The sequence below is a fragment of the Seriola dumerili genome, unplaced genomic scaffold (genome assembly GCF_002260705.1).
Source record: "Seriola dumerili isolate Sdu_G_001 unplaced genomic scaffold, Sdu_1.0 BDQW01000110.1, whole genome shotgun sequence".
NCBI classification, from domain to species: domain Eukaryota; kingdom Metazoa; phylum Chordata; class Actinopteri; order Carangiformes; family Carangidae; genus Seriola; species Seriola dumerili.
The window spans coordinates 5,036,195-5,178,268 of record NW_019174365.1 but is presented as its reverse complement, the minus strand read 5'-3'; the positions used below and the strand labels follow the sequence as shown (position 1 = coordinate 5,178,268).

The window sequence follows — 142,074 nt, the reverse complement described above, 5'->3', positions numbered from 1 at the left end:
AGTCAGGTGGATTCTTCATACTGATGCTTCCTTCACCCCCCTCCCGAGCTACTAACTGTTTTAGCTCTGCGCTGGAACAATCTGAGTGCGCACTCTCAGCCCAACCCACGTTTGAACCCATATTATTCCTCACTGTGCTCATAGTTTTGTAATTCTGACTGCTGACGCACTGCATCTAAATTCATCATCCACTTTCCCTGGGGAGTTACATCAGGGCTTCGTACACTTTTTGTTTTGTTTTTTTGTTGTGTGTTTTTACCTCAGGTACCCCCACATATAGGTACAGTTTAGACTGCAGGACATTGCATAAAGGTGTGACCACAGGAGCACCATCAACTCAGGTTAATGGTTTTTGTTTATATTCTAGGTGAGAAATAAAGCGGTGAGTGATGCCGCTAATCAAAATAGTCAGTCCTTGCAAAATCAGTAAATTGTACCTCTGAAACCTACTCAAAGGGCCCATCCTAATCTCTAGACTCTACATTTAGGATCTGTACTCCTTGACTTTACACAATCCCTCTCGACTCTCTGCAGTAGCTTTATTAACAATTTCACACAACATCCTCAAATACATTTGCAAGCAAATTCTTCATTTGTGATGCAAAACAGCAGTGACATCTGCCTGCATCCTACCAATCAGAATAGTGATATCCGTGTTACTAATGTAAACCCTGTTGTGATGCAGAACTGTGACTCTGGGTAGATCATACACTATTTTGAGATGTAACCTGTTCAGGGGATCTTTTACTACCTTTTCACCATATGAAATGGGTTCCCATAGGAACATTAAGACAGAAAAATATATAAATACAAAGTGTTAGCTAGTTACAACCAAGTTAAGACTTTATTTTGTTGTGATATTTTAAAATTAACATTCTAAAATTCAAGTTACGTAATGTAACCATGACATGAGTATTAATGATGCTTTATCATACTGAATGGATACAACTGTGTTTTCTTTGATGAAAGATATTTAACAGCACAAAGATTAGACTGATTTAGATACAGCGTCATAGTAGTTGCACGCTACAAAATTCAGTTTAACATCCAACATCTAGGTAGTCCAAACAGTAGCAAAAGTGCAGATATGTATGTAGAGATAATCAAATGAACAGACAAAACAAATGCAGCAGTGGTAGCTGAAAGGAATGGGACTGTGATATATTCAAAATGAAATACCACAATATACAAAGTGTACAATAAATGTGGTTATGAGATGCCAGTGGATCTATAATATGTACAGAAACTAGTAAATAGTAAATACAGTAGAAATGATCCTAGCTATGTTCTATATGTGGACAGTTTGCAGGGTTTGAATCAGGAAGCCTCCACTCATCGGGTTTAGCCTACCTCATTTGAACAGAGAAGCTGGTATGTTGGTCTGTTGCAAAACATCATGAAAACCATTATTCTTATCCTGAGCCATAGTTCACATGAAAACAAAATGATAAAAATTATGTATTCCTAATTAGAATTAATGTAGCCTAAAAGAAAGGCTGCGCTGCTGCATCTCACTGAGGTTAGGAAGCAAAGGAGGAGGTCTATTTGTCTGTTTCTTGTCTGTGGCTGTCTAGTCACCCGGCCACATGCTCCATCATAGTTTAAATATTCATAGCCCGCCCTCTGAATATTTATGAGGTCCTTATTAATATTTATGAGCTTCACTTGTTGAGGTGTCACTCGATCTCTTGTACACACATACACACATAGACATTTACGCACACTGATGATCAAAGGAGATAGCTATGTCTGCATGGGCAGATTTATAAGTGATGGTGTAAGTTACTCTGGAGCTGTGATGTAAGGGTAAATAAAAACCATGGCCTCCTGTTAGTAACCAAACAACATCCATAAAACTCAAATATAAATATCAACTAGGTAGCAAAGAAATTATTTGACATTTTGAGAAATATCTGGCTTATTTTACCAAGAGTTAGATGAGAAGATTGATGCCACTCTCGTGTTTGTACAGTACCTATGTAGCTATCAGCTAGTTAGCTTAGCATTCATCAGCTTTAGATGTTTTGGACTTTGTTGCCTTAGGGCAAAGTCTGTTCGAAGCTAAGCTAACTGGCTGCTAGCTGTAACTTCATATTTACCATACAGACATGAATATTATTATTATGTTATATTGTTATTATGTATTCTTCTTATTATAACTTTCAAAGGAAAGGTGTAAAAGAATAAGTGTACATCCCAAAATGCCCAAAGATATTTCTTTAGATAGTAAATCATGGGTAATACAAAAGTGCTTAAGTTAATTATGAACTTACTATTGAGTAACACCAACATGATTAAAGTTTGCACATCAATGTGAAACTGTAGTTTTCAAGGGTAATGTTGTAGATAAATATTTGATAATATAAGGACTTACTTTATGTGTCTACCAGAGTAGATAGTGAGTTCACCCTCCAATGCCTCCCTGAGACAAGGACCACTCTAATCTCACTTCTAGTAAGGTCTTTAAACAGACATCCCTGGACCTCAGCGAGGCTCTGGAACTGATGTAACAGTATGACACACACACACACATACAAACACACAGTCAGCTGTGCACTTTCTAATGAGGTGTGTTTATATAACAAGCCACAACAGTGGCGGTATTTCTGTGCACGCGTAACGGGAAACGAGCGCCACTGAGTCTGTCCTGTGTGCACACATGCCAACCATACTGCCGGAACCAGCAGAGAGCAGGTGTGTGAGTGTGTTCGTGTGTGTGTGCGCGTGTGTGTATTTCTGTCATTGGCCACTTTTCAGGACAAACTGTAGTTTATATCCACACCAGTTGTCTGTGGATGACTTGTATATGTGGGAAAAAAATGCCCTGAATTTGATTTTTATTGCATTTGTGTTGTTGAGGTTTATATTGATTTGTTCCTTATAAGTAAGTGTCATTACAACGTGACAAACTTGGGTGAAAGTGTACGTGTGTGATGGTGGAGGAGGGGGAGCAGTGATGCACACACATAGCAATGTCGGCTAGCTTTTCGATGACGCATGTCCTGAGGCCTGTGCTCAGTCATCTCTGTAGTTTGTGGTTATAACACTGAGTCTGCTTGATGTTTTTGTCCCCATAGGTCGTATATATACAGCATGCTTAAGCTGTTGTACATACTGTACAGGCTATGAAACATCATCAAAAAAGCTAAAAAGATATTATTCAAACTAATATTAACTAACAATAATTAATAATCACAATATTTTTGACTGTGTTTTAACATCAATAAAATGTTTGTGACCTTACAGTATTTATTTTCACTTAGGGGTAGTTGCTAGTATTAGTACCTGAAATGAAAGTTTTACATTTACATTTACTGTTTCATTATAAAGAATAACAACATAAAATTCAAATCTAAATAGAGTTCTCAATCCCCAGGATTAATGTTTAATGTCTCTAGGTAACAGATGAGAGGCTGCCACATCATACTCTAGAAGTCAGTGTCACTGTCATTTAACAAGAACTTCCTGAATCCCAGGTGCACTGTGTTGGTTAATTCACTGAGACAGAATTTGACCTTTTTCATGCAGTGCATAAGAAGGATATTTTTAGTAACAATTAAGCAATAAAAGAGAATATGTTGTTTTGTCATTTACAGTGTTGAATCTCAGCTCTGAGATTTCCAAAACTACTAAAACAGGGTCTAGTTCGTTAGAGATATCAACGACTTCAGAGAGTGTTTTAAAAAAGTTCAGACCAATCATTTTCTATCTTGAGACAAAGGGTGAAGCTGTTAAGTAGGTTTGCCTCCTCCAGGCTACATTTATCACATATCAGAGAGATCTCGGGTTATATCTTGAGTAATTTTGTCTTTGAATAATGGAGTCTATGAATGACTTTGAACTGAATGAGATGAGAATTAATGGAACAAGAATGAATCTCCTCCAAGATATCTCCTCACAGATCTGTGTTTCCTGTTCATTCTCCCATTTGGTCTTGATTGCTTTCATAAGAAGGATTGTTAAACCTAGACATACGGCAGTGTCTCAGCAGGACTTGTTTATAAGCTATTACATGTTAAAAACAGAAGGTGAAGCCCTTTTAAAGTGAACTGTGTGGGCATGCACGTAGTTTCTGATGTGCAGTAACTTGAGGATGTTATTCATAGAAAGTCCACATTTCTCCTCCAGCTAAACAAGAAGCGGAAAGCAGAACATGCAGATGAATGTTACTAATAATACATATTCCAATATATCCTTCAAATGTGGGAGACCATTAACAAGTCGAGTTGATGCAAATGCTGGATTTCCATTTATTGGTAATAGATTGGTAACAATTACAATGCCCTTCACTCAGACCAAACCTTAATTTGCTGTCAGATTCTTATCAAGCTCTGTATGGTAACACTAATACGAAAAATTAGTTTTTATAATGATGTAGAATATAAGACTTCATCACCAAGAAAGTAAGGGACAAAACTGAGGCACACTCCCAGAACCAAACTACTAATCCTTTAACCTGACAAAAACCCAATTTAAGACTGGACTATCAACTGGGCAAAGTAAGCAACTTCCCCTGGGATCCCTGTGTCAAAATCAAATTTTAGCAACTTCTTTTTTCATATCTTTTTCAATTTACATGTTCCATATTTTCAAATTGATGTGTTGAATCAAATTACCACAGAGTAAATCTGCGACCAGGTGGTATTACACCATAAGAAAAAACTTTATATGCATTGCATGGGAAGGAATGGGAGGTTAATAGGGGCCCAATAGCTCATTCCTGCCCCAGGACCCCAGCTGGTTAATCCAGCAATGTCCCAATTGATTATATTTGTAAAGGATGGCTGCAATCAGTTCTGTAGACATCGCCAAACTTGGACATATGACCTCAGTAATTCTAAAACGGACCTGGCTGCGATACTGATATAAAGCTTGGTAACATTCAGCAAGATGTCATCCTTGTAACAAGATACCTTATTACTTGGGTTTGTTGTGTTGTAACCATAGAAAGACAAGAGTGTATGATTCAGAGTCAGAGTCTATGGTAGGTGCAAACAGACATGGTGATACAGGATACCCCTCTCTAATGCCCAGGGAGTAGCCAACACCACTTGTCTTACAAATACAGACATATTACACATTTTGTTTTTTTTTTTAAGGCTAATATTGATATTTTTAGCCAAACAGCTTAAAATTTGACTGTTTTTCATCAACTCACCACCACCAACCCCATCCATTAGAAAACAAACAAAAACACTCAAATCCAAGTGAAATAAATACCTGGCACTGTAGATAATATCAGGAGAAATTTTTTGGAAAATATGACTGAACAGTTCAATTAATAAATACTGTTACATTTTCCATTCTTGCATTACATTTTATAAGGAAATACTGTACTTTCTACCCCACTACAGTCCTATCATTAGTCAATAAACAGTGTAAAGCAGTTCAAATTAGCTCCACCTTCCTCCACTTCTGATGGCCAGTGTAAACAGACATGGGAGTAAAGGTCTCTCCTGAATTTTCAGTGAGACACTTTTTATTTATATTTATCATGCAAATAACCCAACTGTGATGCAGCCTTTCCTCATCATATAATAAGCTACACACACAATATCTTTCCCACCTCTTGTCTGAACATAGTGTTATCCAACTTTGAATGATATAATGTTCTGTGGCAATCCAGTTAATTAACTGCATAATCCATGTACTGTATGTACAAAATGTGTAACTGTTGCCTGTTGTACATATAGTATTCAGGCTTCTGTATCATTACAAGAACCAAGAGCTATTTCCTGCATTATATGACATTCACAGTTTTTTAAACAGTTCTCCCTCTGCAGGATTAATATTAGGTCTCTTGTTAACAGATGAGAGGGTGGCAGTTCTCACCAAACTCTGAAAACCTGTCCTTTTAATAGAACTATATGCTTTCCAGATGTAGGGTGTTTGTTCACTGTGACTCAATTTGACCAGAACTTCGTTTTTATTCCAGTGTATGAGCAGTGGTGGATGAAGTATTCCTTCAAAGTAAAATTAGCAACACTGCAATATAGGTCTAGGCCTAGGCAAAACTATTTTTTAACAAAATACTCTTATCAAGGAAAGTATCAAGCAAACCTTTAAGTACTCACAATGCATAAAATGGCCCCTCTGAGTGTTACTACGATTGTATTATCGGGACTTTAAAGGCAGCATTTTACAGTTGTAGCTAACTACTTCATACACTGATGGGTGGTTCAATAGCATCATGAACTCCGTGCGTCATAGGTTGTGTGTATACAATCCTAATGTGTAAAGTAACTGTAAATCTGTCAATCAAATATAGTGGAGTAAAAAGAACAATTGAGTACAAATGGATGGATTAGGCTACTGAATGGTCCTTCCATGCACTGGCCCAGGGGACCAAGACAAGAGGCAAGAGGTCAACAACCTCAAATGGGCATAAAATGACCACAAAGACCTAAGGGGATGCAAACTGAGCTTAAAGGCGACCACGAACGACGTCTCTTTCAATCTATATGGGACTGTTGTCCGTGCTCCTGTTGCCTCATAATCCATCCACGAGTATAATTTAGCAGTACACTCTAGTTTCTGCTTAATTTAAGTACAGTGTTTGAGTAGAATGTAGGCTACATCCCACCACTGCATAAAAGGAGTATTTTAGATTTGATAAAGGCGTAAGAAGAGATCATTTTTGTTGTGTCCCCTTGCGTGTTGAACTCAGCGATTGCAGTAGTAAAAGAACCTGAGCTGAGAGGAGATGGAAGACAGAGAGAGACAGTTCAGAAGCGAGAGACGGGGACAGAGATAGAGATGAGTGGGCTGGTGGAGCGGTGGCTCTCGTGCATTCCTCGCGTGTGTGTGGGCGCGTGGCTCTGGGTTCAGAGCTGTCGGCCCTCCTCTCCTCCCTCCTCCTCCCTCCCCCATCTACCCCTCCCATGCTCCTCCTGCTCCGACACAGACAGGCAAAAGGCGGAGGAGGAGCAACGGACCTCACAGTCAACAGACGCTGGGTGTACGGCAGTCCGCCGATCGGGAGGCTACACCGGCAGAAGCCCACGGAGGGAGGGAGACATCAGCTCACGGTAAGATAACGGACGCTCGCACCGCGGTGACGGTTGTACATCTCCTCGATTAGCTTGATTAACGGTTACTCAGATGGCTGACATCGACGCTTCTTGCTGTCTTTTGATTGTGTTTTGTCAATGCCGTTCCCCGTTGCCACTATATTTGCTATATTAAACACACGGGATCATGAAGTAGGATGTTAAAACAACACCATAGCTTATGAAATGTGTTTAATTTAGCCGAAACTCCACTGTGAAAACGGCTAAATGAGATCTAACTAGCTAACTGCGCCCCGGAGCGCAGCCATCAGTCGCAATTTCCCCCGAGTCTGTAACGTCAGCGACACCGCTGAATGAATGATAACTGTCATTTACTAGCCGGTAAATGTCTTGTATCAACAAATACTTTTTAGCCTAACATATTTATTGTCACTTGGATGAAAAAGGACAGCCATGGTTTTAACCAGGGGTTTTAGAACAGCTGCTTCTCTCTTAATATTACTGGTTGGTTGTGTGTGTTCGAGAGTAGAAATTTGAGTTTAAAGGCGATTTAAGTTGCCAGTTCCCACGTGTTTTTTTCCAGATATAGGTCCCTTTTCTGTGAGTATCTATAACACTGAATGCATATTAGTCCTCTTGCTGTGTATCCTTCGTCCGCTGCCGTCTCTCCACATGCAGCTGACAGCACGGTGAAGTCCCGGAGCAGGAGGTCCACTCCCTGCCCGGGTGTAAAAATAGCCCGGTGTTTCAGCTTAGCCCGGGTCACAGTAATGCGACACAAACACACACATACAGATACTCAGGCACGGCTCCCACTGACTTTCTGCATTCACCCATCCAAGTCCTTTTCCCAAAGTAGATGGCACTTGCCCGATCGAGCACTGTTATTGTTCGGTCCCGTTATGTGGGTTAACAGGATGCCACAAAGTTGTGCATGAACATGACACCTGTTTGTTTTAGCCTACTTACCACATCCTCCGTCTCATCGTGTGAGCGCTGCCGCTCAGTCCAGATGTCATCAGTTTTAGCGTGATATAAAGCGTTACGAAGCGTAATTTTGTGTGAAGGAGCCCTTTAAGACCATCACTTTGTGTATATGCAGGTATTCCCCCCATCTCAGGTTTGAGTTCAGCTGCAGAGTAGCACAGCTGTCGCACCCACAAGTCACTTTGGCAGTAAGACTGCTGTGGCTGCCCAGGTGCTGATGACTCAAAGGACGACATAACCTAAATTTCTCCAGTAGCCTACTTTCTGTTCTTTGCTTGTCTTAAAGTGGAGGGTGAAATAATTCATGGCCTGTTTTATTTGACTTAAACATGCTGCAGCAAGGAGATAAAATAAAACCTGCCCAGAGAGGAAATAATTCAGCTGTAAATGTAAAAGGTGCAAGCACAGAAGAAGCAGCAATATATAAAGAAAAAATGGTCAGAAAAAAACGCTTTATGATGTAAGAGGGAAACAAAAGCAGCCCAATTAGAGGCTTGGGGGCAAAGCCTGTGCACATTATGGATAAACAAAGCGCTCAGGGCTCCGAGTTTGCCTCAAAATTCTCAATTATTATTTTAAACCAGCGAGACCTGCTCTCTTGGTTTTTAGTCTCTCGCTGAATCATTTCCTAATGAGCTCCGAGCTGAGGGAGAAGAAACAAAATCACATTTTAAATTCAGCTGCAACCTTAGAGACAAAACACAAACAGCAGCTTCCAGGCAATGAAGTTCCCTAGTTTTTATGGGGTTTCTTGAGATGGAAGGATGCAAATTAAAAAAAACAACAGCAGGTCAAAACGTCCAAAGAAATGGCTAAATGTGCAGATAAATGCCTCAGAGGGAGAGGGCACGAAAATAAGCACAAGCATAGGCTACAGTGTAAGATGGTAGACCCCAGTGTTAAACGATGCAACTACCACTGATAATTATAGTCCTGCTATTCAAAGATAGACTTTTCTGTGGTCTTAATTACAAGCTGGATTGTACTGGACTGAAGGACTTAATATAACTTGCTTCAGCCGACAATGGCCATCTAAAGTAGCTTTTGGATGTTTTCCCACTGGCCTGCCTGTGTGTCAGTGTAGATGAGCCAGGCAGCTTTTGGCTGGAGAAGAAAGGTGTCCTGGTGAGTAAGTGGCTCCGAGGCTGGAGGCTTCGAGGAGAGCAGCAGATGGATGATGATGTAGCGGGTACTGGCGCTCCCTGCCTCCCGCCGCCATCCGTCACGCGCTAATGATCGTGTCACACCTTCTCCCCGGGCGGCCGGCCGCTTCTGCAGCGCTCAGCTCAAAAACTGGTAGCTCCACTCAAATCCCCTCTTCACGGCCGTCGGCTGAAAAGCCTGGAGACAGACTGTGCTGCAAGCCTCTCTATCACTAATTCCTCACTTTTTTCTTTCTCCAGCGCCTTCCTTCACCCCTCTTCACCTTTAAAGTCCCTGCAGACTGTTTCCTCATCTCTCTTCATCCCCTGCTTCCTTCTCCTCCCATACATCTTGTTTTCTCTGTAGTGTATCTGCCCCATGTCATTCTCTTTCCTCTCTGTCTTCTTGTGCCGTGTTCCCATTCTTCTCTGATTGCTGTAGAGTCACAGATCTAACACAGTTCAATACCAGCAGTCTCTCTCTTATTTTAAACACATTTTTCTTTGATTGTAATGATTAAAGGACATGTATCATTTTCCCCCTGCCCCTCCCCTCTGTCTGAGGTCTGAGGTCAGATATAGTGCAGCACAGGTGGAGCTGGTGTCTTTGCTTAAAGGACATCTCAGCAAAAACCTGTCAACAGCACAATAGGGAGCCTCACAAGTTATTATGTCCTTTAGAGTGTTTTTATGTCTCCGGACCATTTCCTCTTCCCTATAGACTGCAGTGGACCACGGCACTAAGACAGAGATACAGATCATTTGCAGCATCCTGCTCTAATAAACAGCAGAGCCACAACTAATGAGTAGTTTCATTATCTGTTAATCTGCTGATTATTTTCTCCATTCATTGTCTTGTCTATAAAATGCCAGAGATGAGGGAAAAAATGCATCACAATTTACCAGAACCCTAGGTTAATTTTTTTTTTTTTTTTTTTTTTTACAAGCAACACTTCAAAATACAAAGATGTTATGTTCACTATCTTATACAACAAAGAAAAGCAGCACATTTTCAAATTTGAGAAACTGGAACCAGGAAATGTGTAATTTTTGCCTGAAAAAAAAATCGACGATCAAAATCATTTCAGATGAATTTTATGTCCATCGCATCTTTTCAATACACAGTGAGCAATGTCCCTCACTATAGTCCCTCAACCAAGAGTTGTCAAACCACAAGACTAATTTCTTTGGAAAACCTTCACGTGAAATGGTCTTTTCAGTATGAGTGGAAGAATAATCAATATGTCTAATGTTTGTCGTTATCACTTCACTACGGAATTTCATTAGTGGTTAACCAACTAAACCACTAACGCTAACCAACCAAATTACAGTATGATTTAATTCCTTTATGACTATAATAATTAAAAAGTACCACATATCATGTTAATTTAGCAACACATGCCAAGATTTGAGACGCCTCTCTTCCATACTGAGAATATTTTTTCTGGGTGGACTCGCTGCTGTCATGTATTGTGTTTCATTGAGGCGGTATAGGAAGTAAACACCACTTTTGTTGCACATGGACTGACAGGGACCTTTTTTTAAAAAACAGCTATTATCTCCAGTCAGGTGTTAAATAACCATGTTATGGGATTCAGCATCCTCTGAGCTCGTTATTCTGTCCCATGTGTTACAGGAATAAGTGTCCCCTAGAGCTATGTGTTACAGCGGAATGTGTCCCCACTGAATGTGGTTGGCCCTTTGGAATAGATGGTGGAATGTCACTTCCTCTTGTGTGTGTGTCTATCTCTTTGGTCTCGGCAATATTCTCACCACTGGGATCACAGACTCAGCTTGGCATTCTGGGAATATCAGTGCCGGTGGATCGGATGATACTCTCCACAGCTGCTGTTTCTAAGAAAAGCTTGAGGACACACTCAAACTGACACACCCACACACACACACACACACACACACCAGACATACGTTTACATGAGCTACAAACATGTAAATACACAAGCAAATACCACATCCAAGCACAGGCCTATAGGTTACCGTCACAGATGCACAGGCACACTTACTGTAATACACTTAAAGCAGCAATTAACTGTCAAGCCTGGAGAGCATTTGGGAAGCATAGACAGACATTAACACACACGTATGCAGACACACACATAAGCGTAGCTACTTGATGTCATTTCCAGCAGCTATGCTTTTATGCTCTGGCAACTGTTTGATATGAGTGTGGAATAGTGTAGTGGTGTTTCTGCTCTACAATGACCACTAACACCGTTTTCTCTTCTGTGTTTTTCAATCTCTTCAGGCTATTTTCCGTTGACCAGTTAAGAGCCGGCAGAGAAAGAAACAGTGGAGAAGGCGAGCACAGGCGGAGAGAGGATAATTGTGTTTCTGGCTGCCCTGTGGGAACATGGGATATATGACCTCATCATTCACCTGTGAGGCTCTCCAGTAAACAACTCCAGATAGGTAGGAACAGCATACACACATACGCAGACTCATGCAAATGCTGGTGAAGATGTTCGTAAATAGCAGTAAAATATACGAATGCAGACATTATTTAGGTAAACACACAGTCTGACAATCCATGTTTTGTGTTGTTTAGCAGGATGACTGAAGCTGCTACAGAAAGTGCAGATGTCCTCCTAAAGCCCTGCGATGTGACGTCATGTGACGTCATCAGCTGCCCCTCCCCTCCGCCATATCTGCCCCTCTGCAATCAGAGGGAGGACGAGGAGTGTCACCATGACAGTAAGAAGCTGGAGCAGCAGGTAACTGACACTATCATAGCTTCTGCCGAATCCCACATTAGTAGTATACCACTTGAAAGTTATGCACCCTCCACCTACCACCACCACTCACGTGCTCACTCGATGACAAATTGTGTCCTCACTCGCAGAAACACTGTAACCAGGTGCAACCAAAGAAAAAAGTTAAGGTAAGCTAAAATAAATCTGCCTCTCATTATTCATCCTTACTGAAATATCGATTGCATTACATTCTGTGAATTTGTAATGTTGCCTGCTTCTGTGTGTGTGTTTCAGGCGAAAGGAAAGTTAGTGCGCAGTATGGCTGTCTGCGAGGAGTCCTCTCCATTTGAAGAAATCCAGGTAACACACACACACACACACACACACACACACACACACACACACTTACACACACATTATCATCGACCTCCTCTCCCTCATCATCATCACACTCAGATTACTCTTTATTTTCCTCTCTCTCTCTCTCTTTCTCTCTCTCTCTCTCTCAGGAATCTCCAGACACAAACATCTCATCAAGCTGCAATGATAATGAGAGAACTTCCTGTAAGGAGGAAGAGCAGGAGAGAAGCGCAGATCCAAAGAAACATTCACTTTCCAAAGGTGTGTGTGTTTGTGTGCGTCCGTGTGATTGATGTCTCATAAAAAGAGAGACAAGAGAAAACAAATAAAATGCAATAAAATGTAATTCTGTGCCACTATTTAGATGTAGTTCTCTTGGGGTGTTTAATATTGCAGTGTGTTTTTTGTATTTTTATATTTATTGACTTGTAATACATCCTTCCTACCTTTCTCGCTCTCAGAGTCCAGCGTTGAGTACACCGACTCCACCGGCATAGACCTGCACCAGTTTATCGTCGACACTCTCAACAGCAACCCCAGAGACCGCATGATGCTGCTCAAACTGGAGCAGGACATGATCGACTTCATCACCAGCAATAGGTGTGCATGTGTGTGTGTGTGAAGGAGTGTGTGAAGGAGAGGACATAACCTTGGGTCCTCATTGTGCTTTCTACCTATTTAAATCTGCTGGAATAAATTGCGTATGCAGGCTAAAACCTAAAAAAGGCAACAAAAAAAAAAAAAAAGATTGAACACAGTTTTATGCTAATTTGAAGTATGTTTTCGGCTCATATATTAAAGTTCTGTCCATCCAGCTCATTTGGTGTACTGATCAATATATTGAGCCAGTTATGTTAGTGTGGGTGTGTTTGGACCACAGGGGATGAAACGGGACTGAAGCCAAAAAATACACCCAGTCTTAGTCTACCTCCTTCTCTCTCTCTCCCTCTCTGTCTCTTTTCTCACTTTCACCTTCCTCCCTCCCACTTTCGTCACTCCCTCGTTCTATCTTTGTCTTCCTCTCTGCCTCCTTCCCTCTCTCCCCCATTTCACTCACATCTCCTTTTTCATCCCACCCTTCTCTTCGCACATCTTTCCCCCGTTTCTATCTCTCTCAGCCCCTTTAAGAAGTTTCCTCACATGTCGTCCTACCACCGTATGCTGGTCCATCGGGTGGCGGCCTACTTTGGCATGGAGCACAATGTAGACCAGACAGGCAAGTCTGTCATCATCAACAGGACCAAGAGCACGCGCATGTAAGCATGCATAATGTGTCTGTTAGTATATGTATGTAAATCCTCGCCTTTAACTGTGAATTTACAACGTTTTTTACCTGTTTGTCTACGAAGACCGGAGCAGCGCTTTTTGGATGAGGTGCACAAGGACAAGGCAGAAGAAATCCACTGTTGGAAAATTATTTTGAAGAGAGACAGCAGCTCAGATGACCAGGTTTGTCTATCCTCCTATATCTATAGCTGCCTGTCTCTCTGGAATTTCCTCTATAATTGACATTGATCGTATCATATCAGCGATTTGACCTGTTCTTGTTTCTCTCCTTACAGACCCGACTCCACCCCTTACGGGAGAAGCAAAGCAAGTCAATGGAGGAGCGAGAGGAGGAGTACCAAAGAGCACGAGAACGAATCTTTAACCAAGAGGTGAGACGGGGAGACAGAGGAAGACAGACAGGCAGACATGACATAGACACAGAGAGGAGACTCACTAATTTCTCTGCCGTTCTTTTACAGCCTCTCTGCACCCAGGAGAGCACCCATGCAGAAACCAGGTAACCTTGCCTGCAGTGTATTTTTTCCATGTGCCTTTTCAGCTTATTATATTTAGATGAGAACATTAATATATGTCTGTGTGTGTGTGTGTGTATGTGCTGTGTGCAGGGCTGTGGAGGAGTACAATCCATATGCTGAGACCCAGAGGAAAAGGCAGCTCTTCAGGTAGACCTCTGCGCAGATGTGCAGTCATTTATCATCTTAATCTGGTCAGCCTGCCTGGCACAGAGCTTTTCAGAATCTGCAGCAGAAACAGAAAGAGACCTAGATTTTTGTGTGTGTGTCAGGGTTTAAGATTTTCTGCAATTCTGAATGAAAATAACTGACGGACATTTTTATAGATGATTTACATGAATGTATGTTGTATATAAAACCTTCAGCGCTTCATGATGTGTGGCACATTAGCAGGTGTGGAAGTCTTTTTTGCTGCCCATTCACATAAATGGCACGGCTCTCGTGCAGTCATAAGGCTGTAGGATAATTCTGGATGTGTCTCACAGGGGGAGCCGTGACAGCTCAGGCTCCAGTTGGACAGGCAGCAGCAGGCAGAGTAGCACTGAGACTGACTGTCGCTATAGCAACGACCCCCGACCTTGGAGCAGCACTGATTCCGATTCCTCCTACCAGTGGACAGGTCCCGCCCCGAAACCCCGTCAGCCTCCCAACCACAGCTGGGAAGCACGAGGTGCAGGTGCGTCTTTTTAAACCTTGCGTCAGAATAACATTTTGTGACTTTTTCGCACTTCTTATGTCACACTTTCAATGTGTAAATTCAGTCAACGAGGGTGAGACACTTCACTCCTCAACACCTGTATGCCAGCAAACTTATCCCCAGACTTCATCACCACACCACACTTGGGAAAATCGCTGTTTATAAATTATCTGTTTTTATTCAGTAGCGTTAATTAACAAAAAGCAGTGGAAGTTGTTCTGGTGTGAAAATTTAACCCAATCCATGAATCTTCGCACCATAGCTGTAAATTTTCACACAACACCTCCAGACTTCTTCGCATATTCGGGAAGAAAAATACATCATTGCCCTCAGACTGCACTGAGGGGTTACACAGTATTTTTTTTTAGCACAGACAGGGGTGGAGTGTGTAATCTTTTTTTTTATCAGATTGAGATGTTGAAATGTGAATTTGTTATGTGCCATGGTAATGAAGCTCCCTTCTCTCATCTCTACCTCCCCTACTCTTACTCTTTATTGTTTCATCTCTACTCCTTATTTCACATTTCACTCTCTATCTCTTTCTCAGGCTCCATCTCTCTGTTCAGACTGCCATCCACTTGTCCACACTCCTCCTCTCCTCCCATCATAGAGGAGCCGGCTCACAACTCTACCTTCATCGTGGAGAACGGGATCCCACCAGGAAGCATATTAGTGAACCCACATACTGGTACATAACACACACACACACACACACACACACACACACACACACACACACACACACACACACACGCATATACCAGTGAGATTTTGGTACACAACACGTAAACATTTATCATACTCAACCATTCGACCTCTCAGGGCAGCCTTTCCTGAACCCTGATGGAAGCCCTGCGGTGTACAACCCTCCAGACAGTCAGCAGCCAATCAGGAGCCAGACTCAGCTGCAAGGCTCTCCCTCTCAGCAGCAACAGCAGCAGGTAGCACAAACACACACAGCAGGAAGTGTCTGACATGCGATATTTGGTCACAGTGCCATACATACATGTCGCTGTTTGTGTCTTTATCTTTGTCTCCATATGTGTGTCTCTTGCAGGTGGTTCAGTATTCGTCTGTCTCTTACACAGCTCCACAAATGTTGCCTGTCACTCCCTCACAGCCATACTCGACAGTATGTATCTCTGCAGTGTCCCAAAACTGTGTTTACAGTATGTGTGTGTGTGTTGATTGTCATCTGTGTTTTGACCTCCTTTCCCTCGACCCACAGATTGAAGACCTCTCCGCGCAGTTTGCTCATGTGACAGTGAACTGTCAGTCAGCGGGTGAAGCCCCACCTCTCGGCCCTCCCAGTCAGGGTTACATCTATGCAGCTCCTCCCCCCCCTCCTCCCCCTCCCAACCCCACAAGCTACTGCCAGCCCTCACCTCAGGTAGGGAAACACACACGCAATTAGGATTTTTCACTTCTTTTCTGACTCTTAACATAAAATGATTAGCTTGCGACTGATGTGATACATTAACTATTGATGTTTTAAAAGTGGTGCATGGATTTTGACACCGAAATCCTGCAATTTAAAGACAGAATGCTAGTAGGAGTAAAAGTAATATTTTGAACATTATTTTCCTTTAGATGCCTATGTATTACTACGGCCAGTACCCTACCTCAGCCCAGCATGGATGCAGGCCTGTCTCACCCAGCCAGCACATCCACAGCCAAGTAGCACAACCAACAGGTACTTCCCATCTGTGTGTGTGTGTGCATGTGCATGTGCATGTGCATGTGCGTGTGTGCGTGTGTGTGTGTGTGTGCGTGTGTGTGTGTGCGCGCGTGTGTGTGCGTGTGTGTGTGTGGTTGAAAGGCGCAGACTGTGGCAGTAGAGAAGGGGGCCGTTACACTGTCAGAGATGTAGTCTGAGGGTCTCACAGTGAACCGGTCTCTTTTCCTGCTGCTTCTGTTCAACACAGGGATAAAGACCAAGAAGAAATACACACTCCAATCTCAACACTGTCATGTGTTACAATTTACAGTACATCACAGACTGCTCAGTTCTTAATGAGCGAATTGCAGTTTAGACAGGTGCAAACAACCAGTCAACACCTTCTAGGCATCAGTGTCTGTTAACAAAATAAAATAAAATGAATGTCTAAAATTACACAATTACTCAAAACAGACACTGGATACAAATGATAGAAACAGCACTGCATGAATGCTTTAAAAAAGGTGAGGTGTTTTTTGTTGCTGTTATGATTTAATGTTGCCAATAAAGATATGTATGCAACCAAATCCACTGCTAACATCTGACATTAAATGTTGTCTACTGGATGAATTTTAATATTAATGTATTAACAAATAAACAATTTCTGGAACATTTGCCCTCTCTTATTTCAGAATGGTTTGTTAAGGCTGTATGTAAGCTTCACATTGTTCTTAACAACTCCTAATATATTCTAAAAAAAGGTGAAGCTGTCTTGTGGCTTTTTTCTTACACTTTGTCAAACAAATTGCAGTGATAATAATTGTTAATAATCTTTTATATACACGTGTGTTTGCAGCAGGTTACGCTCCTACCGTGGGGGTGCAGCAGCCTTCCCTCAACCAGGCGCAGGCTGTGTTGGGGACCTACTCACCAATGGCCTCTCATCAGTGTAGCATGGTTCAGGTAAGCAGAGAAGGCCCAAAGATCCCGTTCTGCGTTGAACATCTCAGCCTCCAAAAGAAGCGTTTAGCGGTTCGCAAAGTGCTTCAGGTAGCAAATTGTTGCTGAAATGTGTCGGTCTAACAATAAAGTTGTTCTTTATACTGCAAGTGTTGCAGGAGCTTTGACCTCTTTAGATTTTTTCCTTTCTCCATGAGCCTTAGAAGTAGGTGAAGTTGTGCCAGAAACTTCTACTTTGCTTCTTGCAAATTCTTCGCTCCAACTTTCTCTCTTTTCTCTCTCCTCTGCAGGGAGGTGTTTCAATGTCCTATCCCCAAAGTAAAGTTGTGACTGGGGTAGGTGGGGAGGCAGGTTACTGCTGCGTGGTACCCTCACCCTCCCACCACAGCAGCTGCCACCCTCCCAGCTGCACCAACCTCAGCGCTCCAGCCTGGAGCGCACAGTACTGATGATGCCTCGACGGATGGAGTGATGATACTTTGGTTCCTGCGTGAACCCATCACACATACTTAACACAAACACCTTCTTTTTCACTCCCCTCCTCTCCATACTCGCCTACACCCGCCTTCTTCCAGATGATGCCCACAGGGCACATCGTTCACACACACACAAGCATGTACACACACATACACCCACTCACATATATAAATGTACCACTGTACCAAAGCTTAATAGTATATATCAGAGCTGCTGTATTGAATGCATAATTTATATACACAAATGGAGTTTTATATTGATATTAAATTATATATTGTGTTTTAAGGAAATGCACTGTGTGAAGAGAATAAAGTCCTATGGCTGATTTATTTCATCCTGGCTCTTTATGCGTCTTATGTTGATGATGATGCTAATGGGAGGGGATGCAGCCGTGATGAGATGCATACAGGAAATAAAGTGCATTATATGAGGATATAGTATTCATAACATGAAATAGAAGGAGTCATGGTTTGTACCACTGAATTCATAAATGGGAGATGAATGTCATGTCTGAATAACTAACATGCAAGTGTAAGATTTTTGTCTTGATATGGTGGATCATTATGGGGATTTAGTTTTAGGGTACCTTGGTTTTATTGCGAGATTACGACGCTCACACAAAGAGTTTTTAACAAGAAAGCGACGATTCAGGTTTTTACATTTCAAGTCAACATGACATCTGTTATAAATTACGAAAATAGAAAAGATCATTTCCAGTTACCGTACCCAATTAAGCCACTGGAGGATTTCCACCTTAAGACTTTAGTGCCCCCTCCTGCTCAAAGACCCTCAGTACATTGTCCTCGCATGTAAAGCAATACAGGTAATTTCACCACTAGTTACTTTACCCTTAATGAAGAACTACACGAACTCTCAAGGTTATTTTTTTCTATCTTAGAATGCAGCAACAACTCTTCTCATTATTGCTCAATCTGCTGATTATCTTCACAATCAATTAATTAATTAATTGTTTGTTCCAGAAAATACTGCACAATTGACCCAATTGTTTGCTTTGTCCAAAAAAACTGCCAGGACTTCAACATTTTAAATTTACTATCACAGAAGGCAAAAAAGTAGCAGATGTATTTCACAAATTTAGAAACAATTTTTTTTCATTAAATTGTGAGTAAACAATTAATCATAAATATTTTTTGCAGATACACTTTGAGTGGAATGACTGATAATCATTTTAGCTCTATTAATGTGAAAACAATTTCTGTTCAGCAGATCTTTTTTTTTTTTTTTTTACAGCAGACGTTTTGACTTGTCATAGTAGAAGTACAACTGTTAACAATAACATTAAAGTGTCCCAGTAAGACATGACAGTGTGACGGTGAGGGGGCATGAACAACACCAGGACCTTTAACCTGAAGCAGCTAGTAGAATTCAATCATAATTCACTTGTATTATTTACACCTGAGCTTTTTCTAGTGTCACAAATATAAAGGTTTAGTCAAATATACAGATCAACATCTAGCTAAAAACAGCTCAAATCTAAATTAGTCTTTACAAACACACAGGAACACTATCATATAAAATGCGTCCCCTTTTCAGTCTTGTGGCAGCCAACATTTTACACCAGTGATGAAACTACTTTCACTTTCAAGCAAGCATTAACTGATAAGCCAATGTGTTATTGTTCTGATGGTGGGTAATTCATTTTGTACTGAAACTGATTCATATTCTCCCCATCAAATTCAATGAAACATATCCATCATCCACACAAGGCTTTAAAATTAAATTTAGATTTCATAACTGCAGTACTGAATGCATAATTTATACCGACCAACGGTTTCGCGAAGCCAGCTCTATTTTTGTCCTTTCTACATTCAGACACACACACAGACACACACACGTGAGCAGCAGTGCAGGTTCCATGATCTTTAATAAAAGGCACATGTACAGCCATAGTGAGATGAGTGAGTCCACTGGCATAGAGACGAAGCATTAAAACACAGAAATACAGGAAGTAGAGGTCAGGAGGAGAGAGATCTATCTGCTTTACAGTAGAATCTACTTAAGTAACATCTTCTTGTTCTCGTTCAAGAAAGTCTAACACTAATATGTCACTGTGGTAAGGTAAAACCCCCCATCCCAACCCCTGCCACACACACACACACACGCACACGCAAACACGCATGCACGCACGCGCGCGCGCACACACACACACACACACACACACACACACAAACCATCACCATCCAAAGTCTGATCTTCCAGAAAAAAGTCCTCTCCAGAGAGCTGTTGAGCTCCGAGCGCACAAGGAAATCCAGAGCGCCCTGAGACTCAGCACTCACCATTTGTGTTTCGTTCCGTTGCTGTTGTTGACTAGTCCCCATGGCCGGATTAGCCTGGTTGGGAGTAAAATTCGCAGTTGGGCTCCTGTTGTGCTCAGGTTCCCATCAGCTTCATTATATGTTGCACAAAGACCCAGAATCTAACCAGTACTCTTATACTGGGATACTACCTGGCCCCAGGTTTTCTCTGTGTCGCTTATGTGATCATTTTAGTCAAACACAATTTCATTTAGGAAAAATGCACCAAAACAGCAGGTTTCACCTGATTTATAACACTTCTAGTTTTGGATGAAAGCTGCCGACTCTTCAAACTGATGGCAAAAAAGTATTGAGTCATTGTTTTCAGGGCTCAAGATGCATCACTGACCATCTGTCATGATGGCAGGAAATGATATTTCCAGTGATGACTACCTTGAGATTTGGAACATCTTTGAACAAAATTTGTAAATAGACACTTTCTAAAAAATAGATAGAAAAATGCACCATGAGAGAACAATATAAAAAACAATAAAGGTGGTGAACCTAGATTTTGACACACGGCCATAAGATTACATAATAATGTTGATAGGGTACTGTAGCGGCGCAAATTCCCAATCAAATTTACAAGAAATCAAATTACAATTAAGCAACTGACTACAGCTGCATGATTAGTTGCTGGAAAGGAAATCAAGCAGCAACTATTCTGATAATAGATTCATTATTTCAGTCACTTTTGAGGCAAAAATGCCAAACATCTGCTGGTTCCAACTTTTCAAATATGAGGATGAATCCTTAATTAGAGATCAAGGATGTCAGTTTGGGATCTGGTTTTTTACTACTTTTGACATTTCATACACTAAATTAATATTTGAGAGAATAATATGCAGGTAATAACTAAAATAGTTGCAGTCCTACAACTGATACGCAGTGAACGTGGGGCCCCCTGAAGGTCTGTTGGTAATCCAGTCTTGCTGGTTCTGTACTCTAACGATCGTACTCTGGTTCACATTAGGACATGTTTACAGGAATCTCACAGTTGTGATTTGCTCACACACACTCACACAGGCAGCTGTTCACACACTAAAACCCAACTAAAGAGAAAAGAGTTCACAGGTACTTAGATATTTAGGGTTAAGAGAAATAAAAATTATAGTAGTGTTGAAGGTTAAATATAACCACAGCTGGAGGAATAAGTCTAAGAAACTAAAATATGCATGCAGCCAGGCCATCTCTCCTCTTGTTGAAAGGTAAAAGAGGGTTAAAGTGGGGATGCCGTCTTTCCTCTGTTCTGGCAAAGTCTGGGACACAAAAGGGGAAAGTTTGCCAAAACGGAAGGAAATTGTTGACGAAACTGTGGAGGGACGGGAAAAAGACAAACACACACACACACACACACACACGCACGCACGCACACACACACACACGCTGGCTGGGACGCACGCACACACACACATACGCATACACACACACATACACACTCAACATCCCTTCACATGTCCAAAGAACAGCTCAGTAGAGTCAGACGCTCTAGTTTCACATTATCACGTGTGTTTGGGACATTTGAACATGTAAGCAGAGTGTGGGCCGCACTCCAGGGTCCGTCACTTAACTCTCTTTCTCTGTCGGTCTCTCTCACACACAAACACACAAACAGGCACGCAACAAACGCACCCAGCAAATCCTGCTTTGGTTGGTGTGTGTGCTACCTTTGGCTGTGGGTGTCAGGGGTCAAAGGTCAGACACAGCCTGACCTCAGAGTGCCACCTCAGGTACACACCAACCATGTCACAACCCCCTCCCCCACTCGCTGCCCCCGACACCCCCCACCTGTGCCATCGCAGGTTTCACTCCACCCCTCCATCCCATATCAATGCCCACCCCTCTCCAAAGCAACTCACAGCTCCCCCAAGCAAGGGGTCTCACTATCTTGTAAAAGGAGGTAAGTGTAATTAGTGGTGTGTGTGTGTTTGCGTGCGTGTGTATGTATGTATGTATGTATGTATGTATGTATGTATGTATGTATGTGTGTATATATGTGTGTGGTGGCGTGTGTACCCTGCGTGATTGTGTGTGTCTGTGTGAGTGAGTATATACATGTATTTGCGTGTGTGTGTGTGTGTAGGTGTTAAGAGGTATCAGTGGTTCAGTGGTGTCTCTCTTTAATCTTCATCAGATCCTCTCTCTCTTAGCCCCTCGTCCTCCATCACCCTTCTTCTTGTTCCTTGTCCTTTCCATCTTCTTCCCCCTCCTCCTCTTCTTCCTCCTCCTCCTCCTCCTCTTCTTCCCTCACTCTTTATTTTTGGACTTGGAAGATGAATAGGCGCAGGTTGATGTTTTTGGCGGCCAGCAGTTTGTTGCACTCCACCGAATCAGAGATGGGCAGAGGGACGTAGTCGGTCTCGTTGGCATCGTTGCTGAAGGAGTGGTGGTGGATGACAGGCTTGATCCGCACGTCGTCATACGGCCCCTTCAACAGCAGGAAGGAGCACTCCAGGGCAGAGTTCACCTACACATACAGAAACACAATGTATTAGCCAGAACATCTGCTGAGTATAGAGCCTGACCTGTACTGCATTTTTGACTCTGGTGTCTGACATATTGGCAATACTTCCTGTATATCTGTGTTTTAATGCTTTGTCTCTATGCCAGTGGACAGACTCACTCACTCACTCACTCACTCACTCACTCACTCACTCACTCACTCACTCACTCACTCACTCATTTCACTATGGCTGTACATGTGCCTTTTACTAAAGATCATGGAACTTGCACTGCTGCTTACATGTGTGTGTGTCTGTGTGTCTGAATGTAATAAGGACAAAAATAGAGCTGGCTTTGTCATTTTTATGTATTACTGTACTGTGATGTTTTTTGACATTTGTAGGCCTTACTATACTATGACATTTTATGATATTTTTATGCCATACTATACTATAACATTTAATGCCTTACTAAACTATGACGTTTTATGACATTTTATGACATTTTATACTTATACTTCTTATATATTTATATATATATTGATGATTTTTGTATGCCTTAGTTTATACAGCTAACCTCATGTGCATGTCTTTGGACTGTGGGAAGAAGCCGGAGTACCCGGAGAGAACCCACACGTGCACAAGAAAAACATGCAAACTCCACAGAGAAAGGCCCCAGGCCCAGGAAGTCATAGTATAGTAAGGAAAAAAAGTTATAGTATAGTCAGGCATAAATCAATTGACATTTTTCAGGTGACGTTAGGTGCCACTGATATTCTCACATGACGTGGGCCTTCAGATAGCCCCCGCCCTTTCAGTCAATCACATGCCAGCATGCCTAAATTGGTTGTCTTGGAGACGTAGCCTCTTGTTGTGCACAATGGAATGATCTAATATGACTTCACCCAAACATAGTGCGAACAAGTTCACTCAAATATTTGTAGGGACAACTCTGTCCTCTCAAAATATTGGTAGGGACATGTCGCTACTGTCCATATGCAAACCTACACCCTTGCGTCCCAGTATAAAAGGATTACAGGGCAGCAGTGTCTTATTGTTAAAGTCAGGGGCTTAAGCCCAGGAACCCCTGTTCATATCTTTCACTGACATAATTCATCGATAGCCTGATGAGAATAAAGCAACTTGCATGGCAGCAAAACTGGCCCCTCAACTCTGATCACTAAACAGATGATGATCACTCTGTAAGCCGTCAGATCAGATCCAAACTTTTAGAGACTGGTGGTCAGTGATGCATCTTGAGCCCTGAAAACTTTAGCAATGAAAATTTAAAAATAAACACAGGGTGATACATGTACCTTGCTCTTGAGGATGAGCTGGAAGGAGAGTGTGCGCTTGCAGGAGAGGTTGGGGTTGCGCTCGGAGTCATTAACGCGGGCCTTCAGCACCCACGTCTGGTTGAGGACAGTGAAGCGCGGTGTTTCATAGTACAGACGAGTGATGAAGTCATCAGTGCGGTACGGCCTGAACTGCACCTCTGGATGGACACATAAGTAGAAGACAAGTTTTTAAAACAGGGAGACAGGTCATATGTGGGAGGCAAAGAGTGGTAAAGAGTAGGAAAGCAAAGGGAATTATATAGTTACCAACTTTTCTAGTAATCTCTCTAAAAGTTCTGTCATATTTCTGCACTCTATTCATCTCTCTGTTGTGTTTATGTATATACCTGTAAACCCAATCTTTTCGTAGCAGAGCAGGCTAAAGATGCTGTTGTAGAGCTGCATGTCTCTGCGGTGGTTCTGGTCCATCTCTCCCAGGATTCCCATCAGCTCTGTACCAGTCTTAGTGGGATGGGAGCACTCACTCTCATGTGCTGGCAGCTCGTGGAAGGGACCTTGCCAAGGGCAGCCGATCCTCTTGTACTTACACTGCGTCACCCTGGCAACATAATGGAAAATGTAAGTTAAGAGAAAAGCTTGAGGAAGGAAAGATGTGGCTTTATATAAATTTGTTCCTTCACAGAGGTGCTTTGTGATGAATACATGCTACTTTCTTGCAGTGAGTGGAAGGTACTAATAATATCAAAGGTGCTAATTAAACTAGGTTGTGAACCGAGGCTAATTAACAGTCTACTAATGATAAGTGTTCGCTCAGAGCCCACCTCATAGATCCATATCGATTACATCCTAGATATAGGTGCTTTTCAGTGAATACCTGTTACTTTACTACAGTAAAAGCAAGGTTTTAATGATGTGAAAGGTACTAGTTTAGCTTCAGTAGTGAACCAAGGATAATTAAAACGACACTGATGTTTTTCACCTATACATATTACTAAGAAGCTGCTAGAGATTCAGCATTTTGCTTAAAGGCATTGAAAGGCAACAGGATTTACTACTCTTACAGAGTAGTGTAAAATACCTGTAATCACAGATTGTAATTTCTGCATATTAAATACTAAATTTCATATTAAGATTCATTCCAGCCTCAAAGAAATGATGGTGGGATTCCTGAAGATAACAACATGATATTTATGTCAAACCCAGCCAGAGCCTCACGGGAGACCGGCACATTTTTCTGTCTGACCTGACCAAAAACACCTGGTGACTGCCATGGCTGTTGTCATGGCAACACTAGCACAGACACAGCTGTCCTAAGCAGGGTCACCCGTTGCTATAGCAACAACCCCATAGGATTTTGTGCATTCAAATTCAAACGGCCTGAACGTCACATACAACAAACACACAGTCTGTAATCACATCAGCCGTTTCTCTCCTCATAAGTCGCATATCACACACTCTTCCATCTTCCCCAAATTAACCCCATGTGACAGGCTAATACACACACGCACGCACGCACGCACGCACGCACGCACGCACGCACGCACGCACGCACGCACGCACGCACGCGCACGCACACACACACACACACACACACACACACACACACACATATATAAATCATACTGGTGATTTTGTCAATTATGTTATGTATGTGCACAGCTTCCATTTTCAAGTTTCTGTTTCATTTCTTTCAGTTGATGTCAGTATTTGTAGCAGTTTCATTTGATGGTTTTGGTACATTTATGGGAAAACAGATCTGAACTAATTTTGAGACATTTTACAATCTTTTTAGAAGTGAATCTGTATAGTATGGAATATTTCTTCTTGCTTTTCAATGAATTTGTGAGTGTGTCTGTTTGTCTGCATGTGTCTGTGTGTGTTGTATGTGAGTGTGTGTGTGTGTCATGTATACCTGTCTTGACACTCCTCTTTCTGGTGTCTCTCTAAGCTGGAGCGGGGGAACTGTTTTAGGCAGAAGGTACATTCTGTCGGCAGCTCACTGACAGCCTTCTCCACTGCAAGGTTCCTGCAGCACAGGTTCTTGCTGATCTCACACCTACACAAACACAGAAAACCACGAATCATACCTCAGTGCAGTGGCATGCATATAATATTTGTGGTATGCACAGTATGTTCACGCAAGTTTGTGAACAATGCACAACCACGAGCAGCTGTCTGGGCAGTAGAAAAGTTACATTATGTTTTTGTCATTTGTTTCTGGTAAGTTCAACATATACTGTAGGATAATTATTATTATTTTTTCCTGTGCCCACACATTAATGATGATTGCAAATGTGATTTTCGAAAATCATGTTGAACCATAATTTGTCACATCAGGTAAAACTACTCAATAATGTGCATTCCTGTCACACTAAAATAAAAAAACATGCATGAGTGTGTAAATGACAATACGTTTTGGAGTGTGTGTGGAGTGGAGAGAGTGGCTTTACATGCCATCTTAACAAGACAGTCATCACTGCATTTTTGTTTTTCCTGCTGAAGATCACAATATTAACATTACATAGTTCCTAACACAGCACGTGAAAAATAATATCAGTACTTAAATCAAACATTTTGGATCAATGTAATTTTATTGGTCCAACGGTAAATAACATCTAAATTATTTAGCCACAAAAGTAATTGTCTGGCACCAAGTGTCTGTGGACAGTACTACTGTCTTAATACTCAAAAACGCATATATAACTTAAATATTAACAATATTCAAATTAAGTAATATTTAATGATACACAGTGATGTTCACATCCAACCCTGTAAGTACAATTATTAACTTAAGTACCCAGCTGCTTCTGATTTAGACTGAGTAGCTACTATGTGCCCTGCTCAGGAAGTGCTCTTCAATGTCTACAGTGACCTTCTTTTACCTGCAGTTGGGACATGTGGCCTGTTCTTCTTTGAGACGAGAATCAGCCAGGAGGTGGATGAAACAGCCTGCACACATCAGATGTCCATTGGTACACTGTGGTGGAAAAAGGTCAGTGGGTCAATAAAACAAAATATGTGAGTTAAGTGAAAAACATAATTACTGAGATTTTTAAATGAGTTGTGCAAGCTGTAAAAGATGAAGTTTGAAAATTGGAATAAGATATTTAAACTTTCTCTTGTCAAATCTTATGACAAAAAGGCCTGCATAATGTGTTACATGGGTGGTGATATATTTGAAAACTATTATTTAGGACTGCGTAAGAAATAGGTATTTTGGGAAAATGTTTATGAAGAAGTTGGGATTATTTTAGGACTGTAGCTGAAACTCCACTCAAAACACAATTTGGGGAAAAAAGCCATTAGACATGTTTGGCTAAAGCTAGGCATCATTCCTTAGAGTCTATTCTAATTTCAGCATAAGTTATAACAATGGATTGGCTTAAGTCGCCAAACAACAGTAGAGCAATGACAATAAAGATTGTCTGAACCACTGAAAATATTACAACAAGATTACAGCTTATTAAATACTTTATAAAGGAGAGGAAACTGGAAGTGTCTCGTCTTCTCTGTCAATAATGACCAAATTCTGTGGGATGTACAAACTAACAGGACTAATGTTATTTATTGATTACACTTTTCTTAATCAATACATTTTTATATGTGTCTATGTTAAAATAATTGTGTATGAAAGTATGAAAGGAATGTCAACTTGTGTTTACACTGTATTGTTAATAAATGTTAAATAACTGTGTTCTGCATGACACAGCAGGGTATGTAAATGTTTAGACTAACTGAACAGTCCGTAATTACAAATGTGTTCACTTGACATTGAAGAGAACAGTTTGAGGCCATTAAAGAGAATATTGGGGAGGACTGAAGGGGAGGGAAATATATAATTAAAATTTAGATATTTGTTGAATTCTGGATGTTTGAATTCTGGGAGTGGGGGCTGGGATGTGGCTTTTGCTGAGGGTTATTTGAGGATAATTCACAGTATAATGTTATGAACTTGAGCCTGCACAGCTGACCGCCAGGCCTGGGTGTGTCTGGACTCAGCCTCATGGCTCAATTTGCAGTATAGACACTTGGGCCTGTGTTGGATCTAGTATCACTAAAAATAAATGGAGCTGGCCAATACATTCAACAGGTTGACACAGGGGATTGGGGGTTGGGACACATGGGGGTCTTCTAGTATGAGCTCCAGCTGTTTTGCTGTTGTTTGACGGTGGATTTAGGGGTTATGAGGAGGGAGTTTTATGATTGACACCACGTTTACCTGGTATACAGACGCCTTGGGCAAGTCTAGGCACACGGTGCAGCACAGCACTGAGTACAGTCTCTCCTCCAGCTTTCCTGACTCTCCCTCGGGCATTTTCACCCTCTTCTTGGGTGGCTCGTCTGCGTCAGGCTCGGGCCCTTCTCGTCGTATCCCGACCTCCTCCTGCATGGCAGCGACCCCGGCGACAGCCTCCACTGCCGCCCCCACGGCCCCGACCCCCAGGCCGGCCGAGGAGGAGCCAGGGGCGGCCGCAACGCCCACGTCTCTCTCTTCCAGTGAAGACATGGCGATGACTGTCTAGAAATGTCTGAGATGTACCTGCCGCGACCACGCTGAACCCGAAATATTAGCAGGTTAGCTAGGGACTAGCTCACAACCTGTCAAGCTAACGGTCAGCTGACAGCTAGCTAACGTTAGCCAGGCTAACGCTACGGCAGCAGGCTGTCAGAAAGGAATGCGGACTAACTTATTATTAATGCTACCCTACACTTAGGAACTTGAAAATTTAACAAACCAATGATTGTGTAATAACGAGATCATGTGCAAAATGTAATAACGACTAAATTAAATGTTGACTAGTTTTGGTGACTTACAGTGAAGCTAGCAGACTATGTGCTAGCTACGTTGACAAAAACACAGCAGTCCTCTCCCTTTGCCCAGGCAGAACAAAAACAACTCAGGCGTCCCTCAGCTGTTGTTGTGCTCTCGACGCCGTTATTCGCAATGACAGCAGAATACAAAGATGTGCACCGCGGCCCAGCTCGGCTGCTCGTCTAATGTCCCCGCTCCGGTACCGACTGACTGTCCACGGGACTCACGGGACCTGTCGGTGATCAAAGCCGCGGCTAGAGACACTTCTGTTGGGACTCGTCTCTCTGGCTACACAGCCATCTTTGTTTTTTTCCTGTCCGTCTCCCCCGACTTCACCCTGCACAGCCTTAACGACTCCGGGTCAAATTCGTTATTACTCGGGCAGGTTCTCGATCGTGCCTAATAATATAAGTTTCGTATTTAAAAGTAAATATTTTGCGTGTATCTGTAACGGCCTCTGTGTGCCAGTAACTACTTGTGTACAGCCGTGAATTGGCTGACAGCAGAATGTTTTGTTGTGGCAGATGACTTGGGGTATTTAAAGAGTTTTTAAAGGCGCATGCGTAGTGAGCACCTGCGGGTCAGTGTATGGCAGGACTTGAAAGGTGACCAAAACCTGATATGCGACAAATTTAGGCCAGTCCACCATAGGACGCATCCTTCATACCTTTGCAATACTTATGAGCCAAATGCCCGTATTATAACACCTTAATAATGCTGTCTCTACTCTGACAACTTTAATAACAAAACTTTATGACAAAATACACCGTTTCTGTATCAAAGTGATTCAACTGGTTGTAAAGGACTCCGTGTTTGTATATGTTAAGGATGCATAAATAATTTCACCAGAAAACGATGGTGATCAAAGAAAGCCTTAGTTGCCCTTGGCCACTGGTACTAGGTCAGAAGCATTTATAAGCTTTTTCATCCCCTCAGTGCCCCAGATTTGTGGCTTAGCAGCCTCAAGGGCTGGGAGGGGTGCCTCTGTGTACGGGATTGGGGGGTTGTGTGAGTGTACTTGGGGGTAGGTGGGGCAGGATGTCAGAGTTTCAGCTGTCCGCAATCGGGTGGGACAGGACTAACCACTCCCATTGGACAGACAGATATGCCTTATTTGGTCCGTGTGGAATGGCAAGGGAGCCATACCACCCTCAGCTATGCACACACAGTTTACCCAGAATCTCTATGTGGTCACACACTGTGTCCTGAATGCTGGGCAGTTCCCATTATTAGCCACTGGATTTCACCACATGTTAATTTCTCCAAATATTTCCACAGATTGCTAATTTCCTGGTTGTTTGGTATCACACAGTTAAAGTTTTACAATTACATCAAGAACCATAAACACACTATCACAAAGATGGCATGCAATAACAAATGACAAAAAGAAAAACCTCTTGGTACAGATATTTTTAGTTTATGAATGTATAGTAAACAAATGTCAGAAAAAGGATCTTAAGACAGATTTCTAGGAATGGGCTTCTAGGAATATAAAAGGAGGGTGGGTCAGTCAGTGTCACAATACAAGCAATCAAAAATAGCAACGAATAGGAGTGGTAGACATGGTAACATATCATATCCTCAAACTAAAACATGTTTGGCCACAAGAAAAAAAAAAAAAAACGACGGTCAACTGAAACAAAAACACAAATGTCCTGAAAAGTTTTTTCATGAATACACCAAAACTTAAAGAACAATGACAAACGGAAAATATGTATATGTATTGAGTCCTACTTGAACTCTGTTCCATTAATTTCAACATATGTTTCTAGTGCTTCTCTACTTCCATCCCCCTCTTGCAGTCCTAGAAGGACACATTACACAACATCTCATGATCAATTAATGACTGTATGATAAATCAATAATACACATTTATGAGATTTATCTCGCCCCATCAATCAGATGCTGTTCAATCCCAAGAGAGTGCATCACATCGTCGGTGGGTCATTTGAGAATTCAGCTGCTAAGAAGTCAGTATTGTCCAGAACAATGAAAGTGAAGACTGTGATCTAATCAGAGTTAAACAGAAGATTAATAGTGAGGTCAGGATTGTTTGGGTGGATGTATGATGGTGGTGTGAAGATTCGGCTCATCATGGTTCTGCTGATGGAGAGTGAGATGAAGAAGCTGCTGACTTAGAGGACGGGTGGTGTTGTGTTGAATGACCTGCTGTGTTTTATTCAGCTGTATTGGTTGAAGGTGGTGAATCTGATGGTGACTGCTGTCAGCTGTTCTGTTTTGGCTATGTCTTAATCTGGGATGGAAGTTCAGTTTGGTGTTCAGTGGCATCACGTTGATTGAGTTCCCTGTCTGTGTTTGACAACTTGAGACCTGGATCCTGTATTTCTCGCCTGCTGGGCTCCCTGTTGGGTGAGCCAGAGTCTGGAGAGGTGCACTCTGGTTTCTGTTGACCAGGTGAGTCCTCTGACATTGTTAGCACTTTGATCTGTGTAGATATGGTGTGAACTGTTCTTGTCTCTTTTGATTGTTGCTGTGGTGCTTTGTCCTCATCTTGCCCTCCACTTATGTTCATCTCAGTTTGTCTCTCATCAATTCTGCTGAGCTCTTTTTGTGTGATTTCTCCCTCGCTGCTGGTGTGTCCTGGTGTTTTGTCTGCCATTGTTTCTGCTGCATTGGTCTGAGCTGGACTCTGAACTCGCTCTGCTTCTGCTCCAGTGTCTGCTGTGTTTCTCCGTGTTTTGTCTGTGAGCGTCCTCTGCCTGCACTTTGAAGCCATAGCCTTCACCCAGGGGTGCAGTAGGGTCTGCTGTGCTGTCAACCTCACTGTTGGATCTGGCTGAAGCAGAGCTCTGACAAGGCCTCTGGCTTCTGCACACAATCACGCGCACACACACACACACACACACACACACACACACACACACACACACACACAGAAACACACATACACATGGAATAGCATATAAAATGGATTGTGTATTTATGTGTGAATGTTTTTATGTATAGGCCTTTGTGCCAGCATATATTATAGTTCTGTGCTTCTCACCCTCTGCGATGGTGTCCCAGTAGGGGGACAGGAAGTGGAGATGTCCCTGTTTTATTAGCTGGAACAACTCTTCCTGGTCCCGATCCCGACTGCGAAATGGGGGGAAGCCACACAGCAGGATGTAGAGAATAACACCCAGAGCCCATATGTCCACTGCTACACCATAACCTGTTGGGTAGATCAGAAACAATTGTTTTCAGAATAAAAAAATAATCTGCAAATTCAGATACAAAAGAGACAAAAGAATCATAGGAGTGTTTGAATAAGAAAAACACCCATATTTTGTGACAAGAAGACATATAAAAGTAAAAGGGAAAGTAAAGTGGTGTTTGATACTGCAGCAAACACCACTGACCTGTCTCACAGAGAATCTCTGGGGCTACATATGTGGGTGTCCCACATATGGTGAAGACTGGTTCAGTCACAACCATGGCAAGACCAAAGTCTCCCAGCTTCAGCCTACAGATGTCAGCTGCCACGCGCTCTATCTGAGAGAGGACACACAAAACAAGGTACAGACAGAAACAGAGTCAGGCATGGAGGAAAATTGAAACAACTCCAACTGAACCCACATAGTTTTGAAACAGAAAGAAAAACTTATGTTACTGCTATTTTCATTTGGATATTGCAAAATACTGAGTTTACTTTATATCAACAACTAATAATTGTAGGCATTTTGTTAAAGTAAGAGAGTGTGGGAAACTTGGCAGAAGATGAATAAAAGTTGAGGCTGAATACACAGACTGCTGTCACTTGGTTAGTATGTTAGTTAATTAGTTTATTCCATATATAGCATGATTCTGTCAAAATCAATAACACTACTAAACATCATAGTCATGTTCCAACATTTTCATGGAAATATACCACATAACTAAGACTTTCTTGTCTGTACTCTATAATTAGTGATTGAGACAATGTGAGTTATGATCAAATTTTATTCACATCTTGTGAGTGTGAAGACACAATACCAGTGTTGAAGAGTAGTGAATTACATGTAATTAAACTAGTAGTTTAACTACAATTTGCAGTAACTTGGTGGTACTTCAACTCCATACATATGTGCATAGTGATTCAAGTAGTAGTAGTAAAAAAAATAATTTTTTGTGTAGTTAACAACTGAAACTATGACCCCTTTAACCAGTCCTGCCCCCTTTTCTTTCATCCGGATCACTGTGAAGGCATACCTGGGCAATGCATGTGTAACTGTAACCAATCATCTTGCTTCAAAAATATTAAAGCTACAATGTTAAGAATTGTTAAATTGTTAATGTTAAGAATTCTAGATATTGCTCTTTGGCTCCCCCTAGTGATAATATAAAAAAGAGACACCATGGCAGACAGCAAAGCATGCCAGTACCATTGATCCAACCAGGAGACACTAGGATACATTTTTGAAAGCAACATATTTTTACTGGAATTATCACATTTTTTATTCACTACTCCACTCTCACTAACCCTGATACCTACCAGTAGGTTTTCTGGTTTGAGGTCTCGGTGGACGATGCTCTTGCAGTGGATGTAATTTAGTGCTTCACTCATGTCTGACACCATCAGTCCTGCCTCTGCCTCTGAAAACTTCCCTCTCTCACTGATGGCCTCAAACAGATCCCCCCCGGTCACCAGCTCCATCACCAGGTAGGAGTGAAGGTGTGTGTGGTGGTACGCAACCAGCCGCACTATGCGAGGGTGACACAGGCTACCCAGAAGGCTCAGCTCATTCTGCATCATGTGCTCTCGACCAATCAGTTTAGAGCGTTCGACTATCTTTATGGCAAGGGTTTGCCCATTGTCACGACGACGGCACTCTCGCACCACCGCAAAGTTCCCATCTCCAACCACACGGCCTATTTCATAGCAACGCTCAATATCTGACAGGGTGACATCACTGCCGTCTGAAGGAAGGTCAAAGGTTGTCCTCTGCAGTACCTCTTTTTGTGCTGGACCCACGTCTGGAAGTGGCTTTAAAAGTTGTAACTGTGCAAGACTCTTCTCTTCATTCCTGCTGACTGGTTGAGGAGGTAGAGGGCTGACAGGAACATCTAGCTTTCTCATCTCTTGTTCTGTATGAGGACTACCTTTTTGTTTTCTTGACACAGGAGGAAGTGGGACCCTCCCTGATAGGGGATTGATCCGTTCTGGACCCTGATGTTTAGCTCTTATTGCTAAGCAGTTTTCACACAGTGTAGGGGAGGGTATTTCTACTTCCGTAAGACCCTCCTCATGTTTAAATGGGCCAATGATAGAAGGCTGTCTCTCTCTGACCCCACCCTTCACATATAATCTCTGCAGGTGGTTAGGAAGGTGAGCTGGTTTTCTGCAGCTCTTTTTATGAGACTTCTGAACACCTGAGTTATAAGTTTCATGCTGCTGTGTGTCTACATGGTGAGGTGTCTGTGTATTCGTATGATTTTGTGTGTCTAGGTGCGTCTCTTGGTTAGTCTCACTGCTATCTGCTCCCTCACTGTATCCACTGTCGGCCTTAGCAGCTTTATCTGGTGCTGGACTAAGTCTTTTCTCCCAGACTCGCAGTGCGTCAGTGCGGTAATGGGAATGGTCTGGAAACAGCTCCTCCAGAGCCTCCTGCACGCTGCTCAGATCTGGACGAGCCTTACCCAGCGCCAGGAAGGCTACCTCGCCTCGGAAGAAGTCACATACATTTTTCACCTATGGAAATAAAATGAGAAAAAAATGACATTTAAGACATTCAGATCCGGACAAGACAATGTCATAAGGCCCCTGACATGTTAAGAATCAACTACTCCATCCAGCTCACAAATAAATATTTTGATTATTACCCTTTTGATTTTTCCTCATACTTTTATTTTATTATAATTTAATTTTTTAGTAAGAAAGCATAGAAACAGCAAAAAATCTCTTTTTATGTATTCTAAAAGAAAAGTTGACCTGGAGCACACAAAAGAAGAAAGATTGACAAAAATGTTAAGAACAGATTTTAGAAAGCTGTTGTTCCAGGAATGCAATCTGAAACAGCATTATACTTCTGACCATGCAGGGCAGTATGAAAGCAGAAACAGGAAATGAAGGGATGAGTTGCGCGGCCTCAGAGTGTACATAGTTGACATTTATTGTAACTGTAGTAAAGATTCCTATTTTCTTTTATTTTGACACTACTTTTCTCTTTCCTTTACCTAACTTCCTTTTTTCTCCTTTCCTCAGCACTGATTGGCTCTTTTCACCCTTTGTTCACTCCTCATTTACTTGATTGAGTTCACCTGTTCACTCCGTATTTAAACCCTGCACACCCTTTCACTCACTCTTTTTCCTGATCATCACGTGGGGTGGCAGTGCTGGTAAGCACATTTCTTTCTCTTTAGTTTTATCCTATGTACACAAATAGTTGAACTGAGTGTTATTTATCCTTATTCCCTCAAGATGGACATTTGATTAGTTTTGACTTGACCTATAAATTTTGTATTTGTTTCTTTCAGATGAAAACCCATGTGTGTTTGCCCCCCCCCCCCCCCCCCTTTAATGTTTAAGTGCAACTTCTTTGTTCAGAAAAATAAACCTTGTGTTGGAAAAGTAAAGTTTAAGGCTGATGCATTCTGACTGATGCCCATGACTGTACACCTCTCAATCTGAACCTCCTCCTTAACGGTAACACTGGAGTTTTTTCTCCCTGCTGAGTGTCCAAATGGCCCCCCTAGGAGTGAACAATCTGACCAGTGGCCCTGAAATAATTTGATTTTGAGAAGCATTGTAGCATTGTTTGGCATGACACTTCTTCACAAATCCTCATTAGTATCTGCATATCCCTTTATTTCAGCTTCCTGTGTTGTATGTTTAATTTATCTGCCCCAGTCAATAGATGGGTATCAAGTGGAGATCAGTGCATTAGCTGCATTGAGCCCAAGACTGGTTTTGAGGCCCTGTCATGAAGAGGGTCTGTGTCCAGCATGGAAAGAACTGCATACATTGCAGAGGGTGGTTAAGAGACCCATCAGAACATTTTTGCCCCGGGGCTCCGTTGCAGGTTAATGTGTCTGTGGCTGAGCCTCACCTCTCGTGCGTGGGTCGTGTACAGGCGTGTGATTTTGGCTTTGTGCCAGCGAGGAAACCCCAACGCCTCAGAGATATCCAATAACAGTTGCTCGAAGGACACCACACCCCTGCGGTTCAACAGCACTGTTACCTAGAGACACAAAAATTAGTTATGGAATTCTTTCCCATTTTAAATTGTCATATCAGCTGTTGGTAATTTGGTACCATTTTAATTAGGGAACCCATCAGATGGGGTTTATACATTATAATTAAAGGCTTTATCAAAAAATGAATAAGTTACACATGCTTTAAAAATTGGTCAGAATCTATTATTAGAAATACTGTTGGTTCTTTGGTTTGTGTTTATCCTTCTCCAGCATGACACTTGATTTGTCTTTTTAGCCCTTTGGTTTATCAGGAAACCCCCTCCTATAGACTGTTACATCACTTCTAGAAAAGAGCTGCCAAGCATTGAGACCAAAATCCATTTAGTGGGGGCCAAGCAGCAAAGCTGCATAGAAACCCACTGTGTACCTTTTCTTCTTCAAACTTCTTCTGCCATGGGAGTTTTGAAAAAATTGGCACACTGATTGGGGACATTCCTTTGATTTGCATTTTCCCTTAAAATCAAAATTCCTGTCTGGTTTTTACCAAAATGGACACAGATGTTCTTCAAACCAAACCTGACAAAATGTATGTTACCTTTTTGATTTGCAAAAGTGTTCTTCAGTCAGAACCAATCAAAATTGGCGACAAAGGTGCCAATCAAAAAATCATAACACATCTCAGGCTAATCTTTAATCAACACCTGAGTTCCTCAACATAAAACTTGCACTGAGTGCTTACAACCATGCCTTAGACATAACAGCATGACGTTCTCATGGGAACTCTGGGCTGCCTGGCCCCCACATTGCTGCTTGCAGCTGTATTTAACAACTATACATTTATACCTGAAAGTTTTATTATTAATGTGAAAAATCAATGGGGGCTTGTGTTACGAACATTTATAAATGCATTATTACTGAATAGAAATTATTTTTCACAACCTCTCAATCCAAACATTGTTCTTATTATGAACTTATTACTTAAAGTTAAATGAATTATTAACCATTTAGTTAAAATTGTAAATACTGAATTCACCTTCCGCAGTGTACTCTGACCACAGGGGCGGACGATGGTGACCAGGTGGGGCCGCTCTGCACTCTCCTCTGCATGACGGGTGTGGAAAAGAGGCAGGTGAGGAGCAGGAGAGGGTAGGAAGTGAGACTTGTGGGTCTGTACCGTAGGGTGGGGGTGAATGGGCCATGGCTGGGGTATCCCACCAGGACGCTTCAAAAAGGGGTTATTAGGAGGAACTGAAGCGGGGAGAGAGGACAGGGGTGGAAGAACAAAAACAGAAAGCAAGAACTGGATTATTGAAAGTGTACTTAACACTGACGTCATCACCCCATTGGTGGGTTTGTTGTAGACTTGTACACAAAGCAAAACTCATAAGTAACACAACACCAGTTCCTCATCCTGTGTCAGTGTGTGCGCGCATCTGTGTGAAAACAAATCCGGCTGATCAGATTTGAGTGTTTTCCATCACATGGAGTGCAAGAGCCATTTGAGATTCCTCAAGCACTTTGCCCCATCGGCTGAATTATTTAGGCTTCCTTAAGTCATGAAAACCCACACACACATACACACACACCTAAACAAAAGCTTGCTTGACCTGGTTAGGGCTCAGTTGAATCTGCATGATTAATGAAGCATTAGAGACACACAGCATCTTTGACGTTTTACTTTCTGGCATTGAGGGAGATGGAGAGATGTTATCTGTCCAGTCAATGGGGGGTTTGTGTTGTGTTTTCTTTCCAGATGCAGAACAACGGACAGAAACACAAGACCCTATACCTCTAACCTCTGAGCAAGGGCCCCCTTTTTAACAAGACACCACTGGCCCCCTGAGAGTGAGCAAAAGCACACACATAATCAAACACACAGTCCCACACACAGGTAACAATGAGAGCTCTGCACAGTGGACATAGAAAACCTCCGTGTCCTTCAACAGCTAAAGCAGCTCATAAAGAGCCAGTGGCCAGTCAAGGAAGACTGAATCAGCCTTTTCTTGGGGGTCCTGTGACCTTTAGGTGTGTGCGCGTGCGTGGTAATAATGTCTTGTCGTAATAACGTGTCAAGTAAATCATATTTATAATTTTCACTGCTCAGATGGGGTCACAATCCTTTAGAAATATTAATGTTAGCGTGTATCTGGTCTAGTTAATGCATAACCCTACTATTCACAGAAAAGTTAGTGATTCCAGTTTAAATCCGGATTATTATATGTAACAGTCTTGACTATAATACTCAGAAGTTATAAATTATTTTAACTAAGTAAAATAAGTTCAATCAGGCCATCACTCACCTGCCATTCTCCATTTAGCATTACGCGCTGCTTCGCATCCATATCGGGCTCTCTGTGAGGGTGTCATATCTTTCCAAAACAAAACACAACTAGCTGCAAAAACTCAGTGACCCTTATTTTTTTGTTGACTTTTATTTCTCTATGAGTTGCAGCGGTCATATCCTCGGCTGTTAGCTTCCAGGAGAGGTAACGGGATGCGCTACAAGCTGACCGGACCTGGTGTAGCTACAGTGGTTGCCATGGACACACGTCAAGTTGAAAAGCTGGTGAAAGAGAAATACCGGAAGCTAAGTGATTTCACCATCAAAATAAAATAATTTTGACTAACTTCACATTGGGGTATGGGTGTCATATCTATTGACCAACACACTTTCTGAATACACACGTGGTTGACATTTACTCCAAATTTTTATGAACACACCTATATTCATTTACTGACGTACTTTAAGCTAGTAGATAGCGAGCTATGCTCAGCAATGAGGTTTTATTTTGAACGAGCTGCCCGGAAGAGTTACATTTTATTTTGTGAGTAATTGACACGTTCTGTGTGTGTGAGAGTTTCTGGTGAAAGTTTCCACAGAAGTGAAACGAGGTAAACGACACCTCTGCATTAAGGTTGCTGCTCTTACATAATAAACACCTGTTATAGGTAGGCCTGCCACCAGATACTGTTTGAGTATCTTGAATTTTAAGCATTAAACTTATCTTAAGATTATCTGAAGGCAGAGGCCAAGGTCCAATTAGTAAGAGAGCACTGACAACTTATGTCCACAGTCGTTTAGCAAAAACTGACATGCAAATACATGTTACCTGTTGCACTATGAGACTACACATAAATACACCATGAACAACAGTGGCCTGCTTCAGTTATGGTTGAATGAAAGTTCTGGTGTTGGTTTTTTTTTTTTTTTTCAACAGCAAGCTTCTGTTAGCTACTTGTGTTACTGTTGATGTTGTTGATGCATATCATTTATTCTTATAAGCTGGTTGGTCATATTTGCTTTGATTTACATGAGTTTTGTACATTGCCTACAGTAGATTTATGAAATATTGTGCAAAGGTTTTGATGCTATAAAAGCTATAAAAGAGAACTTTCATTAGCCAAATATTTTTGTTGCAGGGCTGGATTTGGCCTACAGGCCACTATTTGCCAACCAGTGGTCTACAGGCTGTTTTAAAGCCCTCTGAGTAGTACCAGGTATGTATAAATGCTCAATCAATTTGACCTAATTATATTCAATTATTTCATCATTCATTCATTCACCTTATTTATGAAGTCTAACAAATATAACACTAAGCCTGAAGGAGCAAGGATAATAAAGATGAAATTAGAGGGGCCTTGGGATGATAAATGGAAGAGGAAATGAGATATTTTTAAGGTAAACACAAGAAACTTGTGCTACCTTTGAGACAAATTTGTTATTTGTGATATTGGGCTTGACTGACCTGACTTGGAAATTTTCTTTTCTACAACATGACTTTAAGCCAATCTTTGCTTTATTCTTGTAAATTACAATATATTTTCCCTTCCTCATGACTCTGGAGAAATGTTTCAAACAAATGCAGGACAAAATTCAGTCTTTAGTTCATTTGGATATAACTGGTAGACATATGCAACCAGTGATGAGGAACTGCAATCATTGCCTCATTTTAAGTGGTCACAAGCCAAAAAGGTTTGAAAACATTGTTGTTGAAATAATGAAAATACAATCACATACCATTGCCCATCTCTCACCTCTTTCATTTTCCCTCAGCTTTCTACTTTGATTATCTAATAATAAAAAATAAAAAAAGTACCTAACATTATTTAAAAATTATTACAAATTCACAACACAGCATATTAATTTTGTATTTCTAGAGAGTAAACTCCTCAATTGTTAAAAACAACAAATTCCCAGAAGCAGTACAGATGGCATGACTCCAGTTATGTGTCCAAATGGCAATGACAATGGCAGCAACTGCCCTTGTGAGAAACCTTTTCTGGTTAGACTCATGATATAAAAAAGAGACAAAAAAAACCCTTTATTACACATTAACTGGGGGAAAGTTATGGTGAAAAATTACGCTGACAAGGATGGGTGGGGGATAGGGGGGCAGACTGCCAGTCTCAGGGGATGTTACCATAGTCTCACTGATGGAATCCAATACTTTGCTACACACAGAAAAACACCCACATACACACACTGAAACACACAAGCACACACACACACACACACACACACACAGTGTTGATCCCCGATTACACGGCCCCCCCTGGCTCTGTCTCCAAGGATACTGTTAATATTGGATCAGGAAGCAACAACTCCTACTGCGGCTCCATATCCTGGACTCACCACTGCGACTTAACAATGTGTGTTTACTCCAGTGAAAAACATGACAGTTGTTAATCCATAATCATTTCTTTTTTTTTTCTTTATATTTCCCTTATTTAAAGTGTCTTATGTTATTTTTAAGCATTTTATAAATTAATTTTATGCACCTCAGTTACAGAGCAATAGTGGGGAACTGAGAGTAAACCAGAAGAGAAAGAGATGGGAGTGATATAAAAGAAGGGTGACAATTATGTTACCTTCCAGCATTGCCTATACCAGAAACTTCAGCAGCTTAATGTACATTTAATCATTGCTATTAGCACTGCATGATATAAAAATAAATCATGTTGCAATTATTTTGGCAAATATAGCGATTGCTATATGAGATTTCGGAATGGTTGTTTTTGCATTTCATTTTCACTGAAAAAAATATAAAAATGATGATGTGACATTTTTTTTGTCTCATACCAAACAAAGATATTCTTTTACGTCTGGAGAATATGATTTGTCGTCTCTGTAGCACTACAACGTGACACAATATTATTATGAGTTATGTCAAACTGTGTGTGTGTGTGGGGGTTAATAGTTGTTGACAAATCCATAAACACATCTGCTTAACATTATACTGTACTATAAACCATTAAGAGTTTACACACTGCTCATGAGTGCTAAATAGAGGGACTTAAAGTAAAGTGTTACCATTGAGTATTGTTTTATGTATTTTGTGTTTGGTGGTCATTTTGTAATTTGCAGTATTTAATTTTCTCAGACATGCATTGCCGGTGGTGGGGATTTTATGGCTGTAATATCTTTCCCACAACTGCTAAATCAATACGGAGCCAGTACCACCCGCAGGCTGATAGTATACTTACAGTGCACTACCAGTGTCTGGCCAGCAGAGGAGGCAAGTGCACCTACATTATGTCACTGCAGCCATAAGGCCAAGCGGTTCCCTGGAAGGGCTGTCCAGCTAGATAAACAGAAATCACATTAATTTCTCATTACATCATAGTTAGTCTGTATTATTTGAAATCCCTCAGCAGCATGCAGCAGTGCGATATCCATTTGATTCTGACAACTTTCTGTGTACCTCATGAATTCCAAAGAGGGTGGGAAGTCTGTCAGACTGACTCAGTGCGGTGTCCTTGAATAACTCTATCCCTCTGGGTTTTTTTTTCTTCCTCCTTTTCAGCTTGTTGCTAGCTCACCAGAGGATTCATCAAACAAATCAAGGAATGCAATGTAAGGCCCATCTGCAGAGGTAATACACACGCGCGCGCACGCACACACTATGCTGCATTTGTTCAGTGCATGCCAACAACTGCTACTACAAACATATGGTACCACTATCTAATAAGGCACTCTTTATCCAAGGGTTAATACGTCGTAATGACTTTATTTATGATTATAAAAAAAACTATACACCGCCGCTTTATGAATTAGTTATGAGCTAGCAACTTCAACAACTTTCTGATTGCCAGGTTGTAAAAAAAAAAAAAAATCCCCGATTGGTGTTTCTCCTGCTCAAGCATTATGCTTCATCTGTCTTTATAACGAGCTCTTCAGTTCCTCAGGGAGCCTCCCTGCAAAGGACTGTTTGAGCACTCGCCTTGTAGAAAAACACAATTGCATAATTAGCGAGTTACAGCTAACATGCTCTTTATACAAGCTACCTTATTAAAAGGTATATAAATAAAGGTATGAAGGTTTATTATATAAATAAAATGTTTAAAAGCTACCATTCATACTGTAATCTGAATCGCGCACAGTCATGATGCCCTTCAAGCCTCCACCCCTCCATTCAAGTAATTAACTTAAGTGCAAATGAGTGCAGATAAGTGCAAAGAGCCTGCAAAGAGCCTGCAGAATGAGTGAATGAACAAACCAACGGGTGTGTGTTAGAGAAGGGTGTGGCACTGTCCAGATGTTTATTTAGCTGCGTTATTCACCCAGTCACACACAGATGCACAGGAAAGGCTGGAAGAAGTATCAGCATTCCTTGCTTTATGGCTTTCTCACACTCCTTTAGCTGTTCGGGGATTCAACCTTGTTCAGCAGTCAGGCCCATCAGCTTTCTGCTTATGTCAGCTCAGTGTATATTTACACACACGCACGCACACACACACACACACACACACTTACAGATGCCTGCTTGGCTGAAGTTCTCTGTGTTAATGCCAAACAGGCTGCGCTGGGTTTACCTGGACAGTGTGGGGGCTATAATCAGGTCTTCGCTCAACAGCAGTCTAGCCTGAATAATTTGATCTTTTGATTTACACACAGTTCAAAGTTCGAAGCTCAATAGAAAGTAAACTGAGATAATTCAATTCTTCACTAACAGGATGAAGATAGTGCTCATGTACTCAATCATACAAGTGTTACTCATTCATGTGATAAATAGTACTTATTTAGCATTAGAATGTATGGCTTTATCAAGCCTAGCTAAAGCTTTTACCATACATGTGTTAGAAGTGTTTTTGCCTGAAGCTACTCAGTTTAATGTGAGTTATGACCACAGTGGCATCCTAGAGCACTATATCATAGTATTGCGTAAGATCAAACACAAACCCACACACACATTGAAAGATACTTACACAGCAACAGACAGCCTGTTAACATATTGCAGGCCAGGGATAAATGATTCTCACCTTTCACCTCCTCTCTCTCCCCTTCTCTCTTTTTCCATGTGTCTCCCTCACACCTGTTTATGTCAAATGTCGGACCAACACACATCCATGGATTCGTTCCACCACACAAACATGTGCCACTTTAGACACAGTAACAGACAAGCGAGAAGGGGAGGCCAATGGAGGACAAGGGCAGTGGGACAGGGTGTGTAACATGGTGTGATGTGATGTAACAGTATTCACTATTGACTTCTTTCTCCCAAGCTCTCCTCCTGCTGTTTCAGTGGTGTGTGTGTGTGGAAACAGGGAACCCACTATACTTGTGGGGTCCGACTATCTAAACCTGTGGGGACCAGCATTTGTGTGTGTGTGTATGTGATTTGATGTCTGTTTGTTATTACACAACTTTCAGTGACCATCTGACCATCTGCAGATAGGGGAATTTCATCAGACAGTGAGACAGACAGATGATAAGTGGACTTTTGTGTCTGTGAATGAATGCTGCTGTTTTTGTGTGTGTGTGTGTGTGCATGCGTGCTCGCTCTTGTATCTATCTTGGGGGCTACTGATTTGAATATAGCCCTGCAGTGTGAGGACATTTATGGCCGGTGAGGACACGTTGGCCTGTCCTCATATCTTCAATAGGCATTTTTAGGGATTATGCCCTGAACTCCCTTTAAAATTAGAATTAGTTTAATTGTTTGACATTTTGGGAAATACATTTATTTTTCTAGATGAGGAGATCATTACCACTAAATATGAAGCTACAGCCACCAGCCTGTTAGCTTACCTTAACACAAGGACTGGAAAATCACTGCACCAGGCCTAGAAGTAGTCCAGCACACAAACCACTGTAAAACCACAACTTATAATTTTTACACTTTGATTTTTGAGAAATTAAACAAACATGATACAAACTTTAATTCATGAGCTGTAGAAGTGCTGGTAGGTGGGTTTTGTTACCTTTGCTCTAGACAGATCCAGGTTTGCTATTTCCCCCTGTGTCCAGCTCATTTGTTACATATGGGCACCAACTCTTGAGTTTTCATTTCCAGCAAGAAACCTGTAAAAACAGTTTAGTTCAGGACTTTGTTACTGTAAAAGAAGTAATGCCTTTATGGGTCATATTTCACTCTCCTGGCAACATGTTGGCCCTTGTTTTGACAGTATTCTGAAGTCCATGGTTCTCAAGAAAACAAATAAATAGAAATTGTGATCTCTCTCTACATGTTGTTCTGGCAGGTATTCCACGTGTAAATGTGTCAAAAGAAAGATGTAAACTTGTGTGTGGCCTGAAAATGTTTAGAACAACATATTTTTGGTTGAACAGTAGCCTATGTATAGGCTTTGCAAAGCAGTCTGACATGAGGGTAACATTCATATTTTTTAAGTTAAAAAAAAAACAAAACACAAAACAGCTCTGCAGAATTTCCGCAATGAGTAGTGTGAACAACCTGTTGCTGTGACACAGGTGTACTGAGCTCGCATGCTCCGCGGGAGGTAGATTGTGTCCGACTGCGCTGCAGTCTTTTTATACGTCACCCCTGCAGTCACCTGCAGTTCATGCTGTCCATCGAGGCAGCTGGCGGAGTCAGCCAAAATAGATGTCGAACGCACCTCACGGAGGGAAAGTCCAAATACATCTGGTGGACAACTAGGGGAAGACACGTCAGGGGAGATAAACTGTGAAATATTTTTCATAAATTTGTCCCTCATTACTTTCTCACTTTCCTAACGTGTCATGTTTTTTCCCTATGAAGATGCAAATCTTTAAAAGGGGCTCACAAATATATATAGTTTCATTTTTAAAAAAATGAACAGGAGTAAATGGCACATTTATTGGGGACTATTAGCAGCTGTGGGTGAATGCACATTCGCACAACAATCTAGGTGTGTGGCACAGAGGAAAATACTATACCAGGCCACACAAGCAACACGTGAGCAGGATTGATTCATTGTTGCTTTTAGTATTTTCATGGGATTTGTTGACAACAAGCCTCATTGTGAGTCACCATGGAATGAATTGAAGCTGATGCATTGTCCTCCTGAATATCAAAAACAACTTTCTGTGTGTCTGTGCCAAATAAGCACTGTAGTAACACACCAACCTTCCAATGCCCTTATCTTCACACGCATGACCACAGCTTACCCTGCCATCACGTGCGAGTGTGCACAACACACACACACGCACACACACACACACGCACACACACACATGTTTGGTTACCCTCTGTGCTCTGGCAGACTAGGTTGAGGTCAGTCAAAGTCAAACCAGCAGAAAACCAGGTGGAAAACCAGCGAAAGAGGGATCACAGAGGAGAAACATAGTGAGGCAGGAAGAGGGGCTGTGAGGACTATCATGACATTCTTTTCAACCCCCACCCCCCTGCAAAACAATCAATCAACCCCCCCCCCTCCCCCCTGAGGCTCAATCTGTTTTTCTTCTCTTTCTCTATCTGTGACAGTGGGGGCTTGTTCATCAGCCCCTCCTCCTCTCCTTTCTTTACTCTGCCTTTTATTCTCTTAAGCTTGGGGGGGGGGGCCTGTTGCTCTCTCTGATCTTTCCTCTCTTACTCTTTCTCAAATGCTCAAATTCAAATTTGCGATATTACCCTGAACAGAGATTTGTACATTTTTACCAAAGCATGTTGTGCAAGCTTTGTAATTGTCTGTGTAATCATTCAGAATGTAAGAAAATACAACATACCTGTACACTACACTATGCAATACAACTTCATTACTATACTGCCTAGAATACTACAGACAAATTGATGCAAACAAATCATAAGAAAAATTCATATTCAAATATACTTTATTTGCATGGTAGCCATATGTGGAGAAACAAGTATATCACACTTGTCTCTCTCTGTCTTTGTCTCCAACCCCCCTCGCTCCTCACCGCTCCCTCCCCCCTGCACTTTCCGCACAGTCTGATGACATCATGAACAGCCGGTATAAATCCACCAGTAGGATCGCAGCGCAGTGTGAGGTGCTGACTACATTCTCTGTCTCTCTCCCTCTTCTCTCATTCTGTCGCTCCCCCACTTTGGCGCCTCATACATTCTCTCCCTCTCTTTCTCTCTCACACCCTGATTCCTCCACACTGCTGCAGACATGGCCGAGGCTTTCGTTGGCACATGGAACCTCAAGGAAAGCGAGAAATTTGACGAATATATGAAGGAGCTGGGTAAGTGTGTGTTTTCTGTGTGCACTGTGTATGCATGTGAGTGTGTGCGCATGCGTGTGTAACAAGAGAGGATGCAATGGTGCCAGTGCTGCATGTGAGCACATGTGAAAAGCGGGCTGCAGAATGATAAATGCTTTGAGGTGCGTGTTTGTGTTTAACCTGTCTAAGCAGCTGTTAATGCAGGGTGTGGGAAACAAAGGAAGAGGTAGACGATGAAGGGGGGGGGGGATCAAGATGGAGAATGAAAAACTGAGGTAGAAGAAGAATAAGGGTGGAAAGAGGAAGAGGGACAGAGAAAGAGTAGAGAGAGAGAAAGAAAGAAAGAGAGAGAAGATGGGAACCAGAGGGGGAGGAAAAAGTGGAAGAGTGGTTGACCGCATGGCCTAAGTGCTGGAGAGGAGGGAGGGGCTCTTTGAGCGGAGCAAAGAAAATCCACCCGACTGTGAGAAACTCTGAATGGCAAGTAGCTGGCATTCTCTCACACACAGACACACAGTAGCCCATGAACACACCCACACTTGAGCATAATGTGGGTGACCTTCGCTGAAAGCTGTTCATTGTTTGAGGCCATGGGAGAGATTGAATATTGAGATGGCCCCAATGCCATTGGGGCTAATGGGACGGGAAGGTACAGATAAAGTGTGTGTGTGTGTGTGTGTGTGTGTGTGTGTGTGTGTGTGTGTGTGTGTGTGTGTGTGTGTGTGTGTGATGGGGGCAGATGGTCTGACTTTTACAGTCATGAAGAATGACACCAAACTATTAGACCGTGTGTGTGAGAGAGAGAGAGAATGTGTGTGAGAGTTTCATGCCCTCTGAACTCAAGAGCCATATTACCATCGACCGGTCCGCTCTGGTCACCATAGAAACCAGAGACCCTTCAACCTCTAACCCCGATTCTCTTGATCAATGAGGCATCTACACACAGACACACACCCTAAAAGGAAAGCAAGTAATCATTTGCACACAAACATGCCCAGACAGGCAGTCAGGTCAATGGGACCCTGCAGTGTTTGAAGAACATGCTACAGGTTTGGACAGTAGACAAATAGAGATTAGAGCGTATGTCAGAGGCCCAGAGGGCAAATCCACAGCTACTGCTTTCAACTTTTATCAACACCTACTTAATATCCTCACCCTGCTATTATTAATCATGGAAATATTTTTCTGTATAAATGTATTAAAATATTCAACAATGTTTTAGCACATATAAATGAAAGATGGTAATATCTGTCTGATGGTAGATTTCTATTAAGTTTCCCATTTCTGTTCATGTTCCCCAGAGGATGAATCACAATGAATTAAGTGATCCCTTGACCTAATCGAGCACCCTCAAAGTTTTCTCTGATCCTGCTAGATTAGCTCAAAATTTGTAACAGTCATATATCCTCGTCACAGGATGAACCCGATAGACTTTTGTGATCCCCTGATTTTTCCTTTAGCGCCACCAGCAAGTTCCCATTTCGTTTTGATTGAAATATCTCAACATATATTTGATGGCTTTACATGAACTTTGAAAAATTTTGTGTCGCCATCAGTTCAAACATTTTTCTCTGTCCTGTACTTTGGTGAAAATAATAACATTCCCACAAGCCTCAACCGGTTGTTTACAGGTTATTTTCATGTGGCTTCCTATTGTTAGCATTTAATCTAAAGCACATTTGTGCCTACACCCTTCCCTAAGGGCGGGTGTTTGATCCATTTATTTGTTGACTGTTAGAGCTTGATGGCACGCCTCAAGTCTTCACCCCCACCCCCCACGACAATTTGCATAACCAACATGTTTTTGTTTTCCCCAGGTGTTGGCTTTGCTACACGTAAGGTGGGCAACCTGACAAAGCCCACCACTATTATCTCAGTGGATGGCGACAAGGTGACAGTGAAGACCCAGAGCACCATTAAGAACACAGAGCTCAGCTTCAAGCTGGGCGAGGAGTTTGACGAGACCACCGCCGATGACAGGAAGGTTAAGGTGAGAGCTCAAAGGTCAGGTTGCTGTTGTTGTGACAGGAGACTGTTGTAGAATAACGTGTAGTCAATTACTTTGATAAAGAGGGTTTAAATGGCTCTAAGAGGTGAACACTTTTTTATAACCACAATCTCTGTGAAACTCACTGCACACTTAAAAATGCTGAAGCATCTATAAATAATTTATCAAGCAATGAGTGACAATTACAGTCACAAGGATGATGGACACAAACATGTGACTAGTCATAGTTGGAGGCGGCCATTCTTGTTTTAAATGTGAACATGAGGAGGTGAGTCAGAGAGGTCGGGCGAGAGGTGATGGGTCAGAGAAGGTGACTTGATCCTAATTTCTGACCATAAAATGAGCAATGGCATCCGCATGTCATTTTAATATTTGAGGTTGAGGGGGATGAACTTAAGGGAAACAGAAAATGATTAGCTCTTATAGGCAAAGTGTCAGAGGGATGGGAGAGGAGGGGAAAAAAATTAAAACAGATTAAGTTTCACTTTTAATAAGCCACAGAATGGAAACAACGTTGTTTCTTAATCACTGTGCGTTAGATCATTTTTCAGTCTGATTCAAAACTATAAGAGGACATTTTGGTTGTATAAAAAGCTGAAATTACAAGCAACAAAATGTGCCCTGAAACAACAGAGGTTTTTCTGCTGTAGCCTCACCTGGTCTGGTATGACCGGGAGCTTATGATTGCTAACAGACGCAAATGTTACTTAAGATGTACTGTATGTTGCTGAAGGCTATAAGTGACACAACTGAGTCAGTTTATTGGCTTTGTGACTCATCTCTGCTCGTGCTACTGTTACACAACACGTTAGCCTTAGCCTTCATCTTGTGATTGTTACTTGTGGCAACTGACTGTTAAACTAAAGTTAACATACGTTAAATAAATAAGTAGCATTTTTCTGCTGTAGCTGGTCGAGGTGGAGATAATTTGAACTACATTATATAGTTTAACGTATAGCAGTGCATCGCATTTTACAAGCTCAAATCTGAAAGGTAAGATAACTATAAGTGTCAAATTAATGTAGTGCGGTAAAAATTAGAGCAGTAGAAATATGAAGTAGTTAAAAAAACAGAAACGTTCAAGTAAAATACAAGTACCTCAAAACTGTTGTTTAGTAATAATCCAAACACTTTATTACCTGTTGTCTGCAGTCCATTGTAACAGTAGAGGATGGCAAGATGGTGCACATACAGAAGTGGGATAACAAAGAGACCAGCCTGGTCAGGGAAGTCAGCGGAAATGCCCTCACACTAGTAAGTACTTACATAATATGCATACATTAAACATCTGTATGTGTGTGTGTTTGTTGTCTTATTTTATCTTTCCTTTTCTGTCCATCACAGACACTTACACTCGGACAAGTTGTTTGCACACGTCGCTACGAGAAGGCAGAGTAAAACCCAACACACATCGTCTAACTGCATCATCTAACAGCCTGAACCACAACTCCCTAACACCACCTCAACCCAGGTCAAGCAGGCCGCCTGTATGGCTTCTGCAGATTCCCCACATTGTCCCTTCATACTGTATGCTCAGTATTAACATTGCTGCTGTCTGTGATCTCCATTTTCTCCCTGTCCTTCACTTTATACTGTTGTTCCTTCTACTGTAAGAAACACTGAATAAATTCCAATGATTTGTTGTTGTTTTTTCTCTCTAAAGTTCCAGGTCTGCAATTTTTTTTTTTTTTTTTTAAAGAAAAATGTTTTATGCATTGTGCCTGTGATAAACCTGGAAAAGTGTTTTTGAAATTTTAAGACCTGAAAAATAAAAATAAATATCTCCACACTGTTGGATGGACTGATAAAACAATGGAGTTCTTCCAATATGTTTGTTTTTCCCAGTTGGTGGGTAAATTATTAAATATAAAGTTTACCTAACTGGACCTATGAAGTCTACAAACTCTGAAACGATCAGATGTCCTTGAGGAAAATTCCACTATTTTCACTTGTATAATCAAGTGTCATTTAAATAAATTTGCTGACAGCTGCGATCAATAGATAACTCAGGGAGCTTCAGTTCAAGGCCGCAGTAAATATTGGAGCTGCTGTCATGAGTTCAGCTGAACTCTGTGCAAAAACAGTCCAGTCTGACCTGTTTTTAGAAAACAGCGGGGTGTAAGCGTTCAGTAGTGCAACATAATAGTACACATCTACGTAGATCCATAGAGTGTGACCAACAGTTTCCATCACAGCTGGTTTTATAGAGGCTCACGGAGAGGTTAATTATAGCCCCTGCTCCTGGATATACTAGTGTGTCTTACCTTTGCCCTGGCTAGGTGAGGGGAAAGTTTTGTTAAAGCTAGCACTAGGTGTGCGAGTGCTGTCATATCCTGCACTTGTACATTAGATGTGTGTGCTTGTGTGTGCGCTTTCTAAATTTGGATCATTCCCTCCCACAGTAGATTGGTGTCATGTGTTTGTGACAGACTGCCAACTAGGAGCAAGGTGAAGGGGTGAAAGGGCTCGGGACGAATCAGGCGACCTTCTGCCACTTTGTCCTATAGTTACCCTGACATGAAAGGGTCACAAGAAAAGATGAGCTGTACACAATGCAATAGCCTTCTTGCATCTATGGATATCTATAGCTACATATTTGTGTTTGAGAAAAGTAAATGCACAAAAAGCAACCGAATAGAAAAGTCAAACTACACATACAGTAAGTAACTAAACGGTAAAAATGTCCATGTGGTAGAAGTATGAAAGTATGAAAAATAGACCACACACTGATGAACACTGCCACCCCACAACCACCTGAACACAGATAATGCCAGGATTACAGCTCCTACACAGGCACTGTGTTTTCTCAGCAGTGAAACACTATGGCACATTTGCATGAAAGCCATCCTATCTATATGAATTAATGATGAATTACACAAACATGTGAATGGTATATGTGACAACAAAAGGTTGGGAACAACCAATTTAAAAGATGAAAACTGAAAAAGAAATATTCATACTGATCATGACAATTCATTAGTAATTACACGCAGAAAGGTGCAAAAAAAACATCCAATTCGTACTGACAAGTGTTTACACAAATAAAAAGTAATAATGTGCAAATATACTGCATGTACAGTATGAGCGGACTGTTACTGCATGAAGATATCCATATAAATACTACTACTACATCCATATACATACAGCAAAGTTGTTAAATAATTGAGATTGAAACTTCATACTTGACTTTGTAAAATAGTTTGATTAAAAAAAAAAGTAAAAATAATTATTAAGAAACCTTATCTTGGGTGGCACGGTGGTCCAGTGAGGTTAGCCTCACAGGGAGAGGGGCCTGGGGCCTTTCTCTGTCTTCTCCCTGCGTGGGCTTTCTCCGGGGACTCTGGCTTCCTCCCACTGTCCAAAAACAGTCGAACAGCACAATAGGTTAATTGGCGACTCTTAAGTGCCCATAGGTGTGAATGTGTGCGTGACCGGTTGTTTGTCTCTGTATGTCAGCCCTGTGAGGAGGAACTGGCAGCCTGTCCAGGGTGTACCCCACCCTCGCCCAGTGTCAGCTCATTTGACTCCAAATGACAATTCATTGTCCTGTAATTGTGTTTTTTTTTTTTTTTCAAAATCCTTCCAACACAATGTACAAAGATAAACGGGTTATTCCCTTATGGAAGCAGAAATGTTACACATTTCAAGGATATTTCCTGTATGAGGGGAAAATACCCAACAGATCCCTAAAGGTCAACTCAAACATGGTAGTACAAGTTGAACAACAGGATTCCACAGGATTTTTCTGACTGATTGATGCCATTGTTTTCAAATTATGTGCATTAATGAACACAAGCTCACAATTCTGGTTGTGCAAGCTCTGAGTCACACTAAATATTAAACTGACCGTATTAACTTCATCTTGTATATCTGTCTGTTGCAAACGAGGAATCGAGTGTAAGAAAATGAGGAGGACTGACACTGACCAATAAACTCAAGTGATTAACAGGGGAGTGTGTTCACTGGAGCCGTGTCAAACCACTGCAGCTGGAAACAATCTATCACTCCAAAAACCTACATGTAGAAGCATGGAAACTAGGTCAAAACAGCATAAAAGAAACAAGATATTGAGTCCCTGACGTTGCCTTATTTTGTTGACAAGGGTTCATCTTATAGAAAAAGACAGAGTTACTGATTTTATGGAACTTTTTACCTCGTGGGACACGACCCAACCCAATCCCTCAATCCAGTCCTAGGATGCCTTACTTCACTTCAAAACATTAACTTCATATGACCCCAGGGTGTGTGTGTGTGTGTGTGTGTGTGTGTGTGTGTGTTTTGGTTCCCCACGGACTGACTTTGATAGCAACATTATGATTTCAAGGTCCAAGAACAAAGACATCAAGAGGCATTTTTGTTTTACCTTTACAAATAAAAACACCTTTAATGGAGTTAACAGTTGACATGCAGGAAGAGGGGTGTGTGTACTGTGAGCAGTCCCCTGGAGACAAGATACACAAACACACATGGATGTACACACAGATGCACAATAAGCGGCGGACAACCTAAGGATATCACCATAGCATGGGGTTCCTGTCATGCTCACTTGTACTACATTACATTTCCTGTTTGTGGCTTTACCTCTTCCTCTCTGTGTGTGTCTGAGTGTGTGTCTGAGTGTGTGTGTGTGTGTGTGTATGTGTGTGTGTGTGTGTGTGTGTGTGTGTGTGTGTGTGTGTGTGTGTGTGTGTGTGTGTGTGTGTGTGTGTGTGTGTGTGTGTGTGTAAATACAGCTTTCTCTGTGTGGATTATTTTAAGGTTTTTCATGTCAGACCCTCCCTAAGAGTCGGCTTTACCGCCTCATGTCTGCTTAACGGATTTCCCAGAGCATTAGAAACCGGATAGCTGTGAACAATATCTGGAGTTCAAGATGGCTAGTCACATGCTGCCATATTGCTTACCCCTATCTGGTTTCGTGTGATGTATGAACTCCTCCCTCTGGGGAGCCAGAGGTTACATTAGGACAAGTGGTCATCTGATTTTTAAACTTGATGGGAGGTTTAATTGTACTTTCAATTACTTGGAAAGACAGTTAGCAAACATTTCCTTAACTTGGATGAAAGTTTCTATAATAAGCTGTTGGTGGAGAGATTATGTAAAGATATACGGCCTGGAAGTCTGCCCATCCGTCTGTTGCTACCCACTTCCCCTTTTGCATCTGTGTGATAGCTGCAGTGTGTGAATGTAGTGTACATGTGTGTCAGCTCTCAGCTGTGTTTATGAGATTTGTGTTTCTTGTGTTTCTTCTTCTTTTTGTCCTCTCTGTCGCGAGTGTGATCGTGGCGCCTCCTCTTGGATTTACATTCACTACTGCTGCTGCTGCTGCTGTCGCTCTCTGACTCCTTCCTCTCCCTCTTCCTCTTCTTCTTCATTTTCTTCTCCTGGCAGATAAACAAAAAAGAAGAAATTCCATTAAGCAATTATGGGAGCTTGCAAGAAAGCAAGAAAGTCGCAGTTTCAATACCTCAAAAATAGTGTATTCTTCCAAACAACACTTCTGAAAATTCTCATGAAATTGCCTTGTATCTTGTAAACGTAAGCAACCACGGAAATGCATTGTCATACCGAGACATGTGGGTTGTTGCATCAGGTGGGGGAGCTGGAATAAAAAAGGTAGTGACAGCCACATTGGGCATCAACTGTCACATACTGACCTTCTTTTTCTTCTTCTTTTTGTCTGAGTCTTGCTGTGATGCAACTGTGGAGGTCTGCTGCTGTTGCTGCCGTGGCTCTTCATCGTCCTCTTCAGGCAAAAGGGCGTACTGCAGGCCCGGAGCAGAGAAACAGTCCTTTGTAAAGTGACCTGAAAAAAGTAATAATTTATTGAAGTGGCTACATATATACATATATTTCTAAGTGATTTCATAGTCTCTGTATTTTGTTCTTTTAAGATATGACAAGTTGTATTGTTCACGTTGTTGTTGTACCCTTGCAGCCGCACTTTGAACACGTCGTGTTGAGCACAGCCTCCAGTGTGATCCTGTTGCCAGTTTGGTCTCTAAACTGCTTACGTCGCCTCGCATCCTGCCTACAATCACACACACAGGTGATAATAACACACATGCACAGACACACAGACACACACGCATAATAAAACTATAAAGACTTACTCTGCCATGACATTGTTGGGGTCCAAGTCCCGCCCTGTTCCCTGATTGACAGCTTTCATTGAGAAGGACAATTTCACCTTGTCACCCCGAATCTGACAAATGGAGGACAGAGCTGCAGTCATCCTGCTCTGGGTTTTACATACAGTACTCTGTGTGTATGTGTATATGTGTTTATGTGTGTGTGTGTGTGTGTGTATATGTGTTTGTGTGTTTGTTGTTGTTACCTCTTTTCCAATGACTTTTATCCACACCTGTTCGCCCACATCGACGATCTCTGAGGCGTTCTCAACCCGTGTAGCTGACATCTCACTCACATGTACCAGGCCTGTGTGTGCAAGGGGAAGGAGTTTAGATGTTAAATACAAACATTTATTTCACAGGATTTAGATGCAGTAAAACTCTCTCTATTGCTGATGATGAATTTAGAGCAAGAAATTGAAGTACAGAAAAGCCAAAGATGAGATTTTGAAACAGTGTCACCATGCAATTGTTGTCCACCAAAAAGTAGTGACAAGTTTTCAAATGTGAAATGTCCTGAACCCAGTTGTCTTCACAGACTTCAAATTCAAGCCAGGTGTAAGTTAATAGTTTCACACATTCCAAACATTTTTGTTGCATTTTTTGTGTTATGATGAAGTTAAAAACTAAATCCCAACATTTGAGGTCCAAGGGGCAGGTGCTGAATTTATCCCAGTAAACTTTGCATAGTTCGCCCTCCAGTGGCGAAAATGAGGAGCTGGTGTTCAGTTTTTGATCATTTGGTGAAAAAATAGTGTAAATATCGATTTGAGACATTCCACTTCATCAATCTGTTGCTCTTCTCAGCAACCCTGTCCAACCCCAAACCCTTCCTACTCTTTCCCTCTCCACACGCAGATTATCTTGGATCCTTTTTAATGGGAAGTCATAGTGACTGGTAAAAGTAAAATGGGTTCAAAATGATTTGTAACAGTGGTTGTGCTAACATTTAAAAAGTATGTCAATATATTAAAAACACAGGCTTGCACTGTAACATTTCCTCTTTGTCAAATTGCAGGATGCTGGCACTGCCACTCAAAAAAAAAAGCTGATAATCATCCAACACCTTCTTCTTACAGTCAGAGAGAGAATAAAATCCTACTCCTGTAGAATCATGTGGCTTAGGTGCCTTGTAGTCTCGGACTGAGAGATCACTGTCACAGACTGACACTATGCACTAGAATTTGGAAACCCGGGCCCTATATCCTCTGCACTGCACTCACTCTGCATTACTTTTGGCTCTGCAGTAGTTTTCACCTGGCACTGGTTGCAGGTGCTGACCATGCATTGCTCTTTCACTGCATATTTCTCATTTCAGATGTTTTCTTATAATTTTCACTATTACAGTAGTTTTTAGTGTTTCCACCCATTGCAAGCTCTGCAATATTTTCCTAATAGGTTTTATAATTCTTATTGTGTTACCCTTGTGCTTTTGCTACTTACTCTTTTGTATCATATGGGTTTTTTGCTTTCTTTCACTGTCCTATTTCATCTTAATGTTGTGATTAATTTCACTTATTTTGCTTCTGTGGCTGTTTTCTCTCTGAATAATTAATGAATAATAACATTTTTGTTTGTAAATGCCTGAAGTAAAGATCTATACAGATATATGACCTCCAACTCACCTTCCTTCTTGTATCCTGGCAGTCGGACAAAAGCTCCGTAGGTTTGCACAGAGACCACCTCTCCTTTGGAAATGCTGTACAGTGGCGGCAGACCATCCAGTCCGGCAGGCTCTGGAGCTGGACCATCACTGTCAGACATTGTCTCAGTGGAAGCCGATCACAGGTATCAGGAAGTGGATCTATTAGGCTGATAATGAAACATATTTAATTACTTACAGTATCTTAAAGTGGAAGAGAATGTCCTTTTTGAGACCGACATTTGTGGATTCATGTTTCTTTTTGTCTACAAAAAAAAAAAAAGTCAACAAAAACATAATACTTCAAAATGAAATGACTCTGTACAATGTATGTATTAACTGGACAGATTCTATGAACATGTTTATAAGAAACCTCTTTACCCTAGTTTACATTACAATATCTATTCAAGTGGTATATTATGGCCATTGTGCTTGGTTATATAGTCATCATAAGTGCACAAGTCACCTATGATATTTACAAACCTGGGTGAAAGGGTTTGGGGACTTATATGTTCACTATTATAGTTTCAAAAATCAGTTTTATTTGTTTTATTTATCAATTTCACATACGTTTTGTGGTGTTTGTTTTTGTTGCGAATGCATGAGTGTTTAAATAGAAGATACAAAGGGGGTGGACACAGTGACATGGCGATTTTAGAGGAACTTCAACAACATGAAGAATATGTTTAGTTTAAAACATAACCAACCGTAATAAATCCCTGTGAATTACTGCATTGGAATTACTTTTAACAACAAAATTGTCTCATCACTCCAGCCCTCCTGTGTTTTCTTTGCTCAGGTGCTGCTGAGTCCTCTAACACGGGGATCAAATATAGCTGGTTGACGTGACTTGATTTATATATAAGCTTCAGAGAATAAACTATGTGCAGAAGCTCGAGGACAGTACTAACAAAAACAGTACTAACTTTACATCTGCAGTAACAAAGTGAATGAGTGAGAACGGCAGCAGTGAGATGCTAACGTTAGCTAGATATTATAATATTATCTTCTATCAACCCAACCTTGTTTAACCCCACAAGAACATGACAATAATCGGTTCGTGCATAAAATGTAAATACCAGTTTGTAAAGGAAAGGGTGTAAATGTAATTCAGCAGAAAATGTTAAAATAAAATATTGCTACCTTTCGTATTAGCAGAGCTGATTCCGTTTCACATCCGGTGCAAATCGTGTTGACAATAAGCAATGAAACCAATCATCGCAGTCGGTAAACTGAGCATCCAATCACACGCCTTATAGCCAGCGGAAGTAGTTCCTCGATGTTCTTCGTTGGTGTTACGCCGCTGGACGTCCCTCTATGAAAGACGTCCGTTCATTTTTGTAAAATTACAGCTTTGAATTTCAACGTTTTCGCTGTTTCTTATCCTCTAACCCAAGATGATTGAACCTAAGAAGAGAGTAGCGGACATGGCGGTGGTTCCCGCCGCCGTGAAGCGGCCTCGGACGGAGCTGGTGGCGGCGGCTCAGTCACAGCAACTCGTGGCGATGGTACGGAAAGAATAACCCGGTGTGAGCAGAGATGTACTGGAAGAAACCTGTTAGGGGCGACCAAAACAAATCTGTTTTGGTCGCTCTGTTATTATTTATTGCACAACTTCTTCTGAAGTGCACTAACTGGGTTAGAAAAGTGTTTTTATGTGTATAAATGGGACGGTTTCCGGCTATACAGTTAACAAGGAAAAGATAGTAACATAAACTCAAAAGCAGCAAATACTGTGGTGCGTTTAATTCACTTTCAGCCGCTCTCAGCTGGGACTGGCAAATGCACAGGCAATTGTACACTTTTTTCAGATTTCTCCTACAATTACTTTTGCAGAGCTTGAAAATTTATTTTGCAGCCGACTATGATGAATATCAACTGGATCTTACACTGAAACAGTAATGATGCTATATCATTGCCTGTTTATTAGGGAAATCTAGCGAAAGCGAATGAAGTCTAATACAACTCTTGAAATAAATCCTACCCTCATGAAGGCTATAATATTCTGTTTTATTAAAACTTTTAGAGGGTCTTTGATTCAGCTTTATGCACATTTTGATGCTGTGGCTTGTACATGACACTTCACATTTGGCCTGCAAAAAGTTTTTGTTATTATATTTTAAACTGTTGATTATTTTCTTGATTTATCAATTAATCATTTTCTCTTTAACATGCCACTGAACTGTATTTTGAATGTCAAAATAGCAGCAGGGATTGAAAAATACACATAAGAATTTCCTTTTTCATTGTTCAACAGCATATATCTATTTTACAATTCACCCAGCACTAACCTCAGTCTCATAACCACTATATTTGACCACTGGTGTATGTCCTGCAGGGCCCCCCGCGAAGCTCCAGCATGCAGGCTCCCATCATGCTGATGTCTGGCCACGAGGGCGAGGTCTACTGCTGCAAGTTTCATCCTAACGGAGCCACGCTGGCCTCCTCGGGATTTGACAGACTCATATGTAAGTTATTAACAACTAAATTACACCAAACAGCCAACAAACCCTGCAGTTCACACATCATTGTTAAAATGTTTTCATGCCCAGTTACTGTTACGAAACTGTTGCACCCTGTGTTTCTTTGCTGTAGTGCTGTGGAATGTGTATGGAGATTGTGAAAATTATGCCACGCTGAAGGGCCACAGTGGAGCAGTGATGGAGCTGCACTACAACACAGATGGCAGGTATGAACGATCACCTAGGAAGTAAAATGGTATAGGTATACTCTGGATGAAACTCCAGTCAAAATAATTAGGTGTCTAAATGAACAGCACTAACTTAAAGTGAATTGTTTTATAGACATGCAGCAATAAAAAATTAGTCATCTATAATCCTTGGAACTGTTTGGATGACAGATATCAGAAAGAAATATAGTTACAGCAGCTGCAAATATTTAGTTTGATAAAAGTCTGTAACATTATCAGCTATCCATCAGTAATATTGGTCTAAACCAAACTACCAAGCAAACATGACATGAATTCTAATGTCTGTAATCAGAGAAGAACAACACACATTTCCCATTTGTTAAATTTTACTACCTGGCTGAGATATTTGTCAAGAGACATGTCGAACTCATGCTTCTTAATTCATGGCTTTGTCCATTGGACTGATAAATGTATCTAGAAAGGATTGAGCTACTTTGGACTCTATTTTCACAGTCCAAAGCACATGGTCTAAAGCCAAGGCGCAAGTGCATTTAAGGCATCTTTAAATCCATTTTTGCTACTGTAACTGCGGAAAAAACGGTCGCTCTTACAGGCACATGATACAAAAGGGTTGTACTTAGTCTCTTATTTAATCATGGGAGTGTAACATGCAATAAACCATCCAGAGTGCCATCTCCCATTCCCTTTAAAAGCCAGATGTGCTTACAACTTGTGACTGACCAGTTAGCCCAGTCCCTGCACACGCACGGAGCAGCTCTGTGTGCCCAGAGGGGCAATGAAGAGCTGAGCGAATCAATGTGCTGCGCAATGCTCCTCAATGAAACAACAGCACAAATCACAATGTTAGACATCTTTTATGTTATGTTATGAGAACTTTTTAAATTTTCAATTGACTATGAAACTGTGGTGGACAAAGTATAGAATGGGAAACGCTGTGGTGGATTTACCACGTAGTAAGAAAGATGCTTCTCTGCAGAGAGAAACTAGCGAAGAAAATTGCGTTTCGTTTTTCGCCGGGTGTAAGATGTTACCCTTTGTGTTCTTAACCAGCTGTGTTTTCATGTGGTGTATTTCAGCGTGCTGTTTTCAGCCAGCACAGACAAGACTGTCGGTGTGTGGGACAGTGAAACAGGTGAGAGGATCAAGCGTCTGAAGGGCCACACCTCCTTCGTTAACACCTGCTACCCGGCCCGCCGAGGGCCCCAGCTTGTCTGCACCGGCAGCGACGATGGGACAGTAAAGGTGAGATTTGTAGTTGCTTAATTTGAATAAATTAAGTGACCTGTTAGAGATTGAATGACATTTGATTGGAAATGTATTCTATTACTGAATTCAAGTGTTCAAGTGTGATTTTCCACTCACTGGTCAGTCTTGGGAGACAATTCGAGAGCTGATCCTAAATTTGGAGAGTTGTTATGGGGTCATGATCTGATAGTGCCTTTGTTAATGTCTTTCTCTGTATGTTTGTCTTAATGGTAGCTGTGGGACATCCGTAAGAAGGGGGCAATCCACACTTTCCAGAACACCTATCAGGTGCTGGCCGTCACCTTCAACGACACCAGTGACCAGATCCTGTCAGGAGGCATCGACAACGACATCAAGGTACTGGGTTTCAGTATGCACTATTTTCTGTGTCGTTTCCAGGTGCATTCAAAATGATCTGATGAAAATGAAAATGATGAAATGTTATGAGGGATTCAGATTAGTTTCAAATTGAAACACACACACATACATACTATGGATGATATATATATTATACTAACTTCAATCAATTACAAGTTTAACTTACCATGATAACACCTTGGTAATATTTTTTGAAAGCACCTGAGAAAAGCTTTTGCCCTACATCGTGGACATACATCAATATGAGTAAAGTGATGACAGTCATTTTTTCCTATAGTTGGTATCAGTTTTTTCTGTTTATCATCCAACTTGAATTATGAACTTGAACTATTACATGCATTATATACATAATGCAACAATTATACATACATAATAAATTTATATCATGCATGTGTACACATTTGATATATATATATATAAAATGTTTTATATAAAAATTGTAATTAAAAAGTAAATCTACAGAGATGAACCAAAAAAGGAATAATACCAGAAGAAGCTGTAGATAATTGTCCTTGGGTGCTGTGTCCTGTATGTCCTCCCTTGCTGACTGCTACTTTTTCCTTCTACCCATCCTCACTGAGCAAAAAAATACCCTTAGTCAATTCCACAAAATACCACAGTTATGACCACAAAAGTCCATTTTTAAAAAAAAAAAGTTAAATGTTACTGTCATACTTTTCAAGACCAATTAGATCATTACAAACAACATTACTGGTAGATTATGATAAAGCTTGCAAGGAAGGGATATGGATATCAAATTCCGTGATAGCAGATAACAAAAATGAAGAATCACTGAAAAAAACTATTAGTTTTTATTTTGCAGTTTTCTGCCCCTGTGGCTCAACTCAAACATCTGGTGAGGGGGATGATTTGGGTTGTTTAGTATGCTGTGTATCTTATTAAAAATAGTTAATGGAAAAAGCTGCAGACTTTAATCTGTAGTTGATTAAAAACACACTGCATTTTAAATAACGTGCTGAAATAGAAGCGTTTAGGTTATTGTCAGTGTGCTGTGAAACTGCCTCCCTCAGGTGCTGCTCAGCCCATGAAATAGTGAATTCACTGCTTCCTTTGTTTCACTCGTGCATCTTTTATAATTATGTTGAAGAATCATATCAGTGTTTTCGTGCCTCATTCTGTTACCTATTTTTGGTTACAAACCCTGCTGCAGGCTCCTTTTGTGATTTTGCAGCTGGGCGTGTTGTGTTGGAGCATGTTCATGTGTTGTGAGACCAACAGTTTGTCTATTTATTTTCCACCCTGACTCTGACCACAATTATGACAACTGGTTTTCATCCTCTGAATATGGAGCTGTTGTTTGTGTTGAGCAGGTGTGGGACCTGAGGCAGAATAAGCTGATCTACAATATGCACGGCCATGGCGACTCAGTAACTGGACTCGCACTGAGTTCTGAGGGATCATACCTTCTCTCAAACTCCATGGACAACACAGGTAGGCTGTTTGTATAAGAAATGTTGCTCACGCCATAAGATTCAATATTCTGTCACTGGATCTTTCATTCGACTTTTGTCTCACTCTCTGTGTAGTGCGCATTTGGGATGTTCGACCATTCGCGCCCAAGGAGAGATGTGTGAAGATTTTCCAGGGCAATGTCCACAACTTTGAAAAGGTAACATGGATAACTTTCCAGCCCTCTTTGTGATCCAGGGCACATGCAGTGTGCTTGCACATAAGGGACTGATACTGTACTTCTTTCTACTGTTGAACACGCCCAGCGTAACAGATTGCAAGGAGTAAATTACCATCCAGCAGAGTTTTCTTCATGAGGGAGACCAAACATTCACTTTTTCTTAAAAGGCATCAAAACATGTCCCTCTCTGATATGCAATAAACAGCACTTGGTACTTTTATCCTGTGAACTGATGCAATCTATAACTTTGTACATAAGTGACTAACAGCTGTCGTCCTGCTGGCAGAGTTTTCATGTACTGTCAACCACACTTGCATGACAAATACTTTCAACCTCTCCTGCCTCTCCCATCACTCTCTGCTGTTCTTTCTAGTATAAATCTTTCATATAATTGTGATAATAGTAGCTCACATGTAGAATGGTTGTGTTATGCAGTGTCTAACATCTGTTGCTGTCATACAGAATTTGCTGAGATGCTCCTGGTCTAACGATGGCAGTAAGATAGCTGCAGGCTCAGCTGACAGGTGAGAAGAAACCACACACACGCACACACGCACACACGCACACGCCAGGTCATGGTATACTTAATTATCAAGTCCAGGGAACTTCTTGTCATAGTGTCTCTAGAGAGCCACTGTCCTGATGTCGCCTTGGGGTTGCCCTCAGGTTCCACTAGCTCCTCTTTCATCTGTCTTTCTGAAGAAGTGAACCTTGTTCCATATTGTTAGATAAATGAGGGTCTGCTACAGGACTTTCTATATCTTAGAATAGAATAGAATAAAAATTAACTTTATTATTCACTACAGGGTAAAATTGTCTTTACCTCACTAAAACAGAAAAGCAGCTCAAGAACCTGCAAGATATAGAACAAACAACTAATAATTTGTTACCACATAAGAAACAGCTCCCATGAAAATCTGCTAGTGCAGCAATGCACTTACTAACATCATCGTCCTAACTCAGTTTTGTCATATCAGTAATATCCACTGATTCTCTCTTCTAATGTCATTTTCTGACCTTTTAGCTGTAATCTCTGCTGTCTCATATGTCTACGCTCTTTGGCCCTCTCTGTCCTGCTGTTAGTCTAGCCACATCTCAACTGTTTGTGGCCACTCTACTCACCCATGGACTTTGAACCCACAAAGGTCCAAGGCTTGTGGGAACTGGTGTTCATTTAAGACAGCTCAAAACATAAATATTAAATAAACAATGGTTATTTAAAAGATAAGTTAAAAAAACCTTCTAAACCATCTAGACAAATTTAATGAACTAATTGAACCAATGTTAAACAAACTTATGTCCCATGGTTTGATTTTTTAGTAATTTGCGTTATTGCAAATGTAAATGCCATTACGATGATTTTGACTCGGTTCTGGTTTTCTTGAACCACAAACGGCATAATAAAGACAAAATGAATACATAAACCTTTCTGTTGTGTTGACTCGCATCAGGAGTCACTCTTGTTATTGACTTTGTCTGTGTTTACAGATTTGTGTATATTTGGGACACCACATCACGTAGAATCCTGTACAAGCTGCCTGGCCATGCTGGCTCTGTCAATGAAGTGGCCTTCCACCCCGAGGAGCCCATAGGTGAGTCGAACACCTACTTTTGTCTCAGATTACATGCTGTAATACCTTAGAGCAGAGATATGTTAAGACTGGAGGAACAGGTTAGTTTTTTTTTTGTTTTAAAAGTTGAAAGACACACTGAAGGGAAGATCATTTTCACGTTCATGTAGTTTTTCCGCAACTTTCTCTCTGTGAGATTTCATTTGGTGTTTTGCTCACTTCAGGCTTAGTTGCAAAAACATGCTTAACAATAAGTATTTAATCATCTTTTTCTCTCCTCACAGTGCTGTCTGGCTCCAGTGATAAACGGCTCTACATGGGAGAAATTCAGTAGGGTGTTTATGTGTGCAAACTTGCGTGTGTGCGCGTATGTGTGTGTGTGTGCGCGTTTGTGTGCGCGTGTGTGTCCTGCAAGCAAGTCTCCTACGTTGGAAGTGGACGGTTGGTGTTTGACAGTGGAATTCGGAGTCTCTGTAATTTCATGTAGGCTGAAGCAGCTTGTCTCAGAACAACCTCAGGACATGTGTTTAAAGTTTATTATGCTCAGTCAGAACAACCTCTACAATTACATGTTTTTTTAATTCTGATTTGTTTCTTTTTAATAAACTTCAATATTCTGTAAAACGTTTTTTCTTTTTTTGTGAGTTCTTTTGTCATGATGATGCTTTCCTGGGTTCATAGTTGTTTTACATGGAACTGGCTGCTGGTTTTACCCACTAAAGCTGAGTAGACATCAGCAAACAGTTGAATGCTGTGATCTGGTTATGCAAAGATACAAGTTATTTTTTTATAATTCATCCACTACTATTTTCAAGGAAAATCATTGAAAAGCATTACATTCTCTGACAGTGGTATTAACTAGTTACTTTGAGGAACCTTGTGCATGTACATTCTTGTAGTTTAAAATAAGCAGCAGTATATGGAGTACTTCTTACTGCTTAACACATTAATACTGCCTAGAAATTGAACTTTGATATGAACACTGATGCCACATTTTATTCAGTCTGGACCATCCTTTCCCTCAGAAGCTTGACACCCTCTCTCAGGTCAGGGATATCGGCTGGAGGAAAATTAGATGAAGAAGGTGAAGAAAGTTACAATTTTAATTTATTGGTAGTGCAATAAATGCACTTATTTCACCATATTAATTATACACTATAAACTGCCTCTAGGTCCCACACAACCTAGTCATTAATGTTTTCCTACACTTCATCTTATCCTTGTTTTCATTTGGTGCAGTTTTCTAATAATCAATAGAGTACAGTTAAGATACTATTAATATCTTATTGCTGTCATATTGTTTAATTGTGTTTTGTTTTATATGTGTCTTGCTCGAAAAACAACTTCCTCTTGTTGGACAGTAAATGGATGAACTAAACTGATGATTTAACATTTAAAGGAATGGGGGCATGTTAAGAATGGCTACTATTAGTTGTTAAACTCAGTTTACTGGATTTTACTGAAAATGTCTTTAAAAAAAAGTTAAAGTTTTGTGGCCTTTTTTTCTCCATCTTGGTTTTTCCTCAAAGTGCTGGAAGTTGAATGTTTTCAACCCTCGAATTGGCCTATGTATAAATGAATGAGGGCAGTTTATTCAGCACTATATAGAGTTACTGACGTGACTATATTTTACTTAGTTCAAATTGAATAAAATTCGATAAGTAAGATAAAGTTCAAATCGGACTAGACAAGAGTTATAGTGTAGTTACAGTGCAGTCATAAGGTTATCAGTCAAAGGCAAAGGAGAAAAACAAAGTAAGATCCATAGGATTTGTTGTAGTAAACTAGTTTTATTATCCATTGACTGTCTTATGGCCTCGCGATAACCGCCTTTGTGGTCATTATCTACCCTTTCATCAGTGAAAGCTGACTTTACTTATGTGAAGCTCGCTGTCGCGCTGCTCGTGTTAAGTAGCTGAGATTAAACATGGCTGTTAATTGGGTTTTTCCGCTCTGAATAACCGCAGGCTGGGGAGACGAGCAGCCCCGCGGGCCGGTGCTCTCTCTCCTCGGTCAGTATCCACTCTCTGGTAGTAGTGGGAGGCGGTAACAGACTTTATTATTTTCGCCTGTCTGAGCCTCCTCCGCCACCACGAGAGCCCGTTTCTTTTGTGCTCCTTCATAGAGCCTCGCGGGGCTGCCGCTCGGCCGCGCGCACGCACGCGGATCTGCAGAATCCATGCAGCTCCTCCTCGAGGGGGTCGCGGTGACTGAGAGCCCCCACCCCCCTCGTCTCTCTCTCTCTCTCTCTCTCTCTCTCTCCCCCCGGCTCCTCCTGCGCCCGCCCCGGCACCGATTGTTGACAAAAGACGCTACTGGACGGAGCGAAGGAACCCAGACCCCGGTACCGGTGAGCAGATCTGCCCGTTAACTTGACTTCTTTCCCATAACAGCTCGAGGAGGAGAAGATCGGGACGAAGGGGTGAGGGGGGGACGAGGACTCTTCCGCTCCTAGAAAACCGTGAGTCACAACGGGCTGCTTTGTGTCCGTAGCAGATTGCATGTAGCCAGACGTTAGCCGTAGTAGCACTGCGGGGTCGGTCCCCTCCTCCCCTCCGCCCCCGTGTGATCCGGTATCATATGATGCTCATTTCTGTCTGTAGCCTGGGGCAGATTATGACAGCTTTCCGTCTCTCTTTGTGCCTTTGTGTGTCCCCGCTCCGAAAGGTGTGGCCGAGGTGATTCGGTTGTCGGTGGTGGTCGGACCGCAACGGGCCGGCGTGAAGTGGACGCCCCCACCTCCTCCCCTGTCCCTTCTCCTCTCTCCTTCCTGAAAACCACCAGCGACTGGTATTTACCGACAAAACCAGCGGCCAAGATGGGTCACTCACTGTGAGTGGAAGCGCCAGACCAGCGTTGCAGGAGGAGGCGGCGGCCTTGGGCAGGTCTATTCAGCCGGGAATGGTGTGAAGTGAGACGGTCAGGCAGTCTGGATCTGACCGGGGACCCGTCATTCCCCCGGAGCCTCCGCGGCTCCAAGCCGCGTCCTGAGCCCTCCAAGATGGGGAAGTGCGACGGCAGATGCACGCTGCTGGTGATATGTTCACTGCAGTTGGTAAGTGTGTATATGTGTATGTTTATGTGTGTGTGTGTGTGTGTGTGTGTGTGTGTGTGTGTGTGTGTGTGTGTGTGTGTGTATGTGCGCGTACGGCGGCCAAGACTGCCTCTCCACTCATTCACCATGAAGATATAATTAGAGCAGCGTGCTACAGACCCGCACATTGTAATCAGACATTTTTGTCCAGCCTCTCTGTACAGTCACACCAAAAAAGCTTTGAGCTGCAGCTGCTGGGGTGCCATGCCACATTACAGGCGAGGGTGTGTGTGTCTTTGAAGCAGAAGGAGCAGGGCAGGGGGGCGCTTTGGTGTCAGGGTGGTCTGTGTGTCTGTAGAGAGAGGGGTGATAGCCCCATTCTGGCAAAACCATGTGAATGTTAAGCACAAGAGGGACAAGGAGGCCCTGTTCACCATCTGGTCTCCATTCTGGAGTTAAAGTTAGCTATTCCTTGTGCCCACAAATAGCTTGAGACTATTCCTATAAAATGTAATAAGTGTGTAATATGAGACAGTAATATCTATTCCTGTAGTGAGCATGATGCAGGCATGGGCAGCAGCAGTGTGAGGGCTGGTTGTTCAGGCCATTGTTTGCCAGGCTGATGAGTTGTTGTGTAGCAGGGGGATTCGGCCCATAGATTCTCATTAGTTTGGGGGAGCTTTTAGGGGGTGCTCCTCTTTTACAGTCACTGGACTTGCTGGTGCTCCAGGCAGTTACCATGGAAACAACTGCGGCAGACCTGTGTATGTATCTGTGTCCCTGTCGCTACGCGTGTGTGTGATTTCTAATGTGTTGTGTTTTTATGTATATATTTGCATATATCTTCATTAGTGAGTGTTTGTATGTATGTGGCTTACCTCTAATGTGCGTGTGTTTATGTGACCCCCCCCCCCCCCCCCCTCGTCCCCCTAGGTGGCAGCCCTCCAGAGGCAGGTGTTTGATTTTCTGGGTTACCAGTGGGCTCCCATCCTGGCCAACTTCCTGCACATTATGGCCGTCATCCTTGGCATGTTCGGCACTGTGCAGTTTCGCTTCAGATACCTCATCTTTGTGAGTATATCCCTCACCTTCAGATGATGTCACAGCTGCTCTCTACTTTGAACTGATAAAGCATTAGCCTGTGTGTGTAGTTACTTTCATAAAGAAGATTATCTCTGTGTCTGTTTGGCAGTATGCAGTATGGCTGGTCCTTTGGGTGGGCTGGAACTCCTTCATCATCTGTTTCTACCTGGAGGTTGGGAACCTGTCTCAGGTAAGTTCTTTGTGTTTATACCTGGGGTTGTGTGTGATACCTTTCCAACTTGCATATTTGCTCTTTTCATTAGTGCTGGAATTATTAATTGCTTGGTTGACAGAAAATGAATTGACAACAATTTTGATAAGTATTCCCAAAACTTTTGGCTGGTGACATCTTATAAAAATGCTGTATATATATTTACAGAAAATTAATAAGCAACTTTTTTGATGGTCAATTTACATGTAAAAACTTTCATGTAGTATCTTTTTAAAGTCTAAAGTTTTTAAGAGAAAATGCCAAACTTATCAGGTTACATCCAAAATTTAGTTGCAGCCCTAATTTTCAGCTCACAATCACAGTCTGCACACATCTACATTAGTTACAGTTAAAGTTTAAATTAAAAAGTGATTTTTCCTCCTACAGTTATATCAGTTAAATTATTTTTTAAGGCCAAAGTAATCAAGTAATTTATTTACCTTTAAACAAAGGAAATCTGGTAAAAAGCCTAGCTAGCCCAATGCTCTTTTGAGGTATTCCTTCAGATTCATCTACTGACCCCTTGGTGATGAACATTTTTCAATATTTTCTGACATTTTGTAGACGAAACAATTAATAGATGATTTGAAAACAGAGGAAGCGGCAATGAGAATAATCGTTAGTTGTAGCCCTTCTCGTACGAACTTGTGTATGTATGTGTGTGTCACAGGACAGGGACTTTCTCATGACGTTCAACACATCCCTCCATCGTTCGTGGTGGATGGAGCATGGTCCTGGTTGCCTGGTAACGCCTGTGCCAGACTCTCATATGGCCCCTGATGACCACCATGTGATCACTGTCTCCGGGTGTCTCCTTGATTACCAGTACATCGAGGTGTTGAGTTCAGCCATTCAGATCCTGTTGGCTGTACGTTTCCTGACACACACACTTCTACAAATTATCATACAGTGTATTCCTACTACATCCATTTGGCTTTATTACAGTATCACACAGACACACAACTAACATTTTATGAACAATGTAACAAACAAAAAAATTTGCAACAACAACAATCGTCTTATTTCTGACCATCTCCTCTCTAACAGCTCTTTGGCTTCGTATACGCCTGCTACGTGAGCAAAGTCTTCCAGGATGACGAGGACAGCTGTGAGTACTTTTGCTTTTCCTAAAATCTTGTTGATTCTCTTCTAGTGCCTTGTCCAGCACATTAGGTTTACTTTTGTCGTAATCGTGGAGAGGGCTTTTGTGTTAACGATCCGTGGCTTTGGATGCAAGTGCTGTGAGCTCATTGTTTTCTCCTGCCTGAGTCATGGTGAACAATATCACCGCCGAGGATTCCCTCTGGGTGATCTTAGCACTCCATCTGTGGGGAGTTTTAGAGATGTCTGCCGGAATATTCCCACCGTCAGAGTGTTCGTCTGTCTGCTTGCTAGCGCTTGACTGTCAGCCTGGGTGTGCCATCTGTGTGTCTGAATGGCTCTTCTCCTCATGTGCCTCTCGTGAGTGTTTTACTCTCACTCAGGGGAGGAAATTAAGTCCCCATAATTACAATATGACACCATAAGTCTGATTTCCTGTGAAAACAAGGGCATGCTGTGTCAGTGATGTCTTAACAGCATGCTCAGTCAGGATTAAATGCATGTCATAACATACACTGATCAGCCACAACATTAAAACGGGTAATGATAAGGTTAAGTTGTGGCTGTGTCAATCAATTTTTTGATTTAGTCAAACCACATAGCCATGGAAAATAAATCAAAAGTTTTGAATCACATTACAGATGGTTCTGAATAAACTCTTTCAAAACAGACCACGGATATATACCAATCACACATGGTACATTAATAATACATCCTGATGGATATCAGTTATGATATATGATAATATAGGATATGATAATAATATATTGACTTGTGTTAATGTTTTCTTTATAAGAAAACATAATATAAACAAACAAGTATCCATTAGATTGGTTTTAAAAAAATTTGATCAAAATATTTATAGAAAGACACTTGGAAAATATCAGTAAAACCATCAGTGTTGCCTGATGGATAAAGTATGTAATGGCAACACATTTCTTGCTACTTATGGGTCAACATATACACCAGATACCAATATATCTGCAATTAGCCAATAATGGCCAATATTTCAGCCTGGTTGATTTACCTGTCTAACTAATTAACACTTGCACCAGTTTATTATATTACATGTGTAACATGTTCTAAATGAAAACAAATCATGAAAGAGGTAAAGGTAAAAATTTAAATGTTAGATCTTGCAACAGCTGGACAATTTTCTTTTTCACTTGGCACCGAATAAGTCTGTTGCTCCGAATTGATTGAGAAAGATTAGAACAATGTATCAATGACATAGAAGCAGCGAGAAAGATGATGCATTGGTGCATCTCTGCACATTCTGATGTAACAGGGGGTGTAAAGTGTTATAAAGGTGTATTAAAGCATTATGATACCATCTTGAAATACAACACTGTAAAAAAAAAAAGAAAAAGAAAAACGAATTTAAGTGAAAGTGGAATGATGTCATCTCTTCTCTTTCTCTCTCCTTTTGAAGTTGATTTCATTGGTGGTTTTGACTCTTACGGCTACCAGCCTCCTCAGAAGTCCTCTCATCTGCAACTGCAGCCTCTTTACACGTGAGTTACAAATATATCTTTCTTCATGTTCCTGCTCCTTCTTTTTGATCTTAATGTTGAATAGTCTTCTTACAGGGAGTACTACAGTAATTTAGTATTACATTTCCATAAATTTTCAGCACTCACAAGAGACAGAAAATAAAAAAAAATGGTCAGAATTGATGCTGAAATATTCTGGCTTTTAGCCCCTAGTTAGGGTCAAGCTTCAGAAAAACTGGTTCAAACATTTACATAAATGCTCACTTCATTAAAATCCCACACCCACACTTTTATACACAGATTTTCTGTAAAACTTGTAACAAATTATTTTCACAGTATTGCAATAACAAGTGCCCCTTTCATGCAGTTATATCAAAGTGCACTATACTGTAACATTGATGTCTGACAATATGAATTCCCCTTGATCTCTTCCCCTCTGCATCCAAGGGCTGGTTAATTGTTGGTAGCGCCCCCTTCAGGCCAAACCCTGACGGCGTCACTGTGGATGGAAATCGGCGGTCGCCCTGATTACACTCACTCTGTGTGTCACAGTTTACCCGAGGAATGGACTTAACCCCACCCAGAGGGAGAGACGTCTGTGTGTGTGTGTGTGTGTGTGTGTGTGTGTGTGTGTGTGTTTGTGCATGTGTGCTTGTGTCTGAGAACGAGAAATACAGCCCTGATTAGAATGTACAGAGCTCAGGGAAGAACCAGCATGCCAGGTGGTGTGAGAAGATGAAGGAGAAGCAGGAGGCAGGGGAGGGGAGATACAGAGAACAAGAGCTGGGGACACCTCTGTCAAATCACCGAGGACACACTTCACTAAACTGCCAGCTCTCAACACTCCCACAAGTGTGTTCGTGTGTTCGTGTGTGTGTGTGTGTGTGTGTGTGTGTGTGTGTGTGTGTGTGTGTGTGTGTGTGTGTGTGTGTGACTATGTAACTCCACAGGACTAGATGGTGCTTTGTGGTTGCACCCTGGACTCTTACCACTCAGTGCCGTCATGAGTTTTGTTTTTTGGGGTGCTAGTGTGTGTGTGTGCGCGCGACTGTGTGGGGGTGGGGGTGGGGATGTGGGTGGGGTGTCATAATAAAAAGAGGCACGGCTCGTACCTGTTGTCGTTTTAGAATGTGGTGATGTCAAACTAGAGCAGTCTTATGATTCCCGTTCCCAAAGCCATCTTTCCCTCTCCCCGTGCCGTTAAAATCACCGTTGACTTTCAAGCTTTTTATGTTACAGCCAGGGCCTGGTGAGGTAATAAAGCAGAGCTAGTGGAGTGGAAAGGGTGAACTGCTTAAAGGATCAGAATGGCAATATTTTATATATTTTATTATTGGAAAAAAAAATCCCATGAAATGACCAAAACCAACAATTGTTTGTCCGTCTCTCAATATGTTCCACCTTTCACAGATTGTTTGAGTCTCTCAGCCTCAAACCCATTTACTCCTGGAGACATAAATCTTAAAGAAAAGGAGTCACAGAAATATTCTTTCATTTAAAAAAAAAAAAAGACAAAATCATTTCTAAAACAGTTTTGAGCAATACCACTCAAACAACAGCAAATAGTGCATTTGTTGGGGACTATTTTCAGCTGTGGGTGTGTGTCTGGGATACTACAAAAATCAAGTCAGATGTCCAGTGCTAGAATATTTAGTTTTTCAGGAAAACACATTCAGCCTACTGTACATGTGATACAGTTCATTAGAGATGCAGATGGCTTTGGGATCAGGCATTAGTGTGTTATGGGGGGGGGGGGGGCAGCGGGGATACTGTGCATGTAAATAACCAGCCAATGATTGTTTTGTTGGTTACATTTAGAAAAGGGGGGTTGCATTAGGGGGTGGGTGGGACTGGGGGAGAGGGGTACACATCAAAGTTTTTCTTCATACCTCTTTCTCTTGTTCTCTCTTTTTGGATATCCTCATGCTGCCATCTTTTAACCCATCTCCAGCTAATTCTGCCCATCATCTTGCTCACTAACTACATACACCCCTGCAGCTCACTCGCTGATCTCCACTGGAGTGTGGCAATAAAGGAGAGGAAAATATGGTGACATGCTCTGAGTAGTTTTTGTAGCTCGGATGGAAGACAGGAAGAGGGAAGGAGGGGGACAGGTATGAGGTGAAGACCTTATCGAGTGTTTGAAATAATAAAAATACACTTTCTACATTAAATATGACTTCTGTTGTCATCTGTAGACACACATTTGTCCCACCGAGAGTGACTTCATCTTTAATAAATTGAGTGCTTTCATTCCTCGTTTTGATTACATTACATTAATATTGGGATTATGAGGCACAGAATTACATTTTTTTTTTGCCAGATTAGTTTAGTAGATTATACAAGTGATGCACTCTGGTGAGCTGATATTGTACAATGAAGATTTGATTTGTGAAAACAATGTGATGCACTTTTCGACACCATTACAAAAATAGCACTATGATACTCATAGAGGGACTTGCTTGTGATGCTTTATATTCAGTTCATTTTAATGGTATTAAGTTGATACTCTACAGTGAAGATTTGATTGTCAAAATAATTTCATAGATCATCCACCATGACAAAAGTATAGCACTGTGTTAATAAAATGAGTTACTGTTTTCTTCATAATTTTAGAAATTAAAAACCATGACAACCCAGAGTTGAGACCAGGAGGCAGAGTTGCAGTCTTACACGCTTCTCTGCACTGCTATTAGAGCAGTCACCTCCCATAAACCCCATAGAATCTGTGTCTGCCCCCGATCACCTGAATTTATTAAATCAAAAGTAAACAGATGAGGGGTGATACATAAAAATCTAATTAAAAATGAAAACAACTACTTTAACAAAACCAATAAAATATGAAAATTAAATGTGGACTATTAGATATTAGATCACTCTCATCTAAATCCCATAGTCAATGATCTGATAACTGATCATCACACTGATTTAATGAAATCATTTCAATTCAACATTTACGTAGATGTTGATAGTGACAGCCTAGACTCAATTGGCTTCTCTCAACATGTAAATGAACCCACTCACTGCTTTAATCACACCCTTGATCTTGGGTTGATATATGGCATAGGAATCGAACATTTAATAATATTTCCACAAAACCGTCTTTTGCCTGACTATTTTTATTAATGTTCCATTACAGTAGGTGTCTATCTGAAAATGCTGTAACCAAATTTAAAGAAAGAATCCCATTGTTTAGTCCGCTGCCATGTGTCACTACAATGGAGGACTGCTCTTCAACCTAACACCGACACAAGTTGATGATCCTGTTGATAGTGCTGCAGCCTCACTGTGTACAACACTGTTGCCGTTCTGAAAAAGAAGGTAGTGAGACAGAGGAGGTTAACTTTGTGGTACGATTCACAAACGCATGCTCTATAGCAGACTTCACAAAAACTGGAAAGGAAGTGGTTTTCTATCAATATAGAAGAATTTCACAAGGCTTGACAAGGCTTAACATACAAAATGCCCTCCATGGTGCCAGAACCTCCTATTATTCATCGCTAATGTAAGAAAACAAGAACAACCCCAGCTTTCTGTTCAGCCCTGTAGCCAGGTTATTTGCCTCAGGCTTTTAGGGTTGCAGTAATTAAACCTCTACTTAAAAATCCTCTTGATCCAGATGTTTTAGCCAATTACAGACCTATATCCAACCTCCCCTTTATTTGTAAAATCTTCAGAAAAGTTGTTGCAAACCAGTTATGTGATTATTTTCATTTAGGAATGGTTTGTTTGAAGTTTTTCAATCAGGATTTAAAGTCCATCATTGCACAGAAACAGCACTGGTGAAAATTACCAATTCTCTCATGGCCTCGGACAATGGACTCATCTCTATACTTGTCTTATTAAATCTTAGTGCTGCTTTTGACACCATCAAGATTTTATTACAGAGACTGGAACATGTCATTGGGATTAAAGGAACTGCACTGGGTTGGTATAAGCCATACTTATCAGATAGATTCCAGTTTGTTTAAGTTAACAATGACTGTTACATGTTGCACACAAAAATAAGTAATGGAGTCCCACAGGGTTCTGTGCCAGGACTAATACCTTTCACCCTATATATGCTTCCTTTAGGGAATATTATCAGAAAGTACCACATAAATGTCCATGGCTACACAGATTACACCCAGCTGTATTTATCTATGACGCCAGATGAAACTAATCAGGTTGTCAAACTACAGGCATTTTTTAAAGATATAAAGGCCAGATGACCAGCAATTATTTACTTCTAAATTCAGAAAAAAAATGAAGCTATTGTACAGAAATATGTTATATGACAATATAGTTACTTTGGGATGTCATTACCTCGGCCTCCTGTGCTACAGTGAGAAACCTTGGAGTAATTTTTGACCAGGGCATTTCATAACTCGACACATCAAACAAGTCTCTGGGGCAGCCTCCTTCCACCTGCACAATATTGCAAAAAAATTAAACATCCTAACTCAAAAGGATGCTGAAAAACTACTCCATACATTTGTTACCTCTAGATTGGACTACTATAACTCTTTATTATCAGGATGTCCCAGTAACTTGTTTAAAAAGCCTCCAGCTGATTCAAAATGCTGCAGCATTTACTACTGAGTACTGCAGGAATTAGGAAAAGAGATCATATCTTCACTGCATTGGCCCCCTCTAACATCCAGAATAAAATTTAAAATCCTCACCTGCAAAACCGTTAATTGTCAGGCACCATCAGGTGAGCCTTGAACCATCCCTTAGTTATGCTGATATAGGCCCAGACAGCTGGGGCTTTTCCCATGATGTACTGAGCACTTATTTTCTCTCTCTCTCTCTCCCTCTCTCTCCCCACATTCATTTATATCATACTACTACACGTCATTAACTTTGTATTTACTCTCTCTGTAGTTTTTGCTTCTCTTCTCTGTATCTCGCTCCCTGTTCTTATTCTGTGGTTATCTCTGACTCTGGGGCTGCAGGATCCAGATCTGCCACCATAACACTCATTATTATTATTACTATTAATAATAATTGGTCCTGCTACTATCATTGCTGCTGTTATGATTTATAACACCATTACACCTAGGGTATTACTATTGCAATTTTCACAATAACAATCAGTGGCGTGCTTAAATAAAACATGCTGTTCCTGCCTCTCCAAAACTAAAATAATTAGTCTGTAGCAAAATTTTCTGCCAGCAACAAACAAAGCATAATACAACAAATGATATTAAAATTGAACAATACATAATAATCTCGTTTCAACTTTTATGTGAGCATAAAAGTATATGAGTATGACCTCATATGCGTATTTTATAAGCTACACGCTGTTTAATACAGTATGACTGAACCATAAAGGTATGTTTAGAGGTTTATCCTATAAATTTCCATATCATTACCATATATTCTATTTAAAGGACAGCCATAATCTGCTGTATCCACATTACGTCATTCACACATCGGTTCAGGACTTCTCTCCGGTCTGCAGCCGCAGCTTGGGGTCACCACTGGCACATTTCCAAAAAGCCACCGGGGTATTTTTGTTATCTGGGCCACACGCTCCCCTTTTTCACACCGTCCACTTACATCCCGGAGGTGTAACGGAGCAACCAGCAGACACACATTCTCTGACCGTGTGGCGCAGCACGTTGCCATGGCTGCCAAGCACCCCGTTACCGTAGAGACCCTGGTACATTGTGTACAGTCCACTCCCGTCAAAATCACTTTATATCCGCATATTAACGATGATAGCGACACCATTTAAAGTTTTTATTTTACTAGAAGTGACATTGATATCATGTGCTAAAATTTAATCATATTTTGTGATATTTGTACTGCAATTTATTAATTTCTTGTAGTTGATTTTAGTGATGTCGGCCATTCCAGTCACACAAACGGCTACAACTGAAAAAAACGTTTTTTTTTCCTCCATTGACAAATATGTGAATAAGGTCAAAACAAAATCCGTTATAAATACACTCCATAATACAAATAGACTACACACACATAACAAAGGGACCGGTCCGGTATGACCCTCCCTCCCCTCCCGGTTGGCGCAATGAACCGCACGCTCTCTCTCATCCCTTCCCATCATGCAGCGCTCTTGCCTGCTCCTCCGTCTAGCCGCCATGTTGTCGGAGTGAAAGCCTGGGGTGTCACAGAGAAACTGGGGCCGAAATCCGCGACCATCCACCCTCTCCGCCGGTGAGTATTATCTATTCCGCGGTCGCGGTACCACGGGACATTGTTTATCCGCGCATCGGTGCCGGTATTGTTGCTATGGAAGCTCTGAAAGGGTTTAAACAGGAGTATTTTGTAAGGCTGAAGTGAACTGCCTCCCTTTCTGCTGCCTGCCTCCTTCCTCCCGTTGTGTCGGTCTTCCGCTCCAGACAGCTCTCGGGCCTTTGTTAGCATCCGCGTCACGGGGACCTGTGGGGCTGCAGGCTCGGCATACTGATAGAGACCCAGGTGTGTATTAAAAACAATATTGTGATATTATTGGGCCATCACCGCTGTTAAAAACATTGTGTGGAGCCCGTGGTTGGCCACCGGTTCTCCCGGGCTGAGCTTGTGTCGGGAGGCCGTGTTATTGTTGGTAGACATGGGCAGTGAACCCTCCATAACAGATCCAAGACTTGGCGTGAGTGGACGCAGATGCATGAAAATGAAACCCCCGGTAATTGTCGCGACCCCTTACACGAAGCATCAACATATTCCCTTTCATGTTGATGTCATGTCTGCTAGGGGAGAAATATTTGGTCTATGTTGAGACACCTAACGTTATCTCCGGCTAGCTGCAGGTTGCCTGCTCGTATTGTCACACCCCTGTCTGTGCCCGGTATGCGGTGGATTGATCCCCGGTATTGAATAATGATTAACCCAGTTAGATTATGGAACAGAGTGCCTGTTTCCGGGTGCTGAGTTAAACTTGTAGCATAACAAGCCGTGTGCGCTTCGCTTTAGGGAATGGCCACACGGTTGTGGATTTCCGGGTGTTTCTCTACCTGATTTCGAGCTGTAGCAATGGAATAAAGAGCTAAAAGTCCCTTGTTGCTGAATGAAGAGTGAAAGAGAAAAACAAACACAAGACCATGTATGTGAATGATCAATTGGCAAGCTGGTTTGTTTTTATCTTTTGGGACTGACCAGCTCGTGTTTTTTGTCTGCATGGAGGGGGTGTGTTGCACAGTGGTTTCAGTAGACTTGAGAGAAAGCTGCATGTGTTTGAAGATTCATAGTGTCACACAGTCTCTTGCAAAGGTAATTACTGTATATGGCTCAGTGTAAAAAGAACCTCTTGTAATTTCCTCATGGCCTGTAGGGACACTAATGTGAAACTGGTCATTTTAACACAGATTAGAGCTTGTTGGATAAGAAGAGACTGTAAAATACAAATTATATCCCCGTGACTGCTGAAAACCACAGAGGTTGTTGTGCCCACTGTTGACCACGACCACCACACAGATTGGGCCATACATATTGCATATTTCTTGGGTTTATCACTGCACAGATAATGACAGCAGCTGAATATACCCTGGTTCTATGACAGAGCCACAGTGACCTTTTCAAAGTAAGGACCACCAGCTTGTCTCCATTAGTTTGCAAATAAAGTCAGTGCCCCCCCCCGTGCAAACATAGAAGGATAATGTTACTCTTTAAATTGTTCCATTTACAATACACTTGGTTGTGAGTTTTCTAGGTACACATAACATAGTGATTCTGTCTAATACAATTAATAACAGTTAGTTATGTTTTGTAGGTGTAAATAAACTTTATGTAAACTTTAGGATGTAGTTGTGGTTGTTATGTTACGCTTAGATGTGTTTTTAATATTTGCATCTAATATTATACCTCTCAGTATAGTACAATACATCTCAACAGCACCCCAAACTACAACGACCATAAAGTCTAATTAAGGCCTCTCTTTAACAATTTACCTAAGATTTATTACAGTATCGTTGCATTATACTGCATTAGTTTTAGCATTAGAGTACATAATAAATGGCTAATGAGATGTACTGTATCAGCTGTAATGGTGTGAACTTCTGCTATGACTGGCAGCAGCAATCTGCAACCGTGTACCACCTAAAGCCATGTCTGTACAAGAGTAACTTATCAGTGGCCTACACCATATGCAGATCACTGGGATACTATTTAGAGATGTATCATATGGAGATGTTTCACAAAATTCCTGTGAAGTCAACTTTAATCTTTGTGGTCCATTTGATTGGAGTTGGAAGCAGTAAGTTTGGTTTCCCCAGGCTACCACTTTGCCCATAGAATGTTTGACCTACAGTGTGATTAATATTAGTGCTGTCCCTCATGTGGCTGCAACCTACAAACTTTATCATGTGCTTTGGGTTTTTAGAGTGATTAATCTAATTAGGTTAGTTTGATATTTGCATTAAATTCTATTGAATTAGTGCGGTGCTATGCAGATCTACAGTCAAACTAGACAGACACACACGAGTTAATGTAGCAAATTAGACCCTTTTCAACCAAATGACGGTTGTTAGTACAGAGACCCTCTGTAGGGATATGTTGGGATGAATGCATCTGCACTCTGCTGTGACAGTCTTGGATCCTGCTGGCTCAGGGTACACTGTTCACTATACTGCACTGTCCAGACTCAGTTGTATATTTGGTTCACCTATCTAAAATGAATTTATTAGCCTCATATTACTGTTAAAGTTTAGTTTTTGTTGAGGATATTTTTTGAGAGGTGTTAATTAAATTTTTATTGTTATTTTTGAGGCTGTAGTTTGTGGTGTAGTTGAAATATATTGTTTTATACTCCCACCAATTTTTAAATTGAGTGGACAAAGTTTTGGAAATAATTGAACCCATATGAAGGTAGGATTTATTTCAGTGGAGTTATATTAGAATACATTTTAACTAGGTGTACCAAATAAACTGGCAACTGAGTGTAGTTTGACATGAAAACCAAGTCGAGCAACAATCTTTGGCGAGATATTTTAGCATCTCTTGTTTGGCCTGAGGGAGTCTCGGTCCTATTCACAAGTGACTAAGATATGAGCTAAGATATGAGCTCCATTTACATGAGTTTACATGTGCTTACGTTTCTCATTCATATTGGATAGATGACTTATAGTAGAATGACACTGACTCTGAACTTTGGCAAATGATTAGATGAGCAACTTGTTTTTCTCTATATTTTGTCTGCTGTCAGTACAGTTTTTTTATGAAGTAAGGTTATAGAGCATAGATCATGTTTTTTTGTGTTGTGATTTAATTGGTTGAGACATTGGCTAGTGCAGCACACTGGTACAAAGACTCTGTGCATGTGTCATTGAGGGATATAGTTATGAAAGCTGTCTGAAACTGACTTGAAGTATTTCTCTGACTGGATTATGACTGAACTAGAGCATTAGATTTAGGTAGGTGTACCTAATAAAATTGTGACCTGAGAATAAGGTCTCCATTCAGATTAAGTAAGTTCCGGTCAGTGCTTACAAACTTATATTGATCCAGTATGCCGTTGTTTGCATGTAACAGATGTATTTCTCTCTGGACAGGCTGTGGTGGAATGAGCAGTGTGTGTGTGTTGAAGAGGAAAGCAGTGCTCTGGCAGGATTCATTCAGCCCCCACCATAGAACTACATCTCCCAGCATGCCTGTGGTGCTGAGCAGCGGAGGACATGCCCCACCAACTGGGCAGACCCCTCAGGCCACACCCCCCAGCCAGCAGGTAATACCCAGCACATTTACACCTTTACATCTTTCACTCATTCATGGACAGATGTGTATGTCTTCCAGAAACATCTCACAGTTAACTCTATGGTCCACCAGCCTGTGTTGCTGGTCTTTTATTATCATAGCTATTTTAATGCTGTTCACATCGTAACAGAAGTTGGTATTCTGTCAGAGTAGAATTGTAGATGGAAGCTGTGTTGACATTAACAAAGTTGGTTAAAATTGTGTTTTTGGAAAAATAACCAATATACTATGACATTTGCAACAGAAACAACTGAGGGTGGCTCTTAAGAATAGAGATGCAAAAACAGACCAGAAGTCCGTTTCCCCACTGTAATTGTTTGATTCAGATTGTAACAAAGCAACATTGTTGTGGATATGAGACCTTGCTTGGTCAAAGTGTGAGTCTAACTAATGACTGCTGGCTCTAATTGTCCATTTTTAAATTGATTATAAACGTGCTACGTAAGTCTGACATTTAAGAGGATCATGTTACATTTGTGATTATGATGGAGTGAAATGTCAATGCAAACACAGTGAGGTTTAGTTGAATGTGAAGTTAATTAATGGATGAACAGTTAGTTAACTGACAATAATGAATGATTACTTTTTGAATTTTGAATTCTTTGTAGTGATTTATCTATTGAAAGAAACATTTTGGGGGTTCAGCTTCACACATAAGAGGATTTGTTGCTGCTTTCATATAATTGTAAGTTGTTGTTTTTTTTCCTAAACTTAAATGAGCCGTTTGAAGTGAGGTGCTGGTGACATGGGCTGTTCAATTAATATATTGTAATAATTCTATGCATTAATAGAGTATGAATTGGTTAATTGAAAAATAACATTTGTAGGGAAATTGCTGCAACTATAGTTATAGTTACACTAGTAATAATTACCTAATAATCAGCTTCAAATCTCTGTCTTTATATCATCTTGGCGAGTAGAGCCGCTGATGTTAAGTAGAATAGCTGTTGGCCTATTAAGAGTTGCCTTGCTTGTCCAGACAAGCTAGCCACGCTGTTAAGTGTAATACATTCTATCACACTAAAATGTGTAATAAAACTAAATGTAGTTGTTTGGCAGTCTGAAATGTGATTGTAATTTAATAGGCCTGACCACTGTAATGTCTCTGCCTCAACAGCACAGTGGAAGTGTGCGCAGTAGTATGTGTAAGGTAACACAAAAGGCTCATCAGCTAAGCGTTACTACTTGATAACAAGTTTAGTATTTTTCCTGACTAATCCTGGAGTGAAAAACATTCTGTCCATCTGATAGGTAACAATTAAGGCTGATTAGATTGTCTTGGTAACTTGTTCTACTGCACACTTTGCATGTGCAGCAAATGACCAAGCCCAGTTGTTTCCAGTACATGTTGACTGGTTCTTTGATGACAGCATCTTGTGGGGAATTTTGTTTTTACCCTCAGAAAGGGTTAGAGAGGAAGTAAGCAGAAACTTTGCCAAAGCTTGCCTCCTACTTGGACGCATTTGAGAGGATGTGGGTTTAAATACCTCAGCCTACGGTGCTGTTTTGATGATGATTTAATCAATTTTGAAAATGATAAATTTGGACTTTTTTTTTTTTTTTTTAAACACGTGGTCATAAGGTTGAAAAAGGTGTTCGAATGAATTGTTTGCAGTGACCTGGCAGAAAACTTCTGATTATTTCCACCTGGGCTTTTATGTCTTTACTTTGTTGTCCAGCAGATGAATTATTCCACCGTTAATAGAGAAGTACAGGAACTCGTAGCTATCCCATTTTCTTTGCTAACAGACTAAAGAATAAAGCAGCACAGTGACTGTGGAGTCGTTGTGCTGTAAACATTAAATGATTTGATCTTATTTTGTGGTTGGTACTTGTATTTTGATTGATCTTCCTTTTTCAACTCTTAAATTTCTGCATTGTGTTCAGTTACAGTGTATTGATTTATTTGTATGTTTGACATGTATTTAACTGTAAGCATGCTCAAGTCTGTGTGTATGTGTATTCTCTTCCTGCACTTTTGTGTTGCATTTTTGCTTTTCGCTTTTTTTTCTTCTTATAAACAACTACACCTGCGTGTCTCCGGTTGTTGCTCAGTTACACTGTGCTTGTTACTGTTGCCAGTAATTTTAGGATAATGTGCATGTGTGTGTGTCTCCAAGGGTGTGGCGGGTGCTGGACGTTCCCAGGATGATGCCATGGTAGACTATTTCTTCCAGCGGCAGCATGGTGAACAGCCTGGCAAACATCGCTGGCCCACTGGAGACAACATCCATGACAGCCAGGTGTGTGTGTGTGTGTACTTACGTTAGTGTTGCAAAAGATAGATATTTTTTTACTCATATTCTTATGTAAAAATAAAATAATGCCGTAGACATTGAAATGACGACATGGGAAATGTGGGGGTTAAGGGAAACAAATAGTTTTCATAGTTTGAATTTAATGTTAAAAAATAAAGTTCAGATTTTAATTGATGCCAATTTGAACAATCTGTAGCAAGTTCATACTAATTATAGTATACTAATTAACACAAATACTAATTACTACTCGTACCGATTAACAGGTAATTAAAGGTTAGGTTAGGTTTGCACAGTGGTTGAGTATGAGACACATAGTGTCATGCTTGTCATGTCTCTCTGGGCTTTCTGTCTGCAGGTGCGATCCATGGACGAGTTGAACCACGACTTTCAGGCTTTGGCTCTGGAAGGACGCGCCATGGGAGAGGTGAGACATTAGAGCTGATGGTTGTCTAAAGGACGGTGACTGTGTAGCTTAAATACCTTTCCTGATAATGGTGCATTTAGGCTATGGCTACTCGAGACATGTCAGTACAGTTTGGATGTCTAAATTTGGTATAAAATTAAGCCGTATATCAACACCTGACATAAAAATGGCTGTCCTGTATTTTTTCACACGGGCACCTGGCTGAACTGATGCATGATGGATTACCAACAGAGTCAAACTTGAATAACAGGAAGTCTAAGGAAGAAGAAAGTTGCCTGGTGAAAAGCTATTGAGCCAAAAGTAGTGTGGACTTGTTTGCATTGTTTCTCCAGAATGAAAGCTTTGATAAATGAAAGGAAACTGAACAGAGATGTTTTTTAATTTGAGCTGGTTGGATTGGCTGTTGGCATTTATTAAATACAATCTACACTCAGTAACTCTGTTAATGTTGGACCAGTGCCTGCAATTAGTTTTGGCTTGTTGAACATAGAGATGATGTGTATCAGATTTTGTAAGACTTCTGTTTGTCTGTCTTTTGTTAGTATTTTGTGCTTGTTGAGTCGTCTAGTGTAATAGTTCTACTATTGTTTCTTATTGTACAGCTATGGACAGTATTACAAGTATTACAGTATTATTATTTTTTCATCTAGAAATATTTTTTTTTTTTTAAAGCAGCAGATCAGTTTCTATTGATTTTCAAATTTTAAGTCCCTGTGCAACCAAGAGTTGTTTCCTGTTGCCAGAAGATACTGATCACAGTGTTTTACGGAAGCAAGGTCATTTTATAGTGAGAAAGATGCTGACTCTAATAGAAAATGAAGTTTTTGAAATGTTTGCCTTTATCATGTTAGTGAGAGTGAGGGAAGAGATGGGAGGGCCATGGTGTTACACGCTCTACCAGGTGAGCTACTGGGGCCCCTGTAACCATTTTTACCATGTCCCTTTTCCACTTTGCCCTTGTGTCTCTGCAGCAGCTGCTAACTGGTAAGAAGTTCTGGGAGACGGATGACTCTGGGAAGGATGGACCAAAAGGGATCTTCCTGGACCAGTGGAGGGACAGCGCATGGGGTGCCTCAGGTATACACCAGTCTGGTCTACGTTTGTGATACAGTGGCAGATAGCAGGGTGTTATGAATGCAGGAACTTGACAGTGAAACATGACAGTTTTTATTTTTCACAAGCACATCAAGAAACCACCAGAACACTCACTCTAGTGTTCGAAAATCTATATTTAGCTTCCTGTGAGGCTCAAAAGCTGATGTCAAAGTGAAATCACCCTGATATTCTCTCAAATCATGAGGGGGATGTGATTTGAGATTTCTGCTGTATCATATCAGCACAGTGCAGTTATTTCTGTAGGCATGATGATCAGAAACTGATGGTTAAGAGTTCATTTGTAGATTAAAATGCTTCTGGTAGTTAAGTTGTGCATTAGATTATTTCTTGAACCTTGTAGCATAGTACAAGACAGCCATGTTTTTGTAAAACTGTGGGCATGTAATCTACATTGGACTGGACTACATTATATTGAGAGGTGTTTCTATTATTTGTCCTCCTCTTTTATGTACATGAGAGGGGCTGAACATTAATAAAACATCTCTCAATGTAATGCAGTCCAGTACAACTCCATCAATAACTGTGACCTCAAGCCAAAAACATATAATTGAATTAACAACTTCCTGATAGTGTCGACAAACACTGAGCATTGAAGGCCTCATAAATGTAACATTTGTCAAAACATTTGCATTAGATTGTACAGGTGTACCAAATAAAGTGACCATTGAAGACTGTGCTGAGTGTGTTTATCTTAGCTCACAATGGGAACAAAATTAAGAAATCTCCATACAGGTAATTTAAATAAACCCCCACCATGAAAGACCTATTGTTTAATGCAGCTATAAGTGGCGGAGGTGTCACCCTGTAAGTTCCTCTAGGTAAATATGTGCTGACTTTAATGGGATGCAATCTTAGTGTGGTGAAATTTATAAAAAAAAAAAAAACGTATTGTCCCGTGAATGGTGCTGATGTGTTATGGTATCACTTTCATGCTTGATGCAAATGTGGTTTTCCCCTGTGCATGAATGTTATTTAACAATCTTTGTTCCGCTTGATGCAGATCACTCAGTGTCTCAGCCAATCATGGTGTCCCGTCGGCCAGGGCAGGGTTTCCATGGCGGAGGTGAAGTTGGGGTGGGCTCGGTGATGTCACCGCGGTCTGAGAGTGGAGGGTTGGGAGTTAGCATGGTGGAGTACGTCCTCTCCTCCTCACCAGCTGACAAACTGGATTCCTGCCTCCGAAAAGGACCCTATGTAAGTCTTGTAATATGACAGTCTTCAATACTTACAATATTGCACATTTCCTGTAATCAGTTTCATTCTCCAGTTTTTCTTATCATAACGATCTTGACTTTTCATCTAACTACTTGTGGAACCATCAGAGTTTTGATAACCTTTACTTGACACATCATCTACCATTCTTCTCTCACGGTTTGTCCCTTGTCAGCCAGTGGTTGTCAAATTGGGACAAGAATTGTTTCTCACCTTGTCCATATTAATCTGTCCTCCTCACTCTGTACCTTTTGTGTTTTCACCATCTATCATTGTCATGTTGTCAGCACCTCTCTATCTGTTTTTCACTGTAGCAGTTATATTTATTGTCTCCCTCTCATCACACAGGGGCAGAGGGATGGAGAGGTTGAGGAGGAGAAGAGGGAGAAGCCAAAGGCAACGTTTGAGGGAGAGAAACTGAAAGAGTTGACAGAAGGTGAAGCTGATGTCATCAGCGACGTCATCAACCCCAATGGGCTGCCTGTGCAGAACGGCCTGGATGTGGATGTCAAAGAGTTTGGGTAGGACTTTCCTGTTTTTAGCATGCACCCAGAACCATCCCGAAATACAATCTTAAGCCGTGTCAAAATGAATGTGGACCATCCTGAATTTAAAACCTTTGTTTTTCTATTAAAATCATTCAAAGTTACCTTTTAAGAAAGATAAAACAACACACACAACATTTGTTCGGGCAGCCTGAGAGTTCACTTGTAAGCCCGTATAATGTCAACCAAAAATGCAAAATTATGTTACTAGATTTCATCATTGAGGTTCTATTAGATTCATTACTTTGCAAGGCATACTAACCTAAAAACCTCTTCCTGGGAATCATGGGAAGGTTTCAGAGTGACAGAGTTGTGAGTTGGCAACCAGTGAGAAACGTGGAGGACTGAGCGGAGGCAGGGACCAGTTTCTGTCACTGTTAAACACACACACACACACACACACACTGAGCCCCTGCTGGCTTGCTTATGTTAAGTCTAAGTTGGAGCAGCGGGTCAGCTCACTGTAAATGCAAACGTTGGCTGCTGAGCCATTAGCTAGCAAGTAAAAAAAAAAAAACAACAATATTGTTACCATTTCCCCGTTGCAGCTGCAGCTGTCGTAAGGTCACAGGCTGGCGGTACAGGGTTTTGTTCTGCTGTGCGGTTTCTTGATGTAAAAAATTGGAGTATCTCACTACCTCCGGATGTCATCAGCATTCTGACACTCGATACCGGCGGTGTAATTTGTGCGTGTGTGTGTGTATGTTGTCAATGAGGTTGAATGAGAACTGTGTGCTATAAAAAAAAAAAACAGTCAGTTTCTTTTCATCATAATGTTACCAGGGTTTTTTTTTTTTTTTCTCATCCCAAATTCGTCACAAAAATAACTGTAATCCTCCCTCCTCCCATTTTTACTGGCCCTGGGATGATTGGAGGTCCTTAAGATCAACCCCTGGACTCTTATACAGGGACACACACGCGTGGCTTGTTGGAGAAATGCTTATCTTTCCTTCAGATGTAAACTCAACCACTCTTCTTTCTCAACCTTGCAGTCGTCCCCCAGGCAACATGCCGGCCCCTGGCCCCGAGGGTGACCTGCTTGGGGGTCCCGGGGGTGTAGGGGCTGAGGGCCTGACACCCTTGGGAGGTGGTGGAGGCCCCAAGCCCCCTGAAGACTTCTCTGGTGTAGAACAGGGTGGTGTCACCATGGACCCCATGGAGTCAGTGATGGAGCCGCTTCAGTTTGACTACAACTCCCAGATGCCCATGGACTCAGCGCCCACTGTCGGTCTATTTGACTACACTAACCAGCAGCAGGTAAGACAGAGTAGTTTGAAAGCCTTTGTGGAGCTCTGAGGACCCGTTCAGACCATCTGGCTCAGGTGATCTGATCACAAGTGCACAGCTCTAAGTACAGGTGTGGACGCATGTTAATGCCACATCTGAACAGGGTCAGAGAGACTCTGCTCCAGTGACATTTAGATGTGATTTACCTTTTGTTCTATGTGCAGCTGTTTCAGAGAAACAACGCTCTAGCGGTGCAGCAGTTAACAGCAGCCCAGCAGCAGCAGTACGCCTTGGCAGCAGCACAGCAGCCTCACATTGGTAAGTGTGTGTGTGAATATACATGAACAGGCATTTGAGCAGGAGAACTCAATATAAAATGTATCTTATCATTTGTTATTTGGGATGTATGTTGTTTTGATTGGCACATTCTGTCACAGTCAGCATGCTCTGACACAAATTAAAGGATGACATTAGTTGAGTAGTGATGGGAATGTGGTGGATCATTACATACCGCTATGCACCACTATGCACATTTTACAACAGAATGAAAAGTGCAACATGATTTTACACAACACCCCATATAGTCTAAAACACTTATTTTGAATAAAAAAAAAAAACAAGTAAGTTTAGCTGAAATATCAAATGAAAGGTAAGACTTATATTTTCCCATAAGTGCCATAAACAGGTGAGATTTGCAGGATTTTTTTTTAAGTCATTGGTCAGTATCAGTGATTCAACAGCAGTAACACCGGGAGTGTTGCAGTGTTTAGTTTGTCATTTTGGAGCAAAAGAGCACAGCAGTTACAAAACACTACATGTTGTTGCAGTCTCATGGTAACTAACTAATCTGGAGTTAAAATTTCTTAGATTTACTCAAAGCAAAGTAATGTTGAACAATCCTAACGAATCTTGACTGGATATCACCCAAGCCCGAACTGAAGCTTCATTCCAGGAGTTTCTATGACTTAACTCCATGTATTATGTAAAACCTTGTGGCCGTGGTTCACCTTTTCCCTCCATGTGTTGTCAGGTTTGGCCCCAGCATTTGTGCCCAATCCTTACATCATCAGTGCTGCACCACCTGGGACAGACCCGTACGCGGCCGGCCTAGCAGCAGCAGCTACACTCGGTAATACATTCTTATTGTGAAAGAGAGAGGCACTGAGTTCTATTTAGATGCTGCTGTAACCATTTAAAAACATGCATAAACACAGGCATGGTAGTCCTATCTCACCAGTATTTTGCAAATTTCTTTGCGTCAAGGTCCGGCAGTGATGCCTCCCCAGTACTACGGTGTGACCCCCTGGGGGGTCTACCCTGCCAACCTTTTCCAGCAGCAAGCTGCTGCAGCCAACAACTCGGCCAATCAGCAGGCAGCAGGCCAGGGCCAGCAGAACCAACAGCAGGTCAGTCGAGTGCTCGCCAATAAACTGGCATGCTGATTGCCACTGGCTCAAGATGTTTCTGTCAGAGCTCTCCTTATGTGCCAATTGAAATGTGCATCCAGCCTTACCGCTGCTCTACTTGGATCTATTAACAGAAAACTCTTTGTGGACTGTAGATAATGAGCCAGTCAGCAGGAGACTGCTGTTTGTTATTTACTTATGCTAATGTTAGAAGTCTTCTCTTATCCTGACAGTTTATTACATGCCACCCTGTATCTCTGTGTGTAGGCACATTCTTGTATACATCAACTGCAAGAGCCGACATGATATCAACTTATATCTACAGCACACAAGTTCTCTGCTTTGGAACAGATTTTGGTGCATCCTTTTTGTATTAATTTACATATTGTTAATGGCAATTCAGATAAATGTCCTATTTCTGACTTTGTAAAGGTGATGCGTGCTGGGGGCAACCAGCGACCTCTGACCCCCAGCCAAGGCCAGCAGGGTCAGCAGAATGACCAGCTGGTTGCAGCAGCAGCAGTCAACTCAGCCCTCGCCTTTGGGCAGGGGTTAGCAGCAGGAGTCCCTGGTGAGTATGACACTCTGTAAACTGGTTTTTATTACATTGGCAAAACTCCCAACACACCCAATTACAGTTGCTCTTACAGCACCGTTGACTATAAAAACTGATGATGAAATTGAACTAAAATAGCTATCAACCCCCATATGTACACAATAGTCAAGAGGAAATGCTCCACGCTAAAATCGGTTTAGATACTCTCTGAATGTCCCTTTTTGTTGTTATCTCTTCCTTAGGGTACCCAGTCTTGGCCCCTGCAGCCTACTATGATCAGACAGGGGCCCTCGTGGTCAATACTGGAGCTAGGAGTGGCCCTGTCCGTCTCATGGCCCCTGCCTCTGTCATCATATCTCCTTCTGCAGCACAAGCAGGTAACACAGTAATCAGAAGAGTCTTTTGTTTTTCACTGTAGACAACAGGACACAGATTGAGTGTCAGGCACACAAAACAAGGATTAGACATTGTGGTATTTACAAACATGGTCTCAATGTTCCATATAATCAGAATGTGCAATTAAAAGATTATGAGACTATACCTTCCAGTCTAGCCTTTATTGTTTACAGGGAGTTCCCATGAGTCAGTGTGTTCAGTATCAAGGGAAATTAGGGTTTACATTAATACTGGCATTAAAGTGAAGAATTGTTAGTGATGTTCTAAAATTTGTATGATTATTTACTGAGTGCTTGAAAAGAACACTAAACTGAGCTAGAGGGAAAACACTCATCTCACTACTCTCTCCTCTCCTGTTGTTTCTCCTCTTCCAGTTGCAGCAGCAGCAGCATCTGCAGGTGGTGCCAACGGTGGTCTTGGCGGTGGGGCCAATGGTCCATTCCGTGCCATGACGTCCCAGCAGCCTCAGCAGCAGGGTGGCCCTGGTGGCGCTCTGGGAGGGAGCTCCTTCTATGGATCATCCTCCCTCAGCTCCTCCTCCCAGAGCTCCTCTCTTTTCTCACAAGGCTCTGCCCAGCCTGGACCCGGGTCTGCCTCCTTGGGCTTCAGCCAGCCTGCCTCCTCCTCCCTTGGCGCTACTCTGGGGGCCACGCTGGGAGGCTTTGGCACTGCAGGTAGGAAAACACCTTGTTCAAACACAGTTTGCAGTTTTTTCTTTGGGGTTATATAGTTTTAATTTAAATGTAAGTGGCTTAAACTAAAATTTAGCTGTTAATAGTTAAACAGAGAAAAGGACAGTTCTTTAACATTTCACAATTCCTGTAGATTGGATAGATGATCTAGTTTGTCTTTGTCTCCCTCTAGTGGCCAACTCAAGTGGTGGCAGTGGGTCCAGGCGGGACTCCCTGACAGGCAACAATGAGCTGTACAAACGCACGCCCTCCAGCCTCACCCCAATCGGCCATGGAGGCTTCTATAACGGCACCTTGGGCTTCAGTCCTTCCCCTGGCCCTGTGGGCATGCCCCTGCCCAACCAGGGCCCATCCCATTCCCTCACACCCCCACCTTCCCTGTCCAATCACAGCTCCTCGTCCAACCTCAATCTTGGTAAGTGTCGTTTTTTATGTTTTGGTGACAAAGACTCAGACATATATCGTATATTTGATCCTATTTAGGACATTGACCTAAATAAGATCAGATATTATATTAGGTAGGTAGTTAACAAATTTACATCCTTAAATGTAATTTTTCAGTGCTAGGTTGAACAGAAAATGTGTGTAAGTGCCCTGTATATCCCAAAACTGTAAATGTTTACATTAACATTTATATACTGAGAAGTTTTAAATTCAACTTACTAAATGTTTCTCGTCCAGCTCACAATGAATTACTGTTGGGATAAACAAGATTTTCAAATGCATGTGCAAATGCAATGCAGCATGTTCTGAAGGAGTGATTACCTGCAGAGACTTTTGTTGCTATCTGTGTGATTGATAGTTGGCAGACAGAAGTGTAATGCAAACATTCAGGTCCAGTGTGAGAAACAAGAACAAACAACAATCAAACTGACAGTGAAGTTGAGGCATCATAGTGACAGTGAGGGATTATTTAGAATTGGCAATTTTCAATTTTAATTTGGGGTGTGATACTATACATGTATAAACTGCAGTAAGTGGCACCTTTTTTTGAAGGGAGGACACATGATATCCACAATTATACTGTGTAAAGACACTTACTGCAATATCTATATATTGTCTAGTTTTAATTAGGCTCCAGCAACAAAACCGCAGACAAGTTTTTATCTACTGCCTGGTACAGATGTTGCTTGAGAATACTTCAATTTTAAGTATTTGTGCAAGGCATTTACTTTAATTCAGTGTCATTAACAAAACAAATCTATAAAACCTGCAACAAGAACCACAGAGAAACTCATCAGTTTTGTTAAGGTTGTGTCAGAGGTGGAAATTCTAGACAACAGTTTGTGGTGTCCCTTATATTATTTGAATACTTTTTATGGCCACAAGAAATGTATCTTTTCTCAGTGAAACTTCACTTCATGTTTTAGGCAGTGCTGCCATCCAGTGCTGTGTTTCTGTGCTGCAGAGATAAAATGTAATTTTTATGATACTGTCTGAAAATTTTAGTACTGCAGTGTCATCAGTTTAAAAAACAAAACAAAAAAAAACTTGCATGTTAACTCATGCAAGTAATCATTACACCAGTATTTCATTTTCAGTGCAGTAAGTCTGGGAGAAATTTAAGGTTGTGCTTTTATAAATTGCATGTACCATGTCCAACAAAAAAGCTAATTTAAAATTTGTGTCTACTAGTATGACATTTCTTTTTGCCACTATCTTACTATCATGTCCCCACTACTCTGGAAACATGCATGTATATATGGAAAGAAAATTTATTTCATTTGGTTTTTTAAAAATATATGCATGGAATTGGTTTTATGGTCATAGTTCATGAGTCTGTTAATTGTTTGACTTTCGTCTCCCTATTCTCTCCGACCCAACAGGAGGCCTGACCAACGGCAGCGGGCGTTTCATCTCTGCTGCCCCAGGAGCGGAGGCCAAGTACCGCAGCGCTGCCAGCTCAGGCTCCTCCCTCTTTTCACCCAGCAGCCAGCTGTTCCCGTCGTCACGGCTACGCTACGGCATGTCGGATGTGATGCCATCAGGTCGGAGCCGTCTCCTGGAGGACTTCAGGAACAACCGTTACCCCAACCTGCAGCTCCGAGACATCGCTGGCCACATCATGGAGTTCAGCCAGGACCAGCACGGCAGCAGGTACACACACGCACTCAAATATCACTCCAGCTCGACAAAGAAGAAACCAGCAAATCAAAATGCGCAGGTGAAACATCACCAAGTCAGTCCCATACACAAGGAATTTCTCTCTGGATGCAAATGAACTGCATACAAAGCCTGATGAGCAACCCTGGAAGTATGCTGTTTGACCCAGTGACAAAGTCTGACCTCTAAGCCAGTGCTGGATCAAAGTGTTTCTTTTAAGTTCAATACACAATGTGAACCGGCCAAATTTGCTAATGCTTCAAAGTGAAAGCGCTCAGGACATTCCTGTGTGTGTACTATCTCCTCTGCAGACATCACTGCACTGTCATATTTCAGGTTCATGCTCAGTTTATGCTGGTATAGACTTTGAATAGGCATGAGGGTGTAAACATAGTGAATGTGACACACTGCTTCCTTTTACAAACAATCTGTGTTTAGTTGCTGCTTGACCCCGTATATCCTCAAGTATTTTTTATTGACAACAGAACAAACGGTGTCATTGATCTCTTACCAGATGGGAAAAGATAAGTTCTAATTTGGTGACAGGGGCCCTGGAGGCCACTCTGGGGTCCTGGTTTCTGGGTCTGTCTGGGTTGAACCAGCAGTGCCTCAAATGCAGACTTTTCCACTGAAATGATCTATTAATACACCATGACGTCCAGTCTGCACATTCCAGACATTTTCTTTCCGCAGTCTCTTCAGCATCTCTGTCCTTTTTTATCTCCTGACTTTTGCCTGGTATCCATCACTTCAGCTCACAGGCTGCTTGGTTCCTTCAACTCCCTCTTTGTGTTTTCTCCACCCTGAATTTCATCTCATTTTGTCTGACTGTTCCCTCAGGTTAAATATATAGGAGCAGCTCTCTCTCTCTCTGTCTCTGTACATCTGTTTCACCTTATTGCTCTCTCACTCTCTGGTATGTTTATTTGTCTTTGTCTTCAACTTCATCTAAACTTTGTAAATCCCCCTTATATACTAAGTGGGTTTTAGGAGAGCAGGCCGTACACTGTCTCCCGAGGCTTGTATACATTGCAGAAGCTAATGAAAATGAAGAATGACAAAACAAGAGAGCGCCAAAAAAGGTATCTGTGGAACTTAATATAAAAGATATCTGGTTAATGCAATACTTATCCTCTCTGTCTCTTAAAGGTTTATCCAGTTGAAACTGGAGCGAGCCAGTTCAGCAGAACGCCAGCTTGTCTTCAGTGAGATACTGCAGGCTGCCTACCAGCTTATGGTCGACGTCTTTGGAAATTACGTCATCCAGAAGTTCTTTGAGGTGTGTATGAGGAGCTGGTCATTATCAGTAAAGTTGTTGCTATGTGTGATTTGGGTCACCAAGATTGAATTCATGGGACAATCTAAAAAATGTTGTTACTCTTTCACACTACACTTGGTTTTTATGTGCTTTCTGGCCTGTGTAAATGTGTTTTGTACATGGTATTGTGTCATGTATTATCAAATGGATTAGAGGATTTACAGAATTATTTTGTGTGTGTTTAAGTTCGGCAGCCTGGACCAGAAGCTGGCTCTGGCAGAGAGGATCCGAGGTCATGTGCTGTCCCTGGCCCTGCAGATGTACGGCTGCAGGGTCATTCAGAAAGCTCTGGAGTTCATCCCTTCGGATCAGCAGGTCATTGTAAGTACACTGGTTCTCATTGGAATGTATGAGTATGTAAATACGGGAAACAGACTGGACCTTTGCCCTAGAATGACCTTAATAAAACACAATCTGCCATAACTCTGCTGTGATTTGGTTGTTCCGGTCAGAAATAAAGTTGCAAAGTATCCCAGTGTCCCAATTTCAAAGCTCATCCACTATCTATGTGCCCATAATTCTCTTGTGAATGAGAGTGTATAGCGTGTTTGTATTTATATAGCAGAGTGCTGCATTAATAAAGAGGTGCGCTTCTCACACTGAAATGGCATTTTTCATCTACATTATGGGTGTTATGTTAGAGCTGCCTCGTGTAGCAGCAGGTTTCTCGCAGGTGCCCTATCATCAGCAATGAATGAGGCTAATGATACTACAGTTTATATGCATGTTGAACTGCAGGTGTTAAGATAAATCTAGCTGTATATCACCAGAAAATACTTTTACTTAGATTCAGTGGTTTTTGGAATAGGTGTGTATGTGTGAGTGCGTGAAAGAGAGGGTAAGAAGGTATCTATCTCTCCTTAATGGACCTCAATAGATTTCTTTAGGGCAACAGTTAAAGCTGAGTGTTACTTGTTGGGCTCTGAGCCACTGTGACAAATGAGGGAGAGTTTGGAAAATGCTTTAAGGCAATATTTGATTTCTCACAAACAATTACATGTCCCTCTCCTCACATTCTGTCTCCTTCCCCCCCCCCCCCCGCAGAGTGAGATGGTGCGGGAGCTGGATGGCCATGTGTTGAAGTGTGTGAAGGACCAGAATGGTAACCATGTGGTGCAGAAGTGTATTGAGTGCGTCCAGCCTCACGCGCTGCACTTCATCATAGACGCCTTTAAGGGACAGGTGGGTCCCCTCTGTATGTGCGCACACACAAATTATTTCCACATTCAATCACTGAAGCCTGCCGGTGCCTGGCTGACATCCACATACACATATTCACTTGCGTGCACACATACACTGTCACTGCCTTGAGGCAGCAAGCATATTGTCACCGCCAAAGTACATAGACACACATATTCAGTCCTTTCCAGGGATGGGGTGTGTTGCCTTGGCAACAGAAACCTCAGCCCAGTGGCAACAGCCATCTCCTATCTACCAGCTAAATGTTACATTAGCATAAAGTGTTAAAAGAAAGATTTTGTGCGTTCATGCATGCACCTTTTGTTAAGTACAAATGAAACGTTTCACTTTTGAGATTTCGCTCAGGATGTTAAATCTCACAGATGTAAGTGTTTTGCTTCTCACACATTTGCATGTTATGTAGCTGCATGTTTTCTACTCTGTGGCTCAGATTTGTTTGTGTAGCTGTAAGCATGTCAGGAATTTGCTTTCACCTTCCCTGCAGGGAAGGGCTGGGTTTGTTAAAGTATGCCTATGTATATTAGTGTCATGTTTAACCCTTTAAAACACACCCAGAAATAAATAGATGTAGCCAAAATAAAAAGGTTACTGTTCTTCAGTCTTTTTGATTACAGTCATAACCCTGGTCTCCTATGAAAGGTAACTCTTAAAATTTTACAACCAAAGGGTCAAAATGAGTATAAAAGATATTGAACCAAAGTTACAGAGGCACAAACGGGGTAGAAATGTAAGGTTTGTTTTGCCTCACCTATTTTTTGTGGCATTAAAAAGGCCTATAGTAGTACCTTTCTCTGTGTGGTAAACACTTAGGAGCCTAAAATACAGATAGACAGTATAGATATAATCAGGAGACTGTTAGCTCTCAAACAAAATATAATTTGTCAAGGTTGTTCGAGTGCAGCATGGACCAGAACACACATGAGGTAATTCTACTAAGGCCAAAGCCTCCCACGGGTGGGATGATGTATTTTAAAAGGTTAAATTGCTAAGTTCCAGGACTGCTTGGTGTGTGTGTGTGTAATGACTAACAATGTATAATTACATATGTCTCTCAGGTTTTTGCCCTCTCCACTCACCCTTATGGCTGCCGAGTCATTCAGCGCATTCTTGAACACTGCCTTCCTGAACAGACGCTGCCTATACTGGAGGAGCTCCATCAACACACAGAGCAGCTAGTGCAGGTAAAACACACACACACACAAACGAGCACTCACTGCTGTCTTTTCACTCCCACCAGTTATGTTTTTCAGAATAATTACACCTCAAGTTGGTTTATATAAAGCTGTTCTCAGAGCCTCCAGATTTTTGAAGTTGGCTGTGTTTGATGTGACGTCAGAGGCACCAGCTGTCCTCATCACGTTTTAGTTAATGTGTCTGTGTGGTCTGTTTTATTTAGGACCAGTATAGCGAGTGCAGAAAACACACACACACACAAACGAGCACTCACTGCTGTCTTTTCACTCCCACCAGTTATGTTTTTCAGAATAATTACACCTCAAGTTGGTTTATATAAAGCTGTTCTCAGAGCCTCCAGATTTTTGAAGTTGGCTGTGTTTGATGTGACGTCAGAGGCACCAGCTGTCCTCATCACGTTTTAGTTAATGTGTCTGTGTGGTCTGTTTTATTTAGGACCAGTATGGCAACTATGTGATCCAGCACGTTTTGGAGCATGGCCGAGCTGAGGATAAGAGCAAGATAGTGGCGGAGATCAGAGGCAACGTACTGGGGCTCAGCCAGCACAAGTTTGCTAGGTAAAACCCAATACAAACACAAGGTTGCTGTTTTTTCTTCCCTCCCTCGAAAATGTATTTTCCTTCGTTTGTCCACATATACAGCCAGACTTGGAAGTGGGTTTTCATGTCTCCCCCTTTTCTTTTATTTAAACTTTAAACACCCACCCCTTCTTTCTTTGTCCAGTAATGTGGTGGAGAAGTGTGTGACCCACGCGTCGCGGGCAGAACGGGCGGTACTGATAGACGAAGTGTGCAGCCTGACTGAGGGCCCCCACAGTGCCTTATACACCATGATGAAGGACCAGTACGCCAACTACGTGGTGCAGAAGATGATTGACGTTGCTGAGCCCACCCAGCGCAAGATCGTAATGCACAAGGTAGGTGGAAAGACCGGGGTCGTCATGTATTGGCATAATCAGCTGAGATACTTTTTAATATGAAGTATCTCAAGAAAATGAATTTTCAGGCACGCAGACTCATCAATCTTACAATTAATATCCCATTTTGAATATTTTCCCTTTATCACTAACTCATAACTGTGTGATAGAAGAGATTAAAACACAATCAAATGTATGTTATAGAGTTAATGTAAACAACCTGTAAAAAGAAAATCAAACAATTTTTGTCACAATTGTCTTGATTTTGTTTAGATTAATTGTTTCAGCACTAAATATCAGCCTTTTGACTGGGGAAAAAAACTGAAGATGTACATGAAAAGGGGGGAAAAAAACAGTATATGTCTATCAACCCAACCCCTCTGTTACCTTCACATCAATAGGCTCTTACTTAGGTCACTGGTGTCAATGGTTTCCAAGGCAACGACACTGAAGCTGACTTAAGCTGATGTAATCATTGATTTTGGGTGTTGCTGTTTGATGTTGACAAAAAAAAAAAATATATATATATATATATATATATATATATATATTTTTTTTCTTTCTTTCTTTTTCTTTCTGTTGTGAGACGACTGCACAACAGAAGGGAAAAACGCACCAAAAATAGTGTGTTTGAAAAGTATGCTGAACGTGTCAAATGTCTGTGTTCCTGTCTCTGCACAGATCCGGCCCCATATCTCCACCCTGAGGAAGTATACCTATGGAAAACACATCCTGGCCAAGCTGGAGAAGTACTATATGAAGAACGGTGTTGACCTGGGTCCTCTCTGCGGCCCACCTAACGGCATCATGTAATTCAGTCCCCCCACCCCCACCCCCCCACCCTTGCCCAAAATCATGTCTACCACATGAACGCCCCGCCCCCACCCTCCTAATGGAGTCATGTCTGCCAGCCCCACCCTCCTGTCCTTGTCCTTCAGAAGGCATCATGCCCAATTTCCCCTCAAAATCCTACTCACCGAGGACGTTGAGTACCCCTCGTACCCCTGTTTCCATGACAACCCTTCGGGAGGAGCCTGTTGCTACAGGCTGCCTCAGTTTTTTTTTTTTTTGTCACATTTTGTCGCTCCTCCCCCACCCGAGCCCAACGAGGGAGGGAGGGCAGGAGGGCAGGGAGTGGAGAGAGGTGAGACCTGTTCTATTCATCGCTCCACTCCCTTCATTTTTTTTTTTTTTTTTTTTTTCCTTTTTTTTTTTTTCTCTCTCTTCATCGTTTCTGATAAACTGAAAAATCATTTCACTTTTTGCTACTGCTGCATACACAATCCTAGTGCCCCCTCCTCCTCCCATCCTAGCTATTTACCACTATGAGATGGAACGAATATTTAATTTGTCTGACGTCACAGAATCATAGACGAATACACACACATGCCATCAGCTAACCAGCAGACAGATCATTTAGCATGGGAGATTCGTTTTCTGGTCTTGCTTCTATAAATATAACGTGTATACTTGGTGTAGACCTTTGCATATATATATAAATATATATATAAAACTTTGTAGTTTTTCTGGTTTTTGATGTTGAATCTGTATCTATAATGTATCCTAGTAGTGACCACATACTTCTGACTGTATAATTGTACATTTGTAAACCCTTGTAATGTAAAAGTGCTTTACCACCCTTTTTGGTATGAGAAGAAAAAAAAAAAGCTCACTCTGGAAAAAAAAATCTTAGAAAAAAACCTGTGCATTTCAGTGTATATTCTCACCTCCTTGGTTGTGACATATGAGTTGTTGTATATTGTAAATTGTAATATCAAATTTTTGTTTTGAAAAGCCCTTTCTATACAGCGTAGTACTTGTACAAAGATTCGCCACGCTTGGTTTTATCTTTATCTTGTCACTGCTTAACTTAAGACGTTGATCTCCCACTGACTCCCAATTGGACACGTTCTGTTAGACTTAGTGGTGTCTTCTGGTTTATGTTGAAGGTTTTTTTTTCTTTTTTTTTCTTTTTTTGGAACTTTTTTTAAAGATCTTTTTATAAGAATGCATTACCCCATGAAATGTGTCATGTGTATGGGTATGCTGGCTGGGTGGGAGAAGTAACTTTTACTCATTTAAACCCCCCCAAACCCCTTGGTTATCCATGACTGTTTTCAGGGGTAAACCCATGGATTGTACAGAGGATATACTTGTGTTTTTTGGCATTTCTCTAGTGCTGTAAGTGCTGTATCATACTGTCCATGTCCTTTTGGGTGAGAGAGGCAGCCCGCCACCGAGCGGTGTACATTTGGAGCAGCCTTGTGTATATTTACTACGAGCACACCTGTAACCATATGTGTATAGTTAACAGAACCTGTGTATGCTTATTGCCTGGGCAACTATTTTTTGTAACTCCTGTTGTAGATTGTCTCTAAACAATTGTGTGATCTTTATTTTGAAACCAAACTGAACAAAAAAACTTTGAAAATTTACCTGTCTCAAGTGTGCTTCATTGTATGTTTGATACACTCGCAGAGCAGACAGACTAAGTGTCTCAGAATCTGGGCCATAGTGTCTGTTTCAGCCATCTGAATGAACGCATATGCAGTGATACGACTGCAACTACACACAGCATGAGTCAGAGAGGGGAGTGCGGAGCTCGCTCCTGGTGCTCCAGTTTCCCCATAAATATGACTGATTAATGAGACTGACTCCTTAACATGGCATGGCTCTGACTAATGATAGCCATCAATTTCGATCAGTTACAGTAAAGACAGCTCCCAGTAAGGAATAACTTAAGTTTCAGTAATGGATACCAATAGCAAAGGTGATTAGACTCAGAACTCATCCCTGGTTTCATTTTCCAGATAATTATTTGTGTGATAAGAACAGGGTGAGCAATACTGAAAGCCTTCCCATCATCACACCGGGCAGAAGTGAAAGGCTACTGGTGTTTGGGGAGAGAACAAAGAAAAGTAAATCCACACAGTAATCTGATACATGGATTGTTATTCTTTTAACATGAATAATGAGCCAAAGGTTTGCAACAAGAGATTATCAGACTACAATGCGGTGGGGAACAGGTATCTTATCAAAACACACCATCCCTCTTGTGGTCTTTCATTTTTATCTTCTAAGGAGACAGGAGGGCAAAATAAACCTGTTTATACCTGTCTAGCTTTTGTTTGGAGCGTGCTGGGCTGTAGTGAAAAACAGAAAGGATGTTACTTTGAAAAACAAGTCAGACTGGGTGTGATGCTGGTGACATTAATCCCATTGCTTTGCTCAATAATACCTAAAGAAGTGAGGGTGAATTACCTGTGGGGATTTTGAACCACCTGGAAGGTTCTTTAAGTTTAGGCTGTGAGGAAGGCTCATTAGGCCTGCAGGCTGTTGTTTTATGCAGAGCTGAATTACCAACCGGATAAAAATGGGCAACTGCCCCTGGGCCGTAATACACAGGAGCCCCAAAGGCCTGTATTTACTGTGTGTCAGCTGTTTTGTGGCCATTTGATTTATTGCAAGGTTATTTGGGCATATACAGCACTGAGGTACAAGGCCTCAGGGTGGGTCCTGCATGAACTTTATTACCGAGCTGTCTTGCAGAAGGGCCTTATGTCAAATTTTAAATGGTGCATACAGTATTTATAAAGAAATTTGTGTGAAACCAAATTACAAACAGGGCCAAAAGAGGCATGGGTTAACGTAATTTTATGAAATAGGAGTATATGATAAAACAGACAGTTAATAGTAGGGTGTAAAAAATACCCTATATTTTTAAATTCCTAAAGAAAGTGTAGTTTGAAAAGAAAACAACCTCAAGTGAGAGGACCTGGAGTTGAGACTTCTTTTTCCCAGCTGCTGTTTCCAAAGTCAATAATGAACTTTCAAGCTCAATTTAAAACGAGCTAGTTGTTGAATTAGCCAACATGTGTCAACCAATTTAAGATGTTAGCAGGTTTCAGTTTTGATTTCCAGTTCAGCCCTGCACTCTGCACTGGTCATTTAGCAATAACGGATTGCCCAACTGTGGCCTATGGTTGCTAGGCGACACAAGTAGGCTACAGCGCGAACAGTTCATAAATATTAATTCTTGTGACATAAGGACAGGTGTGAGTTCATCTCCATTTTCCTTGAAAAAAAAAATGTTTTACCGTGACTCAGCCAATCACAGCGGAAGACCGGAGCTCATCGGTGAAGGTGTGTAAAAATGGCGTGCAGCCAACCGGAACCAACTAAGCGTAAAACAAAAAGGCACAACCTGGGAGCAGCCATGAATGCTCTGCAGAGCGCGATGTGCCCTGTACCCTGCGTGTCTGTGTGTGCGCGTCTGCGTGTGCGTGTGCGTGTGTGTGTTTAAGGGGCTGTTATGGGGCTGCGGGTGCCTAAACGAGCTGCAGGGGGCATCCTCTCCCTTGCTCGCGGAGATCCCCCCACCTCTCTCTAAGCAGACACACATGCACACACACCATAAACACACACATATATATTCACTCACACACACACCCCTCCTCCTGCCAGTCTCACAGGCCAAGCAACGTCGCCATACGGAACATCCTGCCCTCAACGGAGAGAGGGGGTGGAGAGAGAGGGGGTTGAGAGAGCCTGTGTATGTGTGTTGAGAGAGAGTAAGAGAGAGAGAGAGAGAGAGAGATGAGGTCTGGCGTCTCCCGGTAGTAAATCTATCAGGACTCGAGCACAAAAACTCAGAGAAAGAGACAGAGAAGAGGCCTCGCGGAAATCCCACTGCTTTACTGGTGACCGGGAGCAGCAGCAGTAGCCCGTGAAGCCTTGGATTAAATAGCCCGGCTACAAGGACGGATGGTCACGCGGACAAGCGGCGCGCTCTGAAGTTGGACAGACTACCGAGACACCGAGAGCAAGCAGCAGCAGCTTTTGTTCACCCCACCTCCCCGAACCCCGTGAAGGCAGCGGCGGCACCGGGAGGCTGTGCCTGCGCACCCCGACCATGAAGCTGCCTTGGCTGTTGTCGCTCACGGCGCTGCTTGCTCACGCCGCCACGGTAAGCACGAGCCTCAGATCCTTTGTTAATCGGGAAGCTCTTGAGCACACAGGAGCCGGGGCATTTTGTGCATGCATGTTCGTGCGTGCTTGTGCGAGTGCGGTGCGCTACCATTAATGAGACAGTGATGGTCGGTGATCAGTAGGAAATCCTCCACTCGACCTACATAGGCTATCAGCCCTCATTGGCCGACCGTGACTCCCGTGAGGGGGGCTGGTGACTCCCGTGTACCCCCACCCCCCGCTTTTACGCACACACGCAGAGACACATACACACAGACACACAGCCTTTGTGTCTCAGTGTCGGGGTTTATTGTGGCCTGTGTCCCCTCGAGTCAGGAGTTGTGTGTGTGCGTCGGTAATTAGCGAGTAATCTCTAATTGAGCTTGATTACGGGTCTTTGTGCGGTGCCTCGGTATGTTGTGTCTGTGTCACCAGCTCACATCCTGTAGTTAATTTGGGGGGCTTCAGTCGTATTGCGGGTTTAACGACTTTATTACCGGATAGTCGCGCTGTAGGACGCGCGCGCACGCGCGCGTGTGTGAGGGGATGATTGGCTGTCCCATCTCCACCTGTGAGGTACACGTTCCTTTAATTGCCAGATATCGACAGTCTTATTGTCCAGATGCCAGAATCTGACCGGGGGCATCCTCCCGTCACAACAGGAGTTTTGTGTGTGCGGCAATGTGTGTTTGTGGCAAAAGTGGGTGGGGTAACAGGGAAGTTAACTGCGATGCGGTGCGCGAACGAAGGTTTGGATGGAATGATGTCATCGGGAATCGCGAGGGGGGAAGCTGATTAGGAATGCGCGAGCCCCCCCCAACCACCACACACCTCTCTCTCTCCACACACACACACACCTCCTCTCCGGAACCATCCACACCGAGCTTCACGCGCCCCCCATAGCGCACCCACATCTTCCGTTACCGATTAATCCAGATTTATCCTATGAGGAGGAGGTGGACGAAAGGAGGGGGAGGCTCATTGAATCATTGAGAGAAAAGGAATCAAGGCCCAAAAATTATCTAAATGCGGATCTACATGTGAATGTAAATCGAGGAGACTGTCACGCAGGCTATATGGATAGTCAGTTTATTCTTTATAATACATGATTTTTTGTTTCCTTTATTGTCAAATTTGCTGTTGGGCCCCTTCTGACCACCACCCATTAAGTCCAGTGCAACCAGTAGCCTACTCTGCTCTTGGACTTATACCTCAAGTAAGGATCCACTCCAGATGCTTTATGACATTTTTCCTCAACAAAGAACAATTACATTGTTAAAATTATTTTTAAATTACATCTCGTTGAAAAAAAATCAAAAATCTATGAATAAGTGGGTGTTGCTCATTTCAAAAAAGCGCAGACAATATGTCTCCCGTTTCACTGTGAAGTCTATTGAGTGTATATTGTATGTATTGGAGGTGTCAAGTTTCCACATCACACTTGTGCATATTGCACAGCGACTGGCCTCCAAACTAGTTGTGATGTCAAAAAAGCTTGTACCACATGTCTGAAGCTCAGATGCCCTAAGGTGCCTCAACTCAGATAGACTTTTCAGACCAAAATTTAACCTTCCAGCGTCAAAATCTGCACACACTGTACATCATGCTGCACCGTGAAGGTCAAACATCAAAGTAAAGTCACAATAAGCAGAACAGATTTTTGAATGGAGGTAATGGTGGTAATTTCATTGGACACAACTTTATTAAGGATTACCATGTGAGCACAATTTAAACTTAAACTTAGTAAAGCTCTTTAAACCGGTTTTTGACACAAGACACAACAACAAAATGACCTAAAAATATCTTCTGTAGATGCAGATTCCCTAGCACATTTTCAAATAATCAAACTACCAAAACCAATCAATTTTTAGGGGCCCTTTGAGGTCTGGGACCCCAGGGCAGTTGATTGCCTTTTCTTGCCTTATTCACCTTTGCTTTCCTTTCCTTGCTTGGACACAATATTTGTACTGTCAACATCTTGGAGTGCTGTGGTACTGCACTGGTTTTGGCAGGGGTTTACAACGCTACACACACACACACACACACACACGCGCGCACACACACTGATTATTACTGGGTCAGTCAGTTGCAGTCTTTGCCAAAGATCCTTGGCCTCCAGCTGACCTAATCTGCTTTTAAGTGTACAGATGGCGACAGGTGTCACACATATATATACACACACACACTTAAATACACACTGTGTTAGGAGTGCGCAGAGGGATGCAGGTGTTGCTCAAATAGGTGACACACACACACACACACACACACACACACACACACACACACACACAGACACATGTCAACAGTCCTATAATTGTAAGACTCACCTCAAGCAGCTCAGGCCTTGCACACACACACACAAAACCCACATTCACATGCATTTAACAAGATGTTTCTTTAGATGCGTCTCTGCTTCAAACCAAGGACATGTGTATGTGTGTTTGTTGTGGTGAGTGATGCCTAGTGTTGTGTCTCTATGGGTATTTCCTGTTATTGAAGCTGTGACATCATATCCGGCCGACTGTATTTTTACATGGGAGACCAATTTCCCACAGACATCTGTTATGTCCCATGGATAGCCTGTGTGTGTGTGTGTGTGTGTGTGTGTGTGTGTGTGTGTGTGTGTGTGTGTGTGTGTGTGTGTGTGTGTGAGAGAGAGAGAGAGAGAGAGAGAGAGAGTGTGCGCGCATCCGTCTGCCTTCATGAGAGCACTGACTGTCCATCTGTCTGTGTGTGGGCTCAAAAATAGTGAATCTCCACTGCCAAAAACTTGTTCTCGCCAGCCCTCGCTCCTTGAAGTGTGTGTGATGGTGTGTGTGTGTGGGGCGGAAAAGCGTTGTGTTCTTGAAGATCATGTTTAACTCATGGAATGAATCAGTGTTTTGTGCCTCCAACAGCAGACAAAGCCCCCCATAGAGAGAGGAAGAAAGAGAGAAGGAGCAAGAAAGAGGAAAAAATAGCCCGAACGAGGCGGATTGAGGGCGAGTGTGGAATGTGAGAGGCAATTTGACACAGGAAGTGAGTCCGTTCTCACTCTCCTGGAGGACAAAGTCCCTTCACACACTCACACACATGGTGGCAGGTAGAAACACTCCAGGGGTGGAAGAGGTATTTCAGGTGTGTGTGTGAAAGGGTGGGTAAGGGTATCGGGGGTCACCAACCAGTGGAAAGAGGAACTGAAAAGGATCATGGTTTGTATCCGGAGATGCCTTTCAGACGGCCATCGTCCGGAGGTGAGCATGGACAGAGAGAGAGAGAGAGAGAATAATGACAGCCTTCAGTGAGGAAAAACCCCCCCCCCCCCCGTCTCCTCCCTTTGGCTGTTTGTGTGTGTGTACATATGCTGCTCACCCGTATCTGAAAGCAATTTCTTATCACATGGGAGGGACTGGCTTGGCAGATGTGCCGCATTTGACTGAAATTAGTTTTCCTTTCTCATGGAATAAGTTTTTTTTTTAGTGTTTTATTCAACTCAATAGGAAAAGAATTTCCCATTTACTATTAGACTGATAACAGTGGGTGAGGACTGAGAAACCTGCTTTCACAAAACCTGTTACTTCGATGTGTCGTCCCTCTGAGCTCAGAGAACAACGGGAGCTCAGAATTTGCAGCTAAAACTCCAGTTTAACTAAAAAGTAACTAAAAGCTGAATAGAAAACTGTCAATTTAAATGAGGATAAAACAGTGGCCCTCATTATTGGCCCCAAGAGAGCTGAAAAGACTTCACAGCAATCTCCCTTTAACCTCTAAGGTCGTGCTGCATACTAATAATATAAGTGTCAAATTTGAGTCTTTTCTGGATGTTTCTGCAGTAGTCACATGAAGAAACGTGTGTAGTCTGAGAAGGGAAACTCAGGGCAAAAGAAGTCTAGAGGATGCTCATTGCTGCTTGTCCCTCTAACTCTTAATTGCTGCGAGCTCATGGTAACAAATGAAAGCAAACCAGATGAGTGTTTGAGTTGAAAGTGCTGAGAAATGAATCCCAGCATTTGTGTCTTCACGACTAGATGATTACATTTGATTATACTCCTGCCTCAGCTAATGTAGCTTGTCTGCAGATGGTTGAAACTGCTGCAGCTCATCTTCTAACAAAGAGCGTGTTACTCCAGTGTTGCAGAGAAGTATATGTCTGAATTGCTGTGCCCATATAGTACCTTAAAGTCTCTCAGGTCGGCCGACCAGTGTTGTTCTCAGAGCTCAACTTGAAATGAAAGGAGACAGAGCATCTGCATCTTTCTTTGCCCAAAAACTTAATTGTTAACCTCTCACTATTAAGCGTATATTCTGGTATTTATATCAACTTGACTCTTATTCTCATAATTGTGGCCATTTTGACTATAGGGCACGATAGCTTTGCACTCAACACCTTTGTTGTGAAGATTTGGATTAGCTGCAGCTAAATGCATAGCCATTCCCAGGGTGAAAAATACCAGAATTTTCCTTTTTTAAATCATCCAATTCAGCTGAAATAATAGTAATAAAAAAAAACTTCTCTAGACCCATTTATAGACTTGTATTTCCTCTTTTCTTACCTGAAGTTTTGATCCAGCTTCCGTTTGGTTGTTTCTATTTTGTTGCTCTATCCAGCCTGTTTAAAATTGCCAAATGGTTTTATTGTGAAAAAAACATGTCTTTTGTTTTGAAAAGTGCTAGGCTCCTTATCCATACTCATGCCTAGGTGTTGTACTTTATCAGCTGCGTGGCTCTCTGTGACTCACTGCCAGTCCCAGTTTAGAAAGTACCTGATTTCTTCATCTGGCTTCACAACATTGTGCAACACTAAACTTTCTCAGTGGAATGTGTTCAAGTCGTCCCACGTATTAGAAAGAATGCCTTTATAGCCTCAATTCATCCAGCTGGAAACACTGGCTCCTCTAACCATGACATGTAACACACAAGTGCAGACACGCTTGCTCACATATATGCACTGATGCACATTAACATTAAGCTCCTGAATATCTCTCACAAACACACACACACATTTGCAGTGCTAGTGAATAGTTGTGGTGGTGTGCAGTCGTTTTGTTTATTCAGTGAGTCAGGGAGACGGAGAATGCTGGAGGTGTTTTTAGGTAGGTCAAAACAGGCTAGAAACACAGGTCGTGTAGATACTATACACACACACACACACAGATTCTCCCTTGCAGTAATTGGGCAGCACTGCGCAGACATACTCACATACGTATTCTCTGGAGAGGGGAGTTAGATGAATATAGAGACAAGAGGAGGGAGGAGGATAGGAGAGGACTGGAAAAAAAAAGGGAGCTGAGCAGACCACAAGATAATGAGAAAGAGGGGAGGAAATAAAATGGAGAGAGGTAAGGATGGAAAAAGAGTTAAGGTAATGGTGAGATGGGGATGTTAGATAGCAGTGGAAAGGCGTGAGAGTGTGAAAAAAGGGCAACAGATCGAGCACAGAGAGATCAAAAGAGGATGAATAAAGAAGGAGTCCAGACACTGAGGGAAGGAAAGGGATCAGGAGTGGGAAAAAAAAAGAGTGGGAGGCGAGGGAAAGAGCGATAGAGGAAGAGAAAGGAAGAAGATGGGGGATATTGGGACGCGGAAATGGAGAGAGAGGCAGAGACGGGGGAAATGAGGGCTGGATGATGGGGATGACGGCGAGGGGATAGAGCAAGGCCACAACGATGGGAGATGGAGCCAGGATGGAGGGATGTCGAGAGAGCGAGAGTGAGGGTGGGGGAGGGAGGCGTGCACTACTCATTCCCAGGAGACCGTGCTCTACCTGCTCTCCACGGCCGTCGCCATGACAACCAGCATGGCTGCTGCTGTCACAGCTTTATTGCCCCTCTCTCCTCCCTCACTTCCCTCTTTTTCTCCCTTTCATTCTGTTTCGTCTCATTTTTTTTTCTCGTCACCTCTGTTGCTTCTTTCATTCACAGCTATTCATGTCTCATTCTCTATTTTCTGACTCCATCCTTTCCCCTTTTTCATTTTCTTTTCTCTTCTTTATTCTCCTCTCCCTCCTCCCTCCTTTGTCCTCCTCCTCTTTTTCCGTCTGTTCTGCTACAATAAATTGAAAAATAGAGAAGGGGAGAGACGGCAGTTATGTTTCACCTTTTACAGTAGTGCATTTGTGTGTTTGAGTGTGCGTATGTGTGTGTTTGTGCTATTACAGGACTCTAAATTAGAGAGCATAAATGCAGTGCCGTCTCCCAAAACCACAAAGCATTCTGGGATCTCTGTGTGTTAGAGCTTTCGCTATAAATAAAAACCCCAGAAACAGGGCGCCTCCTTCCCACTAACAAACGTGTGTGTGTGTGTGTGTGTGTGTGTGTGTGTGTGTGTGTGTGTGTGTGTTGTGTTGTGTGTGTGTGTGTGTGTGTGTGTGTGTGTGTGTGTGTGTGTGTGTGTGTGTGTGTGTGTGACAGTGAGAATCACAGATGCTCTTCCACCAGCATATTAACGCTGCTTATCATTTTTCATTCATATCATTCATGTGTATATTTGTATCCCTTTAGCACTGCTCTCTTTCCTCACACGTTTCCGCAACGATGGGGTAATTGGGTTAACGAGGGGCCGGATGGGCGGGGTCATGCAGAGCTGAAACCCACTGTGGTCCAATGGGACTGCTGGAATGTGTATTTCCTGGCAGGCAGCTGATAAGAGCGGGCTGAGGATGTGATAAGGCCGAGCTTCACACTCCCGACCGAATCCTGAGTGTCGTCTCTGTGAGGCTGGCCCCTGTCTGACCTCTAGCCCTTGACTTCCCCCCCATCTCCCTCTCCATCTGTTGGCCCATTTGTTTGTCTTATGGTAATTTTGTCAGCAACTTTAAATTTACTAATTTCTGTCACTTGACATTTTGGACATTTCAGTCGAAGTCTTAGTCAACAGTTATGGAGTTATACTTAAATTATAGTCTGAATGTTGTATTCCAGTTAAATATGAAAACTTCATCACAAAACTTTATCACAAATGTTCACTCTTGATCTTGGAAACAGTGACTTGACAAAGGTCTGCTAACTGGCACTCTCTGGAGCTCTTAACTGTATCGCATGGTCTTTATCAGCAAATGATGGCGTTTGCTCAGTCGTCATGGAGATAGATCAGTTCACATACAGTATGAGCTAAGAACCTGTAATGATTTTATCCATAGCATTTCATTTCACAGATCCACAGCGCTATGGATCTTGATTTGTGATTGTTTTAGAGCTGCAACTTTTAGTCAACTAAATAAATAATTCAATTGACAGAAAATGAAACTTGTTATAGTTGTTAACTATCTGGTTCTTGCTTCTATAATAGGAATATATGCTGGTTTTCTTAATCCTCTCTGATGTTAAACTGAGTATCTTTGGCTACTAGACTGTTGGTCAGACAAAACAAGACATTTTAGATATCACCTTGAACTTTTTGACCTTTTGACATTTTTTTTTTTTTTACTATTTTCTGACATTTTCAGAACAAAATCACTTGAAAATTAAACAAGAGATTAATTGCTTATGTACATAATTATTACTTCTAATGCCAAACACACGTGTCCCTCGTTCAGTTCTAGGTGGGGGCATCCTTTGTGTGTCACTTCCCATCTCTGTCCCCTCGTTTCCTGCCGTCGCTCTAATGTCGACTCCCTAATAAAACCAGAAAACTGCCAAAAAATACTTAAAAAGAAGCCAAACACTCTGCTTCCACCGTGTGATTTATATCTTTGTAAATTGAATTTTTTTGGGTTTGGGACTGTTGGTAAGAGAAAATGTTACTTTGGGGTTAGGTGCACTTATGATGTCTGTTCTTTTTTTTCTCACATTTTATAGACTAAACATTCATCCATGGACACTTGACAAGGTATTGATTTGGCCATAAAATAATATAGTGTATTTTATTAACTGTGCTCTTTTTCTGTGATATAATAAAAAAACAAATGACCAAACCTTGGAACAGAGTTATAGGTTGAGCTCCCGGCCACCACTAATGACACCAAATCTCTCCTGCTTTCAATGCTCTGTACAAAGAACCTGTTTCATTGTCTGCATACGATTGGGCAAGACATTTTTGACTTCCTCTGCCTGGAAGTTCCACCACTATTCCTCTGGGAGCCTGTCTTTGAAAATGGCCACTATGGCCACTCAGAGCCCGGTAAGTTTGTTTGGCCTTAATAGTGGTAGAGAGTGCTCGTAAATGAAGACACAGTGGAAGTGAGAGAGCGCCAGGGGAGCGTCTTTAAGGCCCTGCAGTACCGAAGGTAGATGCCTGCAAGCTCATGGCTGAGTATGTAAATTTTTTGTCATCCAATTTGGCAAACATTTACATACTGACGAAATGTCACTTCATTTTGTCTTGTCTTTAATTTGTCAGTGTCACAGTTCAGCGTCACAGTTCTTTGATAACAAAGAGATTTTGTCAGTTTTAATTTACAGATATCTTTTTCTGATGCGTGTTTTTCATCAAGGCAGATAGAGAATTAACCACGGTTTTTTATTTTTAATATTAAAGGGTTTTCTGACACTAATATTTCATCACAGCTCCATTAAAATTTGCAGTGCGACAGAGGTCTGCTTGTTTGCATACTGATGTGAGTGTGTTTTTGTATTTAATTGGTCATGGGGTTATAGCATGGACACAGGAAGTGAGTATTTATAGCTCTGGCCTTCAAGCTTCAAATCAGGAGGGAGCTTCCTGAGTGGTGCACAAAGGGGGGGTTTATATAGGTGTGTGTTTTTACATGTGCATGTGTACATGTGAAAGAGAGGCAGAGAAGGTGATGAAGGAGCACAGGGAGGCTGCCTGTGCGCACAAGAGCGAGAAATACTGTGTGCGAGAGGCATGTGACTGTGTATGTGTGCGTTTGAATTATTTAGCCCAACGTCCCGACAGAGGAGTGAACGAGGTCAGGAGCTCATTGCTGCAACGTTTTTCCTCTCTCCATCCATCCATCTCTACACCATCCATCCACCAGCTCTCTTCCTCCTCCTCCTCCTCCTCGTCTACTGTCGTTGCTGTAGAGCTCCTTGTTTCTTCTGTCTGTCTTAATAAACAGGAACTTAGAAACAAAAGGCTTTCCCACATGTTATTCACGTCCCCTCAATTATTGGCAAGCCATGAGGGAAGACCATCGATCCAATTAAATACAGACACTGAAACCTGCTCTGTGTGTGTGTATGAGAGTATAAATGTGTGTGTGTGTGTGTATGTGTGTTTGTGTGTGGACCCTCTGATGTAAACCTTTGAACTCTGTTGCTTTAAAGGGCTCTTTCAAAGGCGTTTGCAGTTTGAATGAGCCACTGAAGCTAATGAGCTGTGTGTGTGTATGTAATGTGTGTGTGTGTGTGTGTGTTTTTGTGTGTGTTTGGGAGGGTAGGGAATTCTGTAATATTGCTTGGTGGTTGCAGGAGGATTCTTCCCATAGGGCCTTTCTATAAACGCCTCCACTCGCATTCACACACACTCAAACACACACGCACACACACACTTTTGCGGCAGCAGGTGATTCATTCTTAATCTTTCATTCCAACAGTTGTGGATTAGCCCTAATCTTAGCCAGCAGAGACCCAGGTCTGAAAGGCTGATTGACACTGAGAGTGTGTGTGTGTGTGTGTGTGTGTGTGTGTGTGTGTGTCTGTGTCTTCTCGAGTGTATTGTTTATTTAGCCGTGCGTGTGTGTGATGTGATAATTGTTTCCCTTGTTGGACTGAGTGGGGTGTCTGTATGACATGACATGATATGACTGAGGCAGATACACATGACAGATTGACAGGTCACACAACACTGAAACATTAGACACAGCGGCAGGAGGAGGAGGAGGAGGAGGAGGAGGAGGCACTGATAGAGAAGAGGCACTTACTTCTGACATTAATTCCTCTTCTGACACTTTGGAATGAGCTCAGACACCACCTGTGTAAGTTGCACTTGTATTGAATTGGGTTATAGTTTACTTAAGGGCTGGAAATAACGTTTATTTTCATAATTGATTAGCAAGCAACATCTGCGCTTAAAACACTTTAATCACTTAAAACAATAAAAAATACCCATCATACTTTCTCAGAGCTTAAGGTGACGTCATCAAACGTATTGTTTTGTTTGACCAACAGCTGAAAGTCCAAAGATCCTCAGTTTACATTGATGTCAGTCAAGAAAAAGCAGCAGAGACCATCAAATTTCTATTTAATTGATATCAAAATAGTCGCCCACAACTTACTGTCACTGTTGGTGAGTAGGGTTTGGGTCGTTGGGTTTAATAGAAGCCAAAGTTCTCAAATGTTAATGTTGTCTTGATACCAGCAGTTGTACAAGAACAATAAATAAATTAACGTAGGGGTGCAACTAATGATTAAAATAGTTGATGAACAGTTTAGTCGTCTATAAAATATCAGACAGTAGTGAAAAAGGTTCTGATTGCTTGCTTTGTTCAACCGTCAGTCCAGAACCAAAAGATGTTCAAGTTACTAAATAAGAAAACCAAAACAAAAAAAAAAGCTAAATAAATTTCTGTTGAACTACATTAGGATTATTTATCAAATTGTCCATTTTTGTTGTGAATCCCATGCAGGTGTCCCTCTCTCCTCTTATACTTGGTGCCGTCTGTACCAAGAAAAGTACTGAGGTTCAGGTGTCATGGTAGCTTAGCGGTTAAGAGGCGTACACTCCACCGTGGTTGCGGCACGTCATTCCCCCTTTCTATCGCTTCATTTCATGTTATGTACAAAAATACTTTAACAATTACTGAGGTTCAAAACCCAACCCTAATTGTAACAAGAAATGTTTGGCCTAGTTATTGCTGAGCATAAATTGTATCATAACACCTGATAAAACATGGGAAATGTTCATGGTTGAACACTCCCAGAAAAATTGAACAAAGCAGCAAGGTGTGGCTACAGATTTGAAAGTGATTAGATATTGTGTGGAGATGGAGGGAGAGGAGATTTGAAGGGAATGAAAGGGGAATGAGGTCAGAGGCAATCACAGACAAAAGTGATATGAAAGGATACGGTGGCAGAGGAGGGGGAAAAAAGCAGATTGGAGAGAAGAAGAAAATGCAGCAGACGTGGAGAGGAAAGGCGAGATAGAGGAAAGAATTTGTTAATATGTATAAGTGGTAAAAAGATATGAGAAGCTTTAGGTGGAGCGAAATGATAAAGGAGCAATGGAGCTGACGAGGAAGAAAAAGAGAATGAAAGGGAGATGGATGGGGTGGACTGGTGTCCTAGTAGCAGCAAAGAGAGAGAGAGAGAGAGAGAGACTGGTGGTAAACGCAAGCCTGTAAAGAGCTTAGAGCAGCTGAGACGGATTGAATGGAGAGAACAACCTGGACAGGATTACACCGAGACCGAAGAGAGAGGAGGGCTGCAAGAGCAAGATCGTATCATAACCCATATATTTCCCTGTCCTTGAGTAACACGTTTCCACTGGTTTACACTGAGTCACACTTTAATTAAACTGAACCAGTGGTACCAAGGAATTAATGATCACTGATTATTATACCAAGCACTCAGGAGCTAATCTATGCGTTAGACAATCATTCTCGAGCCATTAGTTACTTAAATCCACCTTTTAATTAATTAGTCAGTGAGTAATGTTGCCTACAGAGGGATGAAGCTATCTTTAACTGTACCGCTAAAGAAAAGAATGAGCATGCTCTCACGTAGAGCTTGTGATTATATTTATTTTAGAGCTGAGGTGATTCAATAAAAGCTGAAGGGAGAAAACACTGTCTGAGTGGCAACAGGGAACTTCTTCCAGAATAATAATGAATACTGTTCTATAAATTTTCCACCCCTAATCCTCAATATCACCATCAAGCTGTTTTATTAACACCATTTATCTTGTTTAGCCTGTACATAAAACTGATATTGTGTGGTCTGTGGTTTACATGTTGGATCCACGCGACTCTTCTGCGCAGCATCTCCTGTTATAGTGTGGGTTGTCAGATATGGTTGTTTTATACAGGTTTTGGTTTTGTCTCTTAACAGGCAAGGCAGTTACCAACCTGGCAACCTCACTGTGATGACAAGACTTCGGGACGCAGTACATCGTTACTGTGCCAGGCTGTTTTTTGCCAAGAAAGCAAATACGTGTATTTCCCCAAAATGCTGAACTATTCTTGAAATGAAATGTGAGCCCTTGTTACAGGTTGCATACCTGAGCTGCAAACAGTACAACCAGAGAGTGTTTTTTCTTGCTCAGACTATTTCATCTGAACATTTTTAGAAGCCTGAAAATAGAAAATGGTATTTTTTAAGAAAAAAGGAAAATTTGAAGAAAAGGGCATGAAGGATAAATTAACAATATTTTTTGTCTTTTCTTATCTGTTCCCACATGAACCACGGTTCTGTCTTGGGAACACTAACACTCTGTTGAACTGCTAGTGCTATTAAAATTGATGCAACTAGTGATTGTTTTTATTATTAATTTAACCTGTTGATTATTTTTTGATGAACTGAGCACTTAATCTGTAAAATGTGCGAAAATATAAATAAATTAAAAAAAAAAAAACCCATCACAGAGTCAAAGGTAACATCTTTAAATATCTTGTATTGTCCGACCAACAGTCCAAAACCGAAATATACTTTACGTGCAGTTTACAATGATAAAAAACATTTACACATTTAAACAGCTGGAGCTGGAAAAGATGACATAAGTGATTAATTCATTGTCTTTTCATTTTTTCCCAAAAGAACGTAAAATTACAATAAATACAATAATATTGAATTAATTAATTAATCACATGATGCAAAATATTAAATACCATATGTACATCAGCTGAGACAACACAAGAGCCATTCATTGGAAAAAAAAAACCAGTACAAAGCAAATGTCTCATTTCCCTGTTTCTCATGTTGGCTCATAAGTGATTGAAGTCTTCTGACAGTGATTTGTTAGAGTTAATCAGTAACTCATGATAAATGTCTTATTAGGTCACAAGCATCCGGTCTGTGCGGCCCATTAAGACAGAGACCATATGCTGCTCTTGCCTTATGTAGATTTCCCTCCGTCGCCAGATCTCACAACCTGCGTAATTAGTGTTCGATATCAAGGGCTGTTATGATACACCGAGAATCAATCAGCTATCTGGCTGCGCTGACAGTCACTTGGCCTGCAGTCATCGGCTGGAAACCGCTCTGAGGCTTGAGACTTGCTGCACCTTCGCCAAAGTCAGTCGACCAATGGGAGTGAGCCAAGAGAGCGTAGCAAGGTCGGCTGCTCGGGATGCCCCCAGAGCAGCAATTTGTTTACCTCCTCTGTGTGTGGGTATGGCATAATAATAATAATAATACACATCACGCCCTCTGCACACACACACACCCACTCAAAGGGGTGCTTCTTTCCATCCCAGATTGAATTACACAAGGCTGATTGGATTTTTCTCCCCTGCATCAAAGACAAAAACACTTCTCTCTTGTTCTCCACCCTCCCCGCCTCTGGCTCCATCATCCCACCATCCCTCACTGATTTTTTATTTTCCCCCCTCCTTTTAAGTATTCTCCATTTGTACCTTTCCTCTCCAAAACTCTTGCCTTTTATGCATTGATTTTTATCCTTCTCCTTGTCATTCATCCTTGGCGTCTGTATAGTCGCATGACTGTCATTAGCCTGATTACACAGGCTGTAATTATACGAACACACACGCAGATGCTGCCTTGTGACTCACATCACTGTGTATGAGCAGAAATGTGATTCTCATCATCGCCTGTTTGTGTGTACATTTTCTTGTGTGTGTGTGTGTGTGTGTGTGTGTGTTAAGGTTTTCGATTTGGGGCTGAGAGGAGACCATTGATTACCGTATTTGAGTGCCCCTCTCTCTCACTCTCTGCTACACAAAGGCATCATGGTCTGCGGGGTGCTCTCTCTCACACGCAGCCACATTTCTGAGCCCCTTTGAAAAGTTCCTTAGAAACACGAGAAAAGTTCCAGCCACAGGCGCCACGCCCTCCCACTGGCCCTGCAGAAATAGGCCCATTGAGCCAGGCTATAATCACACACACACACACACACACACACACACACACACACACACACACACACACACACACACACATAAATCCGCATTCAGCTTCGCTCCTTCTCCTCCCTCTCTCTCTCTCTCTCCCCACCACTTCATGGAAGCAGCCACAAAAACGCAGTCATTGACCCACCAGCCAACCAGCAGCATTAACTGCTCACTGCAACGTTTCCCTACTAAACATCACTAAACTCACCCACACACACACACACACACACACACACACACAAATTCTCATAAACGCATAAATGCAGGGCAGCGTATTGTTGAGTGTGGGAGCGGCACTTGTGTCAGAATCTCAAGGCATTTCTGGCAGCAGGACAGTGACACACACACACACACACACACACACACACTCAGAGATGCATGTTTCATAAGGTCATCTATAATGGAGATGGATTCCACACAGAGAGGCCTCGTTTGTGTGTCTGTGTGTGTTTGTCCGTGTGTATGTGTGTGTGTTCGCTAGCCTTGAGATGCGATCTGTAATCCTGCTGGATTGTCAGATTAGTGTAACAGCTGGGTCCTACATACAGATATACATCTCTCTGCCTCTCTGTCTCTGTATCACCCCTCCTCCCATCACACTGCTCTTCCAACTCAGGCCAATAGCTGTGTGAGTGGATCTATGCATTAGTGTGTGCTTGCGTGCGTGTGTGCGTGTGTGCGTGCGTGCTCGTGTGTGTGTGTGGTGGTCTCACAGCTCCAGTCCATTACACGGTTTTAGGCCAGCTGATGTGTCACTACACAGTCATGTGATCTCTACTGAGTCTGCGGCAAGTTTCAGTGTCAGCCGCTCGTTTTGTCTGAGAAAACTGAGACATTACAGGTTAAACACACTCTGCCTCCGGGGGCCGGAGTCGCTGCTCTTTCAGCCCTGATCAGCTGATCATGTCCACTGCAAACACAACGACCTTTTTTTTAAAAAAAAAAAAAAAAAGCCCCTTCTTCAAGCATTGCTTTTCTTCATTTATCCATTTTAAAATTATAATCCTTCAGAATTCAGTCCTAGTTGAGTTTGTTGTGACCAAAATCGGCAACTAGACGAAGTACCAGAACGGTAAGCGTAGTTAATTGGTTATGTTGTTTGTCAGCTTGTAGCTGACAGTGGCTGATACAGTGTTAGTGGCTGTGCTAATGCAAGCTCTCCCTCTCTGTACTGACAAGGTTTCAGTGACTGGTGAAAGAGCAGGCAGTATCAAGATGGTTAGAGTTAAAGGAAACATCAAAGACACTCAGCCACATGTTTTAGCCTCAGACTCAGATGAAGAGTCTGTTGTGAACGTAATGGACTCCCTGCAAATTGACAGGATTGGTTCCTAGGTAAATGAGGTCAGTATGACGTACGAAACCCTGGCTTTCTGAATCTGTTTTTATGAGACTGTCATTGGTTCACTGCAGTTTCAAGGTGGAAATCCACAGTCATGGCGTTGACTGCTTACTTTGCTCATGATGTGTCTCATATTAAATAAAAAAACAACACATGGACATGTTTACAAGGGTCAACACTTTCTTTAAGAAGTCAGTCAGTAATAACTGCTACCACGATTTGACTTTATGCTGTACATGGTGCAAGTAGTTTCCACACAACAGCAGGGCACAGTGGCGTTGGTTACCTTGTTGAGGAACTGGAGGTTTGTATGAATGATTGCAATCAGCACTAACCTCTCTGACAAATACATTGTTTCCTGCAAGTATTTCATAATAAAGGCCACCCCATGTTTTGCAAATTGAATGATTTTATTCACAGTAACATGATACCGTTTGATTTGGGTGAAGGAATAAACAGTGAACAGTGGGGCTGATAATGATCAATGAAATAAAATCACATAACCCTGGGTTACATACATGAATCCTTTCCTGTGAATTCCTTGTGCTTTGCTTGGCAACCTGAATCCTGCACAGGAATGGCAGACCCTGCCACGAACAATGAAAACTACTATATATGCCTATATAGAGAGGTAATCACTGAAAAACAGAAAAGACAAATGTATATGTAGCTGGAGAGAGGTCAGCATCTGTGCTTATGGTTGACAGGAGACTATTTCTGAAAGGACTTATGAAGGGAAATCATATTCTCTTGTATTTTGTAGGTGATTCATTTAAAGCGAACGTCAGTTTCTCAGTTTAACGACCTCTATAATCAACTGCATAAAAGAGGGAAGGAAGGGGGCCTTCCACCTAATGATGATTAATCATGAAGCTAACAATGAAGCAAAATCTGCTGCAGCTGATATAAAATAATGCTCTGTTGAAGGTACACCGAACATTACCATAACCTGATTCAGAGTCCATTGTTTTGTGACAGATATATAAGATGAATATTGAAAGACTTTGTGCATGAAAATGGATTTAAATGGACTTTCAGTGATCTAGATGCATGATTTTTTTTTTTCTCCACTGTGCACCTGTTCTGTCCCTGCAGTTCTCTGAGCAAGCCATTCATTGTACCATATACCATATTTAGCAAATTCAGGACTCTCCATAAGGGCATTCATCACTTAGATCATCTTTGTCCTTATAACAGTGGAGAAAGATAATATTAGAAAGATAATATTAGTGCTTGGATGCTTTTCAGCTGTGGTTTGGTGCTGCTGTGAGATGGCTTTACGGCCAGAGCGGGCTGGAATAACAAACTAGAGCCAATGTAACGCCATCCTCCCACAGGTTTTGTACGGGGAATTAACACGACCAACGTGGCTGCGATTTGGATCAGCTACTGTAGCGCAATCAGGAATTTGATCAGCAGAAAGAGACTAAAGACATCGGAGGGAGTGTTTCACTCATTTCCTGGCTGTCGCACATGAGCATGTTTACAGTGTTTGCTCGATGGTTCACATTCATTGGTCACGGGGAGCGCTCGTGTGTGAAAAACTGAGACAAACATGCAGGAGGAGATCAGAAATGTGTTTGGCAAGGGACTAAATCAGCGTTTCTACCTTCCCACTCAGTGCTACTTACAGCATCGTGTCCACAAGGATTTTTTTTGGCGTTGAAAAGCAGTTTTAGATTGTTAAATATTTAAGAATAACTTAAGCAGCTATAAATGCGAGACTTTATTTTTGTTTTAAACCTCAAATTAATCTGAACACTGACATCCAACATACTTTTTCTATTAATCCCCATGTAGCCTGATTTTATCCAAGACATTCAAAACCAAAAACCACTTCCCTTCTTTTTAACAGCTAATCAGTGTAAAATTGCTCAGCAGGATCCTTCTTGCAAACGCAAAAATGATGCCGATGTACTGATGAACCCCTGCTGCAGCTGTTACTGTAAAGAATCTCTTGACACTAAATGATAATTTAACTTTAAAATTTGGAGCTACTTTACTTGGCTCGCTGCCAAAAAAAAGAGGCCTGAGGGGCTGCAAATAGTGATCATTTCACAGGAGGAGACATTCATTACAGACATTACAGCCTTGACAGTAAATGTATGTATTAATAATATAGCTGGGGAATCGTTGTGATGGATGCTGAATGGTTTCGACCCACAGGATGAGCGCTGCTGATATAAGGCTTGACAGCTTTTATTGTGTGAAAAATTCTTGCATTGTTATTGTGTGAAGGTACGATACAATCCCCGATTTTTAATGTCATTTTAGTTCACAGTTTAGTTTCAAACATCGACAGTGAGCTGGGAGCAAATATTACTATGACACTATGATTTGGGGGCACACTATAACAAAAGAGACGCATTACTCATTTGGACCCCCCTGACCCTTTGGGGCCCCCTGGGCTCAAAGCAAGAGCCTCTGTTTGAAGTTATGGTGGCTTATAGGAAGCTAAGTGAAAAATAGTGTGATGTCCTGTCTGATCAGATGCAGATTTTCATTTTAATTTTGTAGCAGTTCAAATACGTTTGACGTCAGAATCGTCTTGCTTTAAGGGATATGACCTGCATAGCTTGAATAGCTCACTATATTTTGTTTGCATGCTATAGTGTTTTGAATAACTTCAGTAAGTGCATTTCCAACCACCTGTTTTTATTGCAGTTTGTGCATTAAAAAAACCGAGTGGAAATTTTAAATAAACTTCATAAATTGTTTAATGCCTGGCTGAAGTGGAGAAGTTTGTTTGTTACATATTCACATTGATTTACATTTTCCAGATTTGAGCTACATTTGGATGGAAATGACTTTAGAGAGCCTGTCTTCATCCCAAACATGAACAAAATAGTTTCAACCAACAACAGAACTTTCCAGTTAAGACTCACCTGTAAAATACAATGTAAAAACATGTATAATGTATAAGGGTAGTCTACTGAGAAGAGGGGCCTTTTCATGTGTCTAAGCCCGGGGGCACATTGGCTCATTATGTGTCCATGAATTAAGGTGTGTACTTTAGGACTTCACCTGGGTAGACAGGATTTATTTGACCCCTTTGGCTGTAATGTGCAGGTGTTAGCTGTTTGAAGGTTCACAGTGCACCTGACGTCATTGCTACAAGATACTGTCTCGACATCTGACCGGTGTGTGTGTGTGTATAAGGTGTCATCAAGTGTGTGAACAGTGTGACTGCGCAGAGGCTTTCTGTGCTAATCTCTGCTGAAGGTGGCAGGTGTCTTAACCAGGCCATCACCTGGTAACCCACTCAGCCACACACACACACACACACAAAGACACACGCACACACTGCCTGCCCTCTATCTCTCTCTCACGTCTCCTTGTCTGACTATAAGTGTGTTAGCATCCAGACTGGCCGCCGTCCAACCTGCCCAGCTGGTAAGAGAGGAAGAGCAGGGTGGAGAGTGAGACGAGGCATAAAAGCAAAAGATGGAGGGAGATTAGAGGTCACTGCTGACAGGGTCACGGATCCACGCCGGAAAGAAAAGATGGGCGTGGAACAGTGCAAACAGTAAACAGGCTGCAGTGTTTCCTGCAAGTGTGCAAGTAGTGAGAGGGTGTGTGCCAAAGCGGTGTGACCCTTTCCAGATAGAGAGCTATCAACAGTCCACTTCTGTCAGGGCACAGCACGGCTCAAACTCTCCAACTCTTATCAGAGTCGGTCAGACTGCTCTGGAGAGGCGCAGACACATAGATGGCCGTGAATCAGCAGCTAGTTTACAAAGCGTGGGCACTCCACCCACAGTGAATTAAACTGCAGGGATGTTTGAAACGTTGCCCATGAAAAATCACTTTACCTCATTTTGGTCCTGATCTGGGTCTCAAATTTCTGCCAGATGATTATTGTTTTTTAGGCACAGTTGTCATGATATGTTCATGCTATGTTGACAGGTTTGGCATCCAGCACTTTAACTCAGTCAGGACACCCACATCGAGGTTTAAAACATTCAACCACAATGATACACATTTAGCTTGGGGAAGTGGCTCTGCTCATGTCAGGCTTTGGGACAAATCTGAACAACCCTGAGACAGGCTGTCTACGTGGAGCCTGAAATAAACACCATTAATGAACGTTAGCACGCTGAGAGAAACCTTCACAATTCACATACAGTACATCTAAATGCTAATACACGCTGGGGAGGTAAACTGCCGAGCAAAGGTAGTGATGGACACGGAGCTCAGTGTCGTCGCATACAGAGAGAATAAGTGTCAAATGTTTATATGGACCACCTAGTGTTAGAGATAGGTCATCAGCATATATCACTGGGGCCTGGGACCCCTCCTGTGTTTAATGGATTAGGAGAGAAGAAAAACATGCAATCTGTCTTCATTGTTTTTGATTTTTTTTTGCATTTTGAAATGCTACAGTGTTTTAACAATCACTAACAATTATTAAAGTTGGAACTTCTTCATCTTCAGTAATGTCATATGTTTCTGAGGGAAACTGAATTTTTGTTTGGGGTTTAGTTACGAATTAAATTAAATCAAATCCTTCAGATTTCACTGGATCGATAAAAACTGCGCTCGGCTTATACAGCACAATGTGGAGCTGAGTATTGGCAGTTTAAGACCAAACATGCAAGAGTGAATACTGCTGCTGACATTTTTTACATGGATTAAGATGTTTTGCCACTTTTAGTAGTAGTAGGATCAGAGAGTAGAGTTCTCTGGAAATGCAAACTAAGATTTTGCCAACTGTGATCTCAAATCCAAGCACACACCTTTTATGATTTTGCTTTGCCAGCTTCTACAACCCACGAGTGATTTTATGCGATTGGCAGGGTTAGCTAGTCGCCCTGAATCAAATTAGATTGGTGTTTGTATGTTTACAGTCCTGAGTTGAAGATGAGCCATCAAAAATAAAGGAATTAAAATTAAAAGAAGAATAGAGCTGGATTTTGACATAAAGATACATGGAAGAATTGACAGAAGGTAACTGAACAAAACACAGGACTGGAACCAAGAAAATGTCTTTTTTATATTTCACTGTCTTTCAAATGAAACTGTCAATGTTTTTTGTGAAATTGATCACAACTCATAGACTGCAATTTTGAGGGATTACAAATTAAAAAGTTTGGGACTGTTGTCTAGTGGTATAATCTGTACACACTAAATTAACAGTGTGGTGTAAAAAATGGACAAAAAAAAAACAAACAATGGACATGACCTCGGTGTCTGTCATGGTATTTGTGTCCTTGGTTCTCGTCCGACGCTGTGGATGCAGTAAATGGAGAGACAGATAGAGGAGCGGGACTCACAGATGGTGCCAGAAAGCAGAGGGAGTATTCAAATTATTCCTCACAGTTTGAGAGCTCAGAGATGCTGCCGCAGTCGAGAACATTCGCTCTGATAAAATCTCACATATTAAAAAGCACAATTAACGATTATTTCTCCGAAGCAGAGCAGCATCGCATCTACTGTATCAGGAGCTTAAAGTGTGTGTGTCTGTGTGTGTGTGTGTGTGTGTGTGTGTGCGTGTGTGTGTGTACGCCAGGCATTGTACAGCAACAGCCGCAGCCTCTCGGGTTACTGAGGAATGCATTTGAAGTCAATCACAATGAAGCTCTCTATCTGTGCAACTAGCCTGAACTGAACAACCAAAAATCATCCTTGGATCACACACATCTACCAGCTACTCTTCCACCAGCACCTCTGTGTGTGTGTGTGTGTGTGTGTGCGCGTGTGTGTACTCTGGTTTGGTGAATCACTGTGTCTATATAACTACCTCTACTTCCTATTGTTATCTGACTTCCTGCATCTTAGTGAACTCCATACACCCATTGTTCCCTACAGACAAAATACACACACACACACACACACAACATGGTCTTTATCTTTCCCACTCTCATGCTGATAATTGTCATATAACATGCGCGCGCGCACACACACACACACACACACACACACAAACACACAGTGTTGCTGCTTTAATATCAGGCACTCACACTTGCTTTTTTTTCAGTGTGATCCTAAATTAAAATCTGGAACAAATCATCTCCTGTGGAATATTAATATCTGTGAAACCGCAGCATTGTCAGCTCAGGTATAAAATCCAGGCTCATACACACACTCATCCACAGAGCAGCTATAGTGTATAGGATGAAATGTATAGTGCAAAGCCTGATGTCAGCTTCGGATCAGGTTTCTACCTGAGTCACCCCCTCAGAGGACACACCTGTGTTTGCTTTGTCAGAACGTGACGTTACGCTAACAAAAACCAATTCTTTTGCTTTCTCTTGCCCGTCAATTTAATGTTTTCCCCTTCTCTTTTTACACAAGTATACATAATTATATATTCCACGCTCCCAGATTGTTTTAGAATGACTCCAACTGGCAGCGCATGTCTTACAATGGCACTGCTTCATACATTGCCAAAAACCAGGATTGCATTCAGTGTGCAGATCCAGCAGAATATGGCTGTCATCTTACAGTTTCCTTTTATAACAAATGGGAACAAAATGCAGTGGTGGAGGGAAATTGAGGGCAACATACAGATGATTTTGGCCCCCGGGTTATACGTGCGGTGGAGGAGAGCTCGTTGCGTCTCATTGTGGTTAGTTAGCAATGTGGCGCAGACTGAAAGTACAGCTGTTTATAGATCCTGAAATGGAGGCAAAATGCAGAGCTGGCCCTATTCAACTCCCCCAAAATCACATAAAACACACACACACACACGCCCACACAGATAGGTCTGTGGGGTATTTGTGTGCGCATACACCACAAACAAAACCTGTGATTATACCCACTCAGACACACACACTGTAATTACATACAGTGACGCACTACTGTCCGCCATACCATGAATTCACACTTATAATATTGTGTCATAAATAAAACATGTCGAGGCACACAGGGTGATTATATATTACTCTTAAAGGTTAGGATAAACATAGATGATGAACATTTAAACGCTTACAGTGCACACCACTGAAAATAGACAAACAGCAGACTAGCAGCTCTGTCTGCAGCTACAGTGTGTCCTGGAGGTTGTTGTGTGTGTTGGGGACTTGTAAAAGGGGCCCCTGGGGTGGGCTCTGGTGCCGCCTTGGGGGTGGGGTGTGTGTGTATTTAAGTATGTGTGTGTGTTTTTCGGAGTCACGCTGAATTTGGGGGGCTAGCCTCGAGATAAGAAATGGAGTTTAAGATGAAAGGAAAATGGGGCGAGGACGGGGATACACTGGCAATGAGTTTGTGGATCCAGAGGGGGGAGGCGAAGGGAGGCAGACAGGGAGGGACAGATAGAGGGGGGGAGCCGGAGGAGAAAACTGTTTTGATGTTGATTTTTAGGTTGTTTATTTGACGTTATGTAACACCTTTGCTAATGTAGTTAGCACTCGTTTGTGTGTGTGTGTGTGTGTGTGTGTGTGTGTGTGTTTGGTAGCTTCTCACTTGGAGACGGGAATTTCTGTGAAAGGCAAAGGTTGCCCATAGCAACGGCCTTCATTGTAAAACTGATCCTTGGAATACGGCACACACACAGACACACACATTCGTACCATGCTCACACACTGAGGCGTCTTTTCAGTACTTTTAGGCACTTTCAGGGTTCGAGATCACCAGACCTTCCCACACACACACACACACACACACACACACACTCTCTCACACTCTCGCTCTCTTTCTCACGCACATTTACAGTCGAAGCGTGAAGCACACATACTCTCAGCCTGCCACTTTGTGAAGCCCATATCCTCGGTGTGTCAAGGCTCCAAACATCTTGAAGTCAATTTCATTTTCTGGAGGTACATATAGCGTTTCAGCTCCACCTCATGCTGAGATGTGATGGACTGAGATGCTCGGGTTTCTAGATTCCATTATGCTTTTATTGGCTTTTAAAGGCATCAGGTTTCCTCTGTCTGGAGCCGGGGAGGAGCTTCTCTCTCTCTCTCTCTCTCTCTCTCTGTGTGTGTGTGCCCGTGTGTGTACAATTAGCATCACACAGGCTAGCAAATACACAGCTCTGCAGGGCCCCAGGATGGGCTTAAGATTTCTGGGGAGATAAGTTTGCTTTGGTCAGATTTTCAGCAGTGGACTGACTGTTTTCCAATACCTGGAGCAAAACTCAGCCCATTGTTTTTTGGCACTGAAACACTGCACGGCTAAATCTAGGTACAAAATGCAGTGATGAGAGAAGCATTAAGCTCCTTTACTCAAGTAAAAGTAGCAGCACCACACTGCAAATATACATTAAAGGGAACAAAGTTCTGCATTCAAAATTTTACTGTAGAGACGCAATAAGCAAATGTTTGCTAGCAAGTTCCCAGGTGGCCAAAAAAAAAAGTATCTAAAAGTAATTAAAAGAACTGATTAGTGGCTCCCACAGATTGTTGTAATAATATAAATGAATTAATTAAATTATTATGGTTATTGTCGCGGATGCATTAATGTGTAAAGGAGACGTTGTAGCTGGTGGAGGTGGAATCTTATTTTAACAAATCAAATCTTGATTTGCATAGTAACTAACTGTAAGGTAAATGTCGTTGAGTGAAACATGCAGCATTTCCATGTGTAATGTAGTGGAGTAGAAGTGTGGAGAAAAATGAATGGTAATACACAAGTAAAGTTCAAGTACCTCAAAACTGTAGAGACAAAATGTGACAAAATAGTAGTAAAAAAACATTGGAGACAGTGTATTTAAACAATGAGTACACAGTGCATAGTATTTGTTAATGTGTCTGTATTCTGAGTGGGGATATATGGTTTGGATATACTTATAGTTAGAGTACCTGCAAATACTTGAAATGGATGCAGCCCGCAAGTACAGTTACAGTTTGAAACAAACTAATGTGTAGTGTAGTTTGAAATGTATCATTGCACTGCAGTATGGGTGGTGTCTCTTAAGTGCATGCATTTGGTAACAGTATCAGTTGACCTTGTGTGATGGGTAAAGCCTCTGAGTGCTAAAGTGTGTGTTTAAACATTGCAGGGATGTGGGATTGAGGTCAGGAGAAAGAGAGAGATGAATGAAGGGAGAGAGCAGGGATCAGCCTTAAAGTGACCCAAGGCTCGAGGTCATTCATTCACTTCAGAGGTTCAACCCCAAACGATCCACACCTAATCTCTCTTACCTGACCCTCGCAGAGGTCGCGCTTTCCCCTCAGACGTACATGAAACAGGCCTGGATTAAGGCGGAGTGATGAGCAGGGAGGATGCAGTGAAATGATCCATGAGAGACAGTTACGGGCATATTACAGGCAGAGAGCCTTCAGAGTGCAGCTGTAAAACTCAAATGTACAGCGGCAGTCATTCAAAAGAGACTGTGACATTCTCCACACAACTGGCTCAAAATAGCCCTGAAACCATTTACCGACAACAATAGTGATGACAGATTTAAGCAAGGCAAAACATTCGCTTTTTTCCAGCTTTTCAAAATGTGAGAATTTGCATATTTTTGTGAACTGAACATTTTTTTTGGACTGTAGGTGGGACAAAACAAGCAATTTGAAGACACCACCTTGTGCTCGGGGAAACTGTGATGAGCATTTTTAGCCTCATTAGTATCAGTATGGCCCCATGAATGGCAATGCTGCCACCTTGGTCCAGACTGAAATATCTTAAGTATAGGATGAATGAACTTTTGTGTAGATATACACGTTCCCCTCAGGATGAATCCCAGTGATTTTGGGGATCCCCTAACTTTTTATCTAGCATCCATCATCGGGGCCCAAATACCTGCAACCTGTATGTTGTATTTACTGCTAATTATCAAATGTTAGCATGCCAACACACCAAACTAAGATGGTGAGCATGGTAAACATACCTGCTAAACATCGTCATGTTAGCATCGTCATTGTGAGCATGTTTCCATTTGCACTTAGGTCCAATCACAGCGGTTTCTAAATACAATCTCACAGAGCTGCAAGGCTGTGGGCTCCTATTTTCTGATATTTTTTTAGTGCTGAAACATTTAGTTGATTTACTGAACAGCTGATTGACAATTTGACAACTGATTAATTGATTGAGGAAATATTCTTAACATTCTCTTGTTCCAGCTTCATATGTGAGGATTTGCTGCTTTTATGATTGTAAAATGAATGTCTTTGAGTTCCAGACGAAGCAAGCAGTTTAAAAACATCATCTATGCTTTGGGAATGTAAAATAGGCCTTTTATAATATTTTATAGGCTAAACAATTAATCAGTGTTTAAAAAAGTTATTACTCTATTAATCAATAATGAAAAAAATCCTTGCAGCCTGGGTTCAAAAGTTAACAGCTTTCCTCTGCTGTGCTGCTTTACAGTCTGAGCATCACTTGCAATTGACACATAAGCAGACTAAATGAAACCCCTCTCTCCTTAAAGGCTTTGATGTTCCTCTGCCAAAATCCCAGCTTTAGATCAACTCATTAACTATGCTCCTCCATGGAGTCAGACGGACAGACAGATGTTCGCCTGACCACCATAATGCTGCCTGCAACCCCTCTCAGACTGTTGTGTGTGCGTGTGTGTGTGTGTGCATGTAATCTGCCAAAGTGGTTTGTCTTTCAAATGAAATGACAAACAGCTCAGTCATTCATGATGAATAACTCTAATCTCTGTCATCTGTAACCCCCCCCCGTCTCTGTGTCTCTAACAGGGACAGACGTGGTCGTCGCCGTCTATCGATGACGAAGGCTCAACGAGAGACGAGTTCTACGATGATGAGGACCTCTACTCAGGCTCAGGCTCTGGCTGTAAGTGTGTGTGTGTGTGTGTGTGTGTGTGTGTGTGTGTGTGTGTGTGTGTGTGTGTGTGTGTGTGTGTGTGTGGGTGGGTGTTTCAGAGCGTGTGTGAGGTTACACATTCATGCCCTGGTTCTTTCAAACTCGACAGCTGCTGGGTTTCAATCTGCTGACCCTGAAGACCCGGCCCCCCTCCCTGCCTGTCCTCCAGTTATGGCCGTTGTATTCACCAGACTCACATGCACGAACATCACATGCACAGGATCACACAATTCAGACATGCCATTTGGCTTGACAGACAGGTTTTGATACAGATTTATTTAAAACACCTTTAAACACAGACACGCCCTTGCAAACAAGAAGCAACACAGGCTCGATTCCTTCAGATCTTATTTACTCTAATCAGATTACAGTACACACAGATTAGACGATCACACGCAAACCAGTAGTTAGTTGGGTGCGCGTATGTCTGCATTTGCTGTCTGCGTGTGTAGGAATTACCTACTTAACGTAAATCACGTTGGTGTAATTCAGGCTGATTTTCTGATCTGGCTCTTGAAGCTTGAGCGCGGCTCTCCTTATTAAGCATGACTCATTGAGGGCTGCCCTCAGTTCAGGCACTGCGCTAGTAGCGCTCGCAATAAATTACAATTCAGAGCAGGGGAGTGCAGCGCAGGCACCCCTGTGGTTGAAACAGCGGCCCAGCAAATTGCTTTATCTCGAACCGTGATACAGAGCTGTCTGATTGCAACGAAAAGGCTCATTTTCAACAGACGGATGCGCATTTTGTGCCGCTGCAGCTTCAAAAAGTGGCATTTTGTGGCGTCTGATATGTTTTACAGCAGCTGCATTGTTCGAGTCCATATTTCGATATCCTCTCCAGCACCTCTGTCAGCTTTCATGTCTTTGTGCCCGTAAATTCAATTTGTTTCTCTTTCAACCCAGGGAGCCTCACTGCTATAACAAAATGAAAGGTGGTATAATACTATTATGAGATTTAAGAAGAAAATGAATCACTCAGCACCACTGCCTAACTCTCCTCTCCTCTCTTCTCCTCTCCTCTCTTCTCCTCTCCTGCATGTTTCTTAGTGATAGGTAAGAGTGGTTTAATTTATTCATTTGTGGTTCTAGGCTGTAAAATGTGTAAATTAGTGGGTTTTGTATCATAAACCATGGCATCCCTCCCTGAGGAGGGTTCACCTCCCCTGTCTATCAGACACAGGGTCAGAGTAGTGGCTGGTGCTCAGTACACTGTTTAACAAGTTCTCCTGGCTGTAGGAAAACAGATCAGACATGAAAACATCCCTCACGGTTCTCGGATGAATAAGGCCATGGTGGCTTGGTGGCGGAGCGTTTGGTCCACCTGTTGGTAGAGAAAGGCCTGGTGCTAGTTGATTCGTTTCGTTGCTATTTGTTTGTGCTATCGATGTGTATTACCATGTCAGGTGTAGCCCTATTTATCCCGAATGAGCTCCTTGAAAGAGAACTGACTCAGTTGAGAAAGTCCACCCGTCGTTTCCAACAACAGTCTGTCTTGGTTGTGAAGACACTACACTGCAGTATGTTCAGACCCTGCGGAGACAGGTGCGAATGTATTTAAGTAATCCATTGCAAACTTTAGAGGTGTCATTCAAGGGAAGAATGAATATGGTTTCTACACAGTTTATGCAAGTTCTGGCAACATGAAATCTTTCAAGTGTGGCGACCCAGCAATCAGCAGGAGAAACATAACCGGTGACCCGCAACCTGCTACAAAGAGAAAGAAAACAACTGAGCATGATTGCTGTAATGTTAATGACAATGGTGTGGATGATACTGAGGTGCAGGCTGGATGCAGACACAGCGGACAGATCAGTCAGACAGCTGAGGCTGAGGGTCAGATCTCTGTAAAAGGTGAGTCACACAGAGAAAAGCTGAAATTGAAGATGAGGAAATGTTGATAGTGATGATAGTTTGTCACAGTTTTCTGATATTGTATCACAGGATAATCCGCATCACACTTGTCAAAGGAGATGAATGACTACTTTGAAACTTATGACCTATGAAACTTATGGCAGACAGTCTGTGGAAATAACAAGTTCATCAACTCGGCTATAAAGTTTGAAAATTGGTTGGATATGAAGAGCTGAACAAACAGAAGAGTTTTTGTTTAAAGAAGATTCTGTCTAAACCCAGGAAAGAAAATGTGGACAGAGTCTTAAATCATATATGTAAAAATGGGTGGTGCACAAAAAGTGCCTTTTTCTTGGAAAGGTTTTACTTTAGGTCTTTTCCTCTTTTCCGTCTTGTCTTCATAGAAAGTTTGTGGGAAGGAAGCTTAAATATAAATGAAGGACGGACTAGGGATAAGGTTGCTGGCTGAGCTGAGTAGAACTGAAAACATAGATCTGCTCTTACACGAGACACGTAGCTCAGCAGATAATGAGGTCGCGTGGGGAATGATCCGGACAGGTCCATAATTTTTCAACAATGCCACCAACCTCAGTGCACAGGTTCCCGATCTCTTCTCACAGCGCCTCCATTTAATAAATGTTACAAACGGGGCAGACACCAAATTGTTCAGGCAGCAATTTGAGATATAGCCTCTTGTTTTTTGCAAGTATATGGTCATAATTCTGGTGCTGGTTGTTTGAGGTTGTTTAAAAAACTGGATGACAAACTTACACAGTTCAATAGTAGCTCAGTAATAGTAGTGGGACGGGACTGGACTTGCACTACACATCCTATAGTCGATAGAAACTGCATCCACCGTCTTTTGGAAGAAACTTAACCCAACAGGCAGGCAGCATACATGGGTGAAAACTGTTGAGGGTAATGTGAGGGTTGCCAGGTTAGATAGGATTTATCTAAATGAAAAATAGAGCAACAGGTCGTTTAAGTTCATGATATTGCTGTTGGATTTTTAGATCATCATTTGGTAACGGCAGATTTTTCAGAAGTACGATCTCAACGCTGTCCCTTCTGACATTTCATTGTGCAGTTAATTCATAACGAGGCTTTCTGTCAGTTCATCTCTGACTTCTGGAGTCGGTGGAGGCTGAGAAAAGAAGATTTTGAAAACTTGGTGGGAGGTTTGAAAAACACAAATTTGAATTTTCTGTCAGCAGTAGACAAAACACACAGTAGCCTTAGAGAGAATTTGTGCTGAGCAGTTGGAGAAGGAAATTAAGATATTAGAGGATGAAATAATCATAGGCAATGTTAGCAATAGCAGGACTTGGGAGATTGGGAGAAAGGCTCTAGGTAGTTTTTTACATGAAGAAGCAAAGGGAGCTTTAATTAAACCTTGGATTTCTACAATAAAAGACATAGATGCTCCAACTTGTTTTTTCTTTAAGCTTGATAGAAAAGTTAGAGAAAATGATGTGATGATGCATCTTAAACTTCTAAATGGGACAACGACAACTGATCCATTAGAGATGAGGAAGCTGGGTGAGGCACAGGTAACTTCACTAGAGTCCCTAATGTCCTTTGACACAGCTGTCAAACCAGCTGTGGCAAAGCCTGGGTTCTGGGACTTTACCAGTGAGTTGTACACAGACTGTTTTAATGCTGTTACCAGAGACTCAAGGAGTGTATGAACACTGTTGTACAATATTGTCAGACGTACTGTGTCCCTGAATGCATGATCATGGATGAATGGTTTCTAATAGAAGACATTATTGATATATCTCAGCTCCAAGAGTTGGACTTCTATAGTTCTTCTAGAGTTCTTTTTATAGATCAAGAAAGGGTTGATCATCATTATTTGTTTCAAACACTTGAAGGTTTTTGTTTTGGAGAAAAGTTTACTTCATGGATTACATTGTTGTACCTTGGAGCCAGCTTTCTGTTAAAAGTGAGGGGTGGTCTCAGCCGACCAGTCTTTGTTCAAAGGGGAATCAGACCGGGTTGCCCCTTATCTGGGATGTTGTATTCTCTGGCCATTATGCCTTTTTTAAATCAGTTCAGGCAGGGTCTCTCAGGGCTAACCCTTTCTGAGAACAGTGTTTGTCAGTATACGCTGATGATGTCACAGTTTTCTTAACAGGTCAAAATGATGTAAAAAATTCTTGAGCAGAAACTGGCGAAAGTCAATTGTTCTAAATCTGAGGGTTTATTACTGGGGGAGTGGAACAATAAAGAGAAGCCAACATTACCAGCTGGGCTTCAGTGGAACACAGTATTTTTGGGCAGTGAAAACTTTCTAAGTAAAAACTGGGGGGGGGTTTAGTTGAGAAGATCAGTGGCCCGATTGTCTAGATATACTTGGATCCAGCCCCAGTTGTCCTATAGGGGGAGAGCTTTGGATGTTAATAACTTGATTGCCTCAATGTTCTGGCACTGGTTAACAGTTGTAGAGCCTCCAGACAGTCTCCTGAGAGAGGTGCGGAAGAGGCTGGTGGAGGTTATCGCTGGACCAAATCTGATGTTGTTCCTACCCATGGTGGAAGTTGGCCAGGGCCTGATTGACCTCCGCAGTTGTTTTACAGCTTTTCGCCTTCAAACTGTGCAGCACCTATTGTATCATAAACAGCAGCTCTGGAGTAAAACAGCATCTGTGTTGCTTCGTAGGGTCATCAACCTGAACTACGATATGCATCTGCTTCTTCTGGAACTTGCTAGCATGGGATTTACAACCACACCTCTGTGCTTGGGGAACACTTATACAGCGGGTTATAGAATAGGGGCTCCTCCCCTTTCCTGCCATAGATCAGTGGGCAGTCCCTCTTGGCATTTAAAACTGTAGGATGCTCAGCCCTGTCAGTGTAATGAAACCTCTCATAAGAGCTGGACTCACAGCTGCCATTTTGAGCCAGGAGACTGGTTTTAAATCTCTGCGTCTGATGGAGAGATTGTTGAAGGAGGTGATCAGTGCACTTCCTGGTTTTTTCAGAAAGGCATTCGAGGCGGAGTCTGTGGAAGATCAACCAGTTATGTGGCCTGATTTCCCATCTTTGTCTATCCACAGTGGAATGGGGCAAGAGGAAGAAAACAGGCCCTATCTGTCTTTCAAACAACCAGTACTACAGGACTTCATAAGAACATCAAAGAAAGCCTTGTAAGCAGTCACTGTAAAGGTTCTCAACAGAATATCACTAGCACACAGGAGTCGAGGTGGTTGTGTGTGTTGACACCAGGTTCATCTCCCAAAGGCAGCTGGAGGTCTCTGTTCAAACCCCCCATCGAGAAAGGCACTGCGGATCCCCAGTGGAGGGTGGTACATGGGGCTGTGGCTACAAGCATGTGGCACATATACATAATGAGGAATCTCTGCAACACTTGTATAGTCTCTCTGTTCTTCAACGATTGCTTTGAGGTTTAGGAGGGATTTTGGAAGACAACCTGTTTGTTTTTGGTCCTAGGTACATGGCAGCAGAACGCAGAATTTTCACCTTGGCTAACTTCCCGGTAGGTCAGGCAAAAATGAACATCTGGCTCACTAGAAGGGAGAAGATGAAAGGCACAGGGTCTATGGATGCTACACTCATGGTCACATACTATAAAATGATTTCTAACTCAGAAGAATTTGTTTGTTGTGTTTTGGGATATGGAGATGTTTTATGCACTGTAGTGCACCAATCTCTTGTTAACTTCTAAATCACAGAATGTCTGTTTTTCCATTTGTTTCTTTGCATGTTGGGGGAAGGGTGTTATACAATAAGTAAAAGACACTGCATTGATTTTTCTGTGTTCTTTTAATGTAGTTGATAAATTTGACCATTAAAGGATTTGTTAGAGGTCAAAGGTCTCTTCTCTTCTCTTCTCTTCTCTTCTCTTCTCTTCTCTTCTCTCTTCTCGTCTCGTCTCGTCTTGTCTCGTCTCGTCTTGTCTCGTCTCGTCTCATTTTTAAAATACACTCCTACCAGCATTTTCAGGTCATTTTTCTTAAGATCCACGCTAAAGAGCCTAAACGAAAAGAAAGAATTCTTACTAACAACAAAACAAAACATCACAGTCAACATCTGGTCAGGAGAGACAGGCAGACAATTCAGTCTCAGCTGGTTAAACCTCCAATCTGTTCTGTTTTAATACAGCTAAACTCACAATTCACTGTTATTGTTCTCATTTACATGTTTTCTCTCTCTGTTGTCGAGTAAACGAGCAGAAAATAGCAATTTAATTGTGCTTCTGATTGCTGCGCTGAGTCGTCAATAAAATCACTACTTTATGATGCGGAAGTCATTTAGAAAAACAAACATAGCTGTGCATGTGTCATTGGGTATATTGACAATTAAAATGTGTGATCACAGAGAAAGCTAGAGGTGACAGTTGTCTTCCTCAAGGAGCAGTCCACCAATTTTAGTCATTTTACCACAGGGTTATCTTGGGTTGGGTTTGTAAACCTGAAATGCATAACAGAAAGTCTGATTACAAACTGGAATTGTAGAGTTTGAAAGACATGGGTATTCATCAGGCAGGGAGTGTCTGATGAAAACATGCTATCAAGTTGCATTATGGGAAACGTCTTTTGGGGACATGACCTATTATTGGGACTAAAATTCAGGTAATCTTTGCCTCAGCTGCATCGGATTTGACATGTTTTATCTTGTGACAACTTTATAAAAATGCATTACCTCATTAGAGTGGTGCCTCTTTGATTTCACTGCTGCACAGCCCCAACCAGGCTTATGTCATATTTTTCAAATGTAGCCATCTTGGTCCATCATGGAGGGCTTGCATGAACATGGTACATACAGTACCATGTCAAGTAAAGACAAAAGTACTCCCCATACTCCCTATTAGCTACATAGTGGATTATACATATATATATATATATACTGTATGTACCACATATATATATGGTGGATTGAAAAAGGGAATTTGTTTTATGTTAACAAGCCCACAGTGCAATTAACTGCATTTCACAGACCTAAAAAATAACACACCTGTTAGTGATGATGCGAAATGATGATGACTCATCAGTGTCTGAAATCCCAATTTACTGCTCAATAGAGACTAAACTAAACAGTGTGAAATGAATGAAACAGTGATAGACTCAGTTTCTGGTTTACTGTGGGTGCGTGGGCAGGTAGGTTGAGTGGTTGCGAGGTTGTGTTCTACACTGAATTAATTAATTGATTGATTGAAACGTTACATGTTTTAAATTTTTGACAGCTTTGCTTTGTTTTTTTAATTGATTCACTTTTAAATCCGCAATATTCTCTGCTCCTCCTCAGTTCCCGAGATCAGTATGAGGCCGACGTCAGCGGGCGTGTCCTTCACCACAGAAGAGCCCCTACTCCTCTCCACCACTCAGGCCACTAGCCCCGCCCCCTCCGCCTCACCTGCGGCTGAGCCCAGCCCCAACCCCGAGGACCCCACCGCCACCCCGTTGCCCACCGAGGCCGACGGAGAGAGCGGTGCATTCTGGGAGAAAGAGCTAGAGAAGGAGAAAGAGAGAGAGAGGGAGCTGGAGACAGAGAGGCAGAGGGAACTGGAGAGGGAGAGGGCGAAGCAGTTGGAGAGGGAGAGAGAGAGGGAGAGAGAGAAGGAACGGGTCAGAGAGATGGAGAGGGAGAAAGAGCGCGAGCGAGAGAAGGAACGCGAGAGAGAGCGAGAGAAAGAGAGAGAGAGGCAGAGAGAGCGTGAGCTTGAAAGAGAGAGAGAGCTCGAGCGAATCAGGGCCGCTGCTGCCGCCCAGACCACCACCGCCCCGAGGTCACCTGCTTCCGCTCCTGTGGTGACCACCAACCCTGCAACCAGCCCTGCAGAAAGTGCAGCACCCTCTGCTGGTTCGGATGACCTGAGCACCACAGAAGAAGAAGAAGAAGAGGACGTCTACCTGTCACCTGAGCCCACCTCGTTTTACCCGGGCTTTGACATAGAAACCACCACAGAAGAAGACACACCCACCACAGCAGAGACCACACCTGAAGCCACAACAGCAGCTCCTACCACCACCACCACTGTCAAGACCAGGGTCCCCTTCAGGCCCAAGGTTCCCATGACGACAGCCACCCAGGTGATGCCAACAGGGAGAACGACCCGCCCACAGCAGCCCACGACTACACAGGTAGGATTCAAAATGTGGCCACCACCTTCAGATTCTGACTGTGGTACCAAAAGGATATTTTTCTTAAGGAATTTAAACATGTGTCAACAAACCCTAAAGCTACCTTAAGGAGTTGTTCAGCATTTTGTGAAGGACTCTTGTTTGCTTTTTTGCCAGGAGTTAGATGAGAAGATCAATACCACTCTTTTCTCTCAGAGTGAAGTATAGACCTAAAGGCTGGAGTCGATCAGCTTAACTTAGCATAAAGACTGAAAGCAGGGGAAACAACTAGTCTGACTCTGTCCAAGGCTCAAAACCCCCACTCAACAGCGCCTCTAAAACTCATCAGTTAACACAAAATAACTCCAGGGTTTTACTGTGTAACTGGTGAGAAAAAGAAGTGTTGGCAAGTGTATTGGTCTTTGGTCAGAGCGGGGCTAGCTCTCTTTTATGCAACGCTAGGCTAATTGTCTTTGGGTCCGAACTATTTTTTACTATTATATAAAAAGCCAAGGTTCTTAAATGATATGACTGGAGGTAGTCTGTTTTTTGTATTGTGAACAAATCCCATAAAAAAGACCAAAACCAACATGATTGTCAACGTAATACTTTCACTACTGAATACTGTCAGACATCTCTACCTCATCTGTGACTATCAAGCCATTCATTACCACTGATGCCTTTCATCTTTAAAGGCAGATCACAAGTTAAAGGGTTTATGGGAATGTTTTGTCCAGGGCGATTTCCTGAAACTGCAATGGTTTGGCCCATTTATTTTTATATAGTTTTTGGACAATGGTGGAGGTCTTTGGTACAGAACAACAAGATATATCAGGCTTTGGCTGCATGAACAGTACTTGTCAGTGGGATCAATTCATTGTTGATTTAGCTCTTTTTGTGGGATGAGAATAGAATAGAATATCTTAATGTTAATGTCTTATTTGTCTAAACACAAGCAGCTGTACAAGAACTTTGCCTGAATAAAATACAGTCATATATTCATTTCTGTCTATACCAATAAACTATTGAGGTTTGATACCCAGCCCGACTTCTGACTGCCTCTTTAACACTGACAGTTTAATAATTTACAGACCAGTAATTTCTATGATTGGTGTGCATTTGTTTATTTGCAGCAGCTCTGCATTAAAGCATGATGCATTTAGATTTGTCTGGTTTTCCACATTGCAATTACGCTGCCAGATTTTATGAAGTGCGTATATGTGTTGGATAATATGCAACTTTCCACCAGTCAGAATATACAGGGGCTCATTGTTTCAAATGGGAACATGTGCCATGGAAAGTATAACGGCTCCATGAAACAAATGTGATTACATCAAATGTAAATTTCCTGTCGTTAGTCTCATTTTTCTTTCTCTGTCTCAGGAGAGTAACAACGAGGTGGGCGCTGCAGGACCAAGTGGAGATTTCGAAATCCGTGAGGATCGCCGCAATGACCTTGGTCGCGGTGTAATGCCAGGAGATCCTGATCTGGTCGGCAACACAGTGGACGGAGGAAGCTCTGCCGCCCAGCTGCCACAGAAGAACATCTTGGAGAGAAAAGAGGTCTTGATAGGTAAGAATATCTTTGTTTTGATTTTTTGTATGTCATGTCATGTCTGAATTTTTCTCCTGGTTGTTCAGATTTATGTCTGTCTGTCTCACTGTTTGTCCGTCTGATCCATTCCCCTCTGTTATTTTGTCTTTCTGCCAAATAAACCTCTTGGTAATTACCTTGTAGATTGACAGATTACATTTCCCGTTGCCTCCTGTATTCTTTCCCTGCTTTTTGGGAGCTGCAAATATAAACTTTGTATTACCTCACATTCACGTAGTACAGATTCATCACCATAAGTGAATGTGCTACTTATCCCCGTTTGACCCGTTGAGAACAAGCAATCCTCTTCTTGGGTTATCCAACCCCTCCTTTCCCCCCTCTTTTTCTCATCATTTTCCCTCTGGGTAAATCCAATTTCTTTTCAAGTGCCCCCTCTCCTCATCCCAAAGAGCTGTTGTAGAAAGTGAGGGAGCAGCCAACTTGCCTGACCTGACTGGCTCTCTGTCTCTCCTTCAGCTGTTCTGATTGGTGGATTGCTGGCGGTGGTTTTCGCTGATTTCCTGGTCATCGGTAAAGAGCAGGAGGCAACAGACTTTAGAGTAGACTGTCTGTGATAGAACCAAATTACAACTACATGTTGAGCTGATAGCTTCATGTATAGTGCTGTACATACATGCTCGTGCTATTCATTTTGGATTTTCTAGTGGAGTAACATGTTAAGGAAGATGCAAGTATTTACCATCTTTGACCTTTCACACTGATTCAGAAGACTTTTGGATTTTGATTTTTAAGTTCTGATGAAACACTCAATAATCATTCAGGCTTATTTTGACCCCGCCAGATATTTCAGATCATACGGGACTTTGATTGTTTGTTTTTATCTAATCTATCATAATTATTTTAATCTATACAATGCTTCAGTACCATGTTCGCCATCTTAGTTTAGCATGTTAGCATGCCAACAACTGCTAATTAGCACTAAACACAAAGTAAAGCTGAGGCTGATATCATTGGTTTTGATCATAAACCAAAGAACTAGACCAATTAAATTTTTTGTCTTGATGATGTTCATGATGTTAAGGGAAAAGTAATGAGCTCATCAAGGTTTGTGCGACTCATGCTGAGCAGGGGCATTAATGGCCATCCATCCAATAGTTGTCAGGACATTTAAGCCTGGACCAAAGTGGTGGACTGATGGATGGACACTGCCCCCACTTGAGCAGTTTCTCATGTCCAACATTACAAATGTCTTCCTCAGTAAAATCAGAGATGGGAAATGTACATATTTATGCAAAGTATAAGGCAAAAACTGCTTTATCCGACAAAAAGAATATGACTCCTTTTTAAAAAGGTTCAAGTGGATGAAATGGTGTGACAAAAAGGTTCATTACTTTTGCGGTTCTGACAGAGCATGGTGGTTATAATATTTTAAATAGCCCAGCTAGTGTATTTTGATATTGGCAGTAATGGGATAAACACAGTGAACACCTCCCACGTAGTGAATGGAAACAAATTGTTCCTCAAGCATTTAGGAAAATAACAGTTTGTTCTCCGTTTTGGCATCGATACCAATTACTTTAACGAGGGAAATTTTTTTTCCATTTGATAACCACACATTAATCTATTGCTCACAGTAAGAGTTCATTAGCGATGTGTGCAGTGGAAAGTGGGAGAATGCAGCTGCTGTGGATTGGTTACAGCAGCCCCATCAGGCTAAACTACTACGTAGCACTGCAGGGCTGCAATTTAGCACAAAACTGTTGGCAACACAGAACGTATGTTGGCACATTCAGGCCCATCAAGCTTCACTTAGCAGCCAGGTGATAGTGATGCTGTGGTAGCTTTGCTTTGCTTTCAGACTAGGGTTGTTTGTAAAGCAGCGCATGTTTGTAGTCATGTAGTCCACTGCAGGATGTAACAGTGCCTCTAATGGTGTTTTAGTGTTTGTTTATGTGTATTTCTGTGTGTTTGTAGGATCTAGACTGTTATGTTCTGGAAAGGTTTTAAGATATCTACCCTGTTTTTCTGTCTTTCTTCAGCGGTGATAGTTGGAGGCGTGGTAGGCGCCTTGTTCGCCGCCTTCCTGGTGATGCTGCTGGTGTACAGGATGAAGAAGAAGGATGAGGGCAGCTACACGCTGGAGGAACCCAAACAGGCCACCGTCACTTACCAGAAACCAGACAAGCAGGAAGAGTTTTACGCATAACACTCGTACGCCAGAGAGACACCGCACACCGAGGGAGAGAGAAAGATGGAGAGACAGAAGAGAGAAAGATACTCTAAGCCCCCGTCCTCCTCCTCTTCCTCCTCTTCTTCGTTGCTCCCCCCTCATCTGCTCGCCTCTCCTCATCCTTCTCTCCACTCGTCTCCAAAACACTTGAGAGCGCCTTTCTCTCTGCGGACTTGGAACTTTCTTTTCAATGAAAATGAAAAAGAGGACAAAAAAAAAAAAAATCCAAATATATTCTGAAAAAATAACACATACACACAAGATGTTTTTAAAGTAAATGTTGTTATTAATATTCTACAGATTCTCTTGTTCTGTATGTAATAATATGATTATTTTGTAGAAAAACAAAACAAAACACAAGCGCTTAACCTGTGTTTTCCAACACAAAAAAAAAAAGTTCCTCTTCTGTTTTTATGGAGCGAATGAAAAGGCTTAAAAGAAAGAGGAGAGGAGAGGGGTGGAGCGAGCTGAGCGAGACACAAAAGAAAAAAAGAGCGTTTGGCTTGACTCTGCCCCTCACCCCCCCTGCCCCAAAAATACACAGAGCGTCTGGTTGGCCGCACAGAGCCCAGAGTCAAAGGTGAGAGGAAAGGTCTCTTTTGTGCCTTCCATCCCTCTGGTGCTCAAAGACACGCAAACGCACATCCATACAGCCACATATAAACACACGCTTACACACACACACATGCATACACACACACTTGTATCTGCTTGAAGGTGGCTCTGACCTCTCTCTCTGTGCTCGGCCAACCAGAAAACGGTGCTCAACCTTCGGCGTGTTCCACAGCGTCGAGGAGCCGCTGTGGAAACTCTGGCTGGTCGCATCGAAGTTTGCTCCGCGGCCCGTCTGCTCCTGTAAGCTGTACAAAGACTAGTTACGGATAGTAATAATAATCAATAATATATCAATGTTTTGGGCTGGATGGTGAACAATAATAATAATACCGTAATAATAATAATAATACTTAAGCAGGAGGATGTCAATTTAGCAGTTTAAAAAAGTTTATATGTAAATATTGTATCCTTTCTGGCATCACTAACCATCTGCATGATCATGAAGAGTTTTTATTCATCACATCTGTCATCACTTTAGATGAGCTGTGCTCTCATCAACCACATGCACACACAAACACTTACACACACACACAAACACACACACACACACACACACAAACACACACACACACATACAGCGATATGCTTTCTGTGCATTTAAACACACCACATGGACTTTAAATATACTGTAGATCATATCATCCAAACACATATCAATCCCATCATCGTCGTCATCATCATCATCGTCATCATCGTCATTGTGATAGTCATCACTTTTGATACGAGTGAGATCAGGTGGTTTCAATATGTTATTGATTAGTTATCGATCAGTTGCTGGTTGGTTTAGAGTTTGGTCTGTTTGTGTAAAAGCACAACTACGTGTCCAATCATCATTTCATCCGATACTCCCACCCTCACCTCCACCCTCCCCCACCCAACATCACGTCATCTGCTATCCCCCACCCACACATCCTTTGCATGCCTCACTTTGTTTTTCTTCCATCATTGGCTCTCTGTTTGGGGATGGGAGGGGCCTCTGGGAAGCGTGAGGGGCTTTATTGAAGAAACAGGAAGTGTGAATCTGTGCAGGAAGTTGCTCCCACATGCACTAATTCAGTCAAAATTATAACTTATATCATAATTTAAAGCGTCGGTTATGAAAGGACTTTGAATCAGTGCTTATGGTCTCAACTTTAACCTGCGGGACCATTTTGGGGTAGGGGTAATGGGTTTAGGATTCGGTTTGGGAAGGGGAATGTGAGGAGACAGGAGGGCTGTGCTTCTATCTAAGAGATTGTAACAATAACCACACCAGTGCGTCTGGGCTAGTAGCTTCTATTATACTCAGTACTGTAGAACAAAAATGCATGGGAGTCAAAACTATACTAGTCTGGGTGTGTGTGGATGCCTGTCTGTGTGTTTTTGTCTGTGTGTATGTTTCAAAGAAAAAGAGGGGTGAGTTAAAGTTGGAATGTACTGTGGTTGAGTGTGTGTTTACCTACTCCAGCAGTTCTCACGCTCTTCCACAGACAGGTAACACACCTCTTCCACTCCTGTGTGTGTGTACGTCGCCTGCCCCCTCGCTAGTGTGTGAGAATATGTATGTATGTGTGTGTGTGTGTCTCTAAACTTCATCTAAACCCGCCACCTGTGTGTATGTGTGTGTGTGTGTGTGTGTGTGTGTGTGTGTGTGTGTGTGTGTGTGTGTATGCCCGAGTGCTTCACCTTGGTATTTCACAGCAGACTCTTGTGTACACTGACTAGCCTGTCGATGTGTGTGTCTGCGTGTGTTTAGTCTGTTCACTGCTGAATGTGGGGCAGCTGGTCCCTCACAGTGGCTTTCACACACACTGACTGTGTCTTTTCACTGTCTGTCTGTCTGTCTGTCTGACTCTGTCTGTCTGTCTCTCTGTCGCAGGACAGACAGACAGACAGGCAGCACGCCACTTTCTCACAGGCAGGAATGATCTTAACATGTACTGTCTTTTCTAAAGTGACTGTCAAAGTGTAAACATGTGCGTTTGTACCCATATAAGCCTGCGTAGCCAAATAAGATGTGTGTGTGCGAGTAAGGGAGAGAGAGAGAGAGAGGGTGAATTTGTATGTGTGTAAGTGTAGGTATGCGTGTGCAAGTGTGTGCGTATGAAGCCTAATGGAGGCTACACTA

At 41.9% G+C, this 142,074-nt stretch overlaps 9 protein-coding genes across 14 annotated transcripts; 6 read left to right on the top strand and 3 right to left on the bottom strand.

The window, feature by feature from the left end:
* Positions 1–6,923: 6,923 nt before the first annotated feature.
* arpp21 (cAMP regulated phosphoprotein 21) lies at positions 6,924–18,118 on the top strand. Of its 4 annotated transcripts, none has more exons than XM_022747316.1 (20): positions 6,924–7,028; positions 11,403–11,566; positions 11,706–11,868; positions 11,997–12,035; positions 12,142–12,207; positions 12,357–12,468; positions 12,669–12,807; positions 13,326–13,463; positions 13,557–13,656; positions 13,770–13,865; positions 13,956–13,993; positions 14,103–14,159; positions 14,495–14,685; positions 15,254–15,394; positions 15,529–15,647; positions 15,764–15,838; positions 15,935–16,096; positions 16,297–16,399; positions 17,220–17,326; positions 17,614–18,118. In XM_022747316.1, exons 3-20 carry the CDS (start codon positions 11,707–11,709, stop codon positions 17,770–17,772), a joined length of 2,004 nt encoding a protein of 667 aa, XP_022603037.1. In that variant the 5' UTR covers positions 6,924–7,028; positions 11,403–11,566; position 11,706; the 3' UTR covers positions 17,773–18,118. The 4 variants fall into 4 exon arrangements, with proteins under 4 accessions (XP_022603037.1, XP_022603039.1, XP_022603038.1 ...); XM_022747318.1 differs by having other exon boundaries at positions 11,703–11,868; positions 14,495–14,679; XM_022747317.1 differs by having other exon boundaries at positions 11,703–11,868; positions 17,223–17,326.
* A 4,017-nt stretch (positions 18,119–22,135) lies between these two features.
* cyhr1 (cysteine and histidine rich 1) lies at positions 22,136–29,159 on the bottom strand. The gene is made up of 6 exons (XM_022747698.1): positions 28,074–29,159; positions 26,737–26,831; positions 25,767–25,910; positions 24,241–24,452; positions 23,873–24,051; positions 22,136–22,582 (listed from the first exon to the last, which is right to left on the bottom strand). The coding sequence occupies exons 1-6, from the start codon at positions 28,359–28,361 to the stop codon at positions 22,370–22,372; spliced, it is 1,131 nt and encodes a 376-aa protein (XP_022603419.1). The 5' UTR covers positions 28,362–29,159; the 3' UTR covers positions 22,136–22,369.
* A 1,750-nt stretch (positions 29,160–30,909) lies between these two features.
* Positions 30,910–37,119, bottom strand: dclk3 (doublecortin like kinase 3). The gene is made up of 8 exons (XM_022747137.1): positions 37,104–37,119; positions 36,817–37,031; positions 35,696–35,827; positions 34,119–34,338; positions 33,138–33,680; positions 32,030–32,158; positions 31,668–31,842; positions 30,910–31,489 (listed from the first exon to the last, which is right to left on the bottom strand). Exons 1-8 carry the CDS (start codon positions 37,117–37,119, stop codon positions 30,910–30,912), a joined length of 2,010 nt encoding a protein of 669 aa, XP_022602858.1.
* Positions 37,120–45,998: 8,879 nt separating this feature from the next.
* Positions 45,999–49,988, top strand: LOC111223030 (fatty acid-binding protein, heart-like). The gene is made up of 4 exons (XM_022746995.1): positions 45,999–46,209; positions 48,006–48,178; positions 49,349–49,450; positions 49,541–49,988. Exons 1-4 carry the CDS (start codon positions 46,137–46,139, stop codon positions 49,592–49,594), a joined length of 402 nt encoding a protein of 133 aa, XP_022602716.1. The 5' UTR covers positions 45,999–46,136; the 3' UTR covers positions 49,595–49,988.
* A 2,877-nt stretch (positions 49,989–52,865) lies between these two features.
* On the bottom strand, positions 52,866–57,201 carry zcchc17 (zinc finger CCHC-type containing 17). The gene is made up of 7 exons (XM_022747628.1): positions 57,110–57,201; positions 55,950–56,136; positions 54,531–54,631; positions 54,307–54,398; positions 54,124–54,224; positions 53,851–53,999; positions 52,866–53,577 (listed from the first exon to the last, which is right to left on the bottom strand). Exons 2-7 carry the CDS (start codon positions 56,086–56,088, stop codon positions 53,404–53,406), a joined length of 756 nt encoding a protein of 251 aa, XP_022603349.1. The 5' UTR covers positions 56,089–56,136; positions 57,110–57,201; the 3' UTR covers positions 52,866–53,403.
* A 57-nt stretch (positions 57,202–57,258) lies between these two features.
* On the top strand, positions 57,259–63,856 carry snrnp40 (small nuclear ribonucleoprotein U5 subunit 40). Its single transcript, XM_022747626.1, has 10 exons — positions 57,259–57,474; positions 58,305–58,434; positions 58,562–58,655; positions 59,714–59,879; positions 60,117–60,239; positions 61,592–61,712; positions 61,808–61,890; positions 62,374–62,435; positions 63,400–63,503; positions 63,767–63,856. Exons 1-10 carry the CDS (start codon positions 57,364–57,366, stop codon positions 63,814–63,816), a joined length of 1,044 nt encoding a protein of 347 aa, XP_022603347.1. The 5' UTR covers positions 57,259–57,363; the 3' UTR covers positions 63,817–63,856.
* A 1,912-nt stretch (positions 63,857–65,768) lies between these two features.
* On the top strand, positions 65,769–71,457 carry nkain1 (sodium/potassium transporting ATPase interacting 1). 2 transcript variants are annotated; one of them, XM_022747262.1, is made up of 8 exons: positions 65,769–65,832; positions 66,150–66,537; positions 67,450–67,587; positions 67,709–67,789; positions 68,481–68,678; positions 68,858–68,918; positions 70,344–70,425; positions 70,852–71,457. In XM_022747262.1, exons 2-8 carry the CDS (start codon positions 66,484–66,486, stop codon positions 70,859–70,861), a joined length of 624 nt encoding a protein of 207 aa, XP_022602983.1. In that variant the 5' UTR covers positions 65,769–65,832; positions 66,150–66,483; the 3' UTR covers positions 70,862–71,457. The 2 variants fall into 2 exon arrangements, with proteins under 2 accessions (XP_022602983.1, XP_022602984.1); XM_022747263.1 differs by having other exon boundaries at positions 65,803–65,943.
* Positions 71,458–76,461: 5,004 nt separating this feature from the next.
* Positions 76,462–97,482, top strand: pum1 (pumilio RNA binding family member 1). 2 transcript variants are annotated; one of them, XM_022747729.1, is made up of 23 exons: positions 76,462–76,566; positions 79,899–80,071; positions 82,221–82,343; positions 82,714–82,782; positions 83,757–83,859; positions 84,899–85,092; positions 85,459–85,631; positions 86,648–86,912; positions 87,107–87,200; positions 87,913–88,011; positions 88,146–88,288; positions 88,721–88,859; positions 89,087–89,221; positions 89,615–89,914; positions 90,105–90,347; positions 91,759–92,029; positions 93,185–93,314; positions 93,540–93,674; positions 94,398–94,535; positions 95,609–95,734; positions 96,183–96,304; positions 96,471–96,663; positions 97,345–97,482. In XM_022747729.1, exons 2-23 carry the CDS (start codon positions 79,910–79,912, stop codon positions 97,474–97,476), a joined length of 3,489 nt encoding a protein of 1,162 aa, XP_022603450.1. In that variant the 5' UTR covers positions 76,462–76,566; positions 79,899–79,909; the 3' UTR covers positions 97,477–97,482. The 2 variants fall into 2 exon arrangements, with proteins under 2 accessions (XP_022603450.1, XP_022603449.1); XM_022747728.1 differs by having other exon boundaries at positions 83,754–83,859.
* A 3,662-nt stretch (positions 97,483–101,144) lies between these two features.
* Positions 101,145–139,576, top strand: sdc3 (syndecan 3). Its single transcript, XM_022747730.1, has 5 exons — positions 101,145–101,629; positions 127,508–127,604; positions 134,753–135,588; positions 136,951–137,140; positions 139,162–139,576. The coding sequence occupies exons 1-5, from the start codon at positions 101,576–101,578 to the stop codon at positions 139,326–139,328; spliced, it is 1,344 nt and encodes a 447-aa protein (XP_022603451.1). The 5' UTR covers positions 101,145–101,575; the 3' UTR covers positions 139,329–139,576.
* Positions 139,577–142,074: the final 2,498 nt, after the last annotated feature.

Excerpts from the sequence above, each read along its gene's own strand:
- nkain1 (XM_022747262.1), top strand. The coding sequence starts at position 66,484 with ATGGGGAAGTGCGACGGCAGATGCACGCTGCTGGTGATATGTTCACTG. Across the intron at positions 67,790-68,480 it reads AGGTTGGGAACCTGTCTCAG|GACAGGGACTTTCTCATGAC; the intron begins GTAAGTTCTTTG and ends TGTGTGTCACAG. Across the intron at positions 68,919-70,343 it reads CCAGGATGACGAGGACAGCT|TTGATTTCATTGGTGGTTTT; the intron begins GTGAGTACTTTT and ends CTCCTTTTGAAG.
- snrnp40 (XM_022747626.1), top strand. The coding sequence starts at position 57,364 with ATGATTGAACCTAAGAAGAGAGTAGCGGACATGGCGGTGGTTCCCGCC. Across the intron at positions 57,475-58,304 it reads CACAGCAACTCGTGGCGATG|GGCCCCCCGCGAAGCTCCAG; the intron begins GTACGGAAAGAA and ends TATGTCCTGCAG. Across the intron at positions 58,435-58,561 it reads GGGATTTGACAGACTCATAT|TGCTGTGGAATGTGTATGGA; the intron begins GTAAGTTATTAA and ends TCTTTGCTGTAG.
- LOC111223030 (XM_022746995.1), top strand. The coding sequence starts at position 46,137 with ATGGCCGAGGCTTTCGTTGGCACATGGAACCTCAAGGAAAGCGAGAAA. Across the intron at positions 48,179-49,348 it reads CCGATGACAGGAAGGTTAAG|TCCATTGTAACAGTAGAGGA; the intron begins GTGAGAGCTCAA and ends TGTTGTCTGCAG. Across the intron at positions 49,451-49,540 it reads GCGGAAATGCCCTCACACTA|ACACTTACACTCGGACAAGT; the intron begins GTAAGTACTTAC and ends TGTCCATCACAG.
- zcchc17 (XM_022747628.1), bottom strand. The coding sequence starts at position 56,088 with ATGTCTGACAGTGATGGTCCAGCTCCAGAGCCTGCCGGACTGGATGGT. Across the intron at positions 54,399-54,530 it reads TAAAAGTCATTGGAAAAGAG|ATTCGGGGTGACAAGGTGAA; the intron begins GTAACAACAACA and ends TCCATTTGTCAG. Across the intron at positions 53,578-53,850 it reads AAAAGAAGAAGAAAAAGAAG|GAGAAGAAAATGAAGAAGAA; the intron begins GTCAGTATGTGA and ends TTTATCTGCCAG.
- dclk3 (XM_022747137.1), bottom strand. Across the intron at positions 35,828-36,816 it reads GTCAGAGTACACTGCGGAAG|GTAACAGTGCTGTTGAACCG; the intron begins GTGAATTCAGTA and ends TTGTGTCTCTAG. Across the intron at positions 33,681-34,118 it reads CAGTGAGGGAGCAGATAGCA|TCAGCAGGAATGAAGAGAAG; the intron begins GTGAGACTAACC and ends CTCCTCAACCAG.
- cyhr1 (XM_022747698.1), bottom strand. The coding sequence starts at position 28,361 with ATGTCTTCACTGGAAGAGAGAGACGTGGGCGTTGCGGCCGCCCCTGGC. Across the intron at positions 26,832-28,073 it reads CCAAGGCGTCTGTATACCAG|TGTACCAATGGACATCTGAT; the intron begins GTAAACGTGGTG and ends TTTCCACCACAG. Across the intron at positions 24,052-24,240 it reads CGAAAAGATTGGGTTTACAG|AGGTGCAGTTCAGGCCGTAC; the intron begins GTATATACATAA and ends GTGTCCATCCAG.
- arpp21 (XM_022747316.1), top strand. The coding sequence starts at position 11,707 with ATGACTGAAGCTGCTACAGAAAGTGCAGATGTCCTCCTAAAGCCCTGC. Across the intron at positions 12,808-13,325 it reads GACTTCATCACCAGCAATAG|CCCCTTTAAGAAGTTTCCTC; the intron begins GTGTGCATGTGT and ends TATCTCTCTCAG. Across the intron at positions 15,839-15,934 it reads CCTCACAGCCATACTCGACA|ATTGAAGACCTCTCCGCGCA; the intron begins GTATGTATCTCT and ends CTCGACCCACAG.
- pum1 (XM_022747728.1), top strand. The coding sequence starts at position 79,910 with ATGAGCAGTGTGTGTGTGTTGAAGAGGAAAGCAGTGCTCTGGCAGGAT. Across the intron at positions 83,860-84,898 it reads CAGCGCATGGGGTGCCTCAG|ATCACTCAGTGTCTCAGCCA; the intron begins GTATACACCAGT and ends CGCTTGATGCAG. Across the intron at positions 86,913-87,106 it reads ACTACACTAACCAGCAGCAG|CTGTTTCAGAGAAACAACGC; the intron begins GTAAGACAGAGT and ends TTCTATGTGCAG.
- sdc3 (XM_022747730.1), top strand. The coding sequence starts at position 101,576 with ATGAAGCTGCCTTGGCTGTTGTCGCTCACGGCGCTGCTTGCTCACGCC. Across the intron at positions 101,630-127,507 it reads TGCTTGCTCACGCCGCCACG|GGACAGACGTGGTCGTCGCC; the intron begins GTAAGCACGAGC and ends TGTCTCTAACAG. Across the intron at positions 137,141-139,161 it reads GAGAAAAGAGGTCTTGATAG|CGGTGATAGTTGGAGGCGTG; the intron begins GTAAGAATATCT and ends GTCTTTCTTCAG.